At 41.3% G+C, this 143732-nt stretch overlaps 3 protein-coding genes across 11 annotated transcripts; 2 read left to right on the top strand and 1 right to left on the bottom strand.

Annotated features, from left to right (window-relative positions):
- Positions 1–7471: 7471 nt before the first annotated feature.
- Positions 7472–18094, bottom strand: LOC127481282 (b(0,+)-type amino acid transporter 1-like). 2 transcript variants are annotated; one of them, XM_051810407.1, is made up of 7 exons: positions 17903–18092; positions 17243–17545; positions 15510–15643; positions 12093–12222; positions 9786–9910; positions 9265–9352; positions 7472–8051 (listed from the first exon to the last, which is right to left on the bottom strand). In XM_051810407.1, exons 1-7 carry the CDS (start codon positions 17984–17986, stop codon positions 7818–7820), a joined length of 1098 nt encoding a protein of 365 aa, XP_051666367.1. In that variant the 5' UTR covers positions 17987–18092; the 3' UTR covers positions 7472–7817. The 2 variants fall into 2 exon arrangements, with proteins under 2 accessions (XP_051666367.1, XP_051666356.1); XM_051810396.1 differs by having other exon boundaries at positions 17243–18094.
- Positions 18095–32191: 14097 nt separating this feature from the next.
- PUM2 (pumilio RNA binding family member 2) lies at positions 32192–103965 on the top strand. 8 transcript variants are annotated; one of them, XM_051810094.1, is made up of 21 exons: positions 32192–32435; positions 55370–55438; positions 61682–61787; positions 62084–62271; positions 62908–63080; positions 66089–66359; positions 66667–66760; positions 68621–68746; positions 69909–70048; positions 71675–71813; positions 79786–79929; positions 80961–81242; positions 85998–86234; positions 92633–92900; positions 93464–93593; positions 95566–95700; positions 95990–96127; positions 97774–97899; positions 98731–98852; positions 100122–100314; positions 101038–103965. In XM_051810094.1, the coding sequence occupies exons 2-21, from the start codon at positions 55388–55390 to the stop codon at positions 101167–101169; spliced, it is 3195 nt and encodes a 1064-aa protein (XP_051666054.1). In that variant the 5' UTR covers positions 32192–32435; positions 55370–55387; the 3' UTR covers positions 101170–103965. The 8 variants fall into 8 exon arrangements, with proteins under 8 accessions (XP_051666054.1, XP_051666050.1, XP_051666076.1 ...); XM_051810090.1 differs by lacking the exon at positions 32192–32435 and adding an exon at positions 32606–32694 and having other exon boundaries at positions 95566–95694; XM_051810086.1 differs by lacking the exon at positions 32192–32435 and adding an exon at positions 32622–32694 and having other exon boundaries at positions 68624–68746.
- Positions 103966–115429: 11464 nt separating this feature from the next.
- Positions 115430–141565, top strand: SDC1 (syndecan 1). Its single transcript, XM_051810685.1, has 5 exons — positions 115430–115753; positions 136737–136818; positions 137856–138349; positions 138570–138699; positions 139225–141565. Exons 1-5 carry the CDS (start codon positions 115697–115699, stop codon positions 139389–139391), a joined length of 930 nt encoding a protein of 309 aa, XP_051666645.1. The 5' UTR covers positions 115430–115696; the 3' UTR covers positions 139392–141565.
- Positions 141566–143732: the final 2167 nt, after the last annotated feature.

Below are 143732 nucleotides of genomic sequence, written 5' to 3'. Positions count from 1 at the left end.
GGGTCTTTAAAGTTCATCTTGTCCAGCCCCCTGCAATGAGCAGGGACACCTTCAAGTAGATCAAGTTGCTCAGAGCTCCATCCCATCCTACCTGACCTTGAATGTTTCCTGGGATGGGGCATCTACCATCCACTAGGCAAACTGTGCCCTTGTTTCTCACCACTCTCATAGTAAAAACTTTCCTCCTCACAGCTAGTCTGAATCTACCCTCTTTCAGTTTAAAACCATTGCCCCTTGTCCTATTGCATCTACTAAAAAATTTGTCCTCATCTTCCAGTACCCTTTAGGTACTGGAAGGTGCTATAAGATCTCTCCAGAACCTTCTTTTCTACAGGCTAAGCAACCTCAACTCTGTCAGCCCGTCTTCCTAGGAGAGGTGCTCCAGCCCTGATTATCTTTGTAGCCCCTTCTGGTCTTGCTCCAAAAGGTCAATGTTCCTCCTGTGCTGGAAGCCCCAGAGCTGCACACAGTACTGCAGCTGGATCTCACAAGAGCAGAGCAGAGGGGCAGAATCCCTGGACCTGCTGGCCACTCTGCTTTGGATGCAGCCCAGGATATGGTTGCCTTTCTGAAGTGGGGTGGGGTGTTAAGGGCAGCAGACTGGCAATGGAAAGGAGCAGGCAGTGTTTTGACCATGCCTTCTCCCCCTGGGAAGCCAATGCTGATGACCAGGAGCTGGAGGGAAGCCAGATGGCTGTACACTATTAGAGAAACCCCAACAGCAAAATCTGGGGAATGATCTGGGAAAATTTCTTCCAAAACAAAAGCTTTGTGCTGGAGGACACATCTGGATCCCATTTGCTGTCTGTCATCTGTGGAGATGCATCAGACTGTTTGAAAGCTCCCGTGACCAGGAGAGACAGGAGCTGGATCTGGCTGTGTTTTCATAGACTAAAGTCTGGGATGTGACCAGAAGCTGAAATTTACTTGTTGGAAGAAGTTCAGAGTGTGTGTCCCGCAGAGGGAGCCGCACTGGCCTTCAGGAGAAACTCAGCAGGAGGTGGGGGGCAGTTTGGCCATGTCTGCCCCCAGTATGGCACTGCTGCAGCAGAAGGCGGGTAGTTTTAAGGCTTTGTAGTTAAAATAATGCAGGTTTTATATCAGGTTTGATTTTCTTGCTTTACTGGTGGTTGTGCCTGTTCCTCCCTTACACCTCCCAGCCAGCCTAAGCCAAAGCCATCCACACAAAATGCTAAGATAGTGTCCTGGATGGTGGGGATCCTCCCACAGAAAGGATGTTCAGTATCCCAGGGGCAACATGGGTCCCAGGACGCTGGCTTGAGAAAAGCCAGATAATGCAACACAACCCTGGAGAATTTGCTGCTCTGAGTAGTAAGAAAGAGACAATGTCATTTATCAGGTTGAAGAAACCTGCTAATATTCAAAGCGCTTCTAGGAAATTAATTAGCTATCGCTGATGCCTTTTGAGTCTCACTATATCCGCCCATGACATTGTCAGACCCAATAGCCAAAGTTTTTGCCCTTTCTGGACTTAATTTTCTATACTCCCTTACAAACTAGAGCAAGTATAGTGCTTTACATGTATTCTTTGCTTTGCAAGCTTTATGATATGGACCAGATATCTCCATTTCTGCATGAAGCAATACAAAACATCTCTGTGGCTGCTGATGTGTCATGAGTATGGTCTCTGGCAAATGGTTTCATTTTTGAGGGGGCTTCTGCATATGTATAGCACCTAGCAAAATGCAGGTCCTAACTCACAGCTACAACTTCTCTGTGTTAGGGACTAACATATCATAAATAAATGCTAACTTTCTTTAACCAAAGCTCTAAGCTGCAGAAAAAAGAAGTTTAACTGACCCTTCACCATTATCCCATGTGTTTATCTCCTTGAACTCACCTGGGACAATGAAATGAAAAAATCAGATTCACTTTTGCTCAGTTACACAACTTGAGCTTTGAGTTTTACTCTGTGGGTTTCCAGCAAGCCCTGAGCTCAGCTGGGCAAGGTCCTGCCTGCTCTGCAAGGCAGCTCCTGCTTCCTAACAAGCTTTGATCTCAAGACAAGACAAAGAGCCAGGTTTTTAAAATGCACTACAAAAGTACCTCTGGGGGTATCCAACTCCAGCACGAAAGCATTTCATCTGGATTTCCAACATGGCAGGGGGATGGATATGTTTTGAATACAGACATGAATAATTCAGTTTTCATGAATTTGCCTGACTTTACAAGGACTTGTGCTGATTTCAGCCTGATAAGCTGCCTTCATTTCTAACCACTACTACTTTAAGCAAAAAAAGCCATGGCCCTTGGGAGAATCCCCTGTCCCACGGCAGGAGGGGTTGCTGCAGCCCAAGAGGAGAGTCCCTGGTGCTGTTCAGAGAGTGGCTCTGGTGGGTGCTGGTCACAGGTCACAGGACGGGCGGACACAGGGACCAGGGGGCTACTGCTGCAGAGGGCAGGACTCACTCCCTTTCTACATTTCGCTTCCAGCCACAGGACTGCCTTCTCCCTTGCTGCACACTTGGACAGACATCTGTCTGACCATGACCAAAGCTTATTGATTTTATTCCCCTGCCCCAGAATGGACTTTTCTGTGATGTCAGTGGATGAAGCTGGAGGGTGGTACCATAGGGTGACTGGGTGGGCAGAGGTTGCATGCAGCTGCCCATGGCAGCACAGTGAAACAACTCCCTGGGTACAAAAGACACCTTCCTCGGCCTCAGCTGCACACCTGAGGGCAGTTCAGCTGTTCATCCTGCCCTGTCACAGGAGAGGGAGAGGCTGATGCTGCCAAGCTCTTCATCACCCACCTGCCACGGACGCCTGCCAGCACCTCTGTTTGCTGCGATGTCACTTCCCTGGCCCTCTGTTCCCAGGACCATCTCACCTGTCTTGAGGAGACCATACCAGGGGACTTGCTGGGCTTAGGGGAGACCTCACTGCTCTCTGCAGTTACCTGAGAGAAGTTGTAGTGAGGTGGGGGAGAATCCTGGACTGTTGCTCTGCTTTGTTAATGACACAGATACACTGTGGTGAAAATAGATGGTGAACTAAGGAATAACCCCAGAATGTACAAACAGAAAGGAAAGGAATCGCTGCTAAGAAATTTTATTCTGGCATTTCAGAACTTCTGGACACATGTCTTTGCTGTTTAGGTGTTGTCCATGTCTGTATTTTACATAGGTAATTCAGACACACAAGACTTGCACAAACAGGATTTCTTTTTCAATCTATTTTCCCTGTTCTCAGCTCTCCCTTTGCCTGTCATCTCACTGCATGGAAACCAGGGCATAGTCCATGAAATTAAACAGTAAGAACTAATGACCAACCTTTAGAAGGAGAAGATGATCATTTATCTGCCAGACACTCAAGCCATAGGGTTCACTGTCTCTGAGGACAAATCTGACATGGTAGCTTGATTCTAAAAACAGATGGGCTATTTCACTACCCATTAGTCTCACTGATAGTTCACAAATCTAAGACCACCCATTTATTGTATGACCCTGGGTTTGCATCCTTTTTTAGCAAAAATCACTCCTTCAAGAGGAATGAGTCACATACACAAAGCCCATGATGGAATCCAACTAACTAGTCAATAAATGGTAAAGTGCAAGATATAGATCTCTCTTCACTGCTGGACTGAGTCATCCTGATGCTAGATTTATCAGAGCCTAGCCAAAGTTTCTAATAGGAGCATCAACTGTATAAAATAAGGGTTTGCCATTGCCTTCAACTGAGCCAGCTGAAGCTTTTAGAAGTGACAGACTGGCTGAAAGGAGCTGGGGTTACAAATAGTGGCCTATGCTGGGAGGGGTACAGTCAGCAGACTGAGGGATGTTAGTGTGTCTCTGTAGACCTGACACCTGTGAGGACACATTTGGAATGTTGCATCCAGTTTTCGGATCCCTCCCCAGTTCAAAAGGAAAGCAGAGAAAGTAGGGAGGGTCCAGCAGGAGCTCCATGAAGAAGGTTGTTGAGTTGGGCTTGCTGAGTCTGGCAAAAAGAAGGAGAAGAAGCAACGTAACAGCAACCATGAAGCCGCAGCAGCTCCATGAAGAAGAACCTACAAAAAGGATGAAGCCAACCCCTTTGGCAGTGGCAGATGACAGAGGGAAGGGCAACGGTCACAAACTGCAGCTTGAAATGTTCAGATTGAGCTTCAGGAAAATTTGTTTATCAGGAGAGCAGTGCAGAGAGATGGTAGGCTCTCTATCCTCAGTGCTTTCCAAAACATGAGGAGACAGTCACAGGTGACCTAATCTAGCATGATAATAGTCATGCTCCAAGCAGGGAGGCCTTGCTTACTCCCTATGTCCCAAGAAAGAGCAGGAGAGACTGAACACTAAACCCTCTGCACTGGCTGAGAACTGATCAGATAAATCCAGCCAATCTAAGTGGGTGAACTGTTTCTGCAACAGAGGAAGATTAAAGACATTATGAATTCAGCCCTGTCCCACCCAAGGGGAAATTTCTCCTCAACCACAAATTATGGCACTTGAACTTCGGCATAGGAGCAAGGTTTACCAGAAAACCACCAAAGAATGACTTTCTGTACCCTCTCATGCACCGAACCATCTTTGACTGTCCCCAGGTGCAGTCCATCTCTGATGCTTCTGAGGAGGTCAGAAAAGGCCCAGAATACATTCAGCTCTGTGCATCAACTCCTGACTGGTTGTTGCAAGTTGCCAGCTGGAGGATGGGATTCAATTATACTCGGGATCTTGAGGTGAAGTATCGATCTTATGATTATCTTGAGGGCAATGCTGAGGGCAATCTTGAGGGCAATGCTGAGGGCAATCTTATGATTATCTTGAGGGCAATGCTGAGGGCAAGCTTTCCTCTGAGCCCACGAAGAAAGGGGTTAAGTACTGGTCACAGGGATCTGGAGCTTTGGAGACAGACAGAACCAACAGGATCTTACAGTACCACCCGTACAAGCGGCAGATGCAGAGCTCTGTCCGCCATCACGTTGTCACTGTGTTGCAGTAATGAATGGTAAGGGCATGCTGCCTCTTCCTGACACCTCTATTGTAAATGTCTGATGGAGGAAAAAGAGACTCTGATTTGCATATGCTGGGGTTGAATAGATAAGCAATCATCTTGAAAAATGAGTCTACGCACATATAAGCGCCCACGCACGTAGTTAAACCTTCTGACCAAGGAGAGATAAGCCTGATGCTGATTGTTTATGATCATGCAGTAAAATTTCTACAGAATTGTTTTTCTTGGATGAAAAACAGAAACAGCCACATTAACTCACTTCACTGTAATGCCCATTTTATTGTAATTATCTTGCAATTCTCTGAGCTTTCAGCATCTTGTTTTGGCATTATAAACACCTGTGCTTGCAAATCCAAGGCAACACAAATAAAAAGAACATCTTGTTACAGTAATATCTACGGAAAATGAGATTGGTGCAATATATGATACTTGCAGCTTTCCAGCTTCCTATGTCCATACACCAATAACATATAAAGGCTATTTATCTAAAGGGCTAAGTCTTTTTGTGTTCTTTGTCAGTGTTCATATGTCACAGGTGCACAGGGAGAAAGGATGGGCTAGGTGGTAACATGCTTGACTGGACCTTGGGGAAACAGTCATATTTTCCACACATTTCCTGTATGACTGAGCAATCCACTAAATCCTTCCATCTTCCCATCATCTGTAGTGCACTACACCCATAATATCAAACAGTGAGAATAACTCCTGTTCCACAGGAATTGCATGCAGGCAATGCCAACTCTGATTGTACTTGGAACACAAGGAAAGGTGGCTAAAGCCCCAACTAAGTGCATGTCTAACCCTTGAATAAGCTTTTAAAATCTCACTTTTTAGATACGCACTGTAGGTGGAATCATAGAATGGTTTGGGTTGGAAGGGACCACTTGTTACTAGTCTCCAGTTTAGAAGAGCACAACCCTGTGCTCCATAAAACAGGTGAAGGAAACAGAGGTGGTTTCCAAAAATTATAATCAGAGAAATAATATTATCCTAATTTTTAGATAAGTGGCTGACATGCGGTTCCATTAAGAAGCTTGCCTGACATCAGATGAAGGGCCTGGAGTAGTGGTGGAAAGGTAACCTAGACCTCCTGAGCTCATCAGTTCTTTTAAGTACATACTGTCCTTTAAGAGAGGCATCCCAAGAATTTTGCATTGTCATAGGATTCAGGAGGGAAAACTGTTCCTTCATTCGCCTTTGTTGACAATGCCAGTAAAAATCAGAAGGAAATCCTCCTGAACACTGGTTAAGCTGAGGATTTGCATGAGTGGCAACTGGCCTATCCCATTATCATACCTAACACCTGGAAAAACAGACTGTTGTTGCATCCCTGTAGCTGCTGGTATCACCACTCAGAGGAACAGAAGGGGTGGCATTGCAGAATGAGATTGTAATCAGATAGACAGCTCTGAGATGGGCCTCGGAAGAGGCCTGAAGGATCAAGTGGCCCTGTTCCAAGATCACAGCAGCAGTTAGGTACACATTGGTAGAAGAATGCTAACAGGAAGTTGACCTCAATAACTTTCAGTACTTTATTATATAACTAGGCATTTTAGGGACTAACTCCTAGACCGTTTTAGTCTATGACAGGACAGATCTTATCCTGAAACAATCTGGACAAATTGGAAGAAAACAGCATGTAATATCTCTCTTTCCCCTAGAACAGGAGAAAAACGGTTGAGCCTCAGGTAATGGGAAACAACAGAGGCTTCAGTGTGTCAGGTCTGGGAGAGAGCACAGCCCATGACTTTTGTGCTGTGCCTTTAGAATCAAAGAATTTTCTGGAAGTGACTGTGGTGGAAAATATAAGAGAACTGAGATCTCACCACCTTTATGCACACTGCTTCAAGGTTGCACTGCCCTCGTGGTGATGAAATTTTCCTTAAGTCCAGCCTGAACAACCAAGCCACAACTTGTGGCTGTTGCCCTTAGTTGCCACTACCAAGAAGAGCCTGACCCTGGGGCCTTCACAACTCCAGCTGAACAGCAAAGCCCAACACTGCATGCATGATTTCAGATATTGAGTCCAGAGGGACAGAGTATTTCCTTGATTTGCTGGCCACACTTCTCCTAATGTATGTGGTTTCTTTAATTCCCAATAAGAGTGCCTTGCTGGCACATGTGCTCTAGGGGGTTTTCTGTTTGTTGTTTACTTTCTTACAAGGTAAGTTATTTGTCTTCAGGGGAATTACAGGAAGAATATTGGGTGACTGTTGGTACTTGAGTGATGTCACTTGTGTCCTCACCATGAGTGGATGGATCCCATATGACAAGTGCATTCTCAACCGAGTAAACTGACAGAACTTTAAAGTACTTTTTGTGTCACATTAGAGGTTTTTATACAGGAGATGTAGGATGATTTGGGACAGAGAAAGGACTGTTGTGACTGTGCACCTAGGACTGGAAGAAGCAAGGTCTTCCCAGAGCAAATACCTGAGTGAAAAAGGGGTTTTTTTTGTTGTGACCATGGTGAGCCCATGCATTATTGATTTGAGAAACTATGTGGTCACAGTGGGCATTGCCAGGAATGGCTTAGGGTCCCAGCCTGCTATAGGAATAATATTTCATTGTCTGCCTTTTGTTGCCTTTTAGCTTGAAATGTAAGATCTGAGATTTTGATGAACAGGCCCTCTTGGGATGGAAAATATACAAAAAGGAGAAAAACACCTCCCCAGAATTTGGAGGAAACCTGAGGAGTCAGCTCTAGTCCATCTCACCTGGACACTTTAATGTCACATTCGTTCTACTCATTCGTCTTTACAGAAGAATATTTTCTGAGTCTTGAAAACCAAGGTGCCAGGATAAAACATGAGGTGCAGGCAACATCCTCCATGTGACTGGAGGATGTTATCTCAGTCTGTATCCTTAGTGGTCGGGGCAACCTCCAGGAACAACTGGAGGTGTAAGGTGATGGTCTGCAAAAAGCGAGGGTGGCATTTGAAGCGAACCAGTGGGAAATAAAGAATGATGCCACTGAAAATGAAGGCGATGATGTAGAGGATCTCGATTTGGGGTTGATCAATGATGGGAGCTAACACCAGGTACACAGCTGCTATCAGCACAATTATGGGAATGATAATTGGTACCTGTGAAAGCAAAACAATCAGTGTAAAGACTCTTGTAATTCAGAGGCAATCTCTGTAAGCCTAGTCAGAAAGCATTTAAACTTGAATTTGAAGCCACCCTCCCTCAAAGTCTAATAAAAATTACTGCTTTCAAACCAAGGAAATCTTTCCTCTAAATATAAACTGTCAACAGATGCACAGATTCTGCAGGACATCAGCCATACACTGTCAGTTGACATCAGCCATATATTGTTAGTTGACCTGAAACCTTCAGACATCAGCTGCTTCTAGTTAAGAAAAGAGTCAGGTCATCAAGCCAAAGGCTGAGCAGGCTGACATCCTTGATGGATTGGCTGGGAGAACTGTGGGAGTTCTATGCAGTGTATGAAACACTACTGCAGAAACAGAACTTCTTAAAGCCCATTCAGACAAGTTGGGTGAACGTCCTTATCCAGCATCCTAATTTCAGGATAGAGCAGCAGAAGCCAGTGACTGGAAGACCTAATGGAGCGCTGCTGCTCTTTGTGCTAAACCCTAAAGGACACTCAGTATTGCTTTGCACAGCCTGTCCTCTAGTTCCTGGAGGAACCTCATAGTAACCAGGATGTTCGTTCAACTCAGGGAAAAGTCACTGTCTTTCCTTCATGGTCTCATGGATCCTATGTTCCTGGGATCTTTTCTGTAAAGATACTTCCCTCAGTCACTGAGGAAGCACTGCAGCTCAGCCTGCTCATGGCATCAGAGGGCAAAACACGTAACTCCTGATCTCCTTCCTCTGTTTTGTGGGGAACAAACCGGCCCCCTGGCCATCTCAAAGGACTTGTAGCTGAGTTATTTTTTCTCTGCAAGATTCTTACACCTGGACTACCCTCTGAGGAGTGTGACCAGAGTCTGAGAGCATAAGCAGGTAGTTGCATTGTTGTCAAAATCATCCTTCATTTATCTCTTAAATCTTTTAGAAAAAAAGAGGATATGGTAGACATATTTTCCATAGGAGAGGGCAGTGCATTATTAACTTATCAAAACTGAGAATTCAGCCTTGACTTGTGCCTGTATATCCACACTACCTCACCCCTCTTGGTGACTTTGCTGAGACAGAACGTGAAAATAATAAAAAAAAGGACAACCACATTAAATCCGTAAGCAATCAGTGCTTGCTCTTTTCTCATAATGTTTTCTTAGTTATTTGGGCAATATAGGAAAAGGGGTTGAGGGGTTTATGTTATTACTTCACCTTGTAAGACCTTGGCAGTTCTGGTTTCTTGATTTTTAAATACAGGAGCCCAGAAATAGTCATGCCATAGAAAAGCCATGCTATAAAACTGGAATAAAAAGAAAAAATAGACAGCGTTACATCTGGGGTGAGATCATCCAGGAATGTCAGGCCTGCCTTGCAGATCCCAGCTGTTCATACCTCCAGTTAAAAAGGAGAATATTGATATAAATTTAGTAGTTCTTGCATTCATTTCCTTTGCAACATAAACAACGAGAACTTTGGAATTATCTGAATATTACAGATTCATTTCAATATGAGGATGAATCACATCCAGTTAAGTCTATAGTGACAGAAGCATTCATGCATTGCAAAAATGCTGGTTCCCAAGCTCGCTCTTTTCTTTCTTTCCTCCTCCTCTCCCCAGTATTGGTTAGAAAGTAACAGCCCAGGCTTAAAAAAATATTGAAAGAAAATATTCATAAAACAATATAAAACCCAGGAGCACAGGGGATGCAAACAGAAACGTTACACACACATACCTGAAAAAGTTCACGATACTGGTGAAGTTTCCTGATATTATCATTATTAAAGACATCACAGATGTAAACATGAGTGCAGGGGAGGGTGTGAGGCGTCGCACATGAGCCATAGACAGAATGTCTGGCTGAAAGACAAAGTAAAACTGTGTATTATCGTATCATGTACTCAGAGGTCCTTACTCATCCCCTCAGCTGCTGGTGGGAGCTCTGCCCGCAGCCAGAGCCACTTGTAACCAGCAAATAAGCATCATATAAAAGCAATTCAGCTCCAAGGAGTGTAAACACGGAAATCTCCCTCGAGGGTATTTTTATTGTGTCTCACTGATTTCATATGAAATATGCTCAGTTTGGGGAGGCAAAACAAGGTTTTCAAACTACCGATGTTACAGACTAAGGCTGAGTCAAATTAGAGCTTCCTGGCCCTCATCAGAACCTTGTGCATGGTCCCACTCTTCTGCCCCCTGCCATGTCTCTCTGGGACTTGACTTCTCTTGGGATGACTGGAAAATAAGACAAGGACTACTCCTGAAACATTTATGTAACTAACTTCAATTTAGATTAGGTTTTGTTTCAGAACACTAAGAGTACTAGTAGCCCCTTTATTGTTTGTTTCATTGGAAAGTTTAATGGGAAAGGCTGTTTTCTTTTCTTTTTTATATTTAATTTTTAATTCCCAACTAAAATATCATGCAACAACTTCTGCTAGAGGTGAGTGCCTGAGAAATGGCATAAGCATTCAGCTCTTAGCCTGGTATGGTCAAATGTGAACTGCTTAGCACAGAGCTTGCCGTGATACAGCAGGCACTGTCCTCAGTGAGAGAAGCTGTAGAACCAGCAACCACCGAAACCAGTAACCACTGAAACCAGTAACCACCAGACCAGTCATCTCCATCAACCTGGTCATTCATATACATAAAAGATTCTCTGCTATGAACCAGGAGTGGAGCTGGTGTGGAATCACAGACCTATGGAATGGTTTGGGTTGGAATAGACCTTAAAGGCCATCTAATTCCAAGCCCCCTGCCATGGGCAGACACTTTACACTTCACCAGGTAGCTCAGAGCCCCATCCAACCTGGCCTTGAGCACTTTGAGGGATGGGGCATCCAAGCATCTCTGGGCAACCTATTCCAATACCTTTGCACCTGAGAGCAGAAATGCCAGATGATGTGGGTAGGAAGGACCAAAAAAATAGAGAGGTCCTGGAGGAACACCATATGCCTGCTCAAAACAGAGGAGGACAAATGCAACTCAGTCTTTTTTCTCCTCTTTTTGGAGAAGTGTGTTGGTAGTTGTAGGTGGTGTACCTGTGAGTGAGGGGGTCCATATGAGCAGCTGGAATGGGGCAGCAACCTCAGGGGCTTGTATGCCCAGGTACCAGCAGCTGGGAGACTGGGATGCAAGGGCAGCTACTGGGCAAATTGAATGTCTGAGCCCAGCTGCTGGAGGGACCATATTGTACAAATGTTTCTATATATATTTCCCCCTAACAGACCCCTAAACAGCCAGAGAGGGGAACAAGATGGTGCTCCTGGCGCTGTTAGTGTTTGTGTGAGTGCTGTGTGTCTGTACATGTGCCCTGCTGTCTGGGTGTGTGTATGTGTGTACATATATAGGTCTTATACCTGTGTTTGTGTGTGTGTACCTACTGGGAATACATGCTGAAATTACTGGCTGGACCAGGGAGGAGGGAGCCACAGCAGCCTCATCTCTGCTGGGCTACCAGATTTGGCCCCACCTAACAAAACCAATGATAAACCCCAGATAGGGGAGATGTAAGGCTTGGTGTCACCTCATAATTGCTATGAAGCTTGAGGAGCAGATATCCTGTGTTGCATCGGAGCTGGCCTACCCACGAGAAGGCTGAAACATCCCTGAGACCAGCCCATGTAGTCAGTATAGCATGCAAAGGCAGCTGGGCTTCCTTCCCAGTGCAAGCAAGGGTGCCTTGCAACACACAAGCATGGCCAGGTTCCCTCTCCTCACAAGTACATTGGCTAAGTCACCCCCAGCCTGTGCCCTGTCCTCCAACGCAGCAGTATTTCAGTGTTTCATTTCAAAGCTGTTCTTAAAATTCAGGCTAGATGTGAATATGTGTCTTTTTGAAAGCACTTGACTGGAGCAGAAAGCCCAGAGACAACATAAACATTCCATTTGAAAAAGATGGGGGTTAAAGTCTTTGAGCAAGGAACCCCTGAAGAGCTATCACTCTGACAGCTGAACAAACACAGTGTTTTCCTCTCTGCTTTAGTGTCACAAGAAGGTAAAGCTGCTCAAAGCAAGGCAGACCCCTTTATTTTGTGCTTACCATGTGGCCTTCCCTCGCAGCGATGTAGCACACGCGGCCTCCGCTGAAGAACGTGCCGTTCGACGAACCGAAGGTGGACAGTGCCACCGACAGGGACATGAGCCATGCCCAGCTGCCCAGGACTTTGTCTCTGAGGTGGGAAAGAGTTCGCAGCATAAGATACACTTCGTAGATGTATCAAATATTCACTGTAGAACCAGACAGTTTTCTTCCCTCAGTTATACTTACTGAATTTTTTTTGAAGTCTTTTAAAATGATTTTAAATCTTCTTCCAGTTCCTATAGTATTTAGTGACTAATAAGTTTGTCTTGTCCAGGAAAGACAGCTTTTCTTCGTGTCTGGTGTGTATATATCTACATCTGTCCACAGTGCAATGGGGTACAAAGCTCTCATAAGAGCAAACCCCCCATTTTTATGTACTGATGCTGTGGCAAAAAGCCTGGAGATACTGCTATCACAGCCAACAACATTAGCTTGGAAATCACAGGAAAACTGTTCCCATCACACCAGAAGAAATATTCTGCATTATAACCTCTTCCCCAATATGCATAAGAATTTAATCCTTTAATCCTATATGTACCTATTTCTGCTACTCTGTGAATCAGACTTAAGCCAAAGCAATGGTTTGAATTCCAGAAGTTTGTTTCTACAACATGTTCAGACATTTGTGGTTTGCTTTCTCCGTAACAGAAGAAGTAGCAGGGGTACAGAGTTCAAGGTAAACATATGGAAGATACGATAATCTTCTCACCTGAAAGTGAAGATTGTCATCTGGAATGAAGCAGCATGAAGAGTATTAATTGAGTAATAAATGTTGGTGTTTGGGGTAATTATCACATACATGTATATACACATACACAAACAAACTCACTGTTCATCTAACTGGCAAAAATCCAAAACTCAAAAGTTTTTTAGAGCACTTTATATTTCCATTGAACTGTATGTCTTTGAGCCATCAGTACTCTTTTTTAGTATCAATTCTCTCAGATGTTGAAAAAATCAAGATCTCAGCTTTCCAAAATCATAGCAGGAGCTTATCTACCACAATAATTTTAAAAATGTAGCTTAGAAACTTAATATCTGGATTATGCTCCTTTGGGCTTCAAGTTATTAAGCTTGAATACTTAATACTTAATACTTGCAACAAACAGAACTAAAATTTTTCCCTTTTTAAATGATAGAATCTGGCCATCTCCTATAATCATGCAATTCCATAACCACAAGATATCAAGGGAAAACAACATACATCACAAAATTAATAATGAAATCTTTAGCAATTGTGTACTTTGCATTTATGAGATTGGTTCTTTACTGTTTTGACCCTGGAAATGAAGTACAGGGGCTACTGCAAGCAGCTTCTTACAAGCAAACTGAGACCTGCAGTTGCTGTTAAATCACTGTCATCAAAGAAATGCTGCAGAGAGTTTCCTGAGTCCCTCCTGTGGCTGCACCTCTCACCACAGAACAGTGTTTCTCTCTGGTAGTTTTCTTCTTATATGGGGAATAAATGCATTTAAATGTGACAAGTCTGGTTTCTTTATACTCCTTCCATGCTTTGTTAATGGCCTGAATAGCTGCATCTCTTGCTTGAGCCACGGCCATTAGCCTCTCCTCAGCATCTGGCTACCTACCTGTCCTCCAGGCTTTTGAGTTCCCCCCTTTCTGGTTGCTAGTTCAATATTTCTTCCTGAATTGTGCTCTTGGGTGAAAAGGTTAATCAGGCAGGAAAAGGAGATGTGTTAAAAAGGAGGAAGCTCACAAATAACTTGTTAATCAGGAATGATGGGAAAGGAAGTGCAGCAAAAGTTCATGACACTGCAGCTTAGTGAGGCTTTGCAACATGCTCAAACAAAGCACTAGATCTTTAAAAGCTCCTATTTATAATGACATGAAAGGCTATTAGAGAACACATCCAGCAAGAGCCCAGTCAGATCTTCAAGCTGGAAATCTTGTGAAAAGCACACAGAAGCAAAGCTGCTGCTACTGACTTTTTAGGAAGAGGATGAGCAGCAACATAATCTGTGGATATACCATGTCATCACTTCTGCCAGACAACTCATTTAGGCCTATCAGAAATTCTGTGTCTTTGGAAATATTTAGACTAAGGCTGGATGTTCTGGTGAAAGATCATTGATGATGCCTACATCTCTCATGATGGTCCCTTCCTTCTCTTCCTAAATTCCTTGTCTTGCATGCAGACTGTTTGATATCACCAAACGCTTCAGGTTGATGGAAGATACAAACAGTTTCTGTGCAGCTCTGGCAGAGCACAAGCCCATTAAAGTTACAGTTACCAAAGATTACCCAGCCCGTGTATAACACTTCCCAAAGGTGGTGTAGAGATCTGTGTCATTTTCTATTTCCCCACATATGGAGAAACTGAAGCAGAAGACTCTGCTCTGCTTTAATTTCCAGGTGCCAAGTGGACAGGATTCACCCAGCTGGCTCCTATCTCACTCCCAACCCACTGCCTCTGCATTAGCGGGGCAGCACACTGCCCTCTCCATTTCTATGGAGATACCTAAAATGTGGAGCATCTACCAGTCCTCAGGTCTGGATATGTGCCATCACTGCATTCCCAGTGCCTATGGGGAGATGCTCCTGGTATGCCCTTCAGCTCTTCTTTATGGACACTTTCCACAGGATGAAACATAAGCTGGATGGGAGCCACAGGTTTCCAGTGTGAATAAATGGGAACGAGGAGTAAGGGGTGTGCCATCTTGGCAGCCTTGATGCCTTGGAGACCATGGCCAGATGGGGCTGGTCAGCCTTGGCCTTCGGTGGGGGAAGGCCACACACTGCTCTGTAGTTGACAGAGCTGGGACATGGAGCCTGCTTCATAGAACCATAGAATCATAAACTCATAGAATGGTTTGGGTTGGAAAGGACCTAACAGATCATCCAGTTCCAAATCCCCTGCCATGAGCAGGGACACCTCCTACTAGACCAGGTTGCACAAAGCCCCATCCAAACTGGCCTTGAACACTTTCAGGGATGGGGCATCCACATCGTCTTTGGGCAACCTGTTCCAGTGTCTCACCACCCTCACAGTAAAGAATCTTCCTTATAACCAATCTAAATCTACCCTCTGTCAGCTTAAAGCCATTCCTCTTGTCCTATCACTACAGGCCCTTGTGAAAAGTCACTCTCCAGCTCTCTTGTAGCCCCTGTAGGTACTGGAAGGTGCTATAAAGTCTCACCAGTTCTCAGCCTGTCTTCAAAGGAGAGGTGCTCCAGCCCTCTCATCATCTTTCCTCTTCATTGTCTTCCCTATAAACCTGGCCTGACTGATGTTCCTGGCCTGACCATTGAAGTGCTACCATTTCTTTGGGGAATAGACCTAAATCTCCTGAAACTCAGGAGAGAATCAATATTTCACTGGGCTGCGTTGGTTGTGTTGCCACACGCAGAGCTCACCCCCAAGTGACGGCCACAGCTCCTGAAGACAGCAGTTCAGAGGGAGTCATGGCTGCTAAGTAGCTCACGTTCACCAGCAGATACAGGCACGTAACCAAAGGAATGGCAATCATCACAGCTCTGGGAAGGGTCACCTGGAAAAGGGGTGACAGCAGTGTTAGGTGCAGCACATTTATGCCTGCAATGGGCTTTTTTTGCTTGTTTTGTTTTTGCCACCACCCACGTCTCTCATTCAAATTCCTTCACTCCCTAAGCTTTTCCACAGGACAAGACTTAGATCCAGATTCACATGGCAGTTTTTACACCAGCTCCCAAAGATGTCAGGCTGTAAGGTTGTACATTTCCAAAGTTAGTCTAAAAAAGCCCACAACCAACCAAAATAAATCAAACAAAAAGAACCCACCAAATCTTATTAAAAAAGATTTTGGCTCATAGCTGCCCAAGATGTCTGTTGCATACTTTTTGATTACTTTAATATTGATTAGTGTGTTATGTGTCCTGCTGTGCTGCATCTTCCCATGAACATTGCACTGCTGTGAACGAAGTTCCAGAGTGTGTTGTATCACATTTAACTCCTCTACAGTTTAAATCAAAGCTGGGTTTTGATCTCAAAAAGGATTTGCTCTAGGAGGGAAATATTTTATTTTTCTTATTAACAGGATGCTATCTTAGAACACCACAGAATCATTTTAAGACTCAATAAAATCAACTAACACTGTCTTATGCAATTGAAAATACTGGGAAAAGGCAACTGTATACATCTAAGAACCTGAAATATCAATTTTTGCATTCCCCAGCCCCACCATAGGACAAGATAGAGTAATTCCTAATGTCCTCTGCAAGGGCCTGAGTGTCAGTGCTCACGATCCTATGGGAGACAGTGCAACGTGACCCTGTGATCTTTGCTGCCATTTAGGATAATATTTAACTGTATATTTTCATTTAATCTGTAGGATCTTGTGTGCTGCACTGGAAGAAAGCACATTCTCTACACTCTGCACTAACACAGCTCTTTCCAAAATAAGAGTTGTTCACTGCTGTACTGTCTGATCTGTGAAAATAGGTAATATGGCACAGAAAAGGCTCATGTGAGATGTAAGCAAGCTACTTCAGTGCCTATAGCATGGACTGAACACATGCCAAAAAAGTAGATGTTTAAAGGCAAGGATCATTCAAAGAGTTAGATTCTCTCTCCAGCAAGACTTGGCTTGTTCGAAGCTGCCCCTCCATGCAATGGGGAGAGATAAAGTGGTTTTCTGATGCATACATTATGGAACAAGTCTTTTATGTGGTGTTCAGGATCCTTTATGGATTACAGTAGTGAGTACTTTTCTGAATAAATCTAGATGTCTACAGTCTAAACACTAAGACAAAATTTCATCCCCAAAACATCCAAGTGCTGCCTAATAGTTTTTTTGCAGTCAATGGGGTATTTTAGGGCTTTCATAGAATCACAAGATGGTTTGGATTTAAAGGGACCTTAAAAATTATCTAGCTCCAACCCCCATGCCATGAGCAGGGGCACCTTCAACTACACCAGGTTGCTCAGAGCCCCATCTAACCTGGCCTTGAGCACTTCCAGGAATGTGGCATCCACTTCTCTGGGCAACTGGTGCCAGTGCCTCACCATCCTCACTGTAAATCCCTTGATTACCCTTCTTAAAAGATTCACAGGTAGAATCAAACATATTAACAGCAGCATTGAGTAAGTAAAGCCCATCTCACTCACTCACCTCAGGCTTCTTCAGTTCTTCAGTTACATAGTTCAGGTTGTTCCACCCATCATAGGACCAGAGTCCCTGGTAAAATGCCACTCCAACTGCCCCAATACGCGCATTCGTGCCTTGAAAACCGTTCTGAAAACTCTGAGTTTGTCCCTTGGCAAGGAGCACCAGTCCACCCACCACGATCACCAACAAAGCCATGAGTTTGGCAGCTGTAAAAATGTTCATAACAGACGTCGCCAGCCTCACATTGAGACAGTTGATGATAGTTAAAAGCAGGATGCAGGCAGCAGCTGTGCATTTGATGACAACCTGTGGAGAGGAACATCCTGGGTAGAACGGCGCAACAGCATATTCTGCAAAGCTGAGACAGACAGCTGCCAAACCAGCTGGTCTCACCAGGATGACAGAAGTGTAGGCGAAAAGGAAAGCAGGAAAAGAACCAAAAATCCTCAAAATGTAAATATATTCTCCTCCAGACTCTTTAATTATGGTTCCAAGCTCAGCATACGACAAGGCTCCAAACACGGCCAGGAGACCACATGCTGCCCAGATAAGCAGGCTGCTGGCAGGGTTCCCCATATGATGTAGTACCCACTCAGGGGACATAAATATCCCCGAGCCTATCATTGTGCCTGCAATTAATGACACTCCGCTAATCAGGCCGACCTCTTGCTTCAGTCTTAACTTCTCCTTCCCTTCGCTCAGATTTGTGGATGAATGAGGTGGATCTGTTGTCTTCCTTTCCCTCATTGTGGAAATGTGAGGAGACGTTGTTGTTAGGAGAGAATATGAAAAAAGACTAAGGCATTTGAATAAGGACTATTTCAGGCTTTAAGGTTTAGTTAATAATTACGAAAGTCACGCTGAACGCTGTCAAGACATATAAACTTATCTTCTGCATTTCACATTCTTTCATTACCCATCTTATCTTGGTAATTTATTATGGTTCAGATTCTGCCAAGTTTGATTATCTCTGAATCTCACTGCAATCCAGCACCACCTCAGAATCAGTCAGCACCTTACTGGACTGTGTCCCTGGTTATCTCTCCTTCAAATTATGCTTCAAATGGCATCTGAAATAAGGGTCAGGTAAGCAAAGTCCCCATGCAAATCTGTGCTTCATTCTTTGTTTAAAAGTCAGTGTTCAAGCACCTGCTTCAGCACTCATCATTCAGCAATCATACTTTCATTCTCCACTATAATGTGATCAAACAAACAAGTCTGCCAGCCAACATACTATGGTTTTGCTCAACCAGAAACATTTCCAGTGTCTCAATCAAAGACACAGAAATATTTTGCGAAAAACAGCCCAGAGACTGTTTTTCTGCACAGTAGTAGGGGGCAATTTGAGCTTTCCCAATTTTAGAAAGTGCATGAGGAGCAGAGTGAAAAGGCTGTAATTACATTTTTCCAGGGCCTTTTTGCCATCATACATGAGGTGTGCACACTCTTACCAGACCTCGATCTTCAGAACACTTTGTCACAGCTCATCAAATACACATTTCAATGCACACCTGAGAGAAACACAGCACAAGCTTTTGGAGATGCCTCTGACACCTACACAGATATCTAACACGTAAAATTCCAGACTTTGAGGCGGGTTCTGCTGTAAATCTGACTATTGTTACAGTGCATGAGGGTGCAGTTTGTGATCTGTGATATGTATGAAGTATTGAGCGGAAGGGAATTTCCACACGGATTCCTTTGAACTAAACTTTACTGGAGAGTTACTGTCCTTGGTGGTCTCTTGCAAACTTCTGTTGTGATAAGTACCAGAAAACAGGAGTGAGACCTTCCTCTGCCCTTCATGGCAACAACAGACCTTGAATCTTTAAAACTATCTGTCCTCCTCAAACATTTGAGCTAAAAAAAGCGTGACTATAAACAGAGCAGTATTTTTATTGTTTGTCTAAAAATTCCTTCTAAATCATTTAGACTTCTCTTTCCTTGCCTTTTTTGAAAAAAAATCATCTCACTGGCTTTCCAGTTCTCTGCAAGAAGAGTCCAAGATAACCCTTGGACCCTTAACAAAACTCATGGGTCCACATGAAAAGCAGCATACACAGGTCACATCATTTCTCATGCTAAGGCAAATAAAGTTACTCAAATTTTACCTCCATGTTGAAGGCCTTTAAGTTCTTTAAAGCATAAAACCCCCTCAAATCTGATTAAAGAATATTTTTTTTACAGTATAAATGTTATTAAGGAAATAATGTGATTATGGAGATAACAAGAAACGTTTGGTGGTTTTCAAAAAGGATTTTAGAAGCAATTCCTAATGCCATCTCACTTGTATTCACTAGGAATGGATCCCAGCTGGTTTTCTCCTCATTTCAAAGTCATTGATAGAAATTCACAGCTGATCAAGCTGTAGCTCTAAAAAAGGCAAAAGGTTGTGCTTTACCTCTCAAGTAGGTTTTTCAAGCCTTCTTAGCAAAAGTGTGAGTTCTGAAAATAAACATACACCTTGTACTGCAAGGGTGCAAGTGAATGCATTTCAAGTTAATGGTTTGCAAAGTGGTTGAGAACTTGGAAGGAGGCATGCCAGTAATGCAGAGTATTTTGGTTTACTTCTACTAAGTGACAGTACCCTTCTTGTTGGCTGGTTTAGCTATTTGTAGTGTATTCTTTTTAAAATTGTTAATGACAATGTTAGGCTATGCTGGAATCCTTCAGAGGACTAAAGGTCTTGTTTTTTTCTGCACTATAGACATTCTACTTCTATATACATCCACACATGTATTATGTATACCAATCCTTATTGAAAACAAATGCAAAAAATATGGTTAAATCAATGCTAAAAGAAAACTTATTATGACTACAGATAGTTAAGTACCCTTTGTCCTAGTTAGAACAGCTGGGACCAGTTCTGTATGGGTGTAACCCAAAACTGTGTACTCTATAGCCTTTCATGCCATTTCCCAGAAACTGTTATCAATAGACCATTTACACCCTCTGCCCAGAGCAGCCTGACTCCTCAGGCTATAAACTGGGTGTTAAGAGGCCTTCGAGACAGGAGGGTGTTTCTGTCCTCACACCCTGTGTGGAACTCCCTGCCCTGAGGGAAGTACTGGGCACTCCTGCCTGAATTGGAGAATATATAATCTTGGAGTCTTGGAACTTTTTTAACCACTCGTGGGATCCAGAGGAAGACTGCAGATCACCACTCCCAACCAAACTGCAGACCACCACTCTCGACTGGACTGCAACGATCACTTTTCAACCAGACTGCAACCATCACTCTCGACCAGACTGCAACAGCACTCTCACCAACAGGTTTTCCCCTCTCCTTTTACTTTGGACTCAGGGGGCCCAAAGAACACCACTCTGTTCATGCCCCAGTGTGCTGGGTTATACATTTGGTTTTTCTGGGTTAAAACCAATTGTTTGTCTGTATAATCGTACTTATTGTATTATTTTATTAAATTGTTATTCTGATTTATAATCTGTCTTCTGAGTTGAGTTCGTTTCCCCTGCTGGTTTACCTCTAAACCAGCACACCCTTCTAGCAAGGTTACAGATGTATTTCCACAACTGTTCTCCTGTTTTAATGAAGGAACTTCTCTTATGAAGGTTCTTGGATGGGATTTTTTCGAACCTTTACAGTTCTTGATCCTAGAAATGAATAATTTTTAATCTGATGTTGTAGAAAAAAAATAGAATTTCTTCAAACTTGATCATGTCAAAAAATTTCTGTAAGGCCACTCATATAACCAGAATTAATTAGCTAATATGACAATAGCCTCAGTCAGTTCCTAAATGGAAATCTATTTCCGATCCTAGGATCATTGCTACTCAGTTCTAACTGCTTCCACCAAAAGTAATAATGAATCTAATTAATCATTGTAAGAACTTAAGGCTATTCCTGTGGAAGTTAAGGCAGTCTGATTGCTTTGGATTTTTTTTCCCACCATCTTGGGGTATTTTTGATTGATATTAGCAGCAAGGAGCAGCCATATGATATTTTAGTCAAATGGATTGTCACAATTATAATTTGTCAAAACTTACTATGTAAAAGGGCAACTTATTGCTCCCTTCCAAAAGACATGTGGAAGAAGGAGTGAAAAATACCACTACTGCTTTCTTCTTGAGTGGAGCAGCAGAGCTTTGCTGCTCAAACTGTCATCTAATAAATCCCCTACCTGAACAACTCTCACTTACCTTTGACACTGCAATGGGTGGTTGCCATCTACTGGTCCTATGCAATAATGCAGCATGGCTCAGTCTGCATTTGGTTTTGATATTTTGCCTTCCTGATTAAAAAGAACCCCCACAAAAAGCATTATTTCTTCAATATTAAGGTAACACAAATAGACTAGAGTAGTGAATTAAAACACTCCTTAATGTCCTTAAGGCTATTTTTATCTCAGCAGTAACTACAAGGACTAGAGAAAGATAATTTAAAGTAAAGGCCAATGACAGTGGTAAGAACTAGGCAAAACATGCAGGCAAATATTTTGCAATATTTCATTTAGGTCTCAGGAGTGGTATTTGGAACACAGTTATCGGCTTAGTTTCCCTGTCCCATGCTTGGGGAGGAGTTACAAATCTCATAATGGGGGTAATAATAACCCATAATCTGAGGGTGGAGTGGCCAAAACCACTGCTCATAACTTTCTTCAGAGGTGGACACCAATATTATACCTATAAAAGTGTGCAGGGATAGAGATTTTCTTTCTTTTTTAATTAAAAAAACCAAAACCAAACAATAAACACCAAGTTATATGAGGGGTACTAAAGGTTAGAGAACTCATCCAGTACATAAGAAGTGGATTTGATGGTCTTCTCTGCTCAAGAACATGGAAACCCACAAATGCAAGTTGAATACCCTCACCTCCAAAATGCAGGCTTTGAACTGCAATTGCAGGCAGATCTTAGTGCCTGTGCTTCTGTATAAGTATAGATGCCTAACTGAAAACAGGGAGGAAATAAAGGCTAGGAAAGGGGAGCTCTGAACTATGTCTTGAGCCCAGAAGAAAAATTGGGGCAGAGAGAAAACACACCCCAGATGCACTGTGTGAAGACAAAGGAAAGAGAACTCATCGAGAGGTGTCTGCCCGGGCAAGGGGTGCCCCACACGTTTGACTCTAAGACTCCACATCCCCAGTGCATCCTGGCTCTTCTCACATCTGAGCTTTGAAAGAGCACAGCTTTGGGCCTCCATCCCACTGGAGATGAGCTGGACCCACCAGCTTTGTTCATGTTGCACCCAGGGGCCAGCAGTACACGGTAGCCCCCAAAGGCGACAGGGCCCTTGACATGCCGTGCAGCAAAGAAGCTCTGACTGGGATTTAAAAATACCAACTTAAGCTGCAGCTAGCAAAAAAAGAAACAACAGCTTGGGCTACGGGGAGTAGGATGGTGGGGGGAAAATGACATTTCTGAGGATGCAGGACAGCCCTAGGCTCCACAACAAGAACCATCGCTAAAACAAAGCTTGTTTATACTTGGAGTAACTGCCTTCCCCTGTCATATTTTAACAGCAGATCTGAGGTCAGGGGATTGAATCTGAAAAGCAATAATTTATCATAAGCTGAGTTAGTGCTCCCTGTCTGGGTCTGCAGACAGCCTGAGCAGGAGGCTTCCCACTCTTGCTCAGCATATTCTGGTTCTGAAACTATTAAACTTTGAAAGATTTGCTTTTGGTTTACAGACATTCCGTATGAAAATGTATTTGGTATCCCATATGTTGCCAATCAGCTACTAGTCTTGTACTGCACATTCTCTGGGCTGCTCTACTGAGCTGGTCATAGGGCAGCAACAGTCCCACTCTTACATATTGTTTGGGTGTACTCTGCAATAAAAGAACAAGGAAGGAGTGGGGGGGGGACTCTGTACATTAGGGAGTGTTTTGACTATATAGAGCTCAAGGACAGTGATGGTAAGATTAAGTGCCCCCCAAGGATGAGGGGGGAAGGCCAACAAGGCAGATATCCTGGTGGGAGTCTGTTATTGATCCCCCAGCCAAGCCGAAGAGGTGGATGAAGTATTCTACAAGCGGCTGCTTGATGTTTCAAAATCACCATCCCTTGTTCTTGTGAGAAACTTTAACCTGCCAGATGTCTGCTGGAAACTCAACACAGCAGAGAGGAGGCAGTCTAGGAGATTCCTGGAGTGTGTGGAAGAGAACTTCCTGACACAGCTGGTAAATGAGCCTTCTTACAGCTTGACCTGCTGCTTATAAATAGAGAAGGGCTGGTGGAAGTTGTGGTGGTCGGAGGCTCCAAAGTTCTGTTTAATCACTGAAATAAATTCCTACATATATGAATAGATGTATAGTAATACCTTCACTAACACTAAATGGTTTTATTATTTTTAAAACAAATTTTTTCAACACACACTTAGGGCTTAACCTATAAATCTATATTCACTGTGTTAGGTAGCATTCTATTTGGTGAAACAAACACCTGAAGAAAAGTACAAAGATCAGTGTTTACAGAGCCATAGTGCTGTCTACTCTCTTATACGGATCTGAATCATGGGTCATCTACCGCCACCACCTGTGTCTCCTAGAACGCTTCCATCAACGCTGTGTCTGTTCAATCCTAAACATCCACTGGTCAGATTATGTGACCGATACGTCTGTTCTTGAACAAGCAGCAGTCACAAGTATTGAGGCCATGTTGCTGAGAACACAGCTGTGCTGGGCAGGGCACGTCTCAAGGATGAAGGACCACCACCTCCCTAAGATCTTGCTCTATGGTGAACTTACCACTGGCTGCCGCATGAGAGGAGCCCCGAAGAGAAGATACAAGGACTCCCTGAAACAACATCATAACATTGACCCAAACCATTCCAGTTTTTCTTAGGTGAAAGTAACTGCAGGTACTAAACTCAATGCCTAAAAAATTTCACCAAAACTGATCCTTATTTATAACGAAACTCTGGACCAGAAGTGACATTCAGGGCCCACAGAAGGCAGCTCCCGTGCCCAGCCTGGCCCACTGCTGCCACAACAATGTCTTCCCGCTGATACCCCAAAGACCAAAGGGCTGTTTGCCCACCTCTTTTCTTCTTCTTAATCGCAAAAGTGGAGGAAGTATCCAGCTTTGTTAGTCTGGCATAGCAGAGGACCTGCTCTACTACTATGGGACTAGGAAAAGCACAGGAGGAACAACAGCCAGGAAGGAAAATAGGTTAGCATTGTTTGCAGTAGCTCATGAAAGTTTTGTGGGCTGCCTCTGCCTGTTTGCTTTCCCTGGGCCACAGTCGGGAGTGCAGGGTGGGGCTGGGTGGCTTATCCCTGCCCGGCACTGCTGCTGTCAACATGCACGGGGCAGATCACTCTTCCACGGCTCTTCCCCCACACAGCAGTGGGATGGGCTTCAGCACAGAGTCAGGGCCAGCGTGAGGACAAGCTTTGCCCCTGCGTGCCCAAAACATTTTGTTTGTGGAGTAGCTGTAAGCTGTACAACAGGGTCTGGGCCATACTTACAGTACTTTGATCTCCTCGGATAAGCTTAGCCAGGGACAAGGGGGCTCAGCCCGTCTCTGTGCCAGTTACTGCCTAGCTTCTCAAAGAACTAGGATGAGGGATTAACTTTAACACTGTTTAATTATAATCTCAGACTTTGCCAAACATAAAGGAAAAATAATGTTTGCCTGGAGAAGTCAAATAAGTTATGACACTCTTTTACATCTCTGGCTGGTGCTTTATCAAGTTGCAACAAACATGTATTTTCCAGATAATGCTTCATCTTGCACAATTTTACCAATAGAAAAACTAACAATCTTAAGAAGATAGTGATGTGTTGACATTGTAATTACTCCCATCTGTATGCTTTGGTTAAAGCTATAAATAGATATGAATAAAAGGAAAGATGAAATGGATTACATCTTTTCTTGGCCTTCCAGGGGGAAGTACATGTGGGAGATGGGGACCAGGTTTTAATTCCATTTGGCAAATTTTCATTTGAGATTATATGAAGAAAAGAACTGTGTTTAAAGGCTTCGAGGACTCTTTCTGGTCCTAGACCATAGCTCCCTAATTGCCCTTGTCAGTGATGCAGTCAGCATGATGTAACAAGGAGCACAGGAATGTACAGGAATCACTCTGACGTAGTATTGTTCTCTTGGATGAAAATTTGATGCATCTACAGATGTTGTCTTCTAATTCTTAGCCCTTAGCCAAAATGAGTGGTAAGACACTCTTATTTAAACATACACACTTCCCGGTTTGCAATCCACTAACAGGACATATTACGAGGGAAGAAGTTTTCCAGCTGAGTTGGATTTCTGTCTGGAGCCCGCTCAAGCCAGTAGGCAAAACAAGCCAAAGACTGCAGGGTGTGGTCTTGTGCCTACTTTTCCTGTGCCAGGGAAATGGGAATTGATTATTCCCATTTGAAGAGCTAATCCCTGCTTCCCACTTGCAAAACTCTTTGCTCCCAGCGTCACAGAAACAGCAAAGGTATAGCGGGCTGTGTGGTGGTTTCCTCCCCCAGCAGCTCCTGCATTAAAATGAAGTGCTGCTCTTCCATCTTGCCCTGTCTTTTCCATTTTCTGCTCCAGATGCAGCCTCATCCTTGCCCCCTCCCCCAGCACTGGGGGTGCAAATGCACAAACGGCTGTTGAGCCCTGATAGCAGATTAGCTGAAGACAAGGGTCCTCCTGTACTGCAAGGGAGGGAGAGCTGACTCACAAAAACAACTTGAATTTTGCAATGTTTAAAAAGGCATTGTCTCATCTCAATGACTTTTTTGGTTTGTTCTGTGTTTGACTAACTGCACAGGAAGAGGGATGCATTGGAAACAGAAGAAATACTTTCGAAGTCTGTAAAACCTGCAAATATAATTAAAGGTAAGCCCACACAGGTATGAATATACTGCTGTTATTTGTGTAATACTTTATGCAATATGTGCTTAACATTGGCAAATCCTTTTTAGTATTACAGTGCTCAACGACTTTGTTTATGTTCAGGAAGCAAACTGAGATTTCTTTTCCTCAGTCTGTCTCTGGCATTCTATATTCACTGGACCATGCCTTGTTTCTCTGAAGGCATGTTTGGCACAGAATAAGGTTTGGGTTTTCTGTGTGGAAATGAGGGCCAGTGAGTATGTCTTCATGCTATAAAGATGAGTCAGAACAGAGGTCTTAACTAGCTCTGAGCTAATACAGTCGTGATCCATTTTGGTATTTAAATGATGTGTCCAGTCATCTTGTTGCTTGTGGTTGGTCCCCTTTGCCACTGGGTAAGAGCAGGAAATTCTGGGGAGCTTCAGATGCAGTTAAGATAGAATAAAAATTTATAGCCTAATGATTACACTGCAAGAGTAGAGATGACCACAGATGTCCAGTGTTACTCTAAACTAAGTCCACTTAATGTTGGGCTGCTTTTTCAGAGCTCTGTCAGAAGAACCTGCAGCAGTTGGAAGGATGAGTATTTGATACAGCAAAAGGTAAAAGGTTGTTAATGAACCTAAGACATGAAATTATATAAGTCGAAGTACTATTGCAGATCTTTCTTCTGGTTTATCCTCTGCACTATGGCTTCCCATTTTTGAAGATACAGAGAATTTCTAGTTCATGAAAGTTAAGTTGGTGAGACTTTATGTAAAAAAACTAAAACTTATGGATATGCTTTTAGGGTTCTTAGAATGTATTTCCCTGGGAGGGGAAAAAAGCATGCATTCTTCACACTCTTCCTTGTTCTGACATGGCTGAACTATCTCATCCTAAGTAGGCAAAAAAAAATAATACTGCCTCATTGAGAGCTCTTGTGCTTGTTTCTGTTGCCTGGGATATTTCTTTGAACTTTTTTCCCTTTCTAAAAATTAGAGTGTTTACTCATTACTGCTTAATGTATTAAATGAGTGACAATTTATTTAATGCTCCTCTTTGAGGTTTCATTCTTTGTACTGAGTATCATATATGTTATTCAGCTCTAAGAGCCACAGTCTGCTTTCAGCATGAACCGTTCCTGGAACTTAATTCTCCACTTCTATTTGAGACATGCGGGCTTTTACTTAAGCATTGACAGCTACTCTGTTTTGAACAAAGTGAACATGAATCTAAAAACCAGCCAGTGTTATCTCTGGCTTTGCCACTCCACAGCTATTCACATTCAGGTACATGAAGTGATGCCATTAGTTACTCTTGTTGTGTTACAATGACCTGGGGACCAAAGCTGTCCTGCTGGTGAAACAAGTCTTCAGCTGACACCTGCCTGGCCATTCTAGCACAGACTTAGTAAAGCATTTCCACAGGAGACATTTCTTTCTTGGGACAAGTTCATGATGATCTGTGTTGCAGGGCTGCCCATTCCACTTGCTGACACCTCCTCCCATGCATTTCCTTTAAATCCCTTGCAGAATAGCTTCTTTGGAAAAGCTGATAATGTCTACAGGAGCAATAACCATGTGTGTAACTGAAAGGCAAGTCTGCATTTTAGAACAGTAGTATAGAAATGAGTAATTCCAAAAATGAGATTAGTTACAAAATGTATGATAATTCTACTGTGAATTTTCTGTTGGTCCTAAACTGCTCTCATGTGCACAAGCTCACTGTGTCACCCCTGTTGCTACCTAGTCCCTAAAAAACCCAGAATAGATAGTCTTCCTTGAAGAAACTTACAGTTGCACAGACAGACAGGAGGAAACAAATAGAAATACTACAATTTTGAGCAATAAAGCAGATTGGGACTTTCAGTGCACTGAGAGTCTGGCTGTTGTCAAATGGGTTTATGGGAATCACACTAAAGGAACGGCTTTTTGTACCAGTTTTGTCTTAAATGAGACATTTGGAGGATGCTAACTAACTCAGAATTCTTCCCACATGTGGGATAAAAAAGCTTAAAATGTGTAGTTTTAAACATTAAATGGATGCAGTTGCAAAACATGGGTCAAATGTTTCTGTATCAGAAGAGAGGGCTGAGACAGGAATAAGCTGTGAAGATTGAGGGAATTCAAACAACAGTACCAGTACAACGAGATGCAGCAGGATCTGAGTTAATGAACATGCTACATGGTCAAAAGCAACAGAAGATCAGCCCTGAGGTAGCACAGTGAATGGCTGTGGCAGGGAAAGGCTGTGTTTGTGAAGCAATAGTGGGGCACTGTGAAGGTGGTAGGTAGGTAGTTAACTGCTGCTGTTATTTCAGAGAACTGAGGGGTTCACACATTTATGATTGCTCCTCTTAAGCCGAAGGATGACAGCTAGACTGGGGCTTAGACTGGGAGTAGTTAGACTCGGGAGGATCATTAAACCCCTTCCAACCCAAACCATTCTATGCTTCTATGACTTGAAGGCCAGCAAGGCCATTAAGCAGAAGATCTGAGACAAAGATGGTGAATTCTTCCAGGCAGAACAGCCCAGCTGCAGCAGAGGGCAGCCTAAGTAGGCTGCTGATTTTGGGGACTCTCTCCAAGGAAGTCAGACCTGTGAATCTTGAGCAAAGGAATCAAATCTGGGTGCTCTCCAGTCCTAGGAGTGAAGGGTGTTGCACACTTTGTTTTAAAAGAGTGCAAGCTTTTGTAGGGACCTGCGTCTTTTGTGAATATGATTGGAGAAGGTCTACCACATCTTGTTTCATTTTCATGGAGGAATACTTTTCAATATTTTCAGTTAATACACGTCAATTACTTGATGCCCAGCTAGATCTAACAGCACTGTCTGTCAAAACTGCTGGGGAACATGAATGTCGTGGCATAGCAGGATAAATTCTGTTCATGTACAGAGGTTTAGGTCTTCAGTTCATGGCTTTAGAAAATGTAGACTTCTTCAGGATTAGCTGCTAGCTGAGTGGGGATGGTTAGGGCTGCAGCTTTCAGTTTCTGTGACTGCTCCTCAGTTAAGTACCTTACCCAAGGTCTCAGAGGAAGACTGTGAAGGAAGGCAAAAGCATCCAGACTTTCTGTATCCTTGGCTACTTTTTTAAACTGTAGACTGTGTATTTGTTTAGTATTTTTCATTGAGGATGTTTATTCACAGGAAAAACAAAGCATAACTGTGTTAATGGAGTTTATTTAAAACTTGCAAAGTGTAAGCAGAGCCCAGTCAGCTGTTAACACCTCCTTAAAAAAAGGAATAGCTAGGAGAAGGATTTTGTAATGGAGTGATACCAACTAAAACTATCTAAACTATTAAGTACTTTCAAAGTTTCCACTCAGAACAAAGGTAAGACAGAAAGACTTTTATTGAACTATTTTAGTGTGAGCCAAAAACTTTAGTGCCATTATTAAATAGTGAGGTGTGTGGTGGAGGAATTTTTTTTGTTTTAATTTTTTTTTGAAGAATACTTTAGAAAATATCTAACTAACTGTATTTATCAGTTAGTGCAATCCCAAACTGATTGCACTTAAACATTTTTCTGGTTCATGATCAGACTGGGTTTTTCAGTAGTGAGAAGCAGACTGGTGTAGAAGTTGCTCAAGTTTATGATCACAGAATCACAGAATATTCTGAGTTGAAAGGGACCCACAAGGATCATCGAGTCCAGCTCTTAAGTGAATGGCCCATACAGCGATCAGACCTCTGATCCTGGCATTATTAGCCCCATGCTCTAACCAACTGAGCTAATTATGCTTATCAAATGCATGTTGAGTTCTTCCTGAACACTTGATGCTTTATACAAACACTGATTAGAATTATTGAGGGCAAATACGGTCCCCAGAAGGGTCAGAGCTGGAGAGATGGTGTAATATAGACCAGCTGCTGTAAGTGTTCAGGATGCCAAGAGCATAACAGGGTTTCCTTCAGTCCCAGCTGGTCTGCATGAAGGGAAGAGCTGGTTTGGAGGCTGTGACTTAGAGACTTTCCCTTCTCTGTAAGCAAAGGAATTGGCTTTTCAGCCCTGCAGCCCCTCTGGAGACAGCCCTAAGGCAGCAGTGGGATAAGACACTGGGGATCAAGCAAGCAGTAGCCGGGTATTTGGCTGAAATCTGGGTGTTTAGTTGACTAATATTAGGCTGAACAAATCATTTCTTGCAGAAATGTTTCTATCTTTATCGGGAACTGGGAACTTTCATATTTTTAACCGTGTCTATAAATACTGAAAACAGTGAGGATTTTCTCCTTTGAGACATCTCTATTTTTAAGAACACAGTTGGTAGTTACAGACATATCATCTCCACAACTGCTGTGCCAGCAGTAGCACCAGTACAGGTGCTATTCCTGCACCTCAGCTCTCCTGTTCTCACCCTGCTGTACCCAGGACTCACTGTCTGCCTGACTCCTGTCTGCCTACAGAACAAGGGGTTGTCAGCACTGAGCTGTGCAGTGACCACAGGACTGAGAGCCTGGTTTTGTCTGAAGATTTGAGCTGTGTATAGCATCTGTGTGCTATTTCCTGCAATGGAGCACTCTCTAACCAGGCTCTTGAAGAAATGGTAAAAAGGCAAAATAGGGGATTTTCTTGTAAAACATGTATTTTAAAATGTTGCTGATATGTAGAGATCCTTCTAATTTTAGGGGCTGATGAATAAGCAGAATTTATGTTCACATTGAGTGAGGTTATCAAGACCCATGCTGGCAGTGTTTACCAGCACCAGAACTGTATTTACTAACAGCATCGCTCAGCTGTACTAGTGGCCCATCTTTAACTTTCTTTAGGAAAGGGAATAATTGACTCTTTGCCCAAAATCACCACTCAGTAACTATTGGCACTGCAGTTAATTTACAGCTATGGGGATGCATTTCTGTTTATTGTACCAACACAGTAACACACACACACAACCCCCCTCTGTGGGTGGTGCTGGGCACAGGGCTCTCAGGACCCCTCAACCAAGCCTCTCCTCCCCTTTGTCTCCCAGCCTCAGGCCCTTGGGCAGGCTCTGCCTTCCACTGCCACCCCTCCCCAAAGGCCTAAAATGAGAGAATCACAGAATTGTTAGGGTTAGAAGGGACCTCTGGAGATCCCTAGTCCAACCCCTCTGCCAAGGCACAGTCACCTAGATTAGGTGACGCAGGGAGGTGTCCAGGTGTATTTAGAATGTCTCCAGAGACTCCATGCCCTCCCAGGGCAGCCTGTTCCAGTGCTCTGCCATGCTCAGCATAAAAAAGTTCTTCCTCATGTTGAAGTGAAGCTTCTTGTGTTTTTGTTTATGGCCATTGCTCCTCATCATGTTGCTGGGCACCACTGAAAAGAGTCTGGCACCATTCTGGGACTTGAGACTGGAGAAGACTGAGGGAGGAGACCTCACTGTGGTCTTCAACATCCTCACGAGGGGAAGCAGAGGGGGAGGCAGATACCGATCTCTTCATACTGATCTCTTCACTCTCGTGATCAGTGACAGGATTTGAGGCAAAGGCATGAAGCTGAGCCAGGGGAGTTTTAGGTTGGATATCAGGAAAAGGATTTTCACCCAGAAGGTGGCTGAGCGCTGGAAGAGGCTCCCCGAGGAAGTGGTCACCGCACCAGGCCTGCCAGAGTTCGGGAAGCATTTGGGAAATGCTCTAAAGGCACATGGTGTGAATCTTGCAGCGTCCTGAGCAGGGCCAGGAGTTGGATTCGATGATACTGATGGGTCCTTCCAACTCAGCATATTCTGTGATTCTCTGATCATCTTGGCACCTGCCTTTGACATTATTTATATGCATTAACGAGATCCCCTCTCCGTTTCCTGCTCTCTAGACAGAAAAGGCCCAGCTCCCACAGTGTCTCCTCATAAGACAGATGCTTCAATCCCCTCGTCGTCTTTGCGACCTCCGCTGGACCCTCTCCGGTAAGTCCTTGTCTTTCTTGTACTGAGGAGCCCAGAACTGGGTACAGTAAGTGAAAGTGAGAAGAAACACACAGACAAACACCAAGCCCCGTTTTGTGCGGCGGGAGGAACAGGGAACAGGCACAGGGACACAAACAACAACACCCCCTTCCCGCGGCGCCCGCGCTGAGGGGCGGCGTGCGGCGCATGCGCGGCGGAAGGGGCCGGGGGCCGCCGCCTCCTCCCTCCGCCTCCCCGCGGGCCGGGCCGGGCGCGCAGGCGCGGCGGGGCCGGGGCGGGCAGGGGCGGCGGGGCCGAGCGGCGGCGGCGGCGGCCGGGGGGGAGCGGCCGGGGAGGTGCTGCCGCGCTCTCGCTGTCCCTGACCCTCCGCGCCATGTTGTTGTGAGCCCCGGGCGGGCGGGAGGGCAGGCAGGAAGGAGCGGCGCCCGGAGGGAGCGGCAGGAGGAGGAGGAGGAGGAGGAGGAGGAGGAGGAAGGGGCCGGCGGGCGGGCAGGGGTGTCCCAGCGGCCGCTCCGGCTCCATCGCCGCCAGCCCAGCCCGTGAGTACCCCGGGGGGGGGCCGGCGCCGCGCTGGAGAGGCCGCGGGCGGGCGGAGCGGGCGGGCGGGCCCCCCTTCCTCCAGCCCCCTTTTGTCTGCGGGCTCGGCTGCGCGCCGAGGGAGGGGAGAGGGAGGGGAGGAGGAGGAGGAGGAGGAGGAGGAGGAGGAGGGAGGGGGCCATGTTGTGGCAGGTCACCGGGCGGCGCGGGGCCTGCGCGGCGGCCTCGCCGCCTTTGTGTCCGCCCGGGAGCGGCGCCGAGGTGGGGACGGAGCGGGCGCCGTGAGGGGCGGCGGGGAGGGAGGGGCGGCATTGTGCGCTCCGAGGGGCCCGGGAGGAGCCGCCCCCGGCCGGGGGGGTGTGCGGGGCCGGGTCGGTGCCCGGCAGAGCCCCGGGGGCCCGGGGCAGGCGGGGGCGGGCACCGCGCCGGGGCTACAAAGGGCTCCGGCGCAGGGAGAGCGGGACCGGGGGCGGCGCTCGGACCCCACGGGCCATGGCGGGGCTGGGATCGCACGGGCTTTGTTCGAGCGGGCGACAAACTTATATTTTTTTGGTACTCTCAAGGATAATAACCGCTTCCTCAGAGCGCAGCGAGGAGGCCAAACGCTTTCGGTAGCTGGTAGCACACAATGAAGCGGTGGGGTTTGGTTCTGCTTCAAACGTGCCTGCGCAGAACCACAATAACAAAAAGTTGAGGAAAATGCTCCCTGCCCTGAGTGGATCGTGCGTGCAGCGAGTAGTTTGGGGGTTAATCTCCTTGGCATTCGTTGTGCAAAGATTATTTTTTTTTGTCATTGTTTTCTTTCGTACGTTTCATAAGGTCAGGCTCTGTTTCCTTGAGAGAAAATTAATATACACGGGAGGGTTTGTATTCTTCTGGCTTACAGGTTGTAGCAAGATGGCTTAACACCAAAATGTGCAGCGTGTTTGAGATGTGATAAAGAGGCTTTTATCAGCTGAGTTTGGGATGCTTTTTTTCCCTGAGGTGTCTATGAGCAGTGAGAATCGGTAAAAGTTCTTGTATCGCCTAATAGTCACTCTACATGCCGTATGTTAACAAAATACTTTGAGGTTTATTTTACTTTCTCTTTGTTGTGTCTCAGCTGAGAGGTGAGGCCTTCTTACTTGCAATGAGTTGATGGTATAGTTCTTCACCTATGTAGGATATGAATGCATTTGAAATATAATTACTATACCGTGTTACCATTTTTACATTTAAAGCGTAGTATTTTGTTATATTTTAGTATTTTGTTATATTTAGTCATTTCTGGATTTAAAAACAGATGTTAACAACAGTTGCAGTTTTGTTGAGAAGCTGAGGGAAATATTGCCTCCCTTTTTCTGCTCCACAACTGTGTCAACGCGAATATAAATATGCTAGGGAGGTGGGAGAAGGAAACTTGAATAAAAAGGGAAATGCTAATTTAGTGGTGGTGTAGTTTGGGTTATATGTGTGGAAATGACACCAAATCACCTGACAGTTTCCTGAAGTGTTCAGGGAGTTGAAAATTTGGAATGTGTCCCAGCAGAATGGTTAGTAGGCAAATGCATGTGAGAAACTGCTTGATAATGCACATTCTGCAGTTTATTATGTGGATGCTGCACGTAGGAAAGTCCATCTTATTTGAATAGTATTTTTTCTGCATTAATGAGAATGACTCTTTTTCTTCCCTATAGTATCATCCTGTGGTACCGAATCTTTTCCTTCTATGTTGTGGCTATTGGCACAGTGCTGAGGCAATTGTGATGTCTCTGGTATCGTGATTGATCCAGTAGTGCAGGCAGTTGGCTGAGAGCTGGGCTCGCCTGTTTTTTTATGAGAAGATTCCTCTTGTTATGACAGTATATATTAGATCTTACACTGGACTGTAGAGCACATTGAAGGCTTTATGTAGCTGTTTTCCTTGGGTGTTTCTCTGCAGTGTTCACAGTGGACCAGATGTTGCAGATGTTTGGGGCAAGTATGTGAACAGGACATGAGCTTGTTGAACACTGAATTAGAGCTGACTTTTCAACAGCACTTTTAGATATTACCCCCTCCCCTTGATTTAGTGATATGTGAGTGTGAACTGAATAATCAGCATTTGCAAAAGCATTCTCCTTGATAACTTCATTTTTTTTTGTACAGTGGTTTCTAAAACCGCAGAGTTATTAGACCAGGTTTTTATATAAAGGCAAGTAATCCAGTAGATGGTTTGAATTCCTTCTTGTATGTCTTCCTGCTTCTTTTTGAATGTGGAATTATATAAAAATTAACTGTTTATTGCCCTAAAAAGAAACCTAAATTCTCTTGAGTGTTAAATTCTTTCTGTGTTGGGAGTCTCTGTGAAACAAGTATCAATGCATTGTATTTTCTTTAAAAAAGTTTCTGATAGAAAGTCTACAAAGGTACATAAGACTGTTCAGTAGACATGACTTATAAGTATTTCTAGTAGTGTGTATCATATATGTAGGTATGGGAGAGTTATCAATCTTCTTTCTCTTCAAAAAATTTGGTTGAAAATGCTTGCCTCGTTAAATGTGAATTTCCCCACCCATAACATAGCTGTTGTCTTCATTATTCCACACAATGTAACCATTCCAGTGTTGTCACAAAGCCAGTGTCCAGGCTTTTGTCTCAGAAATGGGGCAAGAAGTCTTTAGTTTAAAAGCTGGTTCTCTCCTATAACAAATAATACCGGTTGTGTAGTGCTGCTAGTAGTGAAGTTGGAGGCACTTCACAGTCATATAGTAGAAAAGCATTTTAAATTACATCAAAACATATAAAGGGGTTCAGTTCTAGCTGCTTCAGTGTCATTTCAAACAAGTTGTATAAAATTTCTTTTATAGCAACGGTTTGCACGCCGAAAATTTATAGCAAGATTTAGTTTGGATCTCACTCAGGATACCTGCTGTGGCTTTTAGAATAGTAGACAAGAACTGGTATGTGAAATGTTTGGTTTACAAATAAAGACCAGATGTCATCCCTAGCAATATCTCTAAAGATTATATTTCATTATTGCTTAACAGATTTTTTTTTCCTAACCATGGCTATTTAAGAGCAGTTGTATATATGTAGAAAAAATATGTCTGAGGAGGTTACGACAACCATCTTGGAAGTTGAGAAAGAAATGCAAACTCTAAAATGTAGCAACAGCATCTCTGTAATAATCCACATTTGACTTATTTGCCAGCTGCTCTGCATATGCATCTATTTGCACTAAACTTGAGCAGTGATATGATCCTCTGTCCTCTGCTGGCTGTGCTAAATAGCACATCTACAGCCTTTCTAAAAGGCTTATTTTTTTGCAACAAATATTTGTGTACATTGGACTAAGTAATATTTTGTGTACATTTCGTAATTTTGATTATTTTCGATTTTAATTTTTCATACAATTCCAAGATAGGTTCCCTCTGCTTCATCAGTGTTATTAAAGTTACAGGTAATAGGTCTGATTGTCTGTCTTTCCATATAAAGCTCTCAACATGTAAATCCTAATGGAAATGAGAGTTGTGTCAGACCTATGTTCATAACTTTGCTCTTTGATTTCATCCATGTTATTTTGAGGAAGAATTTGGGGTGATGTATTGAACTAGTCAGACACATATTGTATGGCTGATATGAATGTTCACATAGAATTTGTTCACAAATCTCTTTAAAGGGGAAGTGAGTTTTTAAAAGCTGGATTGAATTCTGTAACTCTTAACGTGTGTGTATTGATTAAATACAAAGCTAGACTTGCTGGAGATGACTTTGTGCAGTTGAGGTAAAAATAAGGAGTCTGTCTGCCTTGACTCATATTTTTCAAGTATCTTTTGTTTATCTCCTTTATGATATATATTGCTTAAACTTGAGTTTTGAGCATGGTATGATGGTGAGTTAGTCACTTCTAAAGAAGTTGCAAACTGATGTTAGTAGGGTATTTCATCATCATCATGGTTACTGAAGCAAATATTTATTGTAGCGGTACTGATAAGACAAAGTAACTTTAGATCTTATGTGTTACAAATCCAAGATTATCCAAGATTATTTTAAAAAAGTACTTATACCATATAACTGTCTATATATTATATATTTCCCTAAAGATGGGACATTCAGTAGTCTTTGTAAGACTCAGTGAAAAAGGTAGAATTGTGTAGAGGGATTAAAGGACTGTGGTTTCTCTTGTCTGTATTTCAGACCTAAGTGTTGTAGTCTGATTAAATATCTTTCCACATATTTACATTTTATTTGGACTTGACACTTGTTTAGCATGAAAAGTGAGACATTTCTTGGACTTGAATTTTTTTTTCCTCCTCAGAAAATACTAAGGTGAGATTGTAGGTGGTAGTTTATGGCTTATATTTGTCCACTTACATACTAAAAGGACATACTAAAAGTAACACCAGTTATGGTAGATTAAGAATGTGTGGAGATCATTAAGTGTGTGTGTTCAGGCAGGGGCAGGTATTTTTTCCTGCAGAGGATTTTGTCCATGCCAGAGATTTTTGCTGTTGACATTTATACTTGTTTTAAGCCATGACTTAAATGCTTCACAAGTAAGATTACAAACTTAATTTTAAATCTGAGCCAGAAATCTTTATTTTGTGAAGACCCCCAAATGTACTCTTGTGGGTTTTAGAGACTTTAAATGTTGATTACTGTGTTAGAATCTTACATAGCTTAACACGTTTGAAAGAAAAACTGAGGCTGGTGTGGAAGAGTGAGATGTGGTTCAGATAGAGAAGTTAGTTTTCTGTGCTACTTTGTTGCATAGTCTACTAATTATAGAATCAGACATAGTAGTGTGAGAGAATTGGTGGTTTTACACATCATGCTGAGTAATAATGTAAAAAACTGCTGCCGTTATGATCGAACATTGTATTTTAATTTTTTTTTTTTAAGCAAGGAAATATCTGGGCAAGAATTTATAATATATGGAGCTCTACCATTTTAATACATTGTCTTGTAAAAAAACTCTGGTAGTTTTTTTTCTTTTAGACTCCTAGTTTGGCAGTGGTATGTATAATTTAAGTTTAAATCAATAAATATATTTGGTGATGAATATTGTTCTTATATTGCTTGGACTTCTTTTTTCCCCCCTACTAATTGTAAGAGCTGCATATTTAAACATATGTGGGAAAGTCTTTTATGTTGAGAAGAGTTTTTCTTCTTAGGTTTTTGTGTGGAATGAGCATTCCATGTGTCCTCCTAGGCATGAATGAAGTGTCTTGGCAGGAGATCAGAGGAATGATGCATGTGAACATTGGTCAGGAAGCCAGTGGGGTTAGAGCAGGGATTGCCCCGGCTGGAACAGTAGTTGCAGTAACATCAGGGCCCAGTTCAGGTGGAAACACTCCTCACACCATCCCTCAGTTGTGGTGTCAGTTGCTTCCAGTATCCAGGTATCCCTCCGTGGTGTTCCCAGGACGATGGCACAGCAGACTAGAGGGCAGCTGTGTGGGGCAAACACCACTGGCCCGCAGGAGGTGGCATTCATATAGGTCATGCAGTGGGGCGTTGCTTTGTTTTTCTTTGGAACAGTTGCTGTGTTTTGTGTCAAATCCACATCTTTAGGAACAGCATGTGTGAATTAAGCTGCCTTTTCAAAGCTGTAATAATCTAAACTGTAAAACTTGCAGTTAATTTTGTTAAAGCAGTTATAAATGAAACTGCATGAAATAATTTTGAAATGTTCCGTTGGAACTGTTCATTTAACTTATATAAGCATTTCATATTTCTGTGAGTACCTGTCTTTTATCAGAATACAATCAAATCATTAGTTTTGAATTTATGGAAAGCAATTGGTTCAGTTTGAAAAGGCACTTGCTCCTGGTCAGCTTTATGAGAAGTGATATGCATTTAGCACTGAGTCTTACTTGTTATACTTGCAGATAGAAACATTTTATTCAGGTGAAATAGAAGTAGTAGAAGTGTAAATCAAAATGTAACTTTCTCCTTTTGCAGATTGTAACCTAGAAGAAAAAGAAAATCTAGTTTTAAGCTTTTTGCCCCCAAAAGTTTGATACAGCTTCCCAAGTTTCCTTTAAAAGCTTCATTCTGTTTGTCAGATGGGAATGGCATTTCCCCAAGGACTCCTGTACTGTGCCACAGTTAAGTCCACAAGGGACTATTTTGCACCTTCCCAAGCCCAAGAATTTTAGTATTGTGTTCAAAAAAATATAGTAAATGTAGGAGCAAAGGTAAATAAACAAAATTTGCTGTCTTTAAAAGTGGGAATGCCTGTTTGGTTTTTTCTTCACCCGTTCTTTCTCAATTTTAATTTCTTTTGGCACTTTGTTTCTGGCTTTACTCATCTACTGTTTTCTCCCTCTTATGTAGGCCTACATAGCAAAAGAAAAAACCTTTTCCCCTGACATCCTGCTTTATGCTCTATCGCATTCTTTATTACTTATACAGAAACCATAAAGCAGTTTGTAAATCTAGGATTTTACAGTATTCTACTTGTCCACATGGATACAATTCCTGAGTATGGAAATGTTGGGGTTTTCCTTGGTAGCGTTCAGTCTGTTGCACAGGTAATGGGGATGATTTTCACTAGCATTTCCCAAGGCTGATATGTTGTGTAGATAAAATTATTCACAGGTAGGTAAGTGCTGAATAACAGTTGCATCTCTCTTCTGCCACCTGTTTTCCATCCCCAGTACTCAGAACCATGCCTTAATCAGCACCTTTGTTTAATTCAGTTAGGTCCATCAAAATAGTTTTGGATTCCTCCCACAGGTAAATGTCATGAACCTCATGTGTGTTTTCTGGTAACTGGAATGGGGGATGCAGAAGAACCAGTCTTAATTTTTGAAGTCCTTCAGTGGTTTTGCACATTATGAAGATTTAGTGAAGGGGAAGCTACTCTGCTGTTTATTATCCATGTGAAAATAGCAGTTGCCAACTTAATGTAATCACTACCACTGTTGTGCCGCTTTTCACTGCTCTTCCTTAGCAATATGAACTAGCAGAAATCAAGGACATATCAGGGGACTTCTCTGTTTAAGTTCTTTGATTTGAGCTCTGTACCAGTGGTTTTTTTGGATTTAGTTAAAATGGAAGTTATTCTTTTGGGTTTTTTTGTTGTTTTTTTTTTTTTTTTTTAAGAACATACAACTCTAGAGTTAGAAGTACTAAAGGAATGTGTTTTCTAAAATCTATATTTATGCAAACAGTGGAGGGAGGTAAACTGTGATTGTGCTCCGTGTCTATTACACAGACTGTGTAGGTTAATATATTAAAGACAAATTTTTTATGCATTTAGAGAAAAAATGGAAAGAAAACTAATAGGAGCAAGTTTAGTAGATGAATATCTTGTAATGACTGATTTTCACAGAATTGCAGAATGGTTTTTGGGTTGGGAGGGACCTTAAAGATCATCCAGTTCCAACCCCCCTTGCCATGGGCTGGGACACCATCCATTAGACCAAGTTGCTCAAAGCCTCGTCCAGCCTGGCCTTGAACACTTCCAGGGATGGGGCTGTGAGACCCTGGATTGTTATTATTAGTTATTGGCTCGGACCAACTCCAGTGTGTGTGTGAGGGGGGAAGGGGTAGATCAAATTTCACGAAGGTGAGGTGATGTCCTGCCCATTCTCCAGGCCCTTGAAGCCCCCTCAGTCAGCCCTGGAGCAGCTCTCAGTCGCTGGAACTTCAGAGCACTGCCCACACCATACCTTGGAGCCCCTGACCCAGCCCCACAACAGCTGTGCCCACACCACATGGCACCCTGGAGCTACTAAACCAGTCTCAGAATGTCTGACACTCCTGAGGTCCTGCCTGGGGATTGGGGGTGTGGCCACAGGGGGGCCAAAGCAAATAAAAGCGGTGCTCTCCATGTTGTTCAGGCCCTGCCACCTGAACATGTGGAAGCTGGACTTGCACAGGACTCTGGGTGGTAGCTATAAGTCTCTCCTTTTTTCTCTCTTTCTTTACTTCTCCTAATCTCCCTTCTTAATATTTTGGGTAACTTAAAACTGAATGGGTTGGATTTTACTGAGTTGTATGGGTAGCATGTGCTAAGTCAGTGCCTTGTGGAATGCTTTACTTTAGTTGATTGTTGCCCTTTAAACTTTTGACAAGTTCCCTTTTTTTCCAAAGTTTCCTAGTAGAAGTACCTCCTGAGAAAACGTGTGCAGCATTTCTCCCTTGTGCTCTCTCTTAAGGTATGAAAAGAAGTGAAGACCCTTTTGAAAAAGATTTGGTGGGTGAATTTTTGGAGCCTTGTATATTTTTAAAGTAAAACCCTTCAGTGAACTCATAGGTCTGAGCCTGGAGTCTTACAGTGGCATCCACAACTTCTCTAGGCAACCTGTTCCAGTGCCTCACCACCCTCACAGTAAAGAATTTCTTCCTAATATTTAGTATAAAGCTGCCCTCTGTCAGTATAAAACCATGCTCCCTTGTCCTGTCCCTCCATGCCCTTATAAGTAGTCCCTCTCCAACTCTCTTATCACCCCTTTAGGTACTGGAAGATGCTATAAGGTCTTCTGGGTTCCTTCTCTTCTCCAGGCTGAACAACCCCAGCTCTCCACCAAAATCCCAAGACCTTCTCCTGAGTGCTGTGCTTGATGCAGTCCTCCAGGTTGGAATAGTCCTGGAAGTCATTGGTCCAACCCCCCTGCTCAAACAGGACTACTAGAGCCCAGATTGCTAGATAGAGATATATATAAGAAGTAGAAATGAAGATACTGAGATCTTTTCTTCATCATACATTATCTAAGTGTAGCTTAAAACTGTGGCTTTGACATAAATTTTAACATATCATACGGCAGTCAAAGACTGTAAGGTAATGCCAAAGTAGTAAAAAAGCATTCTAGAAAATATAGCAAGACTGAACCATTTTTTTTTTTGTGAAGCTCCAGCCCCAGTGTTTCAGTAGGAACTTAGAATAAATAGAAAGTTAAATGCAAAGGTGTAAAATTGTGAATTCAGGGATTTTTCAAGTGAAAAGAAATCACAAGAAGTAAAAAGTTTTCATATATTGAAAATGAAGATTGCCTAAATTATCTTGGGAAATCCACTAGTCTTTGGTCAAGAAACTCACATGAGTGTGAGGCCTTAACAGGATTCAAGTAAATACAGAATGTGGAGAAACCTTATATTCACTTTCATACCAGAGGATAGCTGATACTTTTGGCTGACTCTGTGTGATACATAGAAGTGAGTTGAAAGAGTTGTTGTGAACAACTAGACGAACATATCAACTTGCCTGGAATCACTGATGGATTGTGAGGAATCAGCCAATTAGTTAGAGTGCTAAAGAAGTTAGTAAGAGAATAAGCAGTTGATGAATATACTTCATTAATTCAAAGAAATTAATTCATGGGAAGATTAGGGAAGCATTATCTTGGTATTCTGAAAACCATCTGAAATGTCTTCAAAAAAACTGAACATTTTATTAAACCTAAGGCATAACAATATCTTTAGTAAAGATAATTAATTATTTGTCCAGTAGGATATTTAATTTTCACTCTGGTTGAAAGACTGAAGAATTGCTTGCCAGGGTCCTTTATAAGGGATTATTGAGGAATGAACTGTGGGAATTGTCACTGAAGTGTCTGTGATTGGAAGGCAGTTCATGCCATTAATAACAAGCTTTAACTTTTGGTCAGTCCTGAAGTGGTCAACTAGTTGAATTAGAAGATTCCTTCCAAGTAAAATATTCTATTGTATATTAATGCACGGTATCATTAGAGGCCTTTGGTAGCACAGAGAAAGATCCAAGTGGGTTATCCTGGAGATCCATGGTAGGACTGAGGCTTGATGTATGTTAATTTGGAAATTATCAAGACTGTATTGGAAGATCTTCAGGTGGCACACACATAAGAAGAGCAAGAAGTTCCAACACCCCACAGTTGAATGGGATTCACTACACGTAGCAAAAAGAATTTTCCATCTCAACCAACTGTGCACTTGACACGTTGGTGTCCAAATTAACTGACCACTCTGGCTCAGAACTCACGTAATTGGCTCATAAAACATTCAGAATAAGAGGCACAGAAACATGTGATATTGTTACATTCACAGTCTGTGTTCTTCAGCTGTAACAATGAAAATTGGAGGGATGGACAACAGTTACTTGTGGCAAACACTTTGGAAAGTTGAACTACTTTACTGGCAGGGAGGGAGGCTCTACAGAATATTTGGCAGCATAGAGGAGGGCAGAGGCTAGGGGAGCATGCACTTGCATGAGGGGTGATAACCAACATTCTTTGGACACTCAGCTGAAACGTAGTGCATGCACAACTCCTCGGTACAAGCTGTCAAAGCCAGAAGTGTTGAGTCAGGAGACCACCACTGTCACCTTCCATAATAAAACAGTAGTGACCATCCAGTCACTGACAGGTTTAAGTATAAACTCCTTAATCTAGAGACAATCATCCCTGAGTCTCATTCATCTTTCTTTAAAATACTTAATATTGAAAAGAGTTATAAAGGATAATGGAATAAGTATAAAAACTATTTTGCTTGTGGTTTTGACCTTTTTTATTCTTTCCCTCAAGACCAAAAAAGCCTTCACTCTTTTTGCTAGCAGAGCAACTGGTGTGGCATCATTTTGTTCACATCCCCATGGGGCTGCAGATAGGTTAGTGGTCTGTTTGTCATTAATTCACATCACTTCTGTAATGAAGAATTGTCTAGGATACAAAGGCTTAGTGATCAGCAGTCTGTCCATAATATTTGGAGTTAGAGAGATTAGATTTTTGGGAAGCTCAGGATATATTTTCTAGGATGTCAGAATACTTGCAAATGTTCTCCCATGTGCTGAAGCAAAGAGCTACAGCAGTGTGATACTGCCCAAGCTACTTGTCCTGTCTTTTCCTAAATCAGCTCCATCGACTTCATTCCCTCATGACAAAGGTACTGAAACACTTTATTAGTTTAAGCTAAATGCTTAGGTTATGAATTTTAACTTGACATGTGCTTCTTTGCTTTTTGCTTTTGAAGAAGCAAGAGTTAATAAGCAAAAGACTGACAGAAAGCTCTGGCTGTAGCAGCCTTTTCAAAGACTCCAAGGGATAGTGATGCTAGAAACAAAAGAACATAAATTGTATCTTTGCACAAGTTCAGTTGCTGCAACTCATTTGTGTTAGAATTTACAAACGTAAGTTCTGTGAGTAGCTGCTGTAACAAAGAAAAACCCTTCTTCAGAGTGGGAAGAGCAGAGAGAACAAAGGAAAGAGTCTTACTGAGTTCAAGAGCTTTTTGGCACTTCTGTGGTCTGGAGGAGAAGCTGTATCAGTTTTTGCAAGTATTCAGCATGACTTCCATGGAGGTCTATTAAAATTATAATAGCCATGAGAAAATGGTTAGATATTATTAAACTAATAAAATGTGGAAGCGTTTAATAGGATAAAATGGATCATTCCTAGCAAAAATTTTGCCCTGGTTTTAAACAATAAGGTTGTTTTGTTTGTTGTTCAAATAAGATAGACTAATATGTTTGTACAATGGAAACTGGGAAATAATTTACCATATGAGACCTCACAGTCATGTAGCCATCCCTTGAAACAATGAACATAATCTCTTCATTCAAATTGAGAACAACATAATCTATTTCCTGACCTTACAGTGGGAGTTGCACATCCTGAATCATTAATTCTTCGTTTTATGTGTTCTGCTTAAGACTGTCCTTAAAAATCTAACTGTGGTTGCAGTCCATTTCTTTATTTCCTATCTTTGCAACTTTTTCTTAAGTTTAAAAATAAAGTATAATTGTGCAATATAACTATTTTTTTCAAGTGCTTTCAAAATCATTTTCATTAAAAGATTTTTAAAGACTTTTTCAAGTGTTAGTGGACTGTGCAACACAAATACTTTAATGGCTAGTTTGTCATTGTAAAAACTCCAGTTTTGTCACAACTGAGTGATGGGTCATTCTCCCTCTAAAGTTAACATCCATCTGAAGCTGTTCTAAAGACCATTTATTTCTGTTTCTGCAAGCAGCAGGTTCTATAACAATTTTATTCTAAATATTGTCTTTCTGTGCTTAGTTTTGCTGTGGTTTTAGTTTTTAGTTTGGCATTTTCATCAATTAGTTCCAGTAGCATTTAGCTCCACCAAACTAAAAATCCAGATTATGAATGTCAAATGTATGATGTAAGCAGCTTCTCAAACTTGCCAATAAGTAAAAATTTTCAAGTGTCACAAATTCAGAAAAGAAATCTTAGACTGGAAGGATTTTCTGTTGTGATTAGAGGAGAGCTGGGGGTAAGAGTATTTGATTCCTGTTCTGGAAACTGTATGCCCTGTTTAAACATCTTGCTTAGCAAGTACCTGGTGAGATTCTTCTGTCATACTAGTGCTGTATAATTTGGGGCAAGTATAAGTTTTTTGAGTGAATTTTAAAGTTGGGGGGGGGGTTATGTTTAAAAAAACTTAAATCTTGCAACCTCCATACGTGAGACACCACTTTATTGCCTGTTTGTGATTCTCAGTTCTGGTAGCATACATAGCTGGAAAGAGGAAATGTGTCTGTCTTTATCCCCTCTCTTTGATTTTCAATAACCAAAAAGGACTATTTTGTGACGTACTGCAAGGTGGTTTCATGTAATTGGACTGAAAGAAAAGCATGGAGAAATTTTCTGTGATATACTTTAAAACATTTCCCCAGCTAGAGAGAAGAAAATTACAGTGTTGAATTTTGCAGATATTTGATTTGTATTTTTAGTAGTTTCCAGCGTGTCGTGCCTGGAATAGGCAGCTTCACATGAACTGCCATCAGGGCAGGAGGAGAGTTGTTGCAGTCACCTGACTTGTGCAAACAAGTTTGTTCCATGTGACTTCTGTTGTTCAGAGACTCTTTTCCTTAATCACTCCTTCCAGTCACATTTGCTGTTTTGATGCACCTGCACAGTTTCTGACCTTTTCAACGACATTTCCAACTGCAGGTGATGGTTTCAGCCGGTGAGATACTTGACCAGTTCCCACCCCCACTGCGTGTTGTCTGGTGTGCTGTCGAGCTGTGAACTGCTACCCCCTCTTTGTGCACTTAGTTGTGTCTTTATTATATCTTCACAAGCATCCTTGTGTTTTCCAACATACATCAAGGCAGGTGGAAATGTGAAGGAGTATCCAAATGCCTGGTGCTCACACGTTGAGTGTCTGATGTGAATGACTGCTTTACTCTCACTTCACCAGTTTGGTGTCTTATTGTATCAGTCTTTGTAATTTGTGGTACACTTAGACTGAGAGTTCTTTGAAGCAGATTCCTTCATGCTTTAGTGCTTATTCAGTAATTAGCATAGGGTGAGTCTGGTTTGATACTACAGCAAACAAATTGCACGTGGTCAGCTGTGCATTATCTTGGATTTGCATACAGATAAATTATCCTGTGTGCTTGTGCAGCAGTAGCTCTGTACAGAATCAGTTCATGTCTGTGAGGAATTACTGACAGTAGCACAAACCTGAATGGTGTTGCTGCTTCTGCTGCTTCTGGAAGTAACATGAGCTGGGAGCAGCCTTTGGAGCCTGACCATGGGAAGCAGAGACCTGAACTGGCGACTTATAGAACCTCCTGAAATTTCTTGTCATTTATTCCCACGTGCTCCAGGTTCTAGGTGGGATTACAAGTGAGGCCTCGTTCCAAATGTGGTTATTGTGTGGTTACAGAGTTTTGTCCCAAAGCTAAAACTGGTTTTAGGCATTCTAGGGGAGTTTTGCATAGACACCCAGGATAAGGTGGTGGGAGCCAATAAACTTGGGGGAAAATGTCTATATATAGGCATTCAGGCATTTGACATTTGCTGTAAATTTCTTCATATGTTCTTAGTCACTTTCTTACATTTTTCAAGATGTCAAGAAAGTGAAAATATTTAAAATTTAGGTCAGTGTTATTTTGCTTAATCTAAGTTCTTGTCTGCAGGTTTAGAATGTTGTTTGCTTTTTTTTTATATGATTAAAATTGGGGCTTACAATTTTAATTTTGTATGACACTGCTTTATTGCATGGAGGAGCTACATTTAGCTTTCTGAACTACCTTGGTTTGGTACCATTTATATTAAAGTCAGGCTGAAGAGGGCCCTTGTGTGTCTTTGTGAAGGTAATGGAAGAGTTATGTGAAAGCTTTTTCTCTTCAGTTTAAAGACAAAGAGCAAAACAAAGTGGGTAAATACCTGAAGGGAAGCAGGAGGGGCAGCTGCTTTTACATATAAGTGCTCTTGAATTTTTGGCTTCTTAAATGAAGAGGTTGAAGTATTTGGTTTTAACTCCATTGTAGCACAGATGTATCAATGCCAATCTTTGACCTAATTTTTATTATGAAGTTTTTGTCACTTAAATTTGAATTATAAATAGCCTACTTTTTTATTATTATTATTTTTCTTTATTGTCATTGGTGTGAATTCTTTTGTGCTATTTTAGGCTGGTTTTTACTTCCTTTGAAGGACTATGCTGGTCAACATTTAATGAGATATTAATGTCCAAGGCTAAACTGTGGCTCTTAGTGAACTAGAAATGAGGCTTACTGAATTAGAAGTAGTCTCTAGGATTTTTTTACAGTTGGCTATTTTTTTTCAGCTTTTAGGCAGTTGTAGAAATGTATGGGTAGTTTAAATACATGTTGTCCAAGAGAACATCCTTAAAAAACAGCTGAAATAATTGATAACAGCAGTTTCTTTCAGTGTCCATTCACCTGCTGTAGACAGATAAGTAGAAAGCACATGTGCCTCCCTACAGCAAGGGAGGCACTAAGAACACACCAAAAGAAACGTTTTACCCTTCTCTGCTGTCCTTGAGGTTATGCAGGGTGTAAAGGCTCAAAAAAAATCAAGGTAGATTTTGAAGAAGGCTGGCATATATTTGAAACTTGGGGCTTTTTCACTGTCATTTTTTGCTGGTAATACAGGGAAGATGTGAGTTGTGTCAGTACCTTTCTTTACAACAACTACTTATAGTGGAGTGAGGAGTCTAAAAATTCTGGATTTCTTTTTTGGACTGTCAGCTATTAAATTCATTGCATAATGACTAGGTAGTTTTGTATCTTCATCTCTGGTTTTAGCCCCCACTTTGAGAACACCAGACTGTGTTGGTATTCCCTGGATGCCTCTTGCCTGTCAGGGGAGGAAAAAAACCCAAAAGAAAACAAACCACCAGCAGAGTTTGGTCAAAGGGTACTGGATCATGAGGGAGAAGTCATGATACCAGAAACTTCTGGGCAGGAGAATTACTGGGAGAACATTAGTTTTTGATGTGGTGTTCTTGAAAACTGTATCCTTGAGAAATTAATGTAATGCATGGAAAATGCATCTCTGTGTTCTGGAGTAAAGAAAATGAAAGTAAATGCTCTGAAGAAGGGGATTGTTACATATCAAGAACTGCCGGGGGTGGGAGGGCCATTTGTGATATCAGCTCTACAATAACACAAATTAAACTGTTAAAACTACTTCCTGGAAATTCTGTCAGAGTGAGTTCTCAAATTTCCTGAGCCCCACTTTTAATGGGAGGGTGTGTGTATATATACATATGTACAAAATATTTTTCTTGGTATAATTATATTGTTTATAAATGAGTTGTGTTCCATGGGATTCCTTAAAATCACATTCTTTTTAGATGGTGTTAAAAAACCAATTTTTCAAACAGAAATTTAAAGTTTGTTTTTTACTTTTCAGATGGTTGTGGGGGGAGATCTTCTGTTTCAGATTCTCTGGTAGCAAACAGAAAAGTGAAGATATTTGAGATTTCTAAAGAAAACACATCAGCAAAAAAAAGTATTGATTGCAATGTAGAAAGTTAATTTATGGAATTTTTTACTTGATTCTAGGCCTGTGGATTCTCATGTTCCAGTTCTTGTTAACACATTTAAGAAAAGTTTGTTGACTCTATTAGAATGAAAGTTTTATGTTTCATAATCATTTTAATATATATTGAGATAAATTGTTCCTCATTCCTGCTTGTGTGTTAATAAGTTTGGGGTTTATACAGAGGGTTTATACTCGAGGGTTTTTTAAAGTTTTTTAACTTACTAAATAAAGTTTTTGAATGAGAGCAAATGAAGTAGTGAAGGATGATGTCTCAAAACAGCCACACATCAAATTAATGTCACACTTCCGTACAGAACTGTCTGTGTAGTTATTACTCACTGACAAAGCCTTTCCGCATAGAACCAACAGTAACGGTTGGAAATTTGGCTCACAAATTCCTCTAAACTTCTGTTACATCACCAGCAGCACTTGCTGCTCTATTACCAGAAAGGTGGTGCTGACTGATCAGTTTAACAAGAGAAGTGTAGATTTTTAAAATAAGGGAAAAAAAAAATTTAGTCATGTGCATGTAAGTAATTCTGCACAAATTAAATTAAGCATGTTTGGACAGGAACTGCAATTCAAATTTCATTCACAGCTTTGTTTTCAAACTTCTGAATATATTCAGTGTCTTCCTCTTTTGTTTCTGGTGTATTTATGCAGGAGCATTGGAGTGAGAGTTGCAGAGCAATGTGTGCACAATGAGTGCAGCAGGGGAAGGTGAAGAGTCTTACCAAACTAGATGGGATTATACCTGAACTATTTCACATTAAAGATTAAACCTGTATATTAAAAATAGTTCTTCAGTTAATTTACAAGCAGTAAAGGACCAATCAGCCCCTTTTTCGAAGAATTACATTTTTCTGTAGCTCATTTAAATAATAAGCTAAAAAATGTATGGAAAATAATTTTTTAACCAATCGTTGTAATTAAATTTTTTAAATAATTTCTTGTTTACAAAAGCTCCCACTGGAGAAGTTTTTATGGGATTTTTCTTCCATTCTGTAAAATTACATTATATAAACTTTTTATCACCTGCCTCATGTCTAAATTTTTATTCTACAAACTTCTACAACATCTGTCACTCTTCTTCCTGTTCTGTACATTTCTTAGAAACTCTTTTGAGTAGATAATTCCTTACACAATTAAAAAACTTTGAGAAATCTGCCAAGTTATTTAATATAAACTATATGCCCTACTTATGTTGGATTATATCACTTCAGCTCTTCAAATGGAGCGAACAGTATAACTGTTATAAATAGTTATGAAATCTGGTTTCAGCACAGACACATTATTAATTTATGTGAGCCTGGTACATCTGCCAGTATTTGGCTGTAGGGATTAAAATTCTGAGCTTGAGGGCATCCTACAGTACTTTAGAAAAACTTGTGCAAACAGTTCTGCCAGTCTCAGAGCAAAGATTGACCTCGTTGGGTGGGAAGAGAGGCATAAAAGCCTGTGCAGTGAAGAAGTGAGTTCCTTCCATGATGGGAGAGCTCATGTTTAGGGGGACCAGGGGCAGTTTCTCAGAGTCCATAGCTGGGAGCAGAGCCGAAGGTTTCTGAATCCTTTTAGACCAGCAAACCATCATCACATAGCTCTGAAACAGGTGGCAAGATGTCCATCATTTTCCTCTGCTTTTCTTCGTGGGAGGTGATACCCTGTTTCTCTCTGTATCATGTGTTGGCAGAGGACTATGCAAGTAAATCAGTAATTTCCAAACTTGGTGACTTGTGAGAGGCCATCCAGCATAGTTTGAGGTATCTATATATAGATAGATACATATAGTTGATAAAAACTTGGAAAATTTCTTCCTGCTTTGTACATGCTTCCAGATTATTGATATTCCTATTGAAAAACAAGCAAGCAAAGCATTTGGTCAGCTCTTCAGGTCACCTTGCCCTTTTGTGACTTGGCTTTTTCAGCAGGCTGGGCAGTGCTTTTGCTGAGTGTATTCCCCTGCCCTTGAACGTGCTGCAGAAACTCTACCTCGAAATCTATTTGTTTCATTTTTGTCATTGTTAATGTGTTCAGCACTGCTAGAATTGCTTCTCAAACTACAATACAAAGTTCACAAGGAAGTAAAGCACAAGAACATTAAGATCCAGATCAGAGTGACTGCTGAGCCAGGCCAAATAAATTGACAAATTTGGGTTTGTTAGAGTATTTGGATGTATTAAGGGTCATAGAGTGTAAAAGTATAGCTCAATTTGAGAATATGAGTTTAAAAGCCAAAAATACAGCACTTGAAAGATTAGTCACTTACCTGCAGAAGTTTTAGTTGGTTCCATGTGGCCCTCAGAAAATGTTGCCTCTTATCAAAGCACGACATACTTGTAGACTTTGAATTACTTGGGAGCACAACTTTCAGTAACCAGTTTGGTAGTAAGTGAACCTTTGGTTCCTTGATGCTTCAAAGAGGTATGAGAAGATCCATCTACGCAAAAGCAGCTTTAATCAAAGAAATGCCTTGTTTTCTTTTAAAGTTACAGAAAATATTTGGTGTGTTGTTACCAACTTGTGTACAGAACAGTTCAATTGTGTTTATAGTAGTTGCCTGTTCAGCTGCTCAACAGCTTTTGTTATCTGGATGCACTATGGGCTGACTTCTAAACCAAAGTAAGGACATTTTAGCTAGTTTGGCAAAAATATTCTAGAGTAGAAACCTATATACAGCCCTGAACTGCAGTATGTCAGAACAGAGGTTTGGAGATTTCCAGTTCAGGCTTGTTGTGTAGTTTTCATTTCTTGGCCTTTATATGAATCCCTACTGGATTTGTGTCTGATGTTTTAGCTTTTATTAAAAATATTATTTTTATTTAGTAGTTTAAAGTTGGCTACCTATTTGAGAGGTTTTAGGTGGATTGTTTTTTTAGGGTCTTTCAAATGTCTAGTCAAGTGTCTGACATGACTTTACAATACAGTGTTTATCTTAAAGGAGGGCTGGCAGAATTGCTAAATGTTGTGTTTTCAAATGCAGCCATTTTTGTGTTTTCAGGTTACTTTAACTAGCTCATAAGCATATACCTTACATAAGATAAATGCTACAGAGGAACCACCCCTGTAGAAAACTACTGGAAGTCCTTCAGTAAAATAAAGAAGCTGAAGCATTTGCGACATGAAATGAAGCTTCCCTTTCTTTCCAGTCCCAGTGCTGGGATTACCAGATGTTTTGTGTTGGATTTCTGGCCTAGGACACATCTTCAAATGCAAAACGTGTCCTCCTTTTGTTTGTCACAGTGGTTAGGGTGTTTGCCTGGGAGGGAAGGGATGGGATGGGATTTGGGATATGTTAATGCAGAAAAAGTGATTTTCCTACTTTCTGGTCAGCTGCTTTAACCACTTTTGATGTATAAAATGAAGTCATATCTTTCTCTTTCATACTGTATTTTTTTTGTTATTATTTTCCACAGACTTTTTTTCAAAGAAGAGGCTGTATTTTGCTTTTGCAGGAAGATGGTTACAAGCTTATTTCTGGCAGGATTCAGCGTTATTTGAGAGAGTTCTTGTTTCTAGATCTGAATGCCTGCATTCCAGAAATGGATATTACTGTGAGCAGTGTTTCTTGTGGTAATCCTAGATGACTGTCCAGTCCAGAGTCTGCCTCCTGGATTCTGTCTTCAGTTGCATGAGGACACGGTTTCATGTTACTGGTTTATCATGTAGGCACCACTAAGGGAGTGCTCCTTCCCCACCTTGCTGCACACTGGTTTGTCCCTGTTGCTTTCCCCATGTCAAATGTGGTGGTCTCACCACTGGGGTGTTTTAGCCATTTCAGCTGGGTGATCTGGTGAAACCCTTATGCATGGAAAAAGAAGGAAAAAAACTTCTGAAAAGGTTCTGAAGAGCTTTTACTTGATGATTACCAAGGTCATTCAAGGGGATTGATAAAAGCAGTTGGGGGAAGTCCTCAACAGAGTAAAGGAAGGTTTTTGCACAGACCTCTAGATTTATAATAAATTCTTTTTGAATTTCAATGTGAGGAACTGTAAACTTTAAGAAGAAAGAGTCTACTAAAACATAATTTTGTTTTTGCTGTGTATTAAAATATTTGTTCACAGTGGTGTGATGAAAAATGGACTAATACATGCTGGTGTTATATGTAGATTCTGCGGAAGGGGAAAAAGATCAGAATTTTCTGTTGGTGTGTCAAAGGGGAAAAGTTCATGGATACACTTAAGCCATTCTACCTGTTTCACGGCAGTGTGTGAGGAATTGTTATACCTAAAGACAGTTTTGTGTGTAGTATAATTTGGGGGCCCTGTGGAATGATCTGTTGTGTATCAGAAGTTTGAAACCATTGCCAGAGTCTCTGAGTTGGAAAGGGTAATTAGTGTTTAACTTCTGAAAACTAAAATTAGATCTAGCAACTAATCCCAAAACCAGGTAGGTGGTAAATGGAGAAAGGGGAATCTGAGTGATTGTATGAGAGAACAAAAAAAAATATCAAATCAAACAAAACCAGACAAAAACTTGTAAATGTTGAGCAATGTGCTCCATAGGCCTCTTAGTGAGTTATGAATTACTCTAGATGACAGGGTATGAATAAAAATAGAGAAAGGGTTTTTTGGGGGTTTTTTTGGGTGTTTTTTTTAATGTTCTGAATTTGAGTTTAAAAAATTATATATAAAAAATTATTATTTCTGGAACATATGAATTAGATGACTGTTGACATTGAATTAGAAAAATAAATAGATACATAATACAGATAACAGATACATAATACAATAAATACAGATAATCCCAATGAAAGTTTCTCCTTCAGGGAGAGGGCATGTCTTTATATGTAGGAGATCCAGCTTGGTTGGCATTTTGGATGTTTTCCTCCATAGCTTTTGTGACAGGGCTGTGTTAGCATTGAAGAAAGACCTGAAGATTCTGGTGCTGCTTGTATTTTCCCTACTCTGTAAACGATCTGTGAAGCGTGTATTTATGATACGGGACAGGATTTTGTGGCTGTTGTTTTTGATGGAAACAGAAACAGAACCTCTTTGCTACAGTAAAAGGACTGTATTACTTCTCTTGCTGCTGGTAGCAGTAGATAATACTAACTTAAATTTCACCTTTGTAACAAAGTGGCCAGTGAGCAAAATTAATGTTCAGTGTACTAGCATGTATTTACAGTTTCAGAAAGCTTTAGTTTCTTATAATGGTCTCTGAACTGCTCAGGGAAAAAAAAAAGCAGTGAGTTGTGTCTTACCCTGATTCTTGGGTTGTCTTTTCTTAGAGACTTGGAAGGGCATGTGGCCATGTTTTTGAACCTGGCTGAGTTGTGGAAAATAAGCATTTAGTATTAGGTCTTGCAACACCGAAACACCCAAACAAATAAAACTACCACCATCACCACGGAAAGTTAAAACAAAACAGAACCAACAAAACTCCCAAAACAAAATATACAAACAACAAAAACCAAACAATCCACCCCAAAAAACACACCTCAAACAAAAAAATTACGTGTCTTCAAGACTTGGTTGTTTTTTTTATCTAACATCGGCTTGGGTAGTGTTTATGGTAAATATAGTTTGGCAAGCTTTACCAGCATATTTTGTTTAGAGATAGTTAGACCAAAACTACATTTTGAGACAGAAGTACCTAATTTACTATTTGTAATTGAAACTAAAGTGTGTGACCTCAGCATGGATAGTGACCTAACTAAGATAATGGACTCTCTCAACTCTCTGTAGAAGAAATTATGTTTTCAGAAACTGTAATATTCAAATTAAGAAGTCTTCAAGATTTGAATTTTTGATTTTTGTTTCTAAGCAATTGCTCTTACATGGTTTAGTTTTCTGTGTATATGCACAAATATTTGATTATCCCTTGGAGCTAAAAAAAGTTTTGCATAAAATATGAATATTTTTTAGTTCATTTGAATTAAAATGTCTTCAGCTTTTCTAAGGCTATGTGAAAATCTACTTTCAGTTTTTAATAGAATAAAATCCACCTAATTGATTTAAAAGTCAGCATCACTGGAAGAAAAGTCAATGTGCTGATTTACCCACTCTGTAACTCCAAAACTGAATTTGCTCTTCAGTGTCTCACTGAAATTGTTGGGAATTGGTTTGAGAGTCCATCTTAACTACAATATTGTTCTTTTTAAGGGAAGATTTCTTTGAACTGTGAAATTTCTTTGTCAAAAGCACAGAGAAAATATCAGAAGTTAATGGCTTAGAATGATTGTGAGGCAATAACACTAATTTAGGAGTAGAATTTTGAGAATAGAGCATTTATTGGAGAGAATTGACACTTTTTCAGTGCTAAGGAGCTGTTTGTGCCTGAATATTGAAAGCACAAGATTGTTTCTTTCCCTGGTATTTGACTACTGAAAAGTGTTCTTAATGTGTTATCATCTCTGTGGAGTAATTTTATTTTGGTTTGTTGGTTGCTGTGAGCATATGGGTTTACTGGTGAAAGTAACTCCTGAGGGAAGACTGATGTTGGGAGGGAAACTTTAATTTTACTTTGAACTTGAAGAGCTTTACCTGCTGCATCACACTATTGGGAGAAAAGGAAAGGGGAAGAAACAACTCTGAATTTCCTGGGTTTATATGTTTTTCGAAGCTTATCATGGCTTTGCAAATTCCTTGTGGAAACCATTTTCTCTGGAAAGAATGCACCCAGTGCTTTGCGTCTGTGCGCCTTGGAAAAGGAGGTGGTTTGTTTCAGCAGCAACTCTAGTAATATATGTTTCTCATTTACAACAAAGACACACAGAGAAGGAAGACACACTGTTTCCTGGAAGAAAGCACAAGAAATGGTGATAATGGAGTCAGTTACTAGATTTTAAAAGCAATACATTGCCGGCATGTTTTCTGATCTGTCTAGTGAGCTTGTCTTTGTTTGCTGCCAGGGGTACTCAGTAACACAGTGTGCAATGGCTCACCTCCTTTCCAAGGGATATTGTATGCCCAAATCTTTAATTTCACTTTTTTTGCATTTGTTGCAAATGTAATGTTGGTCACGGTTTCCATAGTGAGCAATAATCATCTGGATGTATGGAGATTAAAATGCTTTAAGTCTCTTGGAATTTTGTTCATGTTATTATATTAGCACAGTTCATTAAACTGGTCAGTAACTGTATCTGTTCATGGAATCTAAACTCATGCTGCTCATGGAGCAGCACATTTTTTGTGTGCTTTCAGTTGTCAGAGACCTTTTGGAGTATTGCAAACTCTACTTTTGAAAAGATATTTGACTAATGGATTTTTCTTTTGGTTTTCCCCCTGCAGGTTCGATCTGTGGATGAGATGAATCATGAGTTTCAAGCTCTTGCCCTAGAATCTCGGGGAATGGGAGAGGTAATTATTAAGGGCTGAAAATCCAGTTGGTGGTTTGGAAATGTTGATACAATGTAAGAAGTCTGAATAATTCAACATGAAGCAAAGAACTTCTCTTAAGAACTGGTTGCTTTTTCAGGCAGCTGGAGATTTCTGTTGTAAAGTAAAGAAAAACTAAGTCCTTTGCAAGAACACTGGAATGGTTGTTGACTGGATATGCTGTGTCTGTGCCAGTCTTGGTAGATGACTGGTACTCTTGGGGAAGTGACAGGGTGATTTTTTTTTCAAGTGTGTGCAGCTGTATGAAAGGAGGCATGTTTTCAGTGTCACTGTATTTAAGTTAGTGAAACAATTGCATGCTAGTGAAATAATTGCATGCAAGCCAAGAAGACTGGGATCTGAAAAAAGGTTTGGCTCCAGAACTGGCATACCCAGCAGAAATCTGTGGTAATTTACTATTTTTTTTACTGGTAATTACTCCTTAAGAGAAGATTTTAAGCAGGGTGAAGAGTGCAATTGTGTAATTTAGCTAGAGAGAAGAAGGACTTTTTGTCTTATTGATTTGATTTGTTTGGGGTTTTTCAAGTCAGTGTACTTTGTGAGGAGGTATTTAAGATCAAGGAGGATCACTTGGCTCTTTCAAAAGCAGTTCCCTGAGCTGTTTAGAAAGTAATTGACCTATGTTACAGTTATTTGCCCTGACAGGACATGATAAAGAAATAAATGCATGTTGAACTAAGATTTCAAATACTGATCCTCTTGGCATCTGGATATTTACCTAATTCAGTTAATAATGGAACAAGTGACAATATTTCAGCTTAACTTTCTTAAAATGATGATAGGACTGTGATCTTCATGGAAGCCATAACTGACTGATGAAAAACAAATGCCATGTTCTAATTGCTGAATGTTTCTGAGCTGACACATGACTGTTCTTACTTGATTTTTTTACTTTAATGAAGCATTTAAGCAGTCACTTCGCTTTTCAGCAGTTTTTGCTTCATCCAGGGTTGAAAGATAAAGATGTTAGTGAGGTATCTGTGGTAGTACCAGCAGTGTGATAGGAGTGGATGGGTGAAATTCATAGTGATGTTTGTTCTTTTGACACCCACAAAGTACTCAAAAGATTAAAAGCAGTGAAAGTGAAGGATGGCACACATACCTGGGAATTAAATTAAGGTGTGTATGGCCATCCATACTGCACTTCATTTAAGTTATCTGAGATGAGGGATGTATTTCTGCATGGTCATGATTCTGTTTGTTTTCATGGGTCTGTAAAGATGTTTCTAAAAACACAAAAAGACAGACCTTTGGTACAGTACTGCAGCATCAGAAATTGATACTGTACTGTGAGCCTGCACTTACCAGGTTATTTTGTTGTTCATTTCAAGAGTTTCTTCCATGTATCTTGAGGTGATACAGGTTCACGTAGCTAGGTTGACTTAGTAATTTTCATAAAGTATTGCTCAACAATAAAGTAGTCTGGGATAAATTCCATGGCTATTTTAACCTTCCTTTTGATTATAACCTTTTAAAATATTAAAGGAAATGTCCCTGCAAATACCCTTGTAAGAATTGGTAGTTGTGTGTTCTTCTGTGCTTCCCTCTATCTGCTTGGAAAGGTGTGAAAGAGAGGTCATGTCAAGCGAACTGCTTCTAGCTATAGGGAGGTTATCTTCCTCATTTTCTCTCTCTGCATAGATTTTTCTCTGAACTGAAATTAATTTCTTGGTCATAATTCTAATCCTTCTTCATGCTCTTTTTCCCAACTGGGTGTCCATACTTGGCATTAGGAGGCTGTTAAGTCTTACTTTTCGTATCATTATGAAAATCAGGACTGTCTGTGAATCATCAAGCAAGCATCTCTTCCATGTGCTAATGTAAAGGACAGAGTATGAAATCTGTTTTCATTGTAGCACAACACATTTTGGAAATGTTGTGTACTGGTAATCCTTCTGTTTATTATTGATGTGAGCTGCTTTCAGATGGAGCCTGGTATCAGTCAGTATCAGAAGTAGGACAATGTAACACGAGCCAGACCTGCAGCTTCCTTGATCTGTTTCTGTCCCTCAATTCTTTGTTAATTTATTCTGTAAAGAACAGGCTGAAGTTTTGTTAGCTGTATTGCAGATTGTCTCCTAAACTTTTAGCTATTAGATTGGTTATACACAGATGATGCTTCTGGCTCCAGCTCCCAAAATCTGTTTGTGACCCTTAAGGTCATCTTAATATTCTGAAGAAACAAGGGCACGTGGTGCTATTTCTCTAAGCATCTGTTTGCTATTTCAGGGCTAGCATGGTGGGCTTCAGGACCTTTAGTGTGACCCAGTGCAGGCACACATAAAACTTAGTGCCAAACACAGTATAAAACTAAATCTTCTTTTGTAATGTCTGTTCTTATATTAGCTTACAGAGTCGAATCACATGCATTTCATTGTGGGAACAAAGTATTCATTTCTAGTGCCAAAACTTCATGCAGAGAAATTCAGCTAAGGTGTTCATTCAGCTCAATAGGATCAACTTCTGATCCTAAAAATAAATTTTAAAAAATAATTTGAAAATCTTAAATTCAAGAGCCAGTAATCAAGACTGTGCTGTTACTTATCAGAGAGCTGGTTAAGAGGCAGCTTTAGCATAACTCGCTGTTATTATTCATGTGAAGTAAAGGGCTTTGTTGATCTGGCAGACACCTAACAGGGATCAGTGCTGATACTGGAAAAGACACTTTTTAGTGTACTGTTGGGAGAACTTAGTAACAAATGTGACAACCTTTTCCATCATTTTTGGTTAGATTTGGATGTATCTTCGTAAAGCTTATTCTTTCTTGGATTAAATACAGGAAGTGTTGAGCAAAATGTTATCAAAGGGTAAAGCACAATGATTTTAACTACTTGTGTTTGCTTGTGGTGACTTCCTGATTAAGTTCTTTTCAGTAGAACTAATCAGGTGCACATTGTGTCCTGTCTGTCAAAGATAGACAGTTGTTATGTTTTTCTGAAAACTACTTTTTTTTTATTCCACAGTTAAATAGTTGACAACTGCTAGGGCTGCTTGTATGACAATCCAATAGCTAAAATATCTGTTTAAAAAGAGTATAGTGTATGTCCTATCCATCATCTGTCAAAAGTAAATCATAAAACTGAATCACTGCCCCTCAGGAAGCTGCAATATTGTAAACTTTGAAATATTGCATTAATTTAAATATTTGAGGGATGTCTTTATTGTGTAGAAATTTTAATGAAAAATAATTTCTGTACATCTGTTTAATCTTCAGTAATTTAAATTTAGCCTCTTGAGGTATGGATGATGCATTATGTTTTGTGTTAAAAATATTCTATATTCTTTGTGTACCAAAGACTACATGAAGACTGCAAGCAGTTGAATTTATCTGTTTGGAATTTGAAAGTAGTTAAAAGGGAAAAAAAAAAAAGGCAAAGCACAAGCACAAAAAGAACAAAACAAACCTAAAAAAACCCCTCACAACAACAAAATCCCCCCAAAACTTTTGCACTGAGGATTATTGCTGCTTTCTACCAGTGGGCAGTTTTTCCTTTGATAGAAATCCTGTGATTCTGTTTTGAAATCGAACCTAGTATTTCAGTCTGTTCTGATCTAAATTTGCTTATTGTTTTTAACATTGAGTTGTCTAAACACCTGTCTGATAGTAGAATTTACTAATTTCAGGGAAAGCATACTTTAGATAATTCTCATTTTATGACATCCAATACATTATGACATCCATACTAGATCTGTTTTATTCTGACAAGGTTGTGTTAGGCTGTGACACCTTTACTTCTGTGTTTCATCTCAGCTGGACACATACTTGAAATTACCTTAGAAAATAAAATGTGATTCCCAAAACCAAGGTTTCATAGATGCTGTTAAATGCTTGCTTTCTGTTCTACCGCTGACCTACAAAATGAAAATTAAGTGATATTGCAAACTTGTTACAAATGCAAAGCTAAAAAGGATGTGTAGATTGCATAAGCGGATCTGGGTTTTGTAATCTTTTGCTTTTAGTTGAAATGCAGTTGTAAGATTCCATTAATCTATTTCTCTTAGCTAGAGATAGTCTTCTCTTAGTCTTCTGATAGCTAACTTTATGCCTTAAATTTGGGGTAAACTTAATATCCTGGTGTTCCCAAAGTGTGTTTGGTTGACACCTGGTGGTGATTCTACAATGCACTTGAGAGTGGGTGTCTCTGTCAGGGCAGGTCATAACAGTCCAGCACTCTTGCAAGAATGGTACTCTCCTGTGGTTTTGTTGAGCTTTGACTGAATCCTTCTGTATTAATGAACTTCTGTTAGGAAACCATGGATCTGAGTATGTTAGCTAGTCAAAATCCTTTGTTTCTGGTGAGAACTCTGGACAGCACAGAAAAACAGCAATCCTGAAGTTACTCCAGAGGAGCTCTTGTCACCTCTGTTGCAGTGTCAGTACTAATTGCTAATTGCAATCTTATCCTCCTCCTCTTTAAGCAAGTTCTTTCAATGTTACACTAAGAAATATCTAAAAAAATACTCCAGGTAGTAGTTTCATCAAGGCTCATACTCAACAACCATCATGTTCAGAAGAGCTTTTTAGTCACTTAAGTTATAGGAGAAACAAATTTCCAGAATGTACTCATTTATTGCAAACAACTTCATCAGATTGTTTGGTTTTTTCTAAGCTTACGAAATTTAAAATTCTAAATTCAGCATTACATTATGCAGAATCTGATGGATTATGCTGCTTTCTTCAGAACTCTTCCCAATATTTTTTGCAAGTTGTTTTCACTTTAGTTTCAGTTGATGGACCTTTTAAAGTATGTAATATATAGTCTGAGAGTACAGTTTTTTAATTACATATTCAAGAGGAAGTATGATATGTAGAGTTTGGCAATTGTACTGTTACTGATGGAAGAAGTTAGAGGACCAAAGTAGAAAAATGCAAGTGACAACTTGACATTTGAGGTATTGTGTGATGCTTCTGTCATGTCCCACTAAGTCCTTCTGTCCTGAAGGAAGTACAAGAAGTGATACTGATCTAATGTGACACTTTTCTGCTTTAGAAGTAGGAATGAAAAAACCAATGGCATCGTTTGTATGTAGAACTTCACATTTGAATGTCACTGATTTGTAACTGATTTAGACCCTGTGGTCTAAAGGAGCTGATCTGCTACTGTGTGTGTTAGTCACTTCCTAGAATTTGTAACGTGATGCACTTCTGAGTGTAGAGAACTTCACAATGAACTGCTGCTGTGTCTAGTTATCATCACAGTATTAGTTAACAGCCAAGCTTTTGAGCCTTTGGAAAGAAGGCACTGTTGGTTAAGGCTTCTGAGAGGATTGACTTGATTTGGGATTAATTTGATTTGCTCTTTTCACAGCTGTTTCTATATTCTGTATTTCTCCCTCATAGCTTCAGAATCTCAGTCCTGTTGCAGTCATTTTGGCTATTCCTTTATACATCATCTGCTGTAACAGGAAGTAGCTTTCAAGTGTTATATTATTCCTCAGCAGTACCTGCTGCCTTATTGAACACTGACTTTGGTATCAGTGTGTGCTTGCAGCCCAGAAAGCCAACCACATCCTGGGCTGCATGAGCAGCAGCGTGGGCAGCAGGTCGAGGGAAGGGATTCTGCCCCTCTGCTCTGCCCTAGTGAGACCCACCAGGAGTGCTGCATCCAGCTCTGGGGGCCTCAGCACAGGAAAGGTGTCAGCCTGTTATAGCAGGTCCTGAGGAGGCCACTAAGATGATCAGAAGGCTGGATCACCCATCCTGTAGAGACAGGATGAGAGAGATGTGGTGGTTCAGTTGGAAGAAGAGAAGGCTCCCAAGAGACCTCATTGCAACCTTAAAGGGGACTTGCAAAAAAGAGGGAAAGCAACTTTTTACAAGGGCAGATAGTGATAGAATGATGGGGAGCAGTTTTAAACTGAAAGAGGAGAGATTTTGATAAGATGTAAGAAAGAAATTCTTTACTGGGAGGGTGGTGAGGCACAGACACAGATTGTCCAGAGAAGTTGTGGCTGCCCTATCCATGGAAGTATTCAAGACCAGGTTGGATGGGGCCCTGCACAACCTGATCTGGCATGCCACTCGAGTGGCATCCCTGCCCATGGCAGGAGAGTTGGAATTAGATGATCTTTAAGGTCCCTTCCAAACCAAACCATTCTATGATTTTATGATGTCAAATTAATTACTTGCATACTCTTAGAAGTATTGCTATTTCTGCCCATTTATAAGCGTATTTAGATAAAAACGTTTTCTCTTTTTAACAGCTTTTACCTGCCAAAAAGTTTTGGGAACCTGATGATTCAGCAAAAGATGGACAAAAAGGGATATTCCTTGGTGACGAGTGGAGAGAGACTGCATGGGGAACTCCTCGTAAGTGATTGTTGTATATGTATTGAAAAATCAGTCAGGATTACTGAATGTTCTTCAAAGAAAATTAATATCAAAACCTGTAATTGTGTATTAGATTTTATTTTCTTTTAATTTTAATTGTGAAAATGTATACTGCAATGGTGATTGTGTGTCAATCACACTTTGTGATTTGGAATTTTTTATTTAATTTAATTTTGATCTTGTTTAATATTGCTGCTGTAATGAAATGCAAAAAACATTACAAATGGTATTTTAAAAAAATACAATAGTTTTATTTATTTGTTTGTTTTTAACAGACCATTCTATGTCCCAACCTATTATGGTACAGAGAAAGCCTGGACAGGGTTTTCATGGAAACAGTGAAGTAAATGCTGTATTGTCTCCACGATCAGAAAGTGGTGGCCTTGGAGTGAGCATGGTAGAATATGTGTTAAGTTCCTCTCCAGCTGATAAATTGGATTCCCGGTTTAGGAAAGGAGCTTTTGTAAGTAATGCAGTGTGTTAAGCTTGCTTAGTTACCTGCAACAGTCTTTCTGTTACATGGTTATATTTTCTACTCTCTTTGTCCGTTTTCTTTTTTAACTCTCTTCTCTTTAGAAGCAAGTGTGTAGTAGCTATTTTGTCTGTCTTCCTTGGTTGGAGGGGGCAGAAGAGGGAAGTGGTTTGGGAATCTTGACTAAATAGCTGTCTTAAAGTGCTTTCCTAAAAACATTATTTAAAGGAAAAAGATTGCAAATAGCTTAATTTAAAATGTGTGATGGGCTTTATTCTAGATCTTCCTATTTTTTGTTTTCATGTGGGTTTGTTTTATAACTGGATGTTTTAATTGTATAAAATAAACTTTTATCTAATTCAAAGTGTTACTGCTTTAACAGCACCGCTATAGTTAAGGTTGAGTTAGCTCTTCCATTATAAATCTTGGCATTCCTTTTCACATTTTGGCAGTTATTAATTGCATGTGGTTGAAACTTGACGACCAAGTTACCCACCAAATGCAATTTCATTGACAACAAACTGTTTGTATTGTTTACGTGCACTGTAGTGTAGAATTAGGTCACCTTGTGGTGCTCCTATTGTGTTCTGTTCAATATTCAGAATCAAACAGATTCTTTTTCCTCAGGGCACTAGAGATGCTGAAACAGATGGACCTGAGAAAGGAGATCAGAAAGGCAAGGCTTCTCCATTTGAGGAGGACAAAAACAGAGATCTTAAACAAGGAGATGATGAGGATGTTACTAAAATAAATGGCAGAGGTTTGCCAAATGGAATGGATGCCGATTGCAAAGATTTTAAGTAAGCTTTTAACTGTTTCTCAAGAAGACGAGCATGTCTCTTAAGGGCATTATTACAGTTCTGGTTTGTGTGTCAGCTTTAAACATTACCCAGCTGCAGACTGATTCTTTCCACCTCAAGTCCTCCCTTTCCCACTGTGCCACATGTTTCTTAGGATGTCATTAATGTGTGTGTCACTTCTCATGAGACAAATTCATCTTAACATAGTTATTATTCAGAGTAAACGGGTACCTTTTGAATGTGGTGAATTAAGGAGAGATGAAAACTTTTAACCCTTTTAATGTCAAATAAATCCCTATCTCTCTCTGCTTCTTTTTAATACTCTAACTTTTGCATCTGAGTGTTGTTGTAGAGAGTAAGTCCTACCAGAATTTTAACTTTCCTTCTGATTTTCTTAGTGGATACCACAGCCTAACACAACTAATTATTTCCCCACGAAAGTCTTTCTAGAAACCATATCTTTGACTTTGGTGGAACAATGTATTTCCCTATTCACATAGTTAGATGTCACCTATTCACAGTGTAGAATGGTGTTGTGGTTTGGTTGTTTGCTTAGGGAACAAAAGATTGGACCAAGCTCAAGCTTTGGAACAGTGAACTCCCATATGACAGTACAACCAGTCTGGGTTTTTTTCCTAATACTAAACTGCGTTTTAAATTTGGTATTTTTTTAAGGACTAACCTTTCTTTTTTGAGTTACTGTGATGCATTTATGACTGTCATACAGAAGAATTAACAAGATAGAGAACTAGAGTGCTGCTCATAAATTTATCTTAATGTGGTGAACATGACCGAACAGTTGTGCTTTCATTAGTTCATTACTGAACAAGTATATTAAAATGCATGTTTGAATCCCATATGTAAGTTTTTCCTACCCTTTAAAAAATGTATTTACCTGAGGCTAAGAAGTAATTCTTCAAGTCTGTTTTTCAAGACATATTATTGAAAATAATATAATACCAAGCATATTAGAGAACTCACATTAGCTCCTTTCGGATGCATGCTGCAATATGCACAATAAACGAAGTTACCTTCAATATTATATGTAGAAAATGCAGAATAAATATTGTCCTGCTTTTCTTTACCAGTATCTATTACAATTTTGAAATAGTTGTTTGCAAAATACCTTCTGTATTATTTAAAGAGAGAAATTATTAAAAAATACACAAGTGCAAAAAAGCATCCAAAGCCAGTAAACCTCTCAAAAAAAAAAAAAAAGGCCATCTAATTGAAGTGGGCCATATAAAGTGGTACTAGCTCTCCAAACAGAAGTTTATAATTGAAGTATTGACACAACTTTAACTATAGCAACAGAACAGCACCAATATAAGGAGCAACCTATATTAGGTAAACATAAGTATTAACAAAGAAACTTTGTCCTGTCCTCCTCCTTGTATTTTTATTGTACTTGCAGCGTTTTTAAACTAAAGTATGTACTGAAATAACTGCCTTTTTTCCTTTTGTTCTTCACTTTGTTGATGCTGTATTTCATTTGGGAAGAATAGGGAATATTAAATGGCTTCATACTCAAGTTTTGTACATGGAGCCAGACATGGTTGCTAGATAGGATCCTTAGATGGTAGCCAGTATGGTACAGGCAATTGTCGTGAGGTTGGTTGTTATGTTAAAAAAACTCTAATGTACCTTCTTTATCTTTGAAGTATTTTTTCTAAAGTAATTCTGAAGTGTTGCAATAAACTCACTAAAAGGCTGATTTCTAGCTGTGCAGGCTTCAGTGTTGGTATCAGCAAATACATAAGTGCCAGTAGTTTTCTTTGCATTAGTCTTGTGCTTCAGTGAGGAACAGATACTTCAACCCTTAGGAACCTTGAAGAGGAAGGATAACAGGCAGTACTGAGGCTGTGTCTCTGTCCTAGAATTAGCAGTACACCAAACTGGACTGCTGAAATAAACGTAGGTTCTTCCTGCAAGGTGACATTCTGTATTGGAGCCCAATGGTCACAAATAAAGCAAACTTAACTACAACTTGTACATTTCCTGAGAAACAATATATAATAACCAAGTTCTGCCAACACAATAATGTTGTTAAGAGATCATAGATTCTCTCACACAACTCTTTCCTAGTAGTTAACTTAGTAGAAATCAATAGTCTAAACACTGTGGCCTGACACAGAAGGTGAGGTACCACTCCAAATTAAGGTACCCTAAATCTAACCAAATACAGAGTTGGGAGTCTCTTTAGGATGTGAATCTGTTGACATCTCGCTCCACGCGTTTGCCTATAGGCATTTTTAGGTGCACAGAAACTCTCCTGTAGTCACTGGGTATGTGGGTAATATAGCCAGTGCAGATGAGAAAGCAATTCAGCTTTAATATAATTATAATGTTGTATACAATATTCAGGGTTATATTAAGAACACTTTTTTCCCACCAGTCATCACTGTAGTTTAGTCTATTAAATGAGTGGTGTAGGAAATGAAATGTTTTAGTCAAATACTAAATGAGGCAGCTGTTAGTTCATTTTACTTAAGTTAAAAATAATATCTGCTTTTCAGATGTGAAAAATATTTGCTGTATTGTATGTTTGTCTTTTCCAGTTGAAATTTTACTGTGTTTTTCTCTCTGTTGGCATAAGATACACTTAGCCATTTCCTTTTATTTTTGTTTTAATGTCTCTTCAATACATTTTCTAATAATTCCTGTCACTCCCAAAATAAAATAAAGAGCCATCCCAAAATTTTGCAGATAACAATTTATTCCATTTGACTCAAAACAACCTTGAAATTTAGTTTGTTTTTCTCATAGCGATTTGGAGATTGTATAGTCTTAAACTTTTAAAAAATACATAAAATTATGTTTTGAAGTGAAATGTGCCCATTATCTTGAGCCATCAATGCATGCTGGTTGAAATAGGTAAAAGCAGTCTGTCAATTCCCTTTGTAAGGTCTCTTGAATTCAGAGGTACTTTTAAAATAGAAATGCTGTACTCTGTCTATGGACAGCATTATTTCAGACTGAAGAGTCTATCTCAAATTTCTTCTAAACAGTCGTACCCCTGGAAGTCGACAAGCCTCCCCAACAGAAGTAGCTGAACGCTTGGGCCCCAATCCCAGCACCACAGAAGGATTAGGTCCACTTCCCAATCCTGCAGCCCACAAGCCTCTGGTAGAAGAATTTTCAAATCCAGAAAATCAGAATCTAGATGCCATGGAACAAGTTGGTCTTGATTCTCTACAGTTTGACTATCCTGGCAATCAGGTACAAATGGACTCTTCAGGAGCTACTGTAGGACTTTTTGACTACAATTCACAGCAGCAGGTCAGTAATGGACTTGAAAATTGATCCTTTGAGTTGTTCATTATCCTCTTTTGATAATCAGTCTTTTAAACATATAATTCATTTAATTTTCTTTTGTCTGTGAGTCAGTCAAAGGCAAATAACTGTATAATTAATCTAGAAGAATATTGGTGCATAGTTTTCTGGTTTAATGCATAATTTTCTAGTTAGTTAAGTCTAACTTATTAGTATAGAAGCCTGGTTTGAAATTTTTTTTTTAAGTAAATCCCGGTATATTATAACTCTGATTTCTGAAAACTGAAATGCATCTTTTTTTCTTTTCCAATAGCTTTTCCAGAGGACTAATGCTCTTACTGTTCAACAGTTGACAGCAGCCCAGCAGCAGCAATACGCCCTGGCTGCAGCTCAGCAGCCACACATAGGTGAGGTGTCCCTGGCAAAAGTGGGTGTGTTGCTTTGACAGAATCCTCTTGGTGTTACCCACCGTATTCTAATTCATATAGGTACTGATCACTCGGCCCATTTTAGCAGTTCTCATGAAAACTGCTCAGAATGGCTGCATAAAACTGTTCTGTCCTTAGAGGAAGTTTTCTGTTGTTGTAAATTTTCCCCTACTTTGAACAGTTGTATACAAAGAAATAAAATTTATATTTGCTCATGTAGCACAGTAGTTGAATTTTGATGCGAGTAAAAGTAAAAAAACATTACTGCTACAAGCAGTGATGGAAACACGAGCATTCTCTGCTAAAAACCAAAAATATGCAATTCTAAGATTCTATTGCAGTTTAGTATTTTTAATAATCCAGTTAAAAATCATTGTATAGTCGAACTTGAAGATCATATTGTTGTGTTGATCAAGTCATTATTCCATGGCACCTTTTAAACAGTCAGCTATTTCTTCTTGCAGGTACCTTTGTGATGGAGTTATTCTTTAGCAGGCATTTCTTTTCTGTCCCTCTAATTCAGTGAGTTAGTTAAATGCATAAAGTTCTTAGTGCGCTGCAACTCAACAAGAAGGCTTTATTTAATTGACAGCAGTTTTATTTTCTGCTGCAGGGAAGCTGTCAGTGTTTAGAGTGAGGAATGTTGGAACACACATGGAAGCAATTCCTTGTTTGAGGAAGGGAGGTTCTCAGATTCTGACACTGTAGGGGCAGGCTTAAAGATTCCTGCCCCTCTGACTCTCCACCATTGGGCTGCTGAGGTGTATGCACAAATCCCTTTCCTCTCTGAGGGAAGAGGAGTTCTCAGGATCAGAAGGACAGGCAGAAGTAGGAAGCAGTATCTACAAGGGCATGTGTCCATGTTCTCCTATGAGAGGGTGGCAGTTAAGTTTTCCCACTGGCTTGTTTAGCAGCATGGTGAAGTCTGTCCAGACAGGGATCAGCAGGCTGTAGCTAGGTTGAAAAGTGTTATGTAGCTGAGTGATGCCATCTGAGAGCTGGAGACATGGCAGATTGAGATGGGAGTCTACAAGTCCTGTCTTTGACTGCAAAACTCTGGAGAAGCTCCTACTTTGTATGAAATGCTGACTAAGCAGTCATATAAATCTTGCCCCTTTGAAATTTAGCCTCTTCTGATATGCATATTAATAGAAATCTATTAAGAAATATTTGGAAGGAGGAACATAATTTGATGTACAGTCCTTGCTGCAGCAGTTTCTGACTCAGTGTTGGATAAAGTATGTGAACCTGACTGACGGGAAACTCTGGGTAGCAGTGCTTTGTTTGACTGAGTTTCTTCTGTTGTTTCCTTCCATTACAATGCCTATATGAAATTAAGATTCTTGGAAGTAAGATTATCATCTCATAACTGGCTGTTTAAAAGCCAGGTATCTGATTTAAACTATCTGGTTAGAATTTTTTCCTAATTGTCAGTGAGGAGAGATTTGTATCTCTTGCAAGTGGTTCATTTTATCTGAGTGATTCATTTAAGACACTAGATGATTTGTCTGATTCAGATTCGTTGCAAGACTAGTGTAGCTTTTAGATAGTTAAAGCTGGGCAAGATAAATTCCACTTCTATATGAGTGAGTAGATACATATGAGATAAATCTCCTTGGAGTCTGTAGATCCAACAAACAAAGCTGTTCGGCCTTGGGATTAATAAGAAAGGACTAGTGAGAAGACATAGAAGTGTTGATTTCTGTAATGATGTACCTCCTTTTAAAAGCTAAAATACAAGCAGTTCCGATTTTAGCAGATAGGCTTTGTTATTTGGTTTGAATATGATGAAGCTTGCCAAGTGTGTTAGCTGTAATGAAACTCTGTTTATTACTGTAGCAGGCGTATTCTCCGCAGGCTTGGCCCCGGCTGCTTTTGTGCCAAACCCATACATTATCAGCGCTGCTCCTCCAGGTACTGACCCGTACACTGCAGCTGGATTGGCTGCAGCAGCTACCCTAGCAGGTAACTGAACACTTTCTAGTGTCTACTTTCATAATTTTCACAGAATGAAAAGAGTAAAAACTGAAATCCATCCTGTTTATTCTCTGCAAATGTATGTCTAGGAAGGAGAGACTTGTAGGAAATTAATATAGCCATTTGGAAAATTTTTACTAAGAGATAAAATGTTTCTGTTATATTTGGATTCTGAGTTTCTCTTTCCACTGGACTTTTATATGCAACAATTAGGTTTTTTTTTCTGTTCTAAAAATGTTTATCCTTAATGAGGTTTCATCTGACGTTATAATATGTATTATTTTCAAAAGATGAGACAGCCTTTCCTGATATGTTTTCACTTGGTGAAATAATTTTCTAATTTCAGGTTTTCTTATTCCTGGTGGGCATGAGAATAAAGATGGCATCCAGCATGCTAAAAGGTCCAAACAACAGATAAACTCCAAGCCCAGGAAAATCTCTTAGAAAGTGAATAGATGTCGCTGTGAAACAACACGACTCAAGTCCCAGCTAGTGCTCAGACTCCAGCATAACGTTTTTTAAAAAAAGCCCTGTATTTCCAGTTGGTGGTTTCACAGGAAAGGCAGTAGAAAAAACTAAAATACACGTATACATAATGCATTATCTGTTCAATGCTGTGAATATAGAGAGATTATTCTTCTATGGGTTCTGTATCAATAGACTGGAAGAGTTAAGTGTGCCCACTCTGAAGAGCATCATGTAGTATGCAGGGAAGGCAAAGGCAATAGTTATGTTTTTAAGCAAAGGCATGAAAAAAGGACAAATCACAGATGATGAAATTCTCAGCATATCACTATCAGGAGGATCAATTTTGTTCATTCTGTGATGGTCTGAAATGATCTTTTTTTCCAACCATGAAAACTTGATTTTGAATGTTCTTTGATATACAAACTCTGAATGCTTTTAAGTTTTTTTCTTCATCATCTGAGTCTCACAAGGGTATTTATTCTTTCGTAGAGAAGATATGGTTTGGTGTGAATTTTTTCAATTAACTTGTTTGTATTCATGAGTCCTTTCAGTTAATGTGGGAGTTCATTCTTCTCCATACTGATTTCTCTTTGGACATTTAGAAGGTGGATCAATGAGGGATGCTACGAACAGTATTTTAACTGGCTGCAATAGATGGAATAATCATGCTTTCTGGTTTTAGGTCCTGCTGTGGTTCCGCCTCAGTATTATGGTGTTCCATGGGGGGTGTATCCAGCCAATTTATTCCAGCAGCAAGCTGCAGCAGCAAACACCACAGCAAATCAGCAAGCGGCTTCCCAGGCACAACAGGGACAGCAACCGGTATGTTCTTTGTGAAGAGCAGATGTGCAGTTTTCTTACGTTACTGATTGTCATTGTCTTACACCATCCTAAATGTTTAGGTTATTTTACAGTCCCAGTTTTTAAAACAATAAGCATTAAAAATAGTTCCTTTAATTCAGGTAGCAGTGCAGTTATGTGTATGTCTGTACACAGGAAGGTAATGCTTCCTGTGTAGTAAAGTATTGTAAAGTTAAAAACTGATCTAGAAAACCAACATACGGGGATGAAAAGATGCGTTCTGTTAATTTTAGGAGGATATTGTTTCTTTTGAGCTTGGGAAAAAAATTTGTCTGTGGGGGTTTTTTTTGTAAATTAGCTGGAAACTTGAGTGCCAGACATTTTTTTCTGTCTCTGAAAAGTAGGGAATTAGTTGTTATCAGGAGTTTTGATGTTCCATGGGGAGGAAGGATTGCCCATATTTTTCTATGAGAGAATAATTGTATTGCAACATCACAATGTACCGTGTTATTTTTGCCTTGGTAAATCAAGAGTGAGCAATTGTTATAAGCACTTGTTGAAATTTCCATTTCTTTAAGTAATTTTAAGAAAATGCTAATTTTCTATTGTTACTCTGGGTGCATTTTTAAACTATTATATGATCTTTCAGTGTAAACAAATGGCCTTTTTTCACAAAGGAAAACCACAACTTTTCTAATCTTATGCTTGAATGAATGTAAATATATTAATTTTTTTACCAGCAGTATGGTTAATTTCAATGCCATTCCTAGAAATTTAATATAAGCAGTGGTTCTGAGATACCATGGAATTTCAGAGTGATTTCATTACTGTTTTTATATTCAGGTGGATCTTTCTTCCTACTGTTCATTTTTGTCAGTGACCTGCATTGATAACTAAATGTATATCATCTCTCCAATGTCTTTTTTTCTCTATAAAATTAATATCAAATTTATTCAAATCACATATAAGATACTTTGTGGGGGTATATTGTGAATTGTATTTCTCCCTTATTTTGGACCTGAAAAAGATGATTTTAACCAAGAGGAACAGAGTGGTTGCAAGAATTTAGATTGCTTTTCAATCAGATTCCCGGAGATACGCTGTCAGAACATAATAAAATATGCCTGTGCTACATGGTGATGGAGCATTATGTGAATTTTTAAAACTTAGTGGGTGCATTATTTACAGGACTGTTGGCAGTGGAGTGTTAATTATTTAGACAAGTTACTACAAGCGCTGAAATATTCAGATTTACATCATTCAATTGCCTGGAAATAATGTAAACAAATGTGTTTATCAAGAAGGATCAGGTGTTCAGTTAATAAATAATGTAAGTCATAAATGTATCACTCTTACAGATTTTTTTCCTTACTTTGTACTCATTACCATTGATGGAACATACATGAGTCCTGCTGTCCAGAGCAGGGAAGATGTTTTATGGTCGTATTTGTCAGCAAAATAATATATACTTTTTATTCTTTATATGTATATATCCTTGAAAACAAGATGGAGTATTGCCAAAATTAAATTCAGAGCTAAGAGGTATCAAGTACACAAAGCAACTGTTGTAGACCTTTTTTAACATACAATGGACTTGCTTCCTTACCTTTTAAGGACGTTCCTTACCTTTTAATTGGCCTTTTCCAGGTTCTGCGTGCTGGAGCAACTCAGCGCCCACTTACCCCCAACCAGGGTCAGCAAGGGCAGCAGGCAGAGTCACTTGCAGCAGCTGCAGCAGCAAATCCAGCTTTGGCTTTTGGTCAAGGTCTTGCTACAGGCATGCCAGGTATGTATGTTATCAGTGGATTAAGAGACTCGCTGAAAGTTACAATATTGGAGTTATTAGGTAACAGATCAACACGGTCCTGTTATGTTTATAAGCTGCTTAGAATTGAGTTTTGTAGCTTTATGTTGTTCAGTTGGTTTAAAATGCTGGCACACTATTCTTGGAACACAAGAAACTCCTCTAGCATTTTTTATTTGGAGCATTTTCTCTGTATTTGCTGTTAAAAATATATGAACAAGGAGTATCATAGATTTTTGCAAGATAATGTCATATATAATGAACAATAGCATGCTGTCTTCAAAGGTTGTGTGTTCTCTGGTTCCTCTGCAACAGGATGTATTAATTTTTTTTCTATTATAACTTCTTATTTGTGACACAACAGTAATAATATCTAAAATTCGGAATCCAAAATTAGGAAATTTAAAACAAAAGTACTGCTTAATCATCTTTGAAGATCACAACATGCTTGAAGTGGAAACCCTCCCACACTTGGAGCCTCCTTTTAGTGTGCATGGCTTCTGACTCATCAAGGAGGGGTTCATGTGCCAGGGAATAGTTAGCTTGAAGTTCAGCATCACTTCTAAGTGTTTGGAACAGTTACCCGAGCAAGAACAATTTCAGTATACCTGGCCCTTCAATATGAAAGTTAAGATTTTTACATGGTTAAGTTACATAACATGGATGGTAGCTGCATTCCTTTCACCTCTGCAAGTTCTCTCCTCGATCAGCACCACTGTGAAATGCCACATGGCCTAGAGAAGGGAGAGTTGTTTGCTGCATGCTCTGGGGCTGCACTGTGCACTTTGTCTCATGTGATCAAATTTTAGACCTCTGTCTGCAGAACTGACTGGCTGTTGTGTTCTTCTTGCCTGTTTTATTTTGTAACTGCCATTTCTCATGCAGCAGCACCTTCAGCTTTTAGCATCTTTCTCCTAAAATGAGGAACCAACAAAGTACTGTCCCAGCACCTGCCAAATGGTATCTCTGCACCTCACCAAGGTGTGCTAACAGTGAGGCATATCAGAGATGTTACAAGCATCTTTGCACAAGCCTCAAAGGCTTAGCATACCTTCTTTATTTTTTTGAGAGGGAGTGTTGTGTGGTTTTTTATAGTTACTTATAAGTTCTTACTTTGTGCTTGGAGCATCTGTCTTAATTTAAGAGTAGCTCTTAAAACCCATAAAAAGATCCCCCCTCTAAACAGATGATTCAGAGTTATTACTTTGTGGTCAAATACATAAACTCTGTAGTGCAAGAGCCTGTCCTGTTAGGAAGGTACTTGTAGACTTTTTTTGCTCCTCTGCAAGCCCCAAGAGGTTTTCTGTGAAGGCAGGAACCTTTTTATCTAGTTTCCATTGTAGGTTGCTGCTTTATCCCATCTGTTGCTACATGCCTGGATGGCCAGAGAAGAATTCTTGTGGATGTATTTCAGACTGTTCTATAATAAGAACTGTGTGCAACTGAGTTCAGCCCTACTCACCACACTCTTACAGAGAATAGAGCTCAAAGTGTAAACAAAGACATTTATTTTATCAATCATCGTAAAATAGGTTTGTAGTGAGTCACAGGGTGTGCTGGTGATTTCTGTTTTTGTGTGAAGCAGAAGGATATAGGATGATGAAATGAATACAAGCCATTTTATATGGGAATCCTCATACTGGTTTAGATGTCTGTATTTGAGTGAGATGAGATACTTGGGCTCCATTTATAGCTAGCAAAGAGAAGTAGGAACTTTTAATGTTGATTTGTCTCTATTTTAGTTACCTGATTTAGAGTTAGGTGAGTTTTGCTCCAGAGATGCCTTTTTCTATTTCTGTACTAAATTGAGTCAAGATGGCTAAATAACATCACCATACCAAAATGTGGTTCAGCAAATCCCAGGTAGCAACCACTGAGCAACACATACAATGTAATAAACAAGAGGAAAATGTGTGGAATTCTTATTTCAATGGACTGAGATGTTTTACAAGAAAGTAAAGGTCCAGACTGAGTTTCAAGCTTTTAAATATTCTTTACAGAGAGAATATTTGTAGTTTGGCTTCACTGTGAGCTAATAAGGGAGAGTGTATTGTTGAGCTTGTCCACGCTGTTGTCCTTAAATTGTTAGAGCTGCTTTCTCCTTGCCACAGCCTTCATGTTGGATGACATTAATGTTATCCCAACTGTGCAATTGTTTTATTTTCAATTTTTATATATCAAGTATTTCTTTATTAATTATTTAGGAGCTGTATTTCTGTATTGCTTAAGGCACAGATCTCATTCTACATGCAGAGTGAAAGTGTCTGAAATTCAGGTTACTTTTCACATAATATTGTTGCTAAGTCTCTTTTCAGAAAAGCATAGAATCATAGAATGGTTTGGATTGGAAGGGACCTTAGAGATCATCTCATTCCAATCCCTTGTTGTGGACAGAGAACCTTTCACTAGACCAGGTTACCCAGAGCCCCATCCAGCCTGGTCTTGTACCACACCATAGAGGGGCTGTTCACAGCCTCTCTGGGCAGCTTGTTCCAGTGCCTCCCAGTAAAGAATTTGTTCCTAATATCCCATCTGAACCTATGCTCTTTCAGTTTAAATCCATTCCTGCTTCATGCCCTTGTAAAAAGTTGCTCTCCAGCCCTCCGGTAGTCTCCTTTGGGTACTGGATGGCTGATATAAGGTAAAACTTCACATTCTTGTTTAAAATCATTAAATGTGAAATATATTTTACATTAGAATTGTGCAATTACATTTTAAATTCTTCCAGTCCTAATTTAGCAGTTCTTTCAGTAACAAGGATTCTTAAAAACCAGAACATTTCTGATTGAATAAATGTGTGAGACAGAGGGCATTCACAGTTTCATAGTATGGTCAGTATACATTCTTTTTATGAATAAAACCAGTCCTCATCACAGAAAACATCTAGATTCAGTTCAATTGTCCAGATTGAGCAATCTTGTGACATTAGTTGTCTAAGGAGCCATTGTGCTCGGTGGAGATCTCCCTTGTGCAGTTACTGTTCAGAGGCTGCAGAGCTACTCAGCTTACCTTAAAATAGATGTTGAGCAGCAGGTCTGCTGAATCCCTCCAGAGGCTCCACTGACTGCACTGACTGTGTTGGATACAACTTTATTTAATTCACACAGTGAAGTTGTGATGCTGCATCTGGCTTTCAGGTGGGCATATAAAGTGAGTTGTCTGCAAAAAAACCCATGTATAAAACATTAAAATCAACAATTTCTATCTGTTGGTATTGCATTTTTTTTTTTAATTACCTAGAAGCATTTCAAGTGTGACATTGCAGTTGGTTGTATGTTCTGTGCCTCCAGGTAATAAGAAGTAGAAATCAAATTTCATTATAAATTTCATATACAGAGAGTTACAGTAGGGGCAAAGTTGCAATGGTTATAGGAAGTATAAATTGTTTACTGGTAGGATAGTAAGTTTGAATTTGATTTGTGAGAGGACCCGTGCAGAGATAAGGCTGTGCATATCTTCATCAGAACAAGCAAAAAGTTATAGGGGTTCAGATTTTGGGGAGGGAGGGGGTCAGGATGGCATTGTTAAAAGGGGTAGATAATTGAGTTGGCAGTAAGAAATGTCATGTCTGTTAAATTGTGTAGAGGATGGGCAGCACAAACCAAGAGAACAGATTTCCTGCCTCTGGTTCTCTTGTTCTTTAAGTACATTCAAGGTTTGTGTGCTAATCCAGAAAGTTTTTCAAAGTCTGTGGTTTTTGGAGACATTTAGAAATCATTTCAGCAAAACACCATATTGATAAACCAGATTGTTTACTTTTTTATTCCCTGCTGATCTGGAGAGAGTAAATGTAGATAGAGCAATTGAACTCTAAAATAAAAGGTGTGATTAGGAAACAGTATGTTTTAGTTTTCTGATTGCGGTGGAAGACCACAATAAGCTTCAATGTTGTGGTGGGGGAAAAAGTTTTCCCCCTGGAATTAAAAAAATGGTAACCCCCAGGGGGTGGTGACCCTTGGGGTTGAGCCAATGAGAGCTCCTGCAAAATATAAACATATCACAAGCAGACTGGAAGGGAAGGATGTTGTAGTTGTTGTTGGAAGAGAGTGGCCATGTTCTGAGGCTGCGAGGAGAAGGCCCAGAGCCCCACTGGGGGCTGCAGGAACCTGGAATGGTGTTAAGACTGGGCCAGGTATCTGTAGCCAAGAGCTGGGGGGAGTTTCTCCCCTGTGAGCAGCAGCAGGAGACACTGAGAGTGGCGGCAGAGCAGCAGTGGACGGAGAACAGTGGCAAGGAGCCAGAAAGAGATAAAGAGCAGCAAACAGGCATTGCAGCCAAGGCGGGAAGACACGGAGATCTCTAATGGAGAGAGAGAAAGTGAAGACTAAACTCTATGGAGAGAGTTGGGGTAAGAACTGAACCAAACCACCCAAAATCCCTTTGAGACCTCTCCTAGGAGGAGGGAGATGGACTCTGGCTTGAAAGGAGTCTTAGAGTGCAGCATGCACCAAAGAGAGGACTGAGAAGCTCAGGCATCCTGGAAAACTGAACCAGGACGACCAGATGGAATGCGGAGGGGTGACCTTGGCCTCCCCCGCTGTTGCTGCTAAGCTAGCAGCCTGAGACAGAGCACGGGAGCTCTGCAAGGGAGCTTGAATCCCCTGAGGAAAGGGACCATCACGAAGATGCCCCTGCACTTTGTGGTATGACGTGGTGACGCGAGCTTGTCCCTGATATCGCAGTCCACGGAAGAGAGGGGGGAGAGGAGACCCCCCCCTTGTGTGTAGTGGAAGGAGATCCACCTACAAGAGTCCAGCTACAGCTGCTGCATGGAAGACAGAAGAGAGGCTGCTGCTCTAAACATGAAAAGGATCTTTCCTTTTCCCTTCTGCACTTTTGTTGGAGGGAGAAGAGATTGATCCATTGTAAATACTGATTTATTATAGGAGAGATAGTTAAGATTGTATATGATGTATTATAATATTTATGTGTACAGTGATTGTAATATAATTCCCTTTTCCCCCCATATTGAGTCTTTTGTTGTGTCTGGAAAACCCATCTCACACTAGGTTGAGATGTGGGAGGGGGGCTTGGACTTGGGAATTGGATTTTAGGGGTCTCAAACCAGGACAAATGTGAAGGCACTGAAGTAAGCTTTGATAATTGTTAAATTGGAGGGGAAATTGCACAGGCACGGGGAGAGAGAATGATGTGATGGAGAGGTAATAAAAACTGAAACAGGAAGAGAGAGGGAATTAGAGGAGAAGATCTGCCAAGTCACCACCTTATCTTTGATAAGAGAGAAGGCTGGGGAAGTTTTTATCTTTGTGCTCACCTTTGTGGGATGAGGCACAAAGTTTGTGGAATAGTGTGAAGAAAGGGAAGATTTAAGTTTTGCTATGAGAGCTGTCCTTAAATTACTTAATCTGATCTGAGATGGTCTCTCTGAAATTATATTTTTGATGTCAAAGCAAATAATTTTATACCTTTGAGGCTGTAGATGCACTTAGCAAAGTTTTAGCAATTTCACAAATAGTCCTACATTGCTTTGTTTTGGTAGATTTAAGTAGAAAGCTGAGGCCTTCTATTTCGGGTCAGAATGTATTCATTTCTGAGACTGGGAACACAGATGCACCCATCAGTTTTCATGCATAGCTTGAACCTTCTGTATAGACAGTATCTTGATGCTATTGACCTAGCCTGTCATTACTAATTTTAAGTGCCCTGTCTGTGGGTGGATCACAGGTTAAGATAGTGTCAAGAGAAATTGGGCATCTTGTAATGTAAAGAGCAAGTCCAAGTTGCTTCCATTTTTTAATTTAGCAGTCATACAAGTCAATTATTTTAGAAATTCTAATATTAGTGTATTAAACGGCATTAGTATTAATCTCAGTAAATTTAATTTATGTAAAATTGTGAGTTATCCCCTCCCCAAAGCATTTTGCATTGGAAAATAGGCTTGTTTACATCATGGGCCTGAAGTCATATATAATGCTGTATATTAGTTTCAGATGAGCACAAGGGTGTAAACATATGATCAGTGCTTTTTTGTACAGTTACAGCATTATCCATGGGTGTGTACGTTTGTGGACAGAGTAAATACTGGTAGATATTGGCCAATTCTGAGCTCTGAAGAAGTGGAAGTAGAAATTATGTAGGTACTAGTAATTAAACATTGCTAATGTATGCAGGTGCACTTTATTATAAAAAGCTTTCCTACTGTGTCACTAATCTTCTAATATTTTATGATATGTTCTCTACAGAACTGCAGTAGAACAGACAGCAATCACTCATCTTTCATACCTTGGAAATGTTGCAGTCTTTGTTAGTAGTGAAGGTAGAGCAGCATAGCACATTTTTATAGGTGGAAGAGTCAGTGGCAGCTATACCAAAGGTTTCATAATGAATTCAATTGTAAAAATATGTTGTGGTTGTTTTTAACTAGCCAAACTTTCAGACAAATGCTGTGGAGGACAATTGTCTTCCTTTGCTGTTGGTGGGAAAGAGAAGGTAAATGGAATGCAAATCAAATAGTGAGCAGTGAGAACAAACAGGTTTGTAACAGTATAGTAATGACAATTTTTCGTAACCAGTATAGTGCATTCACCTCCAGAACTGTGAGTTGAACCTAAAGATCTGGATTTTCATTGCTTCTCTCTTGTTCAGTTACTCTGAGTCACCTTTGTATCTTTACATTTTCTTAGTATGAGAGAATTTGGACCAGTGTCTCCGGCTTCCCTGCAGAGCACCAGGCCAGTAGGCAGATGATGTTTCCATCTCTTTTTTTTGGAGCAAGGTGTCCAGGCAGAAGAGATTACAGAGGTGTTTTAGAAACTGAGGAGGAGAAAATATGACTTGGAAAGCTGGTGATTGTGGTACTTACCTGAAATTGGAGGCCCAGGTCTTTATGTTCCAGTCCATTTGCATTTCAGAGAGAACTCTGCTAGACCTAGTTCTGAAGATACATGGCAACTGACATACAACTTAGAATAGTATGCAAAATCTTTGTTCTTACATGCACAAAAATAGATGTGTGATTTTTGCAATCTTGGCTTTTTTGTTATTAGCATTAGTATGGATATGAACATGGGAGGAATATTGAAACTCTGTTGGGGTTTTTTTATTGCTTTATATAAGAATGGCCAACCTAACAATTGGACATCGTTATATTTTAATTGACAGCACCCTTTCTCGGGTTATCCTGGCTCATCTCCAGTTTTTTAAGAATTCTTATTCCAATTCATCTGCTTCACTATAAAGTGTCAAGAGCTTTAAAATGAATTCTCTTGTTCTTGTCCTAAATAAAGTTTTCCTGTTTTGCTTTTTTTGTTTCTTTTGCTGTCCTTCATTCATATATTGTATCTGTTTGCTTTCCTACTGCTTGCTTTTTTCCTTTTTCAACTCCTCCTTTTATCTCCCCATTCCCTCTCTTAACTGTCAGCTGAATTAAGTGTTATACTTGGATTACAGCCTTTTATTCCCATTAAACTGACTGGTACAAGGTAGTCCTGCACATACAGCATTCCTTTCCTAATGTGCTTTTGCAGATGGACTTCTAAGTGTGGCTGGGTAATGTATGGAATTGCCAAACTTTGCATTTAGTTCAGCCCTTTAATTGTACAGACTTCAATAGCTTTTCCATGTGCAAAGAAGTACAAGAGAAAGTTGATTTGATAATGATCCAGATATGGCTAGTTGTGTTGTGCCTGTACCTTCTCACTATACTGTTAGAACTTAAACCTTGACAGTAAATTCAACTTTAGATAACTAAATTTAGCTGTTATTCTAGTTGTAAAATATTAAATGAAGCATTTCTAAGTCCAACTTTGTCACAGTGTTTTACAGCATTCAACTGTTTTTTCATTTTAAAGTCCAGTTGCCTTTCAGGGGCAATGTGGAAGAAAAGATCTGGTTTCATCCTTGTAGTTTGTGGTTAGAATATTTCCAGGAGAGAAGAAATGCTGCTTGTATGAGACTGTCTGTACTACTAATCTTCATCTTCTGTGTTGTGTAGGCTATCAAGTACTGGCTCCCACTGCCTATTACGATCAGACTGGTGCCTTAGTAGTAGGCCCTGGAGCGAGAACTGGCCTTGGTGCACCAGTCAGATTGGTGGCCTCAACTCCTGTTCTAATCAGTTCTGCAGCAGCACAGGCAGGTAAGTGTTTGATCCTGCATGGAGGTTTCTTTCACTTCTGTACTGAGTCTTAACAGTAATGTTGATTAGTATTTGATATTATTGATGTTTTCTATGCATCTGTGACGTTTCCTAGTTGTGAAGTATATACTGTGCATGCTTCCTTTCTTACTTTGTCTCCTCCTGTTCTCTGAGACTGCTGTTTCTCAGATGTGGTTTTCCATTTTTAATTCGAATTTAGAGTCCTCTCCCCATACATATACAGGCATGTTTCTGCAAATGTTGTTACTTGTCAGATAGGAACATTTTCTCCTTCCGCTGCCCATGCATATAACATGCACTTTTCATCAGTCCTCTAAATGGTGTCCTCTAGGAAGCATCATTTCATTGCTTCGGCCTGGCAGAAGATGGACTGCTCTGGAGCCTTGCTATGCTTTTCTTCTGAAAGTATTTTGTCCTGAAAAGTGTGACAAGGAAAATAAGTATAGAACGGACAGCAGAAGAGGAGAGTTAGTTATATCAAAAGTCTCTAGTTTTCATCTTTTTTTTAATCAGTTCTAAGATCTAGTACTACTTTACTGAACCATTTATTGCATTTGTTAAATTAAAATCCAAAATACTAACCCCAGACTAATTAACTTAATCTGTTCAGAAAATTAGATTTTAAGTTAATCTGTAAGCTTCTTTCTCTATGCAGAACTCGCTTCTGACATTAGTAGCTGGAGATGTCTTTGAATGACTCTTAGCTGCAACTCTGCTATTGCAACTTTGGATATAAAAAGTTCAGTAAACAGTAATGTGTTTACACTGAAAATTCCCTCATTTACATTAAAAGTTCTACAGCCTTGATTACCCTACAACATATGCTGTCTTCATTTTTTTCCTTGAGTAATTAAGATTGTGTAATACTACAAAGTCTCTTTTAGTCCTTTAATATATGAATTTCTGCTTGTTTAAGAGAGCTTCAAAAAATACAGTTTAGCTCTGAATAGTCCATTTTCAGTCAGAAATGTTTGAGAGAGTAATTATGATTGAAAACGTGTGTTTTACAGCTGCAGCTGCTTCAGCTGGAGGAACAGCAAACAATCTCGCGGGAGCCACGAACGGTCTATTTCGGCCACTTGGTGCCCAGCCACAACAACAGCAACAGCAAACAAATAGTAGCCTACAATCCAATTCATTTTATGGCAGTAACTCTTTGACCAGTAACTCCCAGAGCAGTTCCCTTTTTTCACATGGTCCTGGCCAACCAGGAAGCACATCTCTTGGCTTTGGAAGTAGCAGCTCTTTAGGAGCAGCTATCGGCTCTGCACTTGGTGGATTTGGCTCATCAGGTAGGTTGTTAATATAGTGAGGACATTCTGTGAGACTTTTGTGTTAAGCAAAAAAATGTATCTGCATCAGGCATACACGTAGATGTCTACAAAGAATGCAAAAATAAGTTATTCAAGCTTAAAACAAATTATAGGGGAGTAAAAAGGGTTTTTTAAGTTCACTCGGGCTCTGTATACAAGATGCATTTTTGAACAATATCTTGTAGTCATAGATCTCTCCAAAATACTTCTCCATACTGATCACTGTACTCTGGCCCAGAAGTTTGTTACTGTTTTTTAGTAAGCTTGCTTTTATTTTCAAGGAGGTCTTTATTCTGTGCTTAAAATAACAATTGATGATATTTGCGATATGCATTCTTTTGTTGTAATTTTCATGTCAGGAAAATTCTTAATTTTTTTCAAACAAATTAAATAGCATATGACTTTCTAAATTTGATCTAATATTGAAATGTTTGTTTTATAGGATTTATAAAATAAAAATGGTTAATACACAAGAATAATCCTTGTTAACTCTAGTAAATTTAATCTTAGATTTAGTTAAGCCTAAATAGTTCTGTACAGATCTGGGGCCTTAAATTATTTCAAAATGCTCTTAAATATTATCAACCCATTTATATTAAAAAAAATTATAATAATTGGTTTTGTCATGTTTCTGCTGTGTAGCAGAAATTTCGTATTCATACAGTTTTTAAACATGTGAGGTAGGTTTTCTTATGTTCCAGATTCAGTATTAGTGAGGCAAGAGAAACACCATTTTTTTAAAGACTATTTCCTTTGGCTATTAATCTCTAGGTTTACAGCACTGAATTGCCTCTTATTAATATTATTCTTTTAATGAAATCAGTGAAGCGTGTTTATAATCTTACGTATCTTGCAGATGGGTAGAAATTGGGGGAAATGTGTATACTCTAACAGTATTTTTTTCAAAATTAAATGCCCTAAGGAAAGTAATTTTTTTAAAAAAAAAACAAATATTGAAAGAAATGTTAAAAGTGAAGAAAAAAAGAAGGAAAAACATGCCCTTCAGTGTTAAGACATGATACTTGTTATTTGCTAACTAAGTGTAAGTGACTAATGACATCAAATATACTGCAAGCCAACACAGTTTTTCTTGGTGTTGTTTTTCATAAAATAATTGGAAAAATTATTTACTTTAACAAAACTAATGCTGGGAAATCCAGAATCAGGTTTTTACACTGATCCTCTCTAATATTTCATTTTAAAAAGGAGACTCAAAACATTCCATTTTTAATTAAAAAAAAAAGACAAATTTTGAGGCTACTCAGTTGTGTAAAGTTTCTTAGTTTTCCTTAATGCCACAGCAGGTAAATTTTATTTACAAAGTAATTGTGCTTTCCAAGTGCTATATTCTGTAATATAACTTGTCCTGAGCTACTTGCAGGATTTCAGTGAATCCTTAGCAGCTGCATTTCACTCTAGGTACAGTTTCAATACATTGGTAGATAGTGATGATAAGTATATCTGCATTTTAATGCAGTGCATCCATTTAAGCCTCTAGATAAAAGAGATTTAAGTCATGAAAGTTTTTATCCAGCTTTATCATAAAGGACCTCCACAGAACACAAATTTTAGTTGTATATCTACTTAAGAACAATCAGCATAGTTCTTTCTGGTGCAGGAGAGGAAACCTTTTTCTTGTAGCAAAGGTCAGTTCCAGAGCTTTGTCCAAAGCCCTGAGCATGGAGAGCACATGCTGAAATCTTGCAGTATCTGAGGTGATTTAATTAGCATGGCAGTATCCACAGGGAAGCAGGAACCCTGTGCTTTTGCAGTTTGAGAAGTGCTGATGAAAGGTGCTGTCTAAACCTGAAATATTTTTAGTGGTATTACTAGAATAAAAGTATATTGAAAGTGCCCTTCTGCCAAGTATAAATTGTACTTGCTCTAATAGCCACTTAAAAAATCCTTTCTGATTATTTATTTTTTAGAGAGCTCCTGAGCTATATATATATATCTATATATATATATAGATATGAATTGAATTACACAGATGAATACTTACAAAAATGGTATTAATGCATGTTGAGGCAAATTGAAAACAAGGTTAATTTTTTATCTGCCAAGGTTTCAGCTTCTTTGTAACTCCCCTCAGTGTGTTGAAAAGGTTGAATTTCAGTTAAAATATAGCCATGAGTACTGATAGATGGCAGTACACATCTTGCCCTTATGTTTTCAGTTTTTGCAGGGAGGAAAAAAAATAGCTCTGCAAAAAAATGTAAAGGTGAGCATGTTCTAGCTTGAATGACTGAACAAAGTAACAACTGGAAGTGGCAAACATAACGTATGTTGCTCTAATGGCTGTATGTACTTACAGTCTCTGTTCTTTTATTAAAGTTATTCATCCTCCATTTTAAAGGTTTAGGTACATGATGATAAGTTACTGCAGCTTAACAGGTAGCCGAGAATTAGATCAACTGTGACAGCTTTCCAAATGCCTTCTCCTGGCTTGTAACAGCTGTAGAGTAATTGCATTAGATTAGGCAGGGGCAAAGAGGAGTAAGCTAGTGCAAATTATCTGCTGGGTTTTGTGAGCTTTGCTTGTGTGTGTGAAAATGTAGCTCAGCTGCATTTGGTAACTTGGTAAGCTGCAGTAATTTAGCTGAGTAAGAAACCCTGAAAGATGGAAATACAACAATCCATCGTGTAGCATTGTATTAACATTTATGTGGTTTACTGAGCCAGAACCTGTAGAACTGGTCTCAAAGCTTGAGATTTCTTTCAACTGTTGCCTTAATTTGCTCTTCTGGTTTCTTATTCTCAATCTCCTTGTCTAGTTAGTCCAGTATCTTTTCCTTCTGGCTTCTCCTCTAGTATGTCTTCCTTCCCAGTTTCCAGGCAACATTTATCTCCTGCTTCCCCTTCCTAAATATGTTTCTGTTTCTGCTCGTACTGTGTAATGTTCCCATCATCAGCTTATTATTCCAGTCTTTTTGCCCCACAGTCACATATACCTTCTAGAGCCTAACTTTTCTTCAGATCTGCTTTCTTCTCATCCTCACTGAAAGTGCTTTCTAGTTTTTCTTGCAGTCTCCTTGTTGGCTCCTTTGTCTGACCTTTCTCTCCTCCTTCTTCTGGTTTCCTTTTTTCTCTTTCCCCCCTCCCTGGTCTATTTCTTGTGTTTGGCTTTTGTCTCCTCTGCACTTGAAATAGAAAATATCCTTTCCACATTGCCTGATGGGCCTTCCCAACACAAGGTGGAATCTTGGACAGCAGTTTCAAGAGTCTGTTTTTGACATGGCAGACAGAAGCCTAGAAATTCAATTGCAGGGAAAAACCTTTATCAGCCATCTCAGAAGCCCTGTGTATGGTCAGGAGTTTTCAGCTATGAGTCTGTAGCAGATCTGTGCTGAACTGGGATGAACTGTGATTTTGCAAAGATTTTTAGTTCAGTCAAAGAGAGTGAAAATAAAGGTCTCCTGTTGCTGGCATGTTTGGTCTGAGTACATGAAAACTTTACCTTCTCAAATAGGTAGCTGGGTTATTTTAATAAGGATAAAACACTTTTCCTTGACAATATTTCTGAAATGACAGTGTTTGGACAGAAGCTCTTTGAAGAATGTTGTCCAAGTAAGTATCTGCTGTGAAAAAATATTAGCCAAGTTACTAATGTGATGAGAAAACAAATCAGTTTCTTAAAGTCGAAGTATCAGGCGACCTTTATATTGGGCCATGCTGCCAGCTTTAGTAGAAAGGTACTTAAAAAGGGTAAAGATCATGGAAGTATAAATTCCAGCCTTTCCTTTTTAAATTGAAGTAGAAATCAATTTTCCAAATTCAGCTTAAGAAACATATTTGTTATTAAAATATCCATAATCTTGGTTTTTTTCATAAGTTCATTTGTTCAGTGTTCTAGTGTTTAAAATAAGCACTCTAGTTTAATATTTCACTAGTATGCAGCAGATACTAGAATTTAACATTTCTAAAAATTTTTTATTGTTCTCCTAATTTGTCCTAGACTGTTCATCGCCCTGCTGAATGATGCTGTGCAGGATAACCAGTCCTTCACTAATACATTGTTATCCAAAGCCTCTAGTCTAATTTGACTTTCAGAAACACTGATAGCAGTAAAATCACATTTTTAATTTCTCACCTTAATTTTCCTATCTCTGCTCTGCTTCTATCTTCTTCTTAGCCTGTTCCCTCTTTTCAAAATACTTCTTTGAGAACCATAATTCTCATAGGGAATTTTAAGTAGTCATTTTTTTCCTACAGGTGAGGGGTTCACAAACAAGAGGAAGTTCAGAAACAGCTGAACAGCAACATAGATCATTCTGTGAACCCTTAAACAACAAGTAATTGCCTCTAGACTTTTTCCTGAAATGAGTATCACTGTCTGACTAATAATTTATGATGGAAAAAGTTTTATCAAAGAATTTCGTGGAAATATTTTTAGAATCATTTATTCTATAAAGTGACAGTGTAATCTAATCTTACAAATTCCATATGTCTCCCGAAGCCTGAAGCCAGGCAGTTAAAACAGAGTACTGCAATATTACTGTGAGAAGTCTAGTATGAAATGTTGAAAGACGTGGACATTGGTGAAATTACTTGCCAGTGGTGTGTTTATACCCACTTAGATTTACTTAAAAGCATGTGTGGTTATCACAGTAATTGTCTTTGTCATAACGATTGCTGTAATTATTGTGATCGCATCTGTTGTTGCCCAGCTGTAGTTGGGGATAGGTTTTATTCAGTTGACACTGTGTAATTAGGGTCTTTTTATTTCTTCTTCAGTTGGCAGTTCTGCAAGTAGTAGTGCCACAAGGAGAGATTCTCTATCTACTAGCTCTGACTTGTACAAAAGATCTAGTAGCAGCCTAGCACCCATAGGGCAGCCATTTTACAATAGTCTGGGATTTTCCTCCTCTCCAAGTCCAATAGGCATGCCTCTGCCAAGCCAAACGCCAGGACATTCACTTACGCCACCGCCATCACTTTCATCACATGGATCCTCATCCAGTTTGCATTTAGGTAAAAAAAACAAAAACAAAAAACCAAAAAAACACTTTTTGTTTGTATGTGTGTATGTATTTCTATGTGTAAAATATATGTTGCATAAGAGATGTCACATTACCTTTGCTGTTAAACAGTTTTGTAATGAAGAAAGGTGAAGAGCACGCTCAAATGCTCATTGATTTGACAGTGGAGAGCACTCAGCTTTTGGCAGTATTGGGCCAACAACTGATTTTTCTTCCCTTGCAGAATCCCGATAGAGAGCCCAGTAAGAATTATTGGTGCTTTTTCTGTTATGTTTCCACAATATGACAAGCAAAGGTGCATTAATTTTGTTTCTCCTTCAGTGTGTTACCACTTTAAAGACATTTTAAGATGATATGTTTAACAGTGAAGTGACTTTCACTAGTGCCCCTTACCATGACAAAGTAGAAGAGTGAGTGGTGCTCTCAATGTAAAATGTGTTGAAAGGTGATTTTTGAATCAGTCAGCCTACAACTCATGGCCCAGATGGTTGGGCAGGAAGACAGTTTATCACCAGGCTGGTGGAATTAAAAAAAAAAAGGCATTTGTGAAAGAAGTAAAAAAGGCATTGTCAGTGGTGGCTCTCTGTTATCAGATCTATTTTTAAAGGAATGCTGATAATAATCTCTTAGAAATTTTTTTGGCTACGTAGATGACATGGGAGCTCAACCTTTCTCTAAAAAAATTAAAAATATAATAAAATTAAAAATCTAAAAAAAACCCACCACAGTCTAGAGTATATTTAGAAAATAATGCCTCTAACCTGAGGTTACCTGATAAATTTTTTCTTTTTTTACTGCGAATATTTTTGGTCATTTAATTTGGATGCTAAAATCATACAGTGAAACTGGATGTAATTCAAGATTGAGTTGCCTGTTGCTCCAGTTACTGTTCAGGGCACAGTTCTATGCTTGCAATAGGCAACTTAATTTCCTATACTTCTCCTACTGCAAATAAAACAGGAAAAAATTTTCAGAAGTGTCTACCAGGATACCCTTTAAGTGAGAAATGTGTGAGTGATTTGTATAACGAGGTTAAATAATTAAAATATATTACATTTACAGTTCAGTATCACCTTCATGGTTAAGTGCTGAATACCCAAACTAAAACTGGGCAAGGGGATGTTTCAGCACATTTTATTTTTTTTTACTTACCTTTTTTCCTTTTTCAGGTCTACAAAGTGCACCTTTGGGCTGAGACCAAGCATGGAAAGTTTCAGCCCAAATGGAGGCTTTTGAGAAAGTTCTGAACATCTGACAATGGGGTTATCATGGAAATCTTTTTCTTTCTTTCTTTTCAAAGTACTCTCACAATAGTTTTCATATTGCTGAAAACTATACTTAAATCAAATTTTGGAAGGCATTATCTAAAATTTAAAACATTCAAAGTTTTGTGTTGTTTCACATTTGATAAATGTTAAAAGACTTTTTTTCAGTTCTGAGAAAATAAGCTGTGATCAGTATAGAGGATTGCCTCTATCAGCAGAAATTGTTAAATACTGACTTCGACCCATTTCAAACTGTTTGGCAGTGTGAACCAAGCCTAATAGTTTGTTAAAATCATGTACTAGATCAGTGTGTAATGGCCAGAATATACAGTTGTACTCTGAAAATTGACACAATCTCGTTGGCTTCCATGTGTCCTCTTCATCTGCCAAGTGAAGTGGACCTTGATTACTGGTAAACTTCTTGCTACGTTACCAAATCAATCTGAAATTTGGAAATGGAGGTAGTTTGGATATTTGCTTTCACAAAAGACGCAGTAATTTTTTTAACCTTTCCTGCACCTCTACCCTCTGTCATATTTTTGCAGTTATATCCAAGGTGCACCATGTCAGAGTTAAAGACTTATTTCTGCAGTTAATTGTCTGTCCTGTTACATTTATTCTGGTTTGTTCATCAACCACTCTTGGAAGCATGTATTTTGTTCTCACATATAAAAAATTAAAAAAAAAAATAATCAAAGTTTTCTCACCAAATGAGAAGTTATACCTGAAATCAAACAGCGGCAGTGTATTTTAAGAAGGATACAATTGTCATGTAGTCACTTTTCAGAGTAGAACAACATTGTAAGTTCATGTCTGCATGCAGTTTCCATTGGTATTCTGATAATGCCTGTCAAACACAGCTCTCCCTCCACCTTCAAAACTTGTCCTGCCTGCTTGTATCAACAGGTTCAGCTAAGTTTAACTCCTGTTTTAAAATGGGCATCAAACTCGGTTGCTCCTGTTTCAGCCACCAGAATCTAGAGCACAATACTGGGAAAGGGTGCATGATTTTATAACCCCTTTGTCAGACACTGCTGCAATTTGTAGCTTAAAAGACCAATTTCCCTTTTACAAGAAATTAATGATATTTTACTGTTTTCATCTCTTCTCACCAACTTTTATCCAATATCCTAAAATAGGAATGTGCTAATGACTTTGTGCTAGTGTCAGTTTTCCTATATTTGAAGGGATTTGTCAGTTGTCTGTAACTGCTTCTTTACTGTAATCAGTTGGAGCAGTAAGGTCATGAATTTGAACTACCCTTTCACTCCCAGGGACAAAGAACTGCAAGAGGAAGTGTTTTTCCTATGTCATAAAAATCCTTTTAGGTTGGTAGTGCTTACTCTAATGGTACATTGCAGCATTAGTGTAGAGAAGGATTTTTAAATTCTGGGCTTTTTGAGGTAATTATTTTCTGTGTTGCAAGCCAAACTTGTTAGTAGTTTGGATTGGTGTTGTTTTATCTTCAGAGGTGGTCATTGTGGGTAAGAGTAAAGGCTGCTTGGCCGAGGCAGAATGGGGAGCTTTGCTTGGCCTCTGCTGTTGTACCTACTCTGTAGGGCTGCAGTAAAACAGGCATAATAAACACTTCCATCCATTCCTAAAGTATACACAACGTGTACATAGATATGTGCAATTCTGTTTTCCATATGAAGATGAAACTTTAAGCTGAGGATGAGATGAAGCTACTTGTTTACAAATGAACAAATACCTTATGGAATGTTACTAGAAAATACTGCTGACACAGTAAATACTGTAAAAACAGTTACTGTGCGGTAGATCTGGTTTCTGTCTTAAGTAGAAACAAATTAAAAAACACTTTGATAAGTACTAACAGACTAATGCTATCAAAATAAATGTGCCTAAATCTAGTTTTTAATATTTTTTTCATGTTCTCCTTAACATTAAATACGCTATCTGTGTTAAGGAGTTAATAATTTTACATGCTTTGTGTTTTTAAAGCTTAGTAAGATGCTGGTTTAGATGATCTGTATCCCCTTTATATCTCTGTGCCTTCTCTATGGACTAGCCACAGGGATTTAGGTTCAATTAAACTGTAAAACAACTTAATATTATTCAGTGCATCTTTGTTTTATGAGACCAGAAGTGATGGCTAAATGATTATGTGAAGAATGAACTGCACACTTCATTCCCCAAGAGTTTGGAATTGTGTGGCTATACTGATGCTTAATAAGTATTTAAATTTTTTAATGCTTTATTCAGTAGGGTATGTTCCCCAAGTACCTTATAAGACCTAGTTCCTAGTTTAAAATCAGAATCTGTAAAACAAGTGTCCCGAGTTCTTGAAGAGCATGTGGATGCTGCAGGCTAACCAGAAGGATTTGGATAACTAGAATTCAGGTTTCAGGCGTTTTTTTTCTAAGCTGTTGACACTGTTTTCAGGAAGGAGACCAGGTATCTGTAATGTCCACACTAATGCTTTGGGGATTTTGGACTAAGAAAATAATAAGAAAATATGCCATTGTACACACACGTATGTCTACATGTAATAAGTACCTCTGACAATATGCTTTTATTTTGGGGGTTTTATTGTTTTTCAAATCTGCAAAGTTGACACTGAGCCATAACATTCCTGTAATGTGAAAAGTTACATGAGAAGAAAAGCTAATTACTTATTAGATTACTCTTTTTTTGTAATAGTGTCCAGTATTTTACAAGGTTAAGCTTTCTGTGTGCTTTTGGGTATGACAGGTTCTTGTAGGCACAGTGGGTATGCTTTCAGCCTTCTTGTATAATGGTCCTGCTTAATGTGATTGTCTGAAATAGTTTCACAGGCGAGACAGGAGCCTCCCAGTTGCAGCATAGTCGTCTTACAAGTCTTAAAAGGTGATGGTTCCCAAATTAGACTGAAAAAAGGCTTGATAATCCTGAGTGTGAAATGTATTGTATACTATACATACATAGCATATTTGTTAAAAGCTACCAAGTTTCTTAGTTTCTGGTTTAGTCGCTGGGTAAATTGTCACTTTTAATTTATACAGACATGAAGGCTCAGGTAAAAAAAAAGCTGAAACAATTCCTGATTCACATGATCAATTCTATAACTGTATGCTGATTGTGAGCATATGATCAAAACTGCCCTGTTAGTTTCTGGCACAGAATTGAGCATGTGATGAGTGGAGCGATAGAGATGCTACAACAGAGGAGTAGCCTTTAACTTCCTTTCAAATGGGCTTTGGTACCCTCTCGTGATATTAAATAGTGTTACTGCACAGCACTTACAGGGAAGCCAGGATTGCATTCTTATATTTACATAGTCTAGATGAGAAATACCATAATTTCAACTGCATAACTTTTTGTTCCTTGGAAGGCCTTTCCTAGAACAGAAATGACTGTAGAGCATCACTCTTCATACTGCTTCACCTGCAGAATGTTGGGTTTCTTTTTTCCTTTTGTTTGTTAGTACCATGTTGCTGTCACCTCTTTTCTGGAAATAGTGTTGTCAATGGAAACTAAAAATGATAGTTTCTGATTTTTCTAGCTGAAAAGAATTAAGAGGCTTTAATTTAAAAGAAAATGTAGTGGTTTTTAAAAGGTATTGTGGGGCATAAAATATTCACTGATGCTTATCACTAAATTTTGAAAACTAATCGTAAAATAAATACTAATTGTTCCTATTTTAGGGCATAATACCATACAGTGCAATAAATGTGATGCTTGATATGTCTTGCAGAGCACTAACGTCTCAGATTCTGGTATTGCAATTTGATCTTTTGAAAAAGATAACTTTACCATTAATACATTACCAGTCCACCATAACACTGTTGTTGCCTGGCCTTATAAATACTTGGAACTAAAAGAAGGCTTGGCTGGGGCACTGTCAGCTGTTTTCTTTTTATTTTTTTTTAAATTTTTTTCCTTTTTTATTTTTCTTTTTTTTCCTTTTTTTTTAAATTAAGTTTGTAATAGAGCACCATTCAAACAGCACATACTGCAATTTGTTTTAAATTCAAATGTCAATATTTATTCTGTTGACTTTGAAAGGGCTTCAGTTACTATGTCACTTTCCAGACAGGAAACAAATTCTTTCCTTTTCCAGTTCATGCTCAGTACTTTTAGGGGAGTTTTTGGGTTTGATTTTTTATTTATTTAGTTTGGTTTTAGTAGTAGAGTTGAGGTTTCTAGGTGGCAATTGTCTGACTATTTCTGCTTGCAGTATAGTAAGAGTTTCCCTTTAGAAAGTCAAACTGCAGTTGGGAAAGATACTTTGTGTGGTTCTTCCTGCTTGTTGTAAAGTGGAGGGGAGAGGCCTACTGGAGGAGTTCAGATTGACACAAACTGACCAGAGAGAGGAGAAATGCACAGGACCTTGAGGTGATGAGCTGTGGGTGGAATCACTAGCAAAAAGGAGTAGGACCCAGACATAGGAAAGCAATTCAGTTCTTCGAAAGTAAGGAAGGATGAAGTGTAGTGTGAGTGATGAGTGTTTGTGCATCAAGGAAAGGAGCTTCAGTTTGATATAGCTGTAGTTGGTTTAGAATTAAGTAGAACATTCTGAGTTACCTGGTTTGAAATTTGACATATTTAGTGCTTACAAGAGGTATCAGGTTAAAAGCCTGGGATGCTAAAGTCGTCAAATATCCTGCAGGACAGGTACAGCATGACAAGAGGCACCACACGTGCCTCCCCAAAAATGCCTTTACACGCTGTAATTTGCAAAGGTACCTCAGTAGGGACTGAAGGGTAGTTCAGATTTCATGGTCTATTTTGAAACAATTGGCTAACTTCAAGACTACTAACAAGGGTATAAGCCAGTATGACTTGTGGAGTGCAAATCTGCCCACTAAGCTTAAGACCCACGCAATTCTAAAAGTTTCTGTAAACCTGAGTGGGTGCTCACTTTACCTGCTTTGATACATTCTTCTAATGACATTTCTTTTCCTGGTGCCCTTCACATAAAATAAAAATGAGGAGGAGAATGGTTTTATTTATTGGAAGATAAAACTATCTAACTCCTCCAACCGTAATGAGGTAAATGCCAATAATGAGACAGCACTGTTGTTTTCTCTGGCTCCAGGGTGTACCCGTAGTTCTAGTACACTTGCTGGTTTTGCTGTTGCTTATTTTCCTCACGGCCTTTACTGACAGAGCTGCTTCCTTGTAGGAGGACTGACAAATGGTAGTGGTCGCTATATTTCTGCAGCACCCGGAGCCGAAGCAAAGTATCGCAGTGCAGCAAGTACCTCCAGTCTCTTTAGCTCCACCAGTCAGCTCTTCCCTCCTTCGCGCCTCCGTTACAGTAGGTCTGACATTATGCCTTCTGGACGTAGCCGACTGCTGGAAGATTTCAGAAACAACCGTTTCCCTAATCTTCAACTAAGGGACCTTGTCGGACATATTGTTGAATTTTCCCAAGACCAGCATGGTTCTAGGTAATTATTATAGTACAGTCAATGACTTAATAATATTTTACTGCTTTGATACTGTTTTATTAGCATCGAACGTTTGAATGAGCTGCTAGTCATCTTAATTCAAAGCGTGCCATTAGTTGGAGCACATGCTCTTATGATGACCTTTTTCTTCTCTAGGAAATTTCATTATAAAAGTAGTATTAATTTAGCTGCCTATAGAAGTTCTCAGTGTAGAAATAGCCTCATAACTAGACTTGTAAACTCTAGCATTTAGGTACCAAAAAGGTGTTGATTAAGAAAACAAAGTATGTTGCATCTGGAATGCAAAACTATTTTTCATCAGTACATCATCAGGTACTTAGTTGTTGTTATTCTTTTCATCTTTAATCCTTTTCAAATGAAAGGTTTTAAGTCTTAATTCTACTGAAATGTATCCTTTTATATGCAAAGGCACTACTTTCATTTTAATAAATTTTGTAAATGTTGAATGCTTTCTTTAGAGTTTTGAGGTGTCTCATTGAAACAGTGTTTGAGAGGTTTTCCTGTTGTTGATATAAAGCATAATGTACTATTTTTGCACTTAGATTTATACAGCAGAAGCTGGAGCGAGCTACTCCAGCTGAGCGCCAGATGGTATTTAATGAGATCTTGCAAGCAGCATATCAGTTGATGACTGATGTGTTTGGAAACTATGTAATACAGAAGTTCTTTGAGGTAAGCACAGCACTAAGTGTATGGATGGAAATGCAAACAAAATGCTGTAAATCTGATGAAATTTAACTGGTTTTGTCATAACATCATAGCAGAATTCTACTGGACTTCCATGGAACCTGAGTGTATAACACTGCACGTGTTTTTCTGTTCTGTATCTCCTACTTTTTGTGATAATGGGCACAGTTTCTCTTTACACTGGATTTGTTGGTGAACACTGTTGAAAGTACAGGCTGCACACTCAGGCTTTGCAAGCCTTTTAGCATAACTTACAGAGACTTTCAGCAGATGAAAGGGAACATAAATATTTGAAAGATACTTTTTATTGATTATTGCATCATGGTATAGAGTGGGTCTGGAAAATGCTCTTGCATTCAAATAGCTGTGTGAATTTCATCTGGTGCTGTATATGAGGAAACTCAAAATATATTGAGGTGGAAGAATTTTGAGTAAGGGGTGTCCAAAGATTCATCCAATATTACAACAAATACTATTTAAAACAGCTTTGTTTTGTGTTAAAAACTGTGGTAGATAAAAAAAAGCCTTATCAAAGAATTTGTCTTGCACAGAGAAGAAAAAGCAATACCCATGTCCTGGAAAAAGTTATATGTAGGAAATGTATCTAGCATAGTGTTCTTTAAATCAAGGATCATATTAAAGTGTCTTAGTGGATAGAAGGTGAAGCTGGAAAATGTCCAGTAAGAAATAAGACAGTTACTGTAAACAAGAACGTAGTTTTTAGTGAGTAGTCTATGAAACAATGTGCTCACTCTTTTTATATTTTTTTTCCTTTTACAAATCAAAATATCTTCTAACAAGTGTCACTGATGTGTGGTATGTAAGATCTTAATCTTGCTCAAGGGTCATCAGTTACTGTTTTTTTCCATAATATTAAGTTAGATGGATACATAGATAATTATTGCCAGTGAAGTGTTCTCATCTTAATTCTGAGGAACAGTACTCAAGAAAAGAGTGCACTTGGCCTTACATGTAGAAAGGGACCTTAGTTCCCTGTTTAGGTAGGCGGGTGAAGTTGTTTGAGCTTTCTTCGGAGCTCACTACAGGTGTGGAGTTCGACAGTTCTCAGCAATGCTGTGTGAACTTGGCTGCTGCTACCAGCTGGTTGTCCAAGTGATCACTTCTGTGTCCTCTCTTGTACTGTGCCAACTGAGGAGCTTGTGTGGGGATCTGGGGACAGGGATATGTGTATTAGTTATGAAGCTTGACTTCTACTCTGCTCAGTGTGGAGCAGCACAGAAGTTGCAGTAGCGCCATGAACGGGATAATAAAGACAGGAATCAGCTACTGGTGAGAAACATTGGTTGAGTCATACTCTTAACACAGCTATTGTATAAAACTGTTTTGATTTTGCTCTGCAAAACCCAAGTTTCCTAAATTTCCCAAAGTGCCCCTGCTAAGAATCATTGTTCAAGAAAGATATGAATGAAGTTACCAAGAATCTACTCCAGGAGTTGACATACCTCCCCTCACTCCCCTGTCCCCTCCTGTTACTGTATACAAATGTGTACTGTAAGCTTGGGTGCTGTGCAAGATGTGAGATATGCTGGCCAGTACAAGTTTGAGATATCAGAGAAAATCTGATTTGGATTCATACATTATAGTGACCTGTAATAAATTTTCCTGGTATAATTTGTCTGAATAAGTGGTTTATTACATTTAAATATTGCTACATACAGACAAGTATAAACTATTTCGATTTCTTCTGTTGTCTTTCAAGGTCATGCATTTGATAGCAGGTATGTGACTGAATGTGGAATATTAGAAAATGTTGCATTTAGAAAAGATTCTGATAAATATACCCACAAAAATACAAAATGAAAAATCATTGAAGTATTACAAACAAAATTGTACTACCATCATGTAATACCTTGTGAAAATACTTACTCTGACATATAAATTCCAGCATGCTGCAATATGTCTTCATTTGTTTAACTGCATATTTATTTTCTTTTAGTTTGGAAGCCTGGATCAAAAGTTAGCCCTAGCAACACGCATTCGTGGTCATGTTCTGCCATTAGCCCTCCAGATGTATGGTTGTCGTGTTATTCAGAAAGCACTCGAGTCAATCTCACCTGACCAGCAGGTAATTGTAAGTTAGAGCAATACTTTTTTATTTTATTTATATTTTTTTTTAGTGTATCCATTTTCTTACTTGCTTAAATTGTTTATTTTAATTGTTTAAGTAATTAATCCTTTCATCATGAAATGCCCTAGGGCACTAAAATAGTTGTTTAAGTGAAAATACTGAGACACACAATTAACACCAGTGAATAATGAAGATTTGAGTTAGGATGAAATGAAATTTTTTCCCCCTTTTGGGGGGGAGGAGGGGAAAATCATTGTAAAGACAAGAATAATCTTTTTTTTTTTTTTCCCAGAACGAAATGGTGAAAGAGCTGGATGGCCATGTTCTGAAATGCGTGAAAGATCAAAATGGAAACCATGTTGTACAAAAATGTATTGAGTGTGTTCAGCCCCAGTCCCTGCAGTTCATCATTGATGCATTCAAAGGACAGGTAGTGTCAACAGTTCATTTCCTTTTCTCGGGGTTGCTTAGATTTGCAGGGCCTTGTCCATCATTTGCATATACAAGATAGTGTTTGGCACTTTGCAGTCAGCTTGTTTTAAGCAAGATGAAAATGGGGATGATAAAATGGAAAAGCTGTTGAAGAGACAGTTAACATACTGTGAAAAGATGAATCTGTTGGAGAGGAGGCTCTAAAAAGACCTGTTTGGATATATTATAAATACACCTGGTGAATGTAATATAAATACATACAAGGGATTTGGTGTATGGTCAGGTTTTATGTTTGTGTTTTGTGATAACACCATTTCAGATTTCCTTCATTACTTTTGACAGTGCCATTTTTGATATAATAGTAAAGTATGTGCTCTCTAGAATATCTCATTAAAAATTCCATTCTCTTCTTCTGTTGCTTATGTTGCATATGTCAGTTGTTAAGGAAACACTGTCGTGAAATACAGTGATCTGTTCCCTACATATGGGCTGACGTTGACTGAAGGAGAGTGGTATTTGTTTACTTAAGATTGGGGTTTTTGTTTTGTTTCCAAAAAAGTTATTAATATAAGATGGATACTGTGCTGCAGGCTAGTGAATATGCTGCAGCTAAATAACATTTTAATACTCTGAGACAAGCATGTACTTTCATCGTCTTGAGAAGAATCGTAAAAATCTTACTAACTTGGCTGTGGAACTAAATTTTACTTTAATGAATGACCAAATGTATTTCCTAATAAAATCTACAATATCTTTGATATTTTACAGAACAGCAATACTGAATTACTGTGGTACATAGTAGTAAATTGCACACCAAGGTTTTTGGGTCGGGGCTTTTTATATCAAAAAATGTGTATGAGGTACATGAGATGCAATTTCTAAACTGTAAATAGAGCCCATTGACTGAAGTGTGACTGTTTACTGAACATTCATCCTAAGCTCCAAGTAATTATATATAGAAAATATTAGCTAGTATGAAAGTAGCAAATGAAAAATGCCACACTTTAGTCATGTTACCTAACAGTTTTCACCTGCCTGCATCGTTTGGGTTGATGTCTAATCAGACAAGATTCTGTGTTCAGTCCTGACCAACACTTAAATCTTCTGAATTAATCCCCAAAACACAAACCTAGTTTCTGGAGAAGCAAGCAAAAAGAATAAGCAAGATTTTGGCTGTACCTTTTGAATAGTTATTTACAAACTTTGTATCTATAACAGGGAGCCTGTATATCCTGGAATGTGAAATTGTTGAAAATCAGCCACCATAACAGAACTCGTCTTTGTAATTGTCCAAATCTTAAAATTTGAAAATTAACTACAAAGTTCAAAGCAAAGCTTGGAAGTTGAACAGTGCTTAACCAAGGGTCATATTTCCAGGCTTTCCTTTGCAGCTACGTAGACTAGAAACATGATAATGAACACTTGAGTTCTTGGTTGTATGGGTACTGGAGTCCTTGACACACAAAAACCTGCTTTTTCATCTTTTCCTGACTTTGTCTGGAAATGGAATTATGTATGGTCTTGACAGGCAAAATGTTTTTTAATAGAAGTAGTTGACATCTTCAGTTCCATTTTGATTGCAGTAATATTACTATATCTGTGAACTTCAGTTGTCTTCACTTCAATTTACAATCCTATTTCAAGGTGTTTGTACTTTCAACTCATCCATACGGTTGTAGAGTAATTCAGCGTATTCTGGAGCACTGCACTGCTGAGCAGACTTTGCCAATCTTAGAAGAACTGCATCAACACACAGAACAGCTAGTGCAGGTTAGTGCATGTGTACTCACTTCTTACTGCACTTTAGAGCTTTTTGTTGTTATCATAATTTATTCCTATGTCCTAGTTTAAGAAATAGTCTAAATGCATTTGCCTCTTTTTAGTTTTGTAGACATTGATTTTTTGTTTTTCTTTCCTTCCATAGTTTTAATGAAAATGAATTTGGAAGTTGGGAGGCAAAGAAGATATAAAAAGCCTTTTTCTTGCACTTTTGGCTGTAGCTTCGAATATACATTGTAAATGCACAGAATTAGCATATTTTTATTGCAAAGATTGCCTTTTTGTAGTTGGTCTTGATTCACTCTGATGTTTTCCAGATAACTTCTAATAATGTCTAAACACCAATACATTGTCAAAATACTGAAAGGGTTCCTGTGTTCAGTAGGAATTTCTACCCAGAAAAAGGCAAGAATTGCCTTTTGCTACATATTCACAGTCAAATTTATTTCTCAGTGGTTTCTTGCATATACAAGTCTCTAGTTAAAACACAACTGTCTTGGGGAACCCAAGTTCAGGGAGATATTACAGCTGTTAAAAAAGCATGACTCTAAATTTGAGGATTTCTTTCTTTAAGAGGATAAAAGGTACTCTAGCAAAACACTTGTTTTACAGATTATTTATATTTTTCATGTAACATTTGTGATCCGTGAAGTAATCCTTGATGCAGTATTTCTTGCATCACTTTGTTTCTGTAATGTTGACATTATTGTATTTTCCTTATATCTATTCAAATAGTAATTTGAAACTTTATGCTTATGTACAAAAGCTGTATTTATTAGTTGGTATGAACACAAAAGAAAATTGAAGTAATCTTATTTTCAGGATCAATATGGAAATTACGTTATCCAACATGTACTGGAGCACGGTCGTCCTGAAGACAAGAGTAAAATAGTTTCAGAAATAAGAGGAAAAGTTCTAGCTCTGAGTCAGCACAAATTTGCCAGGTATTGCACAGCCTTCATATATTAAAGATTCACTAACCTAGTAAAGCTGTAGTGTTGGATTTATTTATTGTGTTTCAAATAGGATATAATTTTTTTCTGTTGTGTCACTTTGCCTCCTGAAATTTCATATTTTTATAGAGATGAATGGTGATGGCATTTCTATATTAGATTTGGGGAAGGGAAGGGGCAAGTGCTGTTCTATAGCAAAACAAAGGAAATTCTGTGGGTTTATGGGATGGCTTTTGTTCACTTTGTGCATGTGCAGGGAATGGATTCCAAGTCTCCATATGAAGATCTCAGAGCCAGGTGAAAAGCTCTCCTAGAACTTGTGTGATATGATGACAATAAGATGGGACTTCCTAACTATCAGTCCAGCCAAGCAATTTACAAGTATAACAAGGCTCACATTAAAAAGTGATGGTTCAGTCTGAGAAGGATTTTCTGCAGTAGGAAGTCTCAAAGACTATTGTAGGAGTCCTGAACTATTCTGAAATTAGAACCTAAAATTCGTCCTTTCACCCTATTTGCTGAATTACAGATTATGTGCCTTTTGCTTAAGGAAAAACATACCTCACAATTCATCCTGTATGATTTAGTGAGACTAACTTTGTCATCAGCATTAAGTAGAAATGCACTTGAACATTATGGAGGCATTTGTTTTAAAAATTGTTTGCAAACTAGCAAGTTTTTATCTGGATTTTTTTCTTTGTCTAAGTAGAACTGTTCATAATCCTCTAACTTGCTTTATTTCTAAAGCACAAATTTAAGACTGGAATGACTTTGCTGTGTTGTAAGCTTTGATGGCCTTTCCAGCTTCTGAGGTACCTGGAAGGTCAGAGACTTCCTCTACAAAAGGAATTTGACAGAATCTCTGTAGGTGTGCTCCTGGAAAGCACCTTTATTCAAAAAGCAGGAAGCCTCTTGTCTGGTTTTCTCTGTTGTGTCTTCAAAGGACCCACAACCAGAACAGATGTACTAGAACACATCTGCAGCCTGAGATTCAGTATATCTGCTGCAGTTCCAGTAGAAAATCTCTCCTACAAGATAATAAGTATCAGAAAGTAACTTTTTTTACAGGGGTAGGGATGTTTAATCCTGTAACTCCCTCAGTCATTACAGACTGAAGCTTTGGAGATCCAGACTTGATGTGTTTGCAATACGGTTTTTACTGACATTAAAATGCCTGAACTGTTCAGGAAAATTTAAAATTGCCATGTAAAAGAATGTTGTATCTTCAGTCCCCTAATGCATTTATGTCTTATTTTTCAGCAACGTGGTAGAAAAATGCGTAACTCATGCTTCTCGTGCTGAAAGAGCTTTACTGATTGATGAGGTGTGCTGCCAGAACGATGGTCCTCACAGTGCCTTATACACCATGATGAAGGACCAGTACGCCAACTACGTCGTGCAGAAGATGATTGACATGGCTGAACCTGCCCAGAGGAAGATAATAATGCACAAGGTACATTTCTACATGGTTGTAGTGATTAAAAAACATTATATATGTGAATTTTTCTGCTAGAGCACCTTTCCCTCTAGATGTGAAACTCACTACTTGTCATCTGGAACTTGATGCATAAGCATTAAATTCAGTGGAGCTTGGTAAAGCAGAATGCATTGAGGTCTCTGAGCACTGAGCTAGAAATAGAAACTACAGAAAAGTTTCAAAAGTTGGATTTTGTAGCCTCTCTTTGTGCCAGCTTTTATATGAAAATACTCTTAGTATGAAAATGTAGAATCTGTCATCATTATTAATGTAACAGAAGAAATACAGGTAAATACAGGTTTCTTTTTTTTTATTTTCTGGTTTGGGGTATAAATTTATTCTGCAGTTCCCCCAGAGGAAATTCCCACACTTGGTAACATACAGACACATTTTCTACTTAAGAATATCCAGACATGGAGAAAAGTGCTGTTGCCATAGTGGCCCTGGGCTGTTTAATACAGGGCCCAGGATATTCCTGCAGCTCTACTTCCACCAACAGGACTCTCCCACAAAAGTATCATCTCCCTTCTGCAATGGGTGGTGAGTCAAAATCACCACCCTGACATCTTTACAGAAAATTCCAAAATTTTGAAATACAGGCTATTAGCATCTTTTTGTGTAGTATTTTGAAAGTGTAGTCACCTCTACTTTAAAGTTTGGATGTTAAAAAAAACCCAACAAACCTGTTTGTTATTACAGATTCGACCCCACATCACGACTCTGCGTAAATATACCTACGGCAAACACATTCTGGCCAAGCTGGAAAAGTATTACCTGAAGAACAGTGCTGATCTGGGGCCAATTGGTGGACCACCAAATGGAATGCTGTAAAAGAGAAAGAGAAATGGAAAAAAAATTAAATTGTGAATTATCAAAACGTACAACTTAACTCTAAATGTTCTGATTTTTTTAAATCTATTTATTGACTTTGTTCATCCATTTGTAAAATTTTTATTCTTGTGTATATTTTTGGGGAGTGAATTATTAAAAAAAAAAAAGAAAAAATATCTCCAGCCCTGATCCGGAGACCTATCAGATTGGATGGCTGGCAAAGCACAGAATGCCTGTATATGATGTAATTGTATCAAAATAGCTGTCACATATTTTGTAAATTTTTACCTTGTAAAGTCACTGAAATAGTTTTTAAAGGGAAAAAGTACAGTATTCTTTTAATACACTGGCTTGCAATCTGGTAGGTCTACCCAGCATCATAGCACAACAGGTTTATAGAGTTGTATATAGAATTAATCCTTATTTTTCCCTTTTGTGTGAAGTCTTTTATACCAGATTAAAATTGATCAGCTGCATAAACATTATTTAACATGTTGAAAAGTTAAGTTGTATTTTGGTGGTTCACAACATCCTATCCAAATAACAAACAGGGCACAGCAAATTAAAATAACAAAACAATGGAAACTTTAAAAGACTAGCTTTCGGCACTTGCTGTGGATACAGGCTTTTTTAAATGGTGCCCTAAGGTTTTCTCTAGCAATGTATTAAAAATAAAGTGCTGTATATACTTATATATTTAATTGTTGTACAAGGTAGAGGGATGAAAATGATGGTGGTACTTCCATTCAGTAAAGTACACTGTTGAAAAGGAGTGAACCCTGTATTAATTTTACAGTCAGTTTTACAAGCAGGAAAAGTAGAGATTTGTATTTTTTTATTTTGCATATAGAATTGTAAGGATTTGAAAGTGTTGAGCATTTATTTTGCTTTCTCACTGTAGATGCAAAAAATAGGTAATGATGAAGAGAAAAGGGGCCACTGAAAAGTAAACTTGATAGCTCAACATTTAAGCATGATTGATTAAATATTCAGATAGCTTTTTGCTTCCTATAAATATATGCATTGTATACGTGTAGTTAATAGGTGTAAGTTTACAGTTTGAAAACAAATCTCTCGTTTCGATGTTTATTACAAAGCCTTGCTAATTTAGTAGTGATGCTTACCTTGGTTGTACAGATGTACATTTGTAAACCTTCATGCTGTAAATGTAATTTGTTTTACCCCTTTTTGGGACAAAAATTTGCATTTTAGTGTATATTCATATCCCCATTCCCTTCTTTCCCCCGGCATATAGTGTTGTATAATGTAAATTTATTTCAGCAAATCAAGAGTGATTTTTTTAAAATTCTATCTTTATATGGTTTCAAAAATACGAACCGGCTTTCTTTTTATCTATTGTGAGAAACATTATGTTTTGTTTATAACACAGCTGTTGATTCTGTTCATATGGACACTTTGGGAAATCAATCTGTTCAAATTTTAAATTGGGATAAATAAGCATAGTAAAAAGTGGACTGAAATATTTGGTTATCACAGAAACCAATGCTTCTTCCATCTTAATAAATGTGGCATGATTTTTTTGTACAGAAGAGTACTGTATTTTTGAATAGCCTTCTCCCAGCATATAGCAAATATGTATGATACTGTCAATTTTTTTCTCTGGACATATGACATTGTAACAGTAACATAAAGATGATGTACATTTACAAGCGGCCTTATGTACATTTCCCAATGATCTTTTTAAGGCAGAATTGTGACCATATGTGTATAATTAAAATCCTTTTTAATCCTTTGCCTATGGAAATATTTTGGAAAAAGCTTACTTTGTATATTCAGTTTCTGAAAGATAAAGAAAGTGCTTTGTATGTTGTTGAAGTAAGTATTTTGTGTAAAACGTTGGACGGCTTAACCTAAAGTTTTGATCAACATGATAGTTTGGAAACAATGTCTTGAACATTGACCAGATAAAAGGCTATTATGGTAGGGGTGTGATCACGAGGAAAGAAAATAGCAGTGGTATAAACTTGTAAAAGGATTTCTGTCATGTTACTGTTGATACCAGGTTTACATAACTGTTACTAAAGCGTACATCTGAGGCGCTGCTTTCCCAAGGGTAGCGTTAACTCATTAATAGGCAATGGGAAAGTTTGTCCTGGCCTGCTTCCAGTGCCTGCATGAAGTGGTGTAGTAGGCCTTGTTATTTTGAGTAAGCACAATTCTAATTGCCAAGTAGTTTTTGCATGGCAGTTCACAAAGTCCCTCTCCGGAGGTACAAGCCCTGTCACTGGAGCCAGAGCTTTCCCGTAGTCACCCAAAGGATGACTCCTGAGCCACTTCCTTGGACACATCAATTCCCCTCAGTGACTATCTGTACCCTGTGTACCTGTGCCGTGTGTTATAATCCACAGAGCTGACATTCCTTCAGCATGTAAGACAGTACGTCAGGCTTTCGGGGGTGTCCCGGCAGAAACTGATAATGTCCCAGTACTTTGTCCCTGTAGCACTCATGCCATGGTTGAATTTAAACAGTCCTGTAACTGTCATCCTTGGTGCTTTCAGTATCTTGAACATAATCTTCCACTTTCTCTCCTAAAATCATTTGTGCAGAAATTCTGTCCAGGAACATGAAAATCACTGGGTTTCCTTTCAACTATTTTAGGCTTTGGGTAGAACCACTAGACTTTTTGCTCAAGTATTGCTTTTTGATATAGATTGTTTATGGACCAGTTTGATTAGGTTTGACTCCAGGTGGCTCGTATTGAATAATGTAATGTTCACATGTATATACTGTAAAAATCAAAATGAAAATGTGTGAATAACACTGTGTGAAATACATTTGGTCTTGTGTTTTTTCCTGTAGGAAACCAGCCATATTGTCAGTTTTGTGACTTGTCTGTATCTGTGGAGCTCAGTTTTGGGAAGGTGCTTGCTTCTAGTGATCTGATGGGAATTGGGCAATTATTGAAGAACCCTGGATTAGATCATTAAATCTCCAGAGGGCAGTTCTGAGCAGCTAAACCTTCCTGTTGTCTTACGAAAAATCTTTACTGGTGTCTAGTTAAGGCTACAGCGTGACAACAGTTTCTTCATACATCCCTGGATCCAGGATGAGTTCTGGAGTGTTTGAGACAGCTTTCACATGAGAGAGATTGTTAGATCTCTGTGGCATCCCTGGATCCACACTAGTTTCTATTACTGCCCAGGATTTTTTCAAGTGAGAGAGATTTTTAGCTCTCTCTGCTATACTTGGATCCACACTCACTTCAAAGGACCATTTTTAGCTTAAGGTGTAGAGCAAAGTGATCTGACTGCAGAAGTGAGCCTGCTCTCTGGTGTTATACAACTCACCTGTGGACAGAACAGCCATAATGCTTTTGCCTCCATCCCAGACTTTTCCATCAGAATATGGGGAAGATTGAGGTTTTGGGGTCATGATGCCTAGATGTTTTAAAGTGCTGATGCAAATTCAGAAACCACTCTTCTTCATGCTGCCCTAAGGAACAGGCATTTGGAGAGATGCTCATGACTCACTGCTGTGTAGTAGCATTACAATGGGGAACGTTGATGCTCAACATACCACTAACTAGGAAAGTGGGTAAACCATGAGGTGACAACAACTCCCACCATGTCATTTGGGGAAGTAAAGCTGAGAGAATGATTGCAAAAGGATTTTAAGATCTAGTGACTGGTCATTAAAACTAGGTTGGATGTAAATCATATGCCTGGGGAAGGAACCCAGGGCGAGATCTCCAGAGCAGCACTTTGCTCCTGCAGTCCAGGCAGCTGCTGCACTCTGGTGTGGAATTTTGTACAGAGTGGTGGCTGGTCATGGTCTGTTCTGAGAGCAGCAGATCCCTTTGTAGTGCTGACACAGTTCTCTGTTGCTGCTTGAGGAAGGAACAGGGAAAACCATGTGCTGTATCTGATCTGAGCTGTCCCAGCCCACAGTAGGGTAGGAGCACCTGTCACTACAGTAGTTCCCATTGTACCAGGCTACTGGTACACTTGCAGTGACCCCGAGGTCTCATTAGTCTGTGGGCAACATAGAGGTTGTGATGAGCTACAGGCAATGCTTTTACTCTGCACAAAGAGTTTCAGAAACAGGCGCTATCTGTGCCCAACGGTTACTTCATTCAAGCACCTCTTGGCTTGGAAATGCGGAAGTTTGGTTCTTGTCAAGGATATATCCCTCTTGGGGCTCCTCTGGATTCCTAGTCTTGAGCTGGAGAGGTTTGGGAGAACTTGGCAAGTGTAGATCCTACCACCCAGTAAGAGACAATTTGAGAGCTGCTGCAGTGAGCCTGGGGTGCTGGCACTCCTGCATGGCAGAGCAGCCCAGGCCTCCCTCATGCCGTCATCAGAAGGGGTTAGAAACCAGCACCACTGTCATGGAAAGACTAGTCACACACCGAAAGGATGGAAGGATGTCCATCCAGTGTTGATAGGACTCCAGAGCCAGTACAGGATGTGGGCTCCCCCCTGTTGGTGTGGGAAAGGAGGTAACTGCTTCAGCTGAGAGAATGAACCAGATCCCAGCATCCCATATTACATGTCAGAACACAGAGGCTTTTGGGAAGTGACCACCCTGTGTCAAGGCAGGGAGCAGTAGGGAAAACGGAGCTTATGGGTTTAACTGAACTGCAGTTGTTTCTCAGGGAGGTGGTGCAGGAGTGTTTCCTCCATCAACCCATTGGACAGAGCCTGCTCCCTTTGCACGCTGCCCCTGTGGTCAGGGAACTTGCCCAGCAGAAGAGATGCTTGAATTAGTTTCCTTTACCAGCCTCAGGGTTTTGAACCCACCTCCCTCACTTCACAGGCATTTTCCTAACCACAAGAAGCTGGGCGGGTTCACTTGCTACTCCTGAATTTGGGCTGGGCTTTTAGCACAGCTTGAACCATTCATTGCATCACAAAGAGCACAAGATGGAGCATGACTTCTAAAGCGTGCAGGTGGGAGTGGGTGGGTTCTGTGCTTGAGATCCTTGTCTCCACCTCGATTCTCCCAGACTCTCTTAATGCAAAATACATCTTGGGAGCAGCATTCCCCCATCATTAACAGACTGGAAACTTTCCAGAGGCTTTATAAAAAGCAGCTGAAATGTAGGAAAACCTATTTTAAAGACCCTCTTCCTTTCATTACTATGAAGAAACGTTGGAATGAAACGTTCACCCTCTCACCAGCATTAGTACTCTGGGCACAGGAGGACTTCTGCCTCTTCCTCGTCTGCTTGCACAGTGCCTACCCAACCGTAAATTCCCTAGATCTGTAAACAAGAGCCGGGGGCACATTGCAGGTGACACAACTGCTGTACTAGACCATTGGACAGGGAGAAATCCCTTACACAGCTGAGCTGCGTAGCCCTAATGAGCTTCATTTGAGCTTCAGACCTGCCTAGAGGGTTCAGATTTCCTGGCAGCCGCACAGCACCGCAGCCCTTCCTCGGCTCGGCTGCTGGATCGTTTCCCAGCCGAGCCTCAGGGAGGCAGGGAGGGAGCCAGCCCTTCCCCATCCCAGCAGTGCTTAGGTGGTGGAGGCTGTCGGGGAAGGCAGCCCGCTTGTCTGCTATCGCAGGGCAGGTTCACACGCTTCAGTTTCACAAACACTCGCCTCGGTTACTGGCTACAGATTTGTATCAACAGCGCGGAGCTCCGAGGTGCTCAACCGCTGCAGAGGAATGTCACTGCTGGGGACTGGCGAGGAACTGGCCAAGCCTGATGAGGTCCCTCTCCATACAGGTCACATTAGCTGTGCCCTCTCAGGCTGCCAGGCCACACTGATCCTGTCAAAGGGCTTTTCACAGCATTGGGGAAGCAGAACCATTTCAAGTATCACTTAAAGTAGGTCCCAAAATGAAGTAAGATCCCCAAAGACGTACAACTGCTTACTGAGGGCTAATGGAAAGTGCAAGAAGGGGAGTGTTACAGCAAGGGAACACACAGGGAGGTGGTGGCAGAGAGCACTAGCCAGCCTGGGCAGCAAGGAAGATGGTGAGAGCACGTTCACAGCTCCATTCTCTTCTCCCACGAGTTCAAATACAGGCACCTTATTCCTTATCTTGGAATCTTGGAAATTAGAGATTCCCTGGTGGGAATGAAGACCTCTCTTTCCTCCCCTGTATAATCCTTATCTCCCTAACAGAGCTGAAATACAGCGTTGTAAGTATTTGCAATTGTCTCCCTGCAGGATCAGTCCAGGAGGAGAGGTTCTCGGAGGCCATCTGCTTGTACAAGCTCGGATCTTGGGCAAGGATTCAGCCCGGTGCTGTTCGCTGCTCCACAGCTGTGTGTCTGAACTGGATCCAGAGGCTGGTACAACAATCAGGGCAATCACTCATTAAGCAAGAATTACAGAGACCTGAAGCTGGGCTGAGGAGGTCAGGATGGACAAACTCAGTGCAAGCCACAGAATCAATAACAAACCTCTGCATGGAGGGACAGAATAAATGGAGGAGAGTTCACCCCTGTCAGAGCTCCAGGCTATACACTGATCTCTTTCAACTGGGCCATTTGGCTCTTAAAAAGCCTTTTTGTATGAAAACTGGCTATCTTAAGTACTCCAAAATTCACATGATAGCTCCTATTTCCTTGAAATGTCATGTGTCTCATGAGAACCAAGGATTTGATTGTTTGGGAGTCATACGAGCTCACATCCTGCTGGGAAAGGGTCTCTCATCCAGCCCTACCCCGTGTGTCACCCCTTCCACATGTAGGGAACCAAAAGCCCAGAGGTTTGATCAGGGTGTTAAAGGTCACCCACTCCACACTTCAGTGAAGTGCTGCATGGCTCCTGCTGGCCCCTTGGAGAAGGGATATTCCCACAGGGACCACGCAGCCACACCTCATCAGCAAGGCTGTGGGGGGGACACCATTCCAGTTTAAAACCACTTCTGTTTAGGTGTAGACACTTCCATGCAGATACATACACTGGGATCAGATCTTGTTGCCTACTTAGGGATCTGGTGCCATTCAAGAGTCTTTTGAGCATCCAGGACATCTGGACAGAGCAGAGGAACATTCCCTAGGAGCTTGCCTCAGCCTAGCCCCTACCTTCTGTTCCAGAAGATCATCTTAGATAGCACTGGACACCTCCATAGGCACAATGGGTCTCTCAACCTAGCAGGGATCAGAAGCCAATAAGTAGCATTTCATAAATCAGTGATTACAAAGAGGAGGTAGGGAAGAGAAGATGACTAGGCCCAAAGGGTTTGTTGGGGGTGAGAGTGAGAACAGCTTTATACTGCAGAATAGGATGGGATGAGAGATGAAGAAACAAAGCATCCACATCCCCACACACATGCTCAAGGTATAATAAACAACCATAAGGACCCTTTGGTTTGCCAATACTTGGAGAAGGGGAGGGGGAAGGCAGAAGGAGCACCTCAAGAACAAAATGGTGTCTTTAAAAAGTATAAAAGTAATAATAATAGTAATAAAACAGTTTATGCACAGCAAAACCTTGATTCCAGGCCTCCCTGTAAAGTATTGCTAGTTTCATCTAAATCACCTAAAAAGAAATCAAACTACAGAAAAGAAACATAAATGCAGAAAATATTAAGCAATTAAAACATCCGTGTTCACCCTCCAAGGTCAGTGCTGCTCAGAGTGGGGCAGGCAGCAGGCACACATGCTACACTGAGCTTAAACCTGTGGTAAACCCCCCTCTCTCTCCTTCCCATAGACATGTTGGTCAGCACTGCAGGAACCCACCCCACAACCCAACCAGAGTCACAGCCCTTGCTCCCCTCCGGCCTTCCAGTTCCTCTCCCACATGCATCCCCTCCTGTACCCCCTGCCCTCCTCCCTCTGGCCATGCTCGTGCCTCCCCCCTGGACAGATGCTCCTCTGGTGATGGTTCATCCCCAGTTACAGGTGCTGACAGGCAGACAGCTCAGGCACAGCTGCTCCAGCCTTGCATCAGCTCCATTGCTGCAGCACACGAGCACCAACCTGCCCAGGGTAGGGGGTTACACCAACCCCACTCCCACGTGGGGTGACAACAGGAGCTGGGCACAGGCATTCCCCTAATGAATGCGTGAGAAGGTCCAGGGTGAAGGATGAGGCAGGATGGGTGGGGAATCGGTGAGTGAATCAACGCTATGACAGCAAGGGCAGAGAGACTCTCGTACCGCCTGGAGGGGCATGGCTGTGGGGTGACTGCACACCGACAGACAGTGTCTGCGGAAACGGGTAAGTGTCCTCAAAATGCTAAATGAAGGATGATAATTACACCAGGATGCATCCTTTTGGTTAATCAGGAAGAAAACCTGTGTGCTACATCAGAGCAATTTCCCGGCATAGTCACGGTTGGCAACAAGAGTAAATGGTAAAACCTGAAGCTGGCCCTGGAGCAGCATTCCTCAGAGACCCTCAGCCAGCCTGGGGTCCAGATCACATCAGCTTGATGAAAAGATAAAGAACTAATAGTATTTTTCACAATGCTCAAAATATCTGCTCTAACCAGCAGTTACTGAAATGGAACTAAAACATCTGATGCAGCTAACCCTGCTCTCATGACTGCTCTTCTGCAGCATTTGCTTCTCCCAAGACCACAGCGTTTTTGCATATGTAGGAGTACTAAACCTGCTTAGGCAGAATTCCTGGAGCTAGAAGTACTTACTCAACTTCTCTTTGTAGCAGAAACACCTAATCCAAGTCACTTAGCTGTTTAAAAGTGACAGTCTTTAAGCACACAGTTAACATGTTTCATGTGGACTGAATACTTCTGTATTTTGGCTAAAATTCTTTGATTTTCTCCTTCATTTGGAACTTTTTAACCAGTAGTAAAGCACTAGTTTATGCAAAAACTGATAGCTAACCTCAACAGTACATTGTATATTTGGTACAGTCAGAGAGGTACAGGCACCACATTGCACAAGGAGAACGTTTATTAAAGTTTTATGCAAGTTATTCAAGCATAACCTATCATAAGATAGAGCATAAGCCTCTCTCACAAATCAAGTCAATAAAGGAATACACAGAGAAAATACAGGAGTCCTTTGATAAGAGATTATACCTCATTTGACCTGGAGTCCCCATCTCTCCCAGGCAAATAATGCATCTCTGTGGCACTGCCAGAGCCAGCTGTAGGATTAAAACTTCAACATATTTTATTGTCACAGCACTCATCGAGGTAGTACAACAGCACTAAGTATCATAGCTCCTATTTTGCAGGGTGGTAGGAAGCTATGAAGGGTCCAACTTCTCCCACGTCCAGAGGGTTTGCAACGGAAGCATCCGACCTGCAAGTCTTGATCTCAGTATTTCCCCACTGAATGCACTGAAGAAAGCTCTTGTTCCTTGTGATACCCTTCTCTCTGTGCTCATTTTCATGCCAGGGCAAACCCCATTCTGTGCTCAAATTATTTGGGGTCACAGAGGTTGAGGGATCACGCACTGCAAGCCAGAGTGAGTCACTGCAAGTGAGTCACCCTGAGCTGACCACATGAGTAAGTGTATCACAGAAATGCAGGAGAGCAAGGGAAAAAACAACAAAAAAGTGGTTACTCAGGTGAGTGCTTTGAGAAGTACCTGCCTAGTCCGCAAGCCCTGAGAGAGGTGGGACAAAATTGTTGAGCAGTGAAAACACCAGCCAGCATTACAGCAAAAGGCCTCATTAAGAAAGAGCGAGTCAGTCTTTTCTTGTGGGCAACACCTGTGTAACTTTAGGGTAATGGGAAATCCCTCGGTAGATTTTGATGCACCAGCCTCCAAAATCCAGCTCTGAAGCTCACTGTAATGAGCGTGCAGGATCCTACCAGGCCCTCACATGCAGCATCAAAGCAATGCAGCTGGTTTTATTACAGATGTTTATGAAAACTATCACAAAAGTGGCATGCCACTGCCAGCTGGACTTTTGCCAAAGGAAGCTCTGCTTAATTAGGTCAAGAATTATTTGGTTAGTGGCACAGACACTGTTATATATAGTTTTCAGTGTCCACGCAGGAGTTCTCATTAGCAGGACACAGGGAAAAGGGATGGAAGAGAATGAAAAAAGTCACCAAACTCCTGCGAGAGGCAGCCAAGTTGATTCAGTAGTATTTATACAGCCAAGACTGACACTTGGACCATTAAACATTTCATTGTTTAAGCTGAAGAAAAAACCCTCAGAGTTTTTGCAAGAGGGCTTATTCTTGTCCAAATAAGCAAGGACATCCCTTCCATCAGAGCATTACATTGGGAAGAAGAAAGGAGAACAGAGCAGACATCGCCTCAGGCTAACTTCACACTCCACACCTTAGGGTGGGCCACAGGGGAGTCTCCTTTGGTCTCCAACTTCCTGGGAGTGAAAGCCAGGAGGCAGATGGAGTTGCTCAGAGATGTCTGACTCACTGCAAAGGCTGCTGGACAGAACAAGCAAAATCAGATATCACTGTGCAAGCATTGTGGGTGGGTTCAGGTGATCCTGCTGTAAATCACAGTCGGCATTTGAAAGGGTCAGAATCAATTATGTCTGCATTGGTGCAAAAGGACAGCCAATCCAAACTGCACAGGATTTGCCAAAGCATGCAAGGAGTCAGGAAGAGAGTTAAGTGTATTTGGTGCCACCACCCAGAAGTAACAGAGATGGTCTTAGGAATAGGGGACCCCTGTGTCTCTCTCAGAAGATGAGTGGCACACTGGATGCCAAATACAAACTTTTGGTAATGCAAAGTTGAAGGTCCAGGCTGCTTCCTCTGCAGACTTGTTCTTACACTTTGTATTGGTTTAATGACTGGGCAGATTGCTCTTTTGTTACTGCATGGAGTTAGAAAGAGGAGGATGTGTTGTGAACCATGGATAATAGAGGCACTGGCCAGAGGAACTTCAAAGGGGAACAAGCTCTAGGCTAGCAAGAAATGAAACTTTGCAAATCTTCCCTTTCTATGCAGTCTCCAAATAGACCACCAGCCACACCGTTCTAACCTTCTCCTGTTGGGACAAACAACTTCCTCTTCCATCTCCAGGTTTTAGCCCACTGATCAAAACTTCTCATTGCCAGCTCAGCATTCTGAGGCCTCATCCATGGAAAAAAACCTGACATTGAAAGGAAATGTCAGCGACAGTACTTCAATCTCTTCCCAGACACCATCCATTGTTTTGGGTGCATCTCCTACCTCACTCCAAGAAGTTTCTGGGGCAGACTGAATCTGAATGCATTTAACTTAATGTATTTAACATGCTGTAGCTGCCCCTCCTGTCCAGAGGCAACCTCTTTCCTCTCTTTTCTCTGCAGCAATCACTACACAAATTCAGGCTTTCACCCAAAACCTTGCCTACACATTATAGCTGAGAAGTGAAACGCATGAGAGCTCTGTGGGTTTCCTGTTCTTATAAGCCCCCTTTAGTCAACTGAGGTAAAGGATAGGGGAAGAAAGTATTTTCTTTCTGTCACAAAGGCAACAACAGAGAAAATGGCAATCATCAGTGGGGAAGCCAACTACCTGAAGCCAACTAGGGATAGCACCCATTAGCAGTGAGCTGTCAACTCCACCACCCCAGGAGGTAGACAGCCTGGACACTTAAAGCAATCTCAATATTTTCACGTACTGTAACCTCACACTGTGTATTAGGGAATATGCTCCTCTTCTTCATCCCAAGGCATCAGGCTGTAATATCCTCAAACAAGTTTATCAATAGATGAAGTCACCGAGATGTGATGAGTGAGCCTGTCCAGCTTGATGTCACAGGTACAATCCAGCCCTCATTAAGGAACTCAAATCAGGTTTTTCTAACCCTACCCCACTTGGTCACAGTCCATTAATAAACCACGTAAGGACACACAGCACCAGGCTCCTGGAGAAGCTCGGCAGGCTGCACCACTGCTGCAAGGTGAGGACACACGGTGACAGTGGCCACATCCTCACACACTACTGTTGGAAGGTCCAACACCTGGAAAGGCAGGCAGCTCCTGCTGCTGCGTGATGCTCACGTTCACTGGGGGAGAAGGGACGATGGATTCTGCTGCTGAACACGGGGAAGAATGGTGGCGGTTGCCCAAGAGCAACAGTTGCCATCCCTGCTCCCCTCTTGCCTCTGGTGGTTGCGGAAGCAGTGGGCTGGATTCCTCCTGCGGCTGTGTTTCCCCTCTTCTCATGGCAGGACACAGTTCAAACCAGCCCCTTTTCCCTGGGGAGGCTGGTTGGGCTACGCTGCTGGAAGTTCAATTGGGCTACGCTGCTGGAAGCCCTTGATCCAGTTCTGGGAAATCCCCACAGCTCCACTGTACTGGGCAGAGGCAACCAACTCCTATGATCCCCTGAGCTCTGAGCTGCCAAGAAACTCCTCTCCATACAAGTCTCATCTGGCTTTTCAGCATGGAGCTCTTTTGACTGAAACCGCAATACTTAACATGCTTCAATGATCAAGCGGAGGGCACGGGAATGTCACCGAAAACACTTGGCTTCCAAACACTGCATTGTTCTTCCCTTACCCCATTCACAGATCCCAACCAGAACATCCCAATCAAGCTCTAAATGTTTTCTAACAAATCCAACAAGGAGCACCAAGTGCTATTTGATCTACTGAACACACACGCGCACCCACGCTGGCATGAAACCCATACGCCCCACAACTCCACCAGTGCCCCGCCTCTGCCCCCAGGAGCAGCCCTGTGGAAGTGTTTCCTCCCTCCTCCATGCTGCCAGAGTCCACCATACACAGCCCTGGCCAAACTGGCCCCTGCTCCACCAAAATCTGCCAAAAAGGCTGACCTTGTCCAGCACGCATTTCCCAATTCCCAGTGACAACAATGCAGCTCGATGTCACCATCTGTCCACCAGGCCCGGGTGACGTTTTCAGCCTCATGCTCTGCTGGTCCTACCCAGCACCAAAGACCTCTGTCCCAAGACCCATCCCAAAAGTCTCATCTCCAGTGTTCTGGTTATATCAAGTTCAAGACACGGCAGGGAGAAGCACATGGTGACCATGGCTCATCTGAGGGAAGGGCAGCGTGGTAGGAGTCGTTCCTAGGAAGGCTGCATGAGTAATTTAAGAGAGAGGGAAAGAAAGCAAGCTAATTAAAGACGTGATAAAATCTCAACAGTTTTAGCCACATTGAATATCCAATTAGGTCTATAAAGCCTTTGGGCCACAGCTGTGGGAAGGGATTCTGTGTCTGGCAGAGATGGACCAACACCCACTGAGAGCCTCGGGAGCAGCCAAGAAACACCAGTTATGGCTCTTTTTTGGTTACTCCTCCCCCAGGCAGCCCTGGGACAACAGGGCCCAGTGCCTGCAGCCTTGGCTGCCTCCCTCATCCATGCAGCTGCTCTGCAGGCATGCAGTGCCCCTCGGCTGTCTGGCCAGTGTGCTCCTACAGTTCCCAGAAGCTGTAAAAGTTCCTAAAAACTGCCTCTTTTTTTTTTTTTTCTTAAATAACGTTTGCACACATATTGTGCTGCAAACACTTCAACAGGAGCTGGCACACGCAGAGAAAGAAAACCAAGACAACTGAATGGACTGAAAGGCAACAGGAACTCCAGCCCTGACCGTTTGCTGGGGTGATAAAATCCATCCTGCGGTGTGCTTTTGCAGGATGGTTGTTGCCGGCCTCATTTCTGCCATCGCTGGCGGGATGCGCAAAGACCAACCCGCAGCAGTGCTGAAGCCGCTTTTAACTCCAGAAAAAAAGAGGGTGACTTGCAGGAGGGCGCTTCTTTCAAAGCAGCATTTCTTGCCGCAAACCTCCAGCAGCATTTTATACTGCCAGAAATCCTGTTGGGAGAGGCAGAAAAACGGGAGCACGAAGGCACGGGCAGAGGCTGCGGGGCCGGTCCTGGGGACCCCCGGGCAAGAGGGAGGACACCCTCACCCCCCTAAACACGTCCTCTTGGGGGGAGAAGCCCCCGCCGGAGGTGCTCGGGAGCCTGGGCACCAGGGGGGCTGCCCCAGGTGCCACCGGGGAGCGCTCCCGCCCCTCTCCCCGGAGCGGCGCCGGGGGAAGGGGGAGACGGCCGCGCACCCCCGGGATTTTCTCACAGCGGAACGGGAAGGGAGAGCTTTTTAACAGCATTACTACTATTATTATTATGAATTATTATTATTTTTAGCGAGAAGGAAGGAAGCTCGGCAGGAGCAACGCCGCTGCCAGAGAGGAAATCTGGGAATGCAATGCGAGGGAAGCGGCGGCTGCCGGAGGGGCTGGGGGGGGCCGGGCGGGGAGGGGGCACCGGCGCAGGTATCCCGGCGGCAGGAAGCGGGGGCGGGCCGCGGGGCAGGGCGTGCCGGCCGGGCCGGGCTGGGGCCGAGGAGCCGGGCTGAGCCGACCCAGCAGAGCCGAGGGGAGGGGAGCGGGGCGGAGGCGGGGCCGGCTGGGGGGTGGCCGTAAGGTGAAGGTTGTTGCAGTGGGTTCATTAAAAGACAGGGTTCAACTCCTCGTCGTCGCAGAACGCTGCTGGGAGGCTGGTTCCGTGGCGTGCGAAGGGAGAAAAGAAAGGGAAAAAAAAAAAAAAAGAAAAAAAAAGAGAAACCAGGAAAGGGAGCAAAGCCACAGCTACTTAAAACAATCCTAAGAGGAGCGGGGCAAGGAACGGAGACGGCGGGAAGCACGGGCAGGCTGCGAGCTCCCGAGGCCCAGCGAGGAGGAAGGATGATAAACGTGGTGTCCGTGTGGCTGGTGGCCCTTTGCTTCCAGGCTGCTGTCCCGGTGAGCCGAGCGGAGCGGAGCACGTGGGGCGGCGGGGCCCGGGCGGCGTGCGGGGCCGGGGCCGGGGCGGCAGGGCAAGGGGGGCCGGGTCGGGCTTCGCGGGGCTGGGGGGACCGCCCGGCTCCCCCCTTCCGACGGGTTCTCGCAGGGGAGCGGAGCGGTGGCCAGCCCATCCCGGCATGGAGGGCTGCGGTGGCCTTTGTGCTGGCGGCGGGCTCCAGCCCGGCTGCCCCGGCAGCCTTAATTCAAACCAGACCCGCCGCGGCGGCTCCTGACCTGCCGGCGGCTCCGCCCCGGGGCGCCGCGGGCCGGGCGGGCGGCTCTGCCCGGCTCCCCTCACCGGGACCGGGGACCCCTCGGGGCGCCCCTGGAGGGGCCGGGGGTGAGCAGGATGCTCCCGCCGTCCCTCCGGCGTGTTGCGCCCCGGAGGCGGCGAGAGACGGGTCCGGGTGAGCGTGGACATGTGGCCCTTTGTGGTTCGGCCGTGGCCGAAGTCACGGGTGGTTCCTAAAGCGCTGGGGGCGCTTCTACCCTGCCCCAGCACAGCCCAGGGGAGCGCGGGCCGGCGGCTCCCGACCGCCTTTGTGCCCGGGAGCCCCGTCCCAGTGGAGGGTACGCCCGGGGTCGTTAATTTCTGCCCACTCAAACAAAGGTCCCAGTGCCGGGCTCGGAGCCAGCCCTGCTCCCCGGAGCTCGGTAACCCCGCGGCAGCGAGGCCTGTGCCGTCCCGGCCCTGGTGTCCCGGGAGCAGCTCTGGGGGCCCGGGCGAGCCTTGAGCCGTGGGGAGCGCTGGTCCCGCAGCAGCAGCCGCCAGGTGTCATCCACGGACAGGGGATGGCTCTGCTCTTGCTCCAGCCTCGCCTGCGAGCGGCTTTCCGCGGAAACCTGGCACCACCGCGCTGTGAAATGCTGTGCTCGGTGCTCCAGGTCTGTAGGGTCAGCGGGTGCGGGGCAGGAGGCATTGTGGCTGCCCCTTGATGGACACAAAGGCTCAATCCCATCCCTTTCTCCTGAAGTAGCTCCCCGTTTCCCATGAATGCCCCGCCAGACCTGAGTGTGCACCGGTTGTGGAGTCTTCTCCTTTGGATGGAATAGGAGGAAAAAGTGTGAGCAGGCTGGTACATCAGAGTCAAAACTGGCCGTTTTGTTTTTTTTTCTTAAATGGAGTAATTGATTTGAAACTTGTCTGGGGATGAATTGCAGCAGCAGTCAGATCCATATCTGGCAGAACGAAATGCACAGGGGGATCTAAGCTGCCCGAAATACCTCCAGTTTCACTGTACTGTTTGTGAACCCAACATGTAGTTATGGGCATGTACCCTTCTGGTCCACATGGCAGTGAGTCGTTATGACATGGCTAAAAATGACAAACATGTGAGCATAGTCAGCACTGTTCCATGGGGAGAGGGCTCTGCTCACAGCTTCTGAATAAAGTGGAAAAGCTGCAGTTAATTTAGTCTCTTTAGTGCATTTGGATAAAATCCCCTCTGTGATAAATACTCCTTACTAGGAATGATAAGGTCATGAAGTTAATGCTTGTCTGGAGTTTTCCTGTGTGTCAGAGACACTTGGGCCTGGGTGACACTGCGATCAAGGGGTTTCTGGGGTGAGCACATGGAGGAGCAGAAGTCCTCGGGGCTCTCTGTGGTGACTCAGCACTGAGGTTTTTTCCCTTCTGGTGATCATGTGGCTTTTTTCCCCATGTTGAAATGTCAGGGACATGGACTAAGCTGCCTTTCCCACCCATCTGGAATAATTATACTTTTGCATCAAGTGGCTGAAAACCTCTTGTTTTGGGCACAGAAGCAGAGTGACCCTACACAATCCTTTGAATCTGCAGTGTTATGGGTGCTGCCATGGTTGTGTGAGGTTCTTGGTGGTCTGATCGTTGGGGAGGGTGCCACTGCTGCTGACACATCTCTTGGCTCTTGCTGCATGACTTGACTTGTCCATGCATATTGTCGTAGAAATAATAAACAGGAACAAGAAAGTGACCAAACAATAGTTGTTTTTTTCCTGAGTACTCTTACCTGCAGAAATGATTAGGGAGGTTCCTGGTCTTCTTCAAGATGACACTTTATTGCCTAAAACACAATGTGGGAGAGTAATTACCCTCAGTTATGATGGGTGCATGGATCTCCTTGAAATAAGAAGGCTGATACGTTTTAACAGACTAACCTAGTTATTATCTCAAAGAGAAACTGTTACATGGTATAACCCTGCCACCAAGCCAACTGAGCCAAGATGCACATCCTACTACAGGAGGACAATCGTGAGGGGAAATGGGGGTTTGATTGTTTTGTCTGGTATGCTGGTGGTTGACATAAGCTTAGCAGAGCAGACCGAACCTTTTTCCAAGGGTGATGTCATTGCTATCTGAATATAAACTAATTAGAAGAAATTAGGTAGTCCATCTTAATTATTAAACATGTAGGCAGTGAATAAGGAGGAAACACTTTCTTCTATAGTACATACAGAGCGGTGTCACAATATTTATTGAGCACTATAAACAGAGATTCTTCATCTAAACGCTTGCTGGTGGCCACTTTACAGTGAAATGGTGACTCTGTTATCTGGTCAGCTCTGATCAGAGCAGCAACAAATAGACTGGGGTTTGTGTCTTGTAAGGGGGCTCTGGTACAAATTTGTAGTCTTTGTTCCAGGTTTCTCTCAGTTTCAAGTGGTGAGAAGAGCTAACATTTCTAATGGCAGCACTCTGAAACTTCTGGAAACCAAACAATCCTCTCCTAACAACTCAAGACAAGTCACAGCAAGTGCAAGAAACCTGTAAGCCTTCTAAAAGTAAACTACTGCACGAACCTGAAATGTAGGCTGCTGTTTTAGCAGCAAAATTGGTCCATTTTAAATATGTGTTTTGCATTCCTAGTGCTTAGATGTCTCCAGGTGGCCTATATACTAACATTTCATCCTAACCTTGCTTAAAGTGATTCTTGTGTCCAAGAATCATACTAATGCCTCTGAGAGGGACATTCCACACTTGTTTCTGGCGTCTAGGGAGCTGGGATTTCAGTAGGGCCTCCCACAGGGAGGAGAGAACTTATTGGCAGAGAGAAGATAGGACCCCTTTCCTGAGGAGGTGCTGTCAATTATAAAATTGCAGTGCTTCAGCATTGCAGCGTTAGTATTTTTGTCTTAATAGCTCTGAGATAATCAAAAGTAGGAGATGTCTAATACAGCACTCCAGGACAGCTGGAGATTGATGCACTCGCTGTGTGCAAATGGCATTACTCCCTCGGGACAGTGTTCAGCTGATGTTAAGGCACTTAAATGTAGGTGTCTGTGTGTGCTGGGTATTTAAGCCCTCATTAGAGTCATGGTGATGTAATCAGTGGAGCCAAAGAGAGTGATTATCTGACCAGCTCCTACACCTCAATTCCAAGGTGAGTTGCTTTGTCAGGGCTTTGTTGACTAGATCTCTTGTTGCCTATAAGGGGAGCATAGACACCTTTATTTTAGTGCTTTTGTCCGAGAGAAATTTAGCTCAAAGTGATAGACTTTATTTGTGAAACTTTCATTGTAACTCTCTCCACAAACAAGCAGACTGGACAGGTGCTGTTTGTGCCAAGAGAACTAGCAAAGCAGTGGGGAACATCAGCTTTCAGCTAGAACAGCAGCTCTTTCCTGTTCTAGTGCAACTGGAATAGTGCCTCCAAACAATACTGTAGTCTTGCACTGCTAAAGGCTGTGGAAGAAATTGGGGAGTATAGTTGGGTCCTCTCTCAGTGTTCTGAAGTGAGCAGAATATATATGAGTGGAAACATAAGCGGATGTGTTTTTGAGGGATGGTTGTGAGCTGTTGAGGATGCATCACTATTTAAAGACACTATTTATTTGCGAATTAGAAGTGAGAAACCTTTGTTACTCCTAGACTCCTGATATAGGCAGTGAACTTACAATGTGGAACTTGTTTTGACCAACAGTGCAAGTACTTCTTATAAGTTTACTTCTGAGCTAAGATATTCTTCCATGCATAAAGCATGTGGTGTCTCCTTTGGAGTGCTGAGTGTCAGTTTTGTTAGCAGGTCTCTAAGTTAGAGCCTTCATTTGAACTGCTGCTCTGCTGGCTGCTGGTGTACCGCAGCAATGAGCCTTATCTGGCCTGGCTAGAAACCCAGGATAGTGCACTTTCTACCGTGGAGATGCTAGTGGAAAAGTTACTGTACTGTGAAGCCTCACCTCAAGGTGAGATAACATTTGGACCTCCTACAAGCAACCCTTGTGGGGCAACAACTGCTAATGTGGTGGTTTCCCAACCTCTCCATTTCTCAAGCAGTTCTTGGCTGTAGTCGATGTTCTGGGTCTTGTGGAACCGGCATGGATCCAACGGAGTCTGTTAGCTTGGGCTCCTTGCCATGCTTGACTGTAATGTTGTATCTCACTGCTGAGACCAGTCTCACCAGTGGGGCTTGCTTTGCTGGATGGGAATCAATGTGTTAGTGGGATTTGGATGGAGTTGGCAGTAGAACTTCCCGTTGAGTCACTGGAGTTGCAGTTACAACTGAGTCATGGAGGTGGTGTAAGTCATGGCTTTCCCTGCTAGACTTCTATCTTGAAACCCCTTTGGGTATTGATCAGTTAAAGAGCTCTTACTGCTATACTTCTGTGTCTTGCTGCTGTGCTCTCTGGCAGAACTATCTTCTCCATAGCCCTCGTTTTTGCAACATGGTTCTCTTTCATGTCCACTCATTTTGCCTCTTAGTGTTCAGACTTTTCTAATGAGTGAAAGGCCTTCAGGATTGCTATTGCAGAATGACTCCCAACTAAATCAAGGGTACTGATATAACAGATAGGGAACTGCCTGCCAGCCAGCTTAAAATACTCATGGATGTCTTGCCATGCATGGAGGCTCTGTGTTCTTTTCATGCTCTACTGTGTAACTTTTCTGGACTATCTGTACAGTAATGTCAGTGTCTTAATTGTCAGTAGTGGAAACAAAGGCTGACAGTCTTGATTTTTGGCTGTAGGCAGTCCCAGGCACACACTCGTGTCAGCCAGCCTTCTGCAAAGCACAGCCAGTTCATGCAACAGCTTCTCAGAGTGCTCTGGCTCCGTCACCTGAGTGCACACAAGCCGTAGCTGGAGAATGGGGGTTGCTCTTTGTCTGCCTCTGCCACGTGATGAGGAGCTTATTGCCTCTTAAACTTTAGGAAACTTGAACTCCATTCCAGTTGGAAGGGGAGCGTGCAGAATGCTTTCTGGGCAGCACTGCAGACCATGGCTGTCTTATGCTTTACACAGGAAAGCTCTTACTAATTAGTTTCTAATGCTGGTGGCTGTACACCTCCTGGTCAGAGCCAGTCAGCAACTTCAGTCCAGGCCCTTGCATCTCGGGATTACTGGAGGAGCAGATTGTAGATTGAAGCCAGAGGTGGGCAGGGGTGAGTGGAGCCAGTCTGCCTTCTAGAGAGCAAGCGGTGATTAACATAACAAGTTCCAGATGAGGGCTCTTGTGAAGCTGTGTATCATAGCAGCTGTGCTGCTATGGCTGTGCTGGTATGGAGCCTTTGTATGGTCCCTGGGGACCGGGCTGGCACCTACAGCACTGTAGGAAGAGCCTACCTGGCTTTTTCCTGTCTCAGAACAGAATCCTATGCTGCCTTATTGTATGCTCTGAGACCAGTAGAATGGAGAAATACAAATATAGTTATGTATATATTTATATAGAGAGATATCTATACCTGTTGTGCTATTTGTTATCCAGCTCACAGCAAAATTTGGAGGGTGTGTGCCCTGACCCCAGGATGACGATCAGGGAGATTTGATGCCTGTGCTCTGCACAACCACAGGAGCTTAGAGCAGTCTGTTGATCTACCAAAACATCAGTCTCTGGTTAAAGCATCTCTGCAGAAGGATAACCTGTTATCTCACTGACCAGCTAATAGGGATCTTTAGGGTTAGAGCCCAGGCTTTCTTCAGTCAAGAAGTTGAGGGGTAAGAGGAGTAAAGGAACCACAAAGCTTCCTTGAATTCATATCTGACACAAACGCTAGTATATGTGATATTTTTCACTCACCTGCTGTGGTCTGTGCTTATGAAACTGTAATAGAGACTCTCACACCAGCAGATTTGATGGACAAATGAGATTTGTCCACCTCACTGACTTACAGCGTGTAAGTGGCACCTACGTGCAGTGGAAAAGTGGTAGTGAGGCTTGCATCGAAACTTGCCTACAGCCTGCAGCTAGACAGCTTTGACTTCTAAATCTCTTTCTGTCCTAACGGAGGAATCATCTAGATCGTGACTACTTTCCCATCAGTGAACAAAGCACCTAACAAAAGAGGCTGACTCTGGCATGTCTGGGCAGTGGCAAAGGAGTGCACTGCTATCGTGTGCTCACATCGACTGACTCATGGCCTCGCAGAGGAAAGCTGCTGGCTTAATCCTCCAGCACCATCGACTCCGCTCTGGAGCGTGTTTAACCTGCACAAAATTCCACAGCCTGCATCTGTAGTTGCACTGAGCTGTGAGACACTGGTGAACTCCTTTCTACAGAAGTTGGAAGATGCAATTATGAATAATTAGAAGTTATTACTCTAGTAGCTGAAAAGTACTAAATGCTCAATATCCCCTCCCCCCACCTAGCATGCAGCCAAAAGGGGTTAAAAAGATTCATCAAACCTCCTTCACTGAATCTAGTAAGCAAATATGGTGGGTTGACCCTGACTGGATGCCAGCTGCTCACCAAAGCTGCTCTGTCACTGCCCTCCTCAGCTGGGCAGGGGAGAGAAAATATAACAAAAGGCTTGTGGATTGAGATAAGGGCAGGCAGAGATCACTCACTAGTGACTGTCATGGGCAAAACAGACTCAACTTAGGGAAATTTCAGAGTAGGATAATGAGCAGTAAACCCAAATGTTAAAAACACCTTTCCCTCCTACTCTTCTATCCTTCTTGGGCTTAGCTGTATTCCCAATTCTCTAACTTTTCTCCCCCAGTGGTGCAAGGGGACAGGGAATGGGGATTGCTGTCAGTTCATCATATGTCTCAGCTGCCCATTCCTCTTCAGGGGAGGACCCCTCACACTGTTCCTCTGCCCCAGCGTAGAGTCCCTCCCACAGGAAAGAGTCCTCTGTGAACTTCTCTAATGTGAGTCTTTCCCATGGGCTGCAGTTCTTCGTTGACTGCTTCAGTGTGGGTCTCTCCCATGAGGTGCCATCCATGGGAACAGGCTGCTCCAAGGTGGATCCCTCACAGGGTCACAACTCCTGCCAGCAAACCTGCTCCAATGTGAGCTCCTCTCTCCACAGGGCCACAAGTCCCTGCCAGGAGCCTGCTCCAGTGGGGGCTTCCCATGGGTTCACAGACTCCTGCAGGCATCCGTCTGCTCCAGTGTGGGGCACTCCCTGGGCTACAGGTGGATCTCTGCTCCCCCATCAACCTTCATGGGCTGCAGGGACACAGCTGCTTCACTGTGGTCTGCACCAGGGGCTGCAGGGGAATCTCTGCTCCGGCACCTGGAGCTCCTCCTGCCCCTCCTGCATTGACCTTGGGGTCTACAGGGTTGTTGCTCTCACATGTTCTCACTCCTCTCTTCTCTGGCTGCGATTGCTCCTGTGCAATAACTTCTTTCCCCTTCTCAACTCTATTATCCCAGAGGCACTTACGACCATCGCCGATGGGCTGAGCCTTGGCCAGCAGTGGGTCTGTCTTGGAGCCGACTGGGATTGGCTCTGTCAGACATGGGGGACGTTCTAGCAGTTCTTAGGGAAACCGCCCCTGTAGTCCTCCTGCTACCAAAATCTTGCTGTGCAAACCCAGTACAGTAAAACACATTGAACACAAGGTGTCCTGTGGCCAGTTGAAATGCTGGAGTCCCAACTGTGTAGAAAATCTACTTTTCTGGCCTATTCTGAAACAGTCCCCCTGCACATGAAACTGCCTGTGGGGAACCTTCCTGTGCATTATTTGGGGGCATACCAGTTGACAAGGCTCAAAACTGTGCCAGAAATCATTCTAATAATTTGATGGTGTAGATTGTGTTCCAGTGCCTGGGGACGTTCTCTGATGTTATTTAATTTACTAGTATGGATGTAGCCAGTGGGTCTCTGGCAGCAGGCCCAGAATATTATGAAGTTGTGAAAACTGCAGTATCCAGTAAAAGAAAGTGAAAGTTCATAATAAGAGATCACAACTCTCTTGTTGAAAACTGAACCTGTTTTGGATGCTTCAGAGAGATGAGCAACTACAGTTGTACGAGAAATCCTTCACAATCCATCAGCTGAGGGTTGTGAGGTGAATACTACACACCTGGGACAGCAAAGCATTCAGTGTGGTGGTGATGGTGCTGGTACGTGCTGGTGATTCAGATGTGCTTTTAGACTTGGTCTGTAAGTGGTCCTTCATCTTTTTATGCCCTGCTTTATTTAGAGGGATATTGTGCTGGTTGGAGTTGGTAGTCAGTGAGTAGACCCAGAAGTTTATTCATATATGAAATATCTTTAACTTAGTAATGTTTGAACAGATTCTTAGAAGCTCAGTCTGTTGTTACATAGCTATCCCAACAGTACTCCTTGACAGAAACTGGTCTGAGCTATGGGATGTGTTGTGCTAGGAGTAACTTGGTAGTAAAGTACTTTACCTTGCCTTGCAACTTTAGTACTGTTTTATTGACTTGTCTTAATGCCAACAGTCTGTCAGAGGTGGCATTAGTGATGTCTTGTCTCTTCACAGCATAGATGTGTGAAACACAGGGGTGTCCAAATTACAGCTCAAGTCTGAACAGTTGCTCATATGAGGCATGAGGGCATCAAGATTGCACAAATATGGTAGCATTTCCCACTAAACTCAAACCTCCCCAACTGATTTGGTGACTGCTCTGAAACAAGGCTATAGGGAAGACAGGTGAACAGGCTGTACACCCAAAATGAAGGCATGAGGTAGCTGATCTGTTACAGTGAAACTTGGGTTACAGCTGAGATCAAAGGGAAACTCTGATTTATCTTGCCTTCATAGCAGCCCCTTATTCAGGGCTCTGCTATACAGATGTGGTATGAAATAGTGTAACTGGGTGACTAGGTCAGAGTTAGTTTAATCCAGTAGATGTTTGGTCAAGAAATACCTAATGTTCATAAATGAAATCAGTGGAACAATAGGTGACTGGAGCACAATTGCAGCAGCAGGTTTTTTAAGACTTTCTGGTGGGAGGATTTCATTCGATGCTTCAGTGTTGAAATTATACTCCAACACCCTCATGACTCAGCATGGAAGTACACCAGTCAGCTTCCATAATCTCACTGAGGTGTTGCATAATTTAACTGTAAACAGGACAACTGCTGTCAGAACTTTGTACTATGTGTAGGATTACCAATGCTTTTGTAAACCTGAACACAGAGACCATTAGTGTCTTAGGAAGAGGCACTGGGAACTTGATTTTCACCATTTTATATGGGTAGATCACTTGCTGTGTTCTCCAGTGGTTGTGAGCAGGTATATTTCTCAAAGGGAGTTCATGCAGTCTGAACTGTGTTCAACCTTAGACTAATTCAGTGAAATGTGGTCCAGCCTGTGCCCAAAGACCATCTGACCTACTGCTCCTTATTCCAAGGAGACTTGTAGCACCCAATACATTTGCATGCAGCTTTTTTTCAGGAGCTGCTATGTGGAAGGAGGGGGTGATCCTGAAAGTGCCTCTTTGAGAAGACACTTCAGATGGGGGAACAGGGTATTCCTGACCTGAGATGTGGCTCCATCATTTGGTGGAGATGTTTCAGTCCTTTTGCAAATGCCTTAGTCATGCTGGTGTAACTGAATCTGTTAGCAGGGATGACTTCTGCATTATAAACAATCTAGGCTTAGTCAACACTGTAAGATCCTGTGGATAAAACAGATGTGGCAGCATGCCTCGTAATGTTGGGAGAGACTTGATTTCGTCACATCTATGCTGGTTTACTTGAAACTGGAAATGGTGAGCTGTAGAAGCAAATACAAAAGTATACCTAGACTCACAGAAGATACTGAGTTGAAAGAGACCCACAAGGATCATTGAGTCCCTTCTGTGTTAATGTAAGACCTGCCAAGGTGCAGGAACTGCCTTGCACTGGACCAAACCCAAAATTTAAAGCCGCTTCTTGCATGGGTTTTGTGAGTCCAGATGCTGGCTGTAGATTGAGACTCTCTAGTTCCTTCCTAACAGACTGGTGGCTGACTGGTGTGAGTCCTGCTGTGCAAGAACAGAATTTCTTAAAACTGTTAAGAGCTGAGCTACACAGAGCATGACTGGATCAGAAGGGAGCTGCTGAATGCTGACTCTTGGCTGACTTTTGCTGCCCAAGTCTCACTTGGTTCTGCAGCTCCCTTGCAAATAGTCAAGGTCTTCTGTAGCAGGCTGGCAACTAACAGCACCAAGGGATCAGGCTGTGGGATGTCACTTGTCTTGCCATCTACTGTGCATGTGTGAGACAGAGACTGACATGGTATTTGTTCAAGCCAGGCAGCTCTTTCTGGGTGCTTCCAGTTCCCTGATCCATGAGTTCTTCAGTGGGGGGTGGGCTTGAAAGGCCTGGTGGTGATGCTGTAACTGAGAAGTTTGAGTGTGAGTTTAATAACAAAATACAGCATTTGGAGGGAATATATGTCTGGGATGTGTGTGTGGAAGATACAGATTGTTACCAAAAAATAATTTCACAAGCATTGGAGACTTCATTGTGCATCCCTCTGAAGAAAATGTGGAATTTAAAAAAGCAATCAAGAGGGACTTGTCTTGGATTGTTGAGTCTCAGGCTGTTGTCCTGATACGAAGGCCTTGATGTATGTTCTGTAAGGTAAACTGTGAGCAGATCAGCTGGGAAGCTAAAGCACAGTTTGATAGCAGCAGGCCTTGCAGCTGATAGGTCTTTTTGTCACTGAAGTGTAAGCAAATAGACAGTAATTTTTGTTATCTTTTGTATATCCGGTTGCTGCAGGATATATCTTGCAAAACATTAGGTCTGGGTAGTTCCACTGTAACTCTACATAACTAATCAGAACACCTTGTCAGCTTTTTTGTTGTTGTAAGGCTAAATGTTTGTAGGTTTAAGTAGTCTCATTTTAGTTTACCAAGCGCTTTAGCCGAGACCTTTTAGTACTCCAGGGTTGCGAGTTTATCTTTCTGCAGAGGTTTAAACAACATCCTTGGTTCTAGGAACTGCCCTAAGTAGAAACTCAGTTTGATACACCAGGGATTTTTATCTGAAACTTGGATTTCCTTGGTGAAGCACTGCAAGCAATTTGCTCAAATTAGAAACACGTATGTATCACTAAAGGAGTGAAAATGCTTTGGTGATCCTTCAAGAAGATATTAGAGCTTTGTCTCCTGGCTCCCTGACATAACCTGCATTGCTGGAGTTCAAGGAGAAGAAGAGGGAAACTTCTGGGATTGAGATACGAACATGGATCTTCTCCTAGCTGTGTGTCTGGATGCCAAAAGTTTTTGCATTTACTCTTGTCTGATAATTGTTTGTGGCTGCATGTTGGCTTCCCTTCCTCAGATGAGGCAGAAAAGCTTCTTTCCCCCCAGAATACTGTGTAGCATAGTGAGGTTTTTGACTTCTGTAACCATATCTGCTCAGATCAGAGCACTTGTGCTACTTGTAGTAGTGGTGTGGATCTCATTTGAAATGGGTAGTAGTTCCACCAGCCAAGTTGCATGGCATTTGTCTCCAGGAATCAGGCTTCCCTAGGACCAGAGGCACGTGTGTTTTCCTGGTGCTGCCAAGAGACATCAGAGATGCACAGTGAGATGCACCAGCCTAATTTGAAGACTTGAGATGCCATAGAACATGTTCTATAGAAATGATTTCCTATAGAGGCTTCTGATTTCTGAGCTGGGACCTCCTGAGCTGGACGGCTGATGATGATAAGAGCAAGTTGTGCACCTGTGGGACTGAGGTCCCTGAGCTGCCCCTGCCACATCCCGATGCTGGTGTGCTGCAGGCTTGTGCTCTGTTCTGCAGCAATGGCCTCGGCAGGAGGAGTGTGCAGGGCTGAGGCTCTCGGCATCCTGGCACAAGGCCTATGGCCACATGCTGACCAGTTTGAGCTGACAGGTCTGCTGGGAGAAGATAGTCTCAAATGGAACAAATGGAGACCCTTGCAGCTATTCCCTCAAACCCAGCCTTGGACTACGTTCAGCAGTCTCAGGGCTGTAACTGGTCTGCTTCCCCAGGAGCTGGGGGGTTTCTGGGGAGAGGAGGCTGGCTTCTCTAGACCACGCATGCTGTCCAGGAGCAGTCAGGCAGTCTGAGGCCCGCTGCTGCACTTGCCAGGAGCTCTCAGTGGTTCTGTAGGAAGTTTAACTCCAATGACAGTCCTCGGTGCTGATCCCATAAAACAGGGTAAGTGGGTGTCAAGAGATAGGGCAAAGAAAGGAATCTGCACCCAACAGAGGTCAGCTTTTTGGAAATAATTGGCTAAGGATGTTATGTTTATATATGTTGGGCAATGCTACAAAGTCCAGTATCTACTTTAAAGTGGCTCTAGCTGCTGCTGTTTTGTGTGAGGTGAATTGCTCATCCTCACCTGCCTGAACTCTACAGCAGGGGCTGCATGGATATGGGAGGAAGAGACAGCAGGGACCTTAGATTATGTCACTTTTAGTTTCTTTTCCTGTCAAGAGGGTCATGTTTATCTGTGTTGTAGTTACAAGTACATATGGGTAGTGAGTCTTGGGCTGCTGGAGTCCTTTGCTGGATAGGTTTTCATTTAATAAAGATTTTCTCATCTCCAGCATACTCCCCTCTTTTAGCCTTACTTTGTCAGGATTTCAGAGATGGGTGGCCCTCCTCTAGCCTTAGCTGAAACCAAGCAATTTTTGGTCCGTTCCTTTCTAAACAAGCAGATGAAGTAGCTGTTGCTGTAAGAATGGATCTTCTCTGCATTTTGCTATACTAGGAACTAAAAAGTGCTAGTGACTAAGTCAAAGGGTTTTAAGACAAGCGAGGTTTGTCTGGTCTTGACTTAGGCAGCTCACTGCTCATCTCTCAAGCCAACTAAAGTAGATTGAAATTAATTCCCTGGGATGAACTGGAGCTGTTAGCTGTATGGCCTTCCTGGGCTGCACCTACTTTGCACAACCCTTTGAGCTTATACACTGGCTGTGGCTTTCTTGTGCTAGCTCAAGAAATGAATACCTGAACTATCAAGTATGTTAAAGAGCTGCAGGGAAGGATCTTTAAAGAAAAGTGGTTTATAACATAAAACTGAACTGGCTGCTTCTCATGAGATTAGCTGTAGGGAAATGAGCTTTCTCATTAGACTGCATCTTCAAAGCCCAGACTGCCTTGAACATGGGAGACAAAAGGGACCCCACTTCTGGCCACGTTGTGACAGCCTGCCACTGATAGACAATTAAGTTGTGTGACTGTTGTGTGCCACCTCTGTGGATGTGTTGACCTGTCGATGAGATTCAGTCTCTGGCCTGGGCTACATTGCTTGGCTGGAAGGAACAGGTTGGTGTGAGTGGAAGCAGCGTGTAGTAACTTACTTGTTTGATATATTGTCCAGGTGCAAAACCAGGAGCACAGGCTGTAACTCGCTTCTCTGTATTGCTGGAGGACTGACCACGCTTCTAGTGGAGCTGGCTGAGAGGCAGCTCATCTCTTCTGCGTGAGAACTGACCCAGTGCTCAGTGCACTCCCAGGCACGCACAGCTGGCCTGCTGTCACTGCTTGTGTTACATGGCCATGAGCTCCTCTGGCTGTGGAGTCCATAGCCCTCTTGGACTCCAGCTACTCCAGGTTTGCTCAGCCATCTCTTCTAAAGGATGTGCAATGTATTCTTTGTCTAGGATTAAACAGCAATTCCGCTGCACCTCCTGTAAAGTTCAGGTGACCCAGGGCAAAAGCAGAACTGCTCCCATTTTGAGCAAGGCATCTATCTAGCCTTTGCTACTGTGTACATGAGGTCGGGGAGGACTTAAAAGCACTGTCGTCAGACTTGGGAACAAACATTATCCATTGTGAGCAAACACTGCATAAGAGAACTCTCCCTACAGTCCCTCTCCTTGCTCATTTTTGTATGAACCTGTGTGGCCCTTTGAGTCAGCCACTGATTTGCGTGTTGCCTGCAGCCTGGTTCTGTGCATTTCCATAATGCATGGCGGGCAGGGGAATGTGTGTCAGCATCCCAGAACCCAGACTGTAAATCTGTATGAATGCTTCAGCACCCCTGGCTGCCATGCTCTGCCCTGTGCCAACACAAACACTTGTGCATTCATGCACTGAGTAGGACTGGGGAACTGGTCCTGCTGGAAAATTCTTTGCATGATATTTTATCCTCTTTTCTTTTTGTTTAGCCAGACCAGTTCCCTGATCTGGTTCACTATGAGAGTGCACAAACAGATATGCAGGGAATGGTCCAGGAAGCATGAAGTGACATGCTCTTATGGGAGGTGGGAATTTAAAGAGCCCCACTGCAGAGTGTGGAACTCAACCTGATGGTGATAGGCTGGTTTATTTTTGCTCTTGGCATGTTGATTGCTGTGTTTTAGCCTTACTTAATTAAAAAAATTGCCCTGTCGCAGTAAGGAGAAAATGTAATGCTGGTTGGGCAATAGTGTGGAGTCTCTAGAAACATTGGGACTGTGGTTGATGTGGGTGTGGAGGAGCTGGATGCTCTTCCTTGGCCACTGCATCTTGTACGAAGATCAGAGTATGCTCCTACAGCTTGATAGAAAAGGAGGATCAAAGCCTAGTGGACAGTGGGCAGTCTATAGTCTGTTTTGTTCAGCTCATATAGATCCTAAGAACCCTCATCCTATTTTGAGTAGGTGTTGGAAGGTGTTTTGCTGCCTTGAGAGCTGAGTGCCAAGAGGAAACTTCTGTTGTGATGATCAGAGTTCATGTTTCAAACAAAAGCAACTGCTGTTGCAGCTAAGACCTTTCCCTCAAAGATAGTTCCCTTCTCAAGTCACCAGCCAAAAATGCAGGAGAAGGCCAGAAAGAATGCCAGATCTTACTGGCCAGTAAGAGAAGGCTAGTAAGATTTTCCAGATTTCTTTCTACTAATAATGATCTGATAGACAAACAGCCAGATTAATTGGATTGCTTACCTCTAGCTGCTAAAATGGTGCTTGCCTTGCTGAGCAAAAGAGCATCCTTTACTTTCCACTTGCTTCCCTTTGGAAAGAGCACCCTGTGAGCCACTAACCAGCCTTCCTTCAGGTGACACAAACTGGTGGATGGAGTGGTGGGCATGCTGAAGCTGGCTGATATGCATCAAAAGCTTGTTGAGGGCATGGGGGAACAACACCATCTGAAACAGGGAGGGCAGATAGTTCATAGAATCATAGAAGGGTTTAGGTTGGAAGGGACCATAAAGATCATCTAGCTCTAATACCATGGGCAGGGGGGTTTGTAATGCTTTGAACAGCCTTGACTGGAACACTAGCCAGGGGATAAAAATGCTGCTTAAATCTAGGCTGTCCAGCCCATGGGCTATTTGTGGGGTGGTTTGTAGCTGTCTTTCTGCACTTTGGCCTTGCACTGTCAGTCTGCATCTTTGGCTCTTCTAGGAAGAGAGCTGCTCCATTAACCTGCAGGGCCACCAAGCAGCACTGGGGTTTATTTTGAGCAGCAGGAGAAACAATGGAAGAGAATTTAGGTGAGATGGTGCCCCACTGCTGCTGACTTCTGATGAAGCAGACTTACATGCAAGCTTCACTTTTGACTCACCATTTGTAAAATCAGTTCTCTTTCAGCTACTCCAGAATTTATGGCTGACTGTCTCAATGCTGCAGTCTGTATATCTGCAGGAGAAGGAGGATAGGTGAGGGTACTGCTGGTGATTTTTTTTTTGTTTGTTTGTTTGTTTGGTTTTTTTTGGTGATAGTGGGTTTTTGTTTTTAATTCCCTTAACCAATAAGCTGTCTTCAGAACATAGACATCTGAGATTGGAGTTAATCATATATGGACTATTAACTGCAGAATACAAGGTCTAACAAAGCTAAAGTTTCCTTCAGAAGGGGGTTTTATCTTTCCCTCCCCCCACACTAATATCAATATTATTTTGAGGTTAGAAGCTCTTCAGGCTCAGAAAGCATTTCTGTTACTGGGACTAGCTCTGCTCTTCAATATACAGGAAAGACAAACCTTTCTGTTTATTTTAGAGCTGTTCGAATCCTTGTGAATGTATTTTTCTACTTGGTCTAGTGTCCTATTTGGTAGCCAAATTACAGAGCAAACGCTTGAGTTGCTCTTATATGCCTCTTAAACAAGACCAAACCATTGGTTTTGCCTTCCATAAAGTTGGAATAATCTCACAGAATGCTTAAGGAGGTGTTTGAGGTGGGAGAGCTCAGCTCCTTCCTTTTCAGCTGAGTGAGGAGGATTTATTAGGAGAAACAAATGTGCAAATTTAACAGCTTTATTCAGATAATGGAGGATTTCAAGTGTTTTTGACACTGCTGATCACTAACTAGGATTAATAAAAGTGGGATACAAATCATCCTTAATCTAGTTTAGGGCTTGTAGCAGCTTGTGGCAAAGCCAGTGTTTTTGCTTACCTCAAAGAGCAATTTGAGAAAAACTGTTTCCTTTTGCATATATCAAATTAAATAAATGTGGTTCCTAGTTTGGGCAGGGCAAGATTCAGCTAATAAACTATAAATCTCCCCTTCATCATGGGAGTACTTCAGATCTGTGCTGTAGCAGGAGGGAGCTCTGTGACAGCTGATGGAATAAACACAGAAAGACTCACTGACTCACTGACTGTGACCAAGATGAAGACTGAAGAATAGTTAAAAATGATGCTTAAAAAAAAAAAAATCTAGAGTATGTCAGACTTCTGGAGCCAATAATATTGCTAATGAGTTGTGAAAGCCTGGCCTATTGTTGATTAAATTGAAGATGCCACTAAGCAGCTTTCTGGTTGTCCCAGCAGAACTGAATAACTATTGTTCTGCAACAATACAGCGCTCAGCAAGAGCAGAAGCTACCAGTCACCCCAGGGTTTCCCCTAAACAGGCTGCTTTGATCCTTGGGGAAGGGGGTCTTCTACTGGTTAACACATATCAAAAATATCGTTAAAAATTTTACCCCTCACATGCAACTGAATTCAGTAACAGCAAGTCAAAAGGACTGGGCAAGTATTTCTAACCAGTTGTCTCAATGGCTGAAAAAACCCTCAACAAAAACATATGAGCTGGGTAAAAAAGCAACGTGTTATAGGTGCACTGTAAGAATTTAAAGTTTTTTGACTAGAATACGAGATACCACCAGAGGTCCTTCAAAGAATCCACTGCCTGAACTTAGGTGTATTTATCCAACATCTCTCTCATCAATTACTGTGTGAATGGTCCACAAATAGTCTTGGTGGGCTAATAAACAAACTGGATGATGATGGAAGTAATTTCTAAAAGCATGTCCATGTTTGGTTATATTAATCTGATAATAAAATTTTGAGCTAGAGCAATGCAAAGTTGTTGGTAGAGTAAACTTGCTTTAAGCTGGAATTTATTTTCAGCTCTTTTGTATGATAGCACAACCTGGTGACTCAACCTGGATTCTGTGCCCCTAATCCTCTTGGCTAATCAAAACCTTTCCCATTGGTGTAACTCAGCTGCAGTAAAAGGTCATGGAAAAACCTTGACCATGAGGTGTTTGTTGTTTGAACAGCACAGTCTATCTTCCTGATGCAAACCCAAATTAGTTCAAATCCCTTCCAATGCTGTCCTGAGCGTTTTATGTTAACCTTGCTGTGTCTGAAATCCTTCAGCAGCAGATCATTATAGAAGCATGACCTTTCTGCAGTACTTGTATTTTGTGGTGCCATAAGGAGAGGTTACTGCCTCTTATGCCCATTGAATGTGTAATCTATGGAGCAAAAAATGTAGTCTTTATATAACCATACAGTTACATAAATTAGGCAAATGTTCCTTAATACTAATCTGTCATGAAACTAGATGATCTCATGAAGTTACATCACCTTGTGGGTATTCTAACTGCTATCCACATGTGCATAATCTTATACTGTCCCTTGAGTGTTTGAGACGAATAAAGTCCCTCTCAGTTCCCAAGCCTTAAACTGCCTGGTCAAGGGGAGATACCACAACAACAGAGGAGCAGCTTGGGACAAGAGACAACGAGACACAGCTAAGTAGAAGGACACACGTAGTGGAACTTCACTAAGTTCTCATATAAAACTGTGGAAAGCAGACTTTATTAATCCTGATGCATATTTTCTATTATTCTCTTAAGTGTAGAAGCCAACCTCAGGGGACAGGAACTGGTCTGAGTCTACCTTTGTGTTTGTAGGGTGAGTGCTGAGCAGCAGCTGGACACCTCTACACTGGAACACCGTGGTCTCCATTGGTTTAACTGGGCTGCACTGGGCTTTCCCCTTTTGAGGAGGACCTTGCTATCCCTGCTCAGATACAGAAATCAAACTAGGGTTCAAACAAGTACATAACAAAGGTTATGGAGAAGCAGAATGTGCAGCAGCCTGGGAAGAGGCTTAGAGCTCAGGTGTGATGGGAAGTGTAAGGGTAGGGTGGCTGGACATGCTTGATAACAAGAAAGGAAGCATGGCATGACTAACAAACTGCCTTGCCTGTTAGCCCCACAAGGGCAAGGGATGCAGGCTCAATAGTCAAGATCAAGAGTTCCTATTTCATTTATTGACAGTCTGTGATCCTTTCAGGAGGGTTTGTTAAGGTCTGCAGACCATCAACCTCACCAGGTGTCCTTTGAAATCTGGTATGAGCTACCCCTGGAGATTCAGATCTGGGGGGAAGTTAGTCTCTATCCTAGAGAAAGGTGTATGGTGACATAAACTGTATTGGCAGTCCCTTTCTTCAATGAAAAGCTGGAGAGATTATTTTCTAGCTGCTTCAATGTAGAGTCTTCTCACTGGGAGGAGAATGCACACCCCCCCGCCTTTTCCCCTTTTGCAATGTGTCCCCCTTTTTCACTCAAACAGGCTGAGTGGAAGAACAAAGGGTTGTGCTTGCCTCTGCTCGTGCAAGAAGTGAGGGAGAAGAACGGTCCCCAACCCCCATCAACAAAAATGGTGCAATTCCTGCAGCCTGACTTAGCTTCCGAACGTACTGGAAAGGGCGAGGGAGACGAGTTTGGGAAGCCTGGCAGTTATTTCTTTATTCTTTATGCACCAACAGTTTGTACTCTTTAATATTTGAAGTGTAGTGAGATCAGCTTGTGTGAGTCACCACCCTTCGACACGAGAAGGAAAACATAGGGGAAGTACTTATCTGACCTACTTTCTGTGGAAGACTGCAAAAGCACAGTGCAAACAAGCAGGGACAAATCTAAAATTCCAAATTACCTCATGACAGGCAGTTAAGCAAGAGATCGAAGGGCAATTTACTCTAGATTTATGCTTGCAGAAGCTTCAGGAATAGTGTTTTGGGGGTTTATTTTCAGTAGGGAAGGAAAGTGCTAAAAAGTTTAATGAGAGGATTTTGTTCCTACTTTCTTGTTATTAAAGAAAAAAAAAGTCATCTAACTACAATGATTGCCTAGAAGGGGTAAGATCTTGGACCTGATTGGGTTGGTGGCAACTTGGATACTTGTCTTCAGAGAGGTCAAATCAAATGGGCTAGTCAACCGCCTTGGAAACTAGTTGTTCCATGGAAATGTGGGGAATGGATAAGATATTAAGGATAGAAGGGAAAACTGGGTAAACCTGGTGTCATAAAAAGAATGAAAAGGAGATAAGGCCAATAAACACATCCATTGTAGATAATAAGGTGACAACAGAGAGCTGGATTGCTTTGACAGTACATACTAGTGCTGGCTAACTTCTTGGAATGAAGATGAGTGTTATATTCATTTTTAAGTGAAACCGTGTTAATGCAAGCTAGAGAAATACCATGGGCCTGGTTGCAAAGCTGTGAAGAATGCATGTTCTTTTTTGCATAATAAAATAAGATTTCCCGCTCCTTGGAATGCCAGGGATCCCACAGCTTGGATGATGCAATGCAACATCTAAACTTGAAGATGGGACAGCACTGGAAAGGGGTGACAAAGACATCTTGAGGATGGGATAGAAGTCAAAATTTGGGAAACAGGGAGTGTGGTTGGATAGGAAAAGATAAAATTCAGGAAAGGTGACTTATAGGGCTTTGGTTTGAAATCTGAGAAGGGTGAATGACTTGGTAGGTAATGGTAGCCCTACAGAAATAAACCTGGGGGCTAGTGACGAGCTGAGAGTCAGGCATGTTGTGCTGATAGGAACAGTAAGCGTATACAGGACAAGCTAACAAGATTCATGAAATAATCACTCTGAAGTAATTAGCAAACATTAAAATAGCATTGTCTTCTTTAGAGATCCTGAGCAGCTTTGAGCATTGTGTGCAATGACAAACAAGTGCCATAGAACAGGAGTTTGGCCTCTTGTTTCAGCAACCAAACTTTTTGCTGGTTAGTGTACTCCTTGGAGCATAAATGGGGAAAGCTCAGGGCTGTGTTTTCCTACAGGGAAGGCTGGCACCTGGACTTAGTTTGAGCGCCCACACTTATAAAACGGGGCTCTCATTCTACTTCCAGTTAGATGTTGTAGTTTCAGATCTGTGAACAGTGTTTGAGGGGCTCAGAAAGGGAGAGAAGGCAAACTACTTTGTCTCCCCTTCCTTTCTGGTTCTGCAGTAACTTGCAGGTGAAGTGGTTGGTAGATAGGGAAGACACGAGCAGTCAGCACTTGACACAGACTGGTTATGTTGTGTAAGGACTGAGTGTCACTACCAGGATGCAGCTCTGAATGGATTCCTTGCATTCTTCTTTCCCAAAGCAAGTGTAGCCTGGAAGCAGTGCAGAGAAAGGAGACAGACAGCAAGGCTGACCTTTTTAGCACCAAACAGAGTAACCAGAACTACTCTTTTTGGGAAGGGAGCTGGAATGAAGGAAGATGAAAAAATGCAATCTGAACAAAGAAAGTTTGTGTAACCTCCAGGAGCCCTTAGAGGACTTGGTGCAAACAACATGATAACTTTAATCTCATCACTGACACTCCTTTTTTCTCCTTCTCTTTAAAGCAAACTACAAATCTGAATCTTCCTCCTGAGGACCTTGATTCATCTGGTGATGAAGATGATGCATTCTCAGGTTCAGGTGCAGGTGAGTTATTAGCACTTGTACTGTTAGTGCTTGATCCTTCTAGAATGTGGCAATTGAGATCTTGATGAATAACCAAGTGGAGGGGGGTGGAGGGAGGAATCACACACACACAACCCTGCCCCAGAATATGAGAGCTGAGAACAGAGAAAGAGCCTAATCTATTAATCTTATATTGCTTGAGATACTAAAAATTAGCAGAAAACAAGTTGTAGGAGACTTGAAAGGGAGCAGAAGTAGGTAGACTCTGAGTGACTGCTAATGTGAGATGTTGTGTGAAGAATGTTATGAAACTCGAGTGATTCTTTACTCATGGGGAAAAGAGACCATAAGAAGGGCCTTTATGAGCTGCTAGGAGATACCATTTGAGGGTGTGTAAACCCCAACTTGCCAACATACATCAAGAGGAAAATTTTATCTGTCATCAGATGTGCATGTTCCCATGGGCCATAATTTTTTATAAGCAGAATGAAGGGGGTTTAGGGTGGGGAAAAAGTCTATTAAAATGATTGCTAAACTGCATGAGAGAGATCTTTGGTGTTCAGTGCTGAAGTTGAGGAGATGCTACTAGAAAAGAGCAAGCTATCGAAAGCTGAACCATGGTATCCTTCTGCTTCCTTCCAGCCACAGGCTTGTATTTCAGATTAAATTCTGCAGGAATAACACCCTGAAATTGGTGCCAAATGTGCTAGTGACTAAAGGTGTGACTGCTCTGGATCAAGCAAAAATATTAATGTGAAAAAAGTCAGCTAACCACCCTGAGGAACCACTGTACTGAAAGCAGACTTCCCCCTTGTCACCGCAAACAGACTGGCACTTTGCTTTGGGGAGAAGCAGATGACTAACAAAGTATTGCTGATAGCTTGTTGGTCTGTCCCTTCCTTATTCCACAGAAAAGAATGAGGAATTACAAACTGAACTGCTGTTATTATGAACATTGGCTCTGCAGGTTAGGCATCCTCCTTAGAGTGGTGTCCTGAAGATACTATTAATAGGTCTCTCTAAACTGGGCAAGAATAATACTTTTTTTGGTTTTTCAGGTCCTCTGACTGACCAGTCTCACACCTGGAGAATCCTAGGAGAACCAACTAATTCCTCAGTACTGGCAACACCAGTGGACTTCAACGAGCAGCTGTTTCCCGGGATTGAGAGCCGAACTGAAAAGGAAGCAGTATCTCCTTCTGCAACTAGTAATCTAGTGACAGAGGAACCAGTTGTAGCTGTGAAGGATGAAGTAGCTGTCCTGGGCTCACCTGATGGGAAACCAACAAGTGATGTGGTCACAACAACAGTGAGAAGCCCCACTACTCACTTTACTTCAGTGGTTCATGTAACTCCTTCAGAAGCCTCAGATGCAGTCCATGAGCTCGAACCTAAAATCCCCAGCTCTCATGTACCAGACACTAAAAATGTCCCTGAGCCCCACTCTACTGTCCATCATGAGGGAGACATCACTGCCATCCCCACGACGACAGCTCCAAAGGATGTTGTTCCTACACAAGAGGAGATTTCTGAAGATGGCTCTGGAGACCCAGTAAGGACTAACAGTTTTGACACCCTTTCTGGGGAGATGGCTTTAATAGTATGCAATCAGTTGTTTTGGCAGGAAAGAATGGTAATTTCTCAAAAACAATGATTGATATAATAGGTTGTATTGGTGGAGGGTTTTAGATGAGAAAAAACAAAGCTGTGGAAAGTCTCCAGTAACAGACACGGTGAGAAACATGAATAACCTTCCTTTTATGTCCCAACAGGGAGACTTCATCTTGACTAAAGATGAGGATTTGGTTCCCACTCAGAACTCAGAAGTACTGGCTGACTCTGGGAGGAATGCCAAAGCAGCAGGAGCCTCAGGAATTATGGACAGAAAAGAAGTTCTTGGAGGTACCAGATATTCTGGATTTCTAATTGGTAAAAGCAGATTGCTATAGGAGTCTCCAGGCAGCAGAAGCTGCAGTTCTGCAAGTACATCTCTGTTGGCATCTCTGAAGCCAACCCTTTATGTTAGACCTCTGAAATGAGGGTGGTGATTCACAATTCTGTGTTCTCAAAACCATAGCAAGGGTAAATATTGTCTGCTAATGCCAGCCAGCAGGGGCTGCTTTATCTGCAACTTTATGTTTAAACCTATTCCTTCACTCCTCTCAAAAATTACAGTTAAATTGCTCTGTTGCTGTCTGGATCAAATTACTAGGGTTGAACACCAGAGCCTTGTGTGCTTTGTAGTGTGGCCTGGTGGGAGATCTGTCCCTAGGATTGGCTAGTAGATAAGTAGGTGATTGGTAATGGCAGGGTGACTGGGAGGGGGCAGTAGGACAAATTAATTTTTGGAACAATCTGGAGCTTAAAATCATAGTAGCATTATCTGATGTGGCATCTGGAGTAATTTGTCTTTTTCTCCCCTTCTAGGTGTTATTGCTGGAGGACTAGTAGGCTTGGTGTTTGCAGTGTTTCTAGTTGCATTTATGCTGTACAGAATGAAGAAAAAAGACGAAGGCAGCTATTCACTGGATGAACCAAAACAGTCGAACGGAGGATACCAAAAACCACACAAACAAGAAGAATTCTATGCATAAACACTGACCTTCAGGACACTTCTTAATCCATCTTTCTTGGATTCTTCTCTCCCTGCACGTGGACCTCCTAGTGTGCTTTGCATTAAATTTAAGCCATACGATCATTGGGTTATCTGCCCGTACCACTTTGCCATTGGAAATCTTATAACTACAAAGTAGATCTGGAGTCATTGAACATTCCCCGCTTTCCTGCACGATTTTTTTTTTTTTTAAACAGAATTGGGACTGCAAGTTCCTAAACTCACTTTGGTTTATCTAGAGACTGCTGGAGCAGGCGGTGGGGAGAAGACAAGGGAGCACTGTGTGTATAGAACTATTGATATTTAGGGAAAGGGCTAGCAAGAATAAACAATTATCAGTGCTCAAATTCTGTATAGCAGGGATCCTTCCTATTTAACTCATAGATGTGTTTTGAGTGTAACAAATGTCTGTGCTGTGCAGACATTTGGTATGCTGCAATGCTCTAGCTCTTTATGGCCGCTGTATTTGGAGCACTTAATGCCTATTAAACATCAAACTGAACATGATTTCTAGTGAAAGTTGGTGTGAGGGGCAGAGTAAACAAATGACTGTCACATGGTTTAAAATAACTTATACTTTGGAAGCATTATCCCATACTCAGAACCAGCTCCTAAGCAGTTGGTACATAGATTAGCAAAAAAACAAACCCCAAAGACCCCAAAACTACGTAGAGACTTAATTTTACCAATAGTGTTGGACTGTCCCACTACCCTCTTGCTCTTTCAAGACTTAGGTAAGTAGATTTTTCTAAGCAGTCTCATCTCAGACATTCCCTTTGTTAGGTGCTGAACCAAGGCTGGGCTGTCGTGCTGTTGGTGATCTTACCCCGCGCTGCCGTGCAGTCGGCAGGTGACCGATGGCGTGTTGCACCACCTTCCTCTACACACATGTTCACAGTGGTTGTTTGAGAACTTGGTCTGCCATCTGTGCCACAGAATGCCTTGGCACACAGGGGTGGGAGGTAGAAAGCAGCACGCCATGACTTTGCAGCTGAGGAGTAGAGAAGCCTCTGAAATGAGTCTGGGGAAGGCTGAGTGTAGATAGCCTTAAACAGACACAACAGTTTGTGTGCTTGACTCTCGCTGCCCCGGAACAGCTCTTCAGAAGCTGTTCCTGCACTTTGGAGAGAAGCAGCTCCAGGGATGTCAGACTAGTAAAGGCCAAAAAATGCTTCCTAAGAAAAGTCCGGGTGCCTGAAGCTGTGTGTGGTCAGTGTGTGCCAGATGCCAGGCACTGAGGCCTCACTGAGGGCCTGGAGCTCTCCAGAGTATCTCAAGCCGAGTGAGAAGACAAGTGTGGTGTTCTGTACAAAGCCTTACTTCTGCTCTGCCTTTGGGTAGCTTCTTGCCAGTTCCGTTCCTCATCACTCAGTGCAGAAGGTATGGGGTGGGTGGAGGAGTGTTTACAACTGATGTAAATATTTGTACTGTTGAGCCAGAGGGAATGATCGGAGAATATTGGAGAATACTGCAACAGTTGGTATAAATGTTGCACATTAACAGTCAAAAACCTGTGTAATTTAAATGAAGTATAAAACACTCCTGAGCTGCTATGCAGCTAAAATTGGTGCCTTCTCTGCAAACTCAAGAAAAGAACCCAAAACTTCTTGATTCCAAACTCTTCTCTATGCACAGAGAACTTGTGCATATGTGTAGCTGGCTGTTTTTAAGTAAAGCTGCAACAACCATTATGTATTTTCTTTTCTTTTTCTTTTTTTTTTTTTTTTGGTTGTTGTTATTTTGGTTTTTGTTTTGTTTTTGGTTGTTTCTTCTTTTTTTTTCTTTTTTTTTCTTTTTTACTGAATGAATTTTTATAGGTTAAATGCAATGACCAGATGGTGTTAATTTCAGCTGTAATTCTTTGCTTTGTATAGGAATGTAGAAATGTTGTTTGATAGGTCTGTCTATGGAAAGGTTCTTGTAAAGCACAGGAAGATAAAGTAGTAAACTTCAGTTGTACCTCACAACCTTGTTAGGGGGAAAGGAAAAAAAACTGTATATTTTGGTAGTCTTAACTGACAGTTTGTGAAACAAACATGACATTCTGTGTTATTTAAGTGGTACAAATGAGATGAATTCTAACAGAAGATGCAACATTCGGTTATCTGTATGCCATGTAAGGGTATACTGCAATAAATGGCATTTTGGCAAGAATGTGTCTGATTGGTGAACATGGATCTCTATAATATTTTAAAAAATAGGTGTGGTTTTTAAGACTGCCTGGGTCTTTGAGGAATTTGGATTCCAGAAGTGTGAATTTTTGGGCTTAAGATATGGAGATTCAGCTCAGCATTTGAGGGGTAATCGAGTGGCCTCCTTCCCTCTCACCCTGCTTTGAGTGTCCTGGTTGCAGTGACCTGCTCTGCCCAGATGCAGTGGTGTGGGTTAAATGGGCTGTGGTGGAGACTGAAGGATTGAGTTTAGAAGGCTTGCCTTCTTAGCTAAACAAAGCTGGAAAGTGCTTTCTAACTTCATGCCAACTTTGCTGGTCCCTTAAGCTGGGTGAAAGGCTTCTGTAAGGTCAGAGTTGGCTGGTTTGTGTTGAAGTGCCTTACCAGCTACGAATTCTCTTCCTTGGGGCTTTACCAAGACTTTTGCTTCTACTTTTCTAATCAGTGATACTGCAGGAAATTAAGGTGGCAGGGAGGGAATAAAATGAATTGCTGAGGGAAGTGGGAAATTTCTGTGTGGAAACCCTTACAAGTACAACACTTGCCTCATCCTTGTTGTACACTTGAGAGAAACTTCATTGTACCAAGAGTGAATAATTTACAGGAGGGCTGGTCTGCCTCTGTACTCTGGCACAGGTTAGCCTGGGTTTTCCTGAGTCACATTGCTGTTCACTGTGCTTCCTGACTTTCTTCTTCATCCATGCTGGAGCAATTATCACATTTGCTCTTGTTCACAAGTGAGATGCAAAGAATGTGGCTGGCAGAAAAACTTGACCCCTTCTTTGTTCTGGAAAAATGAGCTGGAGGGTATAAATGCACCGAATGTCAAAGGCGGCAAACTATGAGAGAAGGGGGACTTTACACAATTCTCACGTTGTCAGGTTGTATTAGAGCCTATAAAGGAAGCTAAAGCAAATCTAAAAGGCTGTATAATCTTGTAACTGGAATAGAGAACAAGGAAAAAAAAAAAAAAGAGGGCCACTCTACAGGGGTACTGTGAAGAAAAACTATTTCAGGCATTTCATAAATGCCTCATCTGACTCTTCATCAGGTCTAGCATGTATATTGATGAAAATGAGCAGTGGAATAAAGCGACAGGGTGAAATTTGCTCTATTTGCGATAGCTGCAAAACTAAAAAAAAACAAAACTCAACCTTTTAAATATGCAGGAGATGAGACAGAGGCTCAAAACCAAGTAGTTACTTGGCATTCTAGGGTAGTGTTTAGCTCATGAAACTGGCAGCCTGATGGACAGAATTTTTAATAAGCTTATCAAATTAGAAGACAGCAATTTTATTGCAGAAAATTAAGTGCAGTGTCTTCTCTAAGAAAAGAGGAGAGAAAAGGTATGGTCTCTGCAATATGCAGGGTCTTTCAAAAGAATCTGATGGATAGAGGAATTAAAAGGTAGGATGCTGGTATACAAGACAAAATATAAAATAGATTCACCAAAAGTGTATTGTGCCAGACTAATCAGATCTCTTGCTTTTTAAGAGCAGTTTTTTCAGTCAAAGGCAAAGAAAGTTATCAGTGCCACACAGAAAATGAATGATCCAAAGGAGGAAGCTGGGGATTAGTGGAAGAGCAGGAGGCTCTGCAAGGCATAGAGTTAAGGACACCTCATTTTGGGGACATCTCTCTAAAAACTGTCTGAAATGGAGGGGAATACACAGAATTACATTAGCCACTGGGAATTTGGGCACCCTCGATAACTTGGAGTAGAATAATGTTCTGACCAATAAGAATTAGGATTAACTTCAATAGGACAAGGTCAGGCTTGGAGGGGGTAACAAAAGGAATTTCTGCTCTAAACTGGGAATAAGAGGGGAAGGAAGGGCTAGGTGAATTAGTCAATTTTAGAATAATTATGTGTGATATAGCTGTAAGAAAGGAAAAAAATAAGTAAATACAGGATGTAGTAACCAGCAAGTATTTCCAGCAAGTAGGGGGAATTGTTGGCATCGTGGGTATTGCTTTACTAAGAATTCGTGAGCCCTTACAATCACCTAAATGGTCTAGGATTAATTAATACTAGGAAGGAACAGAAGAAAACAAAATGATAGGGGAGTACAGAGTGTCTTCCCACAGTAAACTTACAGTATTTGTTTTGTTCAGCCCAGGAAAACACAGCCTGATAGGTCCTGTGATTG

The sequence above is a fragment of the Manacus candei genome, unplaced genomic scaffold (genome assembly GCF_025592945.1).
Source record: "Manacus candei isolate 608988 ecotype Guabito, Panama unplaced genomic scaffold, ASM2559294v1 h1tg000007l, whole genome shotgun sequence".
NCBI lineage: Eukaryota > Metazoa > Chordata > Aves > Passeriformes > Pipridae > Manacus > Manacus candei.
Note: the sequence above shows the minus strand (reverse complement) of the source record. Positions and strands in the feature narration are given on the sequence as shown.

What these genes read in the sequence shown, in the direction of transcription:
- PUM2 (XM_051810090.1), top strand. Translation starts at nt 32,614, where the DNA reads ATGTTGTGGCAGGTCACCGGGCGGCGCGGGGCCTGCGCGGCGGCCTCG. An exon ending in CTCATCCAGTTTGCATTTAG is followed by an intron (nt 86,235 to 92,632) that starts GTAAAAAAAACA and finishes GCTTCCTTGTAG; the next exon opens with GAGGACTGACAAATGGTAGT. An exon ending in CAATCTCACCTGACCAGCAG is followed by an intron (nt 95,695 to 95,989) that starts GTAATTGTAAGT and finishes TTTTTTTCCCAG; the next exon opens with AACGAAATGGTGAAAGAGCT.
- LOC127481282 (XM_051810396.1), bottom strand. Translation starts at nt 17,986, where the DNA reads ATGAGGGAAAGGAAGACAACAGATCCACCTCATTCATCCACAAATCTG. An exon ending in AAGAACTGAAGAAGCCTGAG is followed by an intron (nt 15,644 to 17,242) that starts GTGAGTGAGTGA and finishes CCCCTTTTCCAG; the next exon opens with GTGACCCTTCCCAGAGCTGT. An exon ending in AACTGCCAAGGTCTTACAAG is followed by an intron (nt 8,052 to 9,264) that starts GTGAAGTAATAA and finishes TTGCTTTCACAG; the next exon opens with GTACCAATTATCATTCCCAT.
- SDC1 (XM_051810685.1), top strand. Translation starts at nt 115,697, where the DNA reads ATGATAAACGTGGTGTCCGTGTGGCTGGTGGCCCTTTGCTTCCAGGCT. An exon ending in GCTTCCAGGCTGCTGTCCCG is followed by an intron (nt 115,754 to 136,736) that starts GTGAGCCGAGCG and finishes TTCTCTTTAAAG; the next exon opens with CAAACTACAAATCTGAATCT. An exon ending in AAGATGGCTCTGGAGACCCA is followed by an intron (nt 138,350 to 138,569) that starts GTAAGGACTAAC and finishes ATGTCCCAACAG; the next exon opens with GGAGACTTCATCTTGACTAA.